Here is a 140,830-nt window from a genome sequence, read left to right as displayed (position 1 = left end):
CTGGCCGGGGGCGGGCCAGTGACGTCACGGAGCTGGTTCACCCTTATTGGGCGAACCGCTCACGTGACCGGCCTGTCGCGCCGGCAAGCGGGGGAATTTTAAATTCCCCTAAGACCTACGCTTCCGCGTGCTTGCGGAAGCATAGATGAGCCCCTACTAAAGCCGCTCTAATTGCAGCTGTAGGGGCTCAGTGCTGACGCGCGCCGCCAGCAAGCAGGGAACATGGCCGAGGCCTTACACGCAATGCATGCGTAAGCAGATATTTTAACTAACTAATTGCTTTGATGATGACCTTGTAGCGCCATGTTGATTTGCAAGAGTTTTTCTGCATCAGAGATACAGTATATCACAATTAAAATAGAATTATAAGAAAACATACAGATACAATAGGGGGAAATGGCCCCACTCTATTTTGTATAGTGCTTATGCAGCGGTTCCATGCATGGTCGATTTAATCACAAATAGTACAGTCTACCTCTTGAGAGAACTTGATACCGGCATTAGAATGCATATCATAGTTTTTATATATATATACATACATACATACATACAGGTAGTCCTCGCTATCCAATGTTTCACTTTACAACAAATGGCATATCCAACGAAACCCTATGGGCCATTTTTCGACGCCTGAATGCGTTATCCATCGTTCCCCACCACTGATGAACATTCGACTCACTTTACAACGGTTTCACTATCCAACGCTACTTCCAGAACTGATTCCGTTGGATAACCGAGGACTGTCTGTACATAGACACTTACACTCCTATCCCTCCCATCTGGCTACATGTACGTTGACCTTGTATTAATAAATATTTTTCTTTGCATCAAGTCTTGTGAGTGTGGAGCCACCTCTCTCGCGCTATATAGAGATATAGATATATATAATTATACACCTTGATAATGCGCCTCAGCACGAGATGCGTAGCTGTTTCTTTTTGTACCTCCTTTTTTTTTGCACAGGACCAAATATATATTTTTAGTCACCCTCTCTCCTTTATTTTTGGTGCATCTCCTTATTTTTTCTTGAGTATATACTGCGGACTATATATGAACTGTATATATGGGACAATACATATATTATTATACTGGTATTCGTATTGTATATTTTATTAGCAGAAAGGGAAAAAGTAGGCAAAAATTAAAATTGACTGCACAGATTATATGAAAATAATCCAATTCAATAAAATAGTCTTTTGGTCTCAGATCTGGAGACAGGTGACAGCAGCCTCCCACCCAAGCCTTTTGACACAGTAACACTTGCATACTGCTCCTCACACACACACACTACTTCCTTTTTTGCCCTGTCACTACCTAACAACACACCTGTTGTCCCTTTGCCAGTTATTTGTCCAATCAGTGGAAAAAGGGACGATGCTGTCACTAAGTATCCGGGCAGGGTAGTAGGTTTAGCTAATAGGAATGGTGGTAGGGAAGAGGTCCAGCTGTTCTCACACAGAGCCTGTTATTGGAAGAGGAATCATGCAGGCAGGTGCAGAATCTGCTGCTGCTGGTGGAACAAAGAATGACACACATCAGGTCAAAAAACAGTAGGCAATAGAGTTAGGGTGAGCAGTTGGTTTCAGTTAATGAAAGGGTCAGCAGTACATTGCAAACCACTTGAGCAGCAATATGGGTATTGGCTAATGTCCATAAGCTCTAGGGTTATTGCAGCTTTAATTAAATGCTAGTACCATGTTGTTTTAAAATTCTATAATAGAGTATATTGAAGCAAATATCTTTATAATTAGTTACGAAATATATTTCATTTCAAGTCCCTTTTTTTTTTTGTCTTGGACCATGTCTACAGCTTTACTGCTTCTGAAGCTCCAGTCAATAATGTTCATTCTTTATATAAGTTTTTGCGATGCATTAAAAGGAGTCGGAGAATGATGCACACACAGGTAATTAGCACAGGCCACTCAGAGCAAGACAAACTTGCTTGTGTCTCCCCATTCAGGCGACAAACCACCAGACCACATCATATTTTGCTCTTCTGCTGTACACGCATCCAGATAGCAAGTGACCATTTCTTGCACATAACTGGGTAGAGCACAATGTTGTCTCATGTTTAATATTTGTGTTTTGTGTACGGTTTACTGTTGTTCGTAGGAGGATATGACCTGTTTCAGCCGTTGGGAGCAATGTAGACCCGGTAAAACCTCGAAAATGACCCTCAAAGTAATATAAAACTTCCAAAAAGCAATATTCTCCGTTTATTAACAAAATAAGTGGGGAACTACATTAATAATGGAAAATAAACCAGAATGTGTTGTACACACCAAAAGCAATAAGCATAAAAAGATATGTGAGTGATATTAACCCTGATGATGACCACCGTGCTGGCCAAAACGTTAATAATCTACAGTAATAAAAGGACAGCAATCCCATAAACAAAAGTGCGAGTGATAGTTTCTGGATTTATTATAATGCCACAAACAGTTTATACAGTATATTCCTCATCCAGAGACAAATTAATTATCCACATACTAACCTTAACATTGCTAAATATTCATCGCTAAAATGTAACACGATTATGAACTAAATGTTACTTGCTCTGGAAAGTCTTCTATTTTGTAGCCTTACAAGTTTCTGATTCCTTGTTTATACTTATCCAGAACATAGTCTGATCATTCTTACAAAGTAAACAAGCGAGAGGTAACATTTCTGCAGGCACCCCCCCCCCCATCCCCCCCTAACGTAATCCATAATGGTATTAATGGTAATTATCTAATTGTAAAAAAAAAAGTTGAATATGAATGTGGCCACCATAGCATGCACAGTGTGCTGGTATTTAACTAATTGCCTCTATCGAGCTTAAAAATATGAATGCGTAAAGCAGATATTTGTGTGATTTAACAGAACGGTTTTGAGCTTGATATTTTGTTTTGTTATCACATTTTTTATGGCTGTTGTGTTGCTGATATAGGCCTTGTCCTATTTGTATACAGACTTCATGACTTTCAATTAGATAAACAAGGTTGTATATTGTATGTTTAAATACTGAGCGTCGGGTGATTTTAGAAGAACCGAAAGATGTATGTTTTTAGTAATATTCATATTGTTTCAAACGTTCTACATTGGCACTGTACCAGCAAAGTAATCACGGAGTTAAATACAAGTAGCATCATTATTCATTCTGTAGCTTTATTCAGATATCTGATACCGAAATAAGCCACAGAACCTTCCATCAGACATGATGTTTGTTACGCATCACAGTTCAAGTGTAATATGCGTTCCCCTCAATCAGTGCACTGCAGGCTCCTGAGTTAGCAGAGTGGAGCTGCTTTTTTGTTGTCGGATAGCAATCTGTGTGTATTATTATTATTGTTTATTTGTAAAGTGCCAACATATTCCTCAGCGCGGTACAATGGGGGCACAGATTTACGTATATTAGGATAAAGGTTTTTGATCTTACTGCACTTCTTTTAGATAATTGTAGTGGCGTCCTTTTTCTTTGTAAGGTGCAGGCAGTTGAAGAGTGGCTGGGATCCCACTTCTGCCACATAGTTAAACTTGGAGCTGGATATCTTCTTGCTGCAACACGTTTCGGGATCTCCCTTCCTCAGGTGCAATATGTAAATATTGCACCTGAGCATGGGAGATCCCCGAAACGTTGTGCGTGTGCAACCTGCAAAGAAAACTGTTTATTATACTATAATGTCTGGTGTATGACTTTATTAGAATAGTGCGGCAAGAAGATATCCAGCTCCAAGTTACGTATATTACATAAACAGTTACATACGAGGACGGACATGCACAAACAGATACAAAGCGGTAATGAGAGAATGGCTCGTGATATCTTATAATCTAGAGCAGGAGTGGCCAACTCTAGTGCTCAACGACCAGCAACAGGACAGGTTTTAAGAATATCCCTGCTTCAGCACCAGTGGTTCAATTAGTGGCTCGGTCAACGACTGAGCCACCGGTGCTGAAGCAGGGATATCCATAAAACCTGAGCTGTTGTTGGCTGGGCTTGGACACTCCTGCTCTAGATGGCTGCCCTATGCATTCCAGTGACATGTGAAGGGTAAAAAACGTCAGTCACACACTGAATGGTATTTACGATCTTACAGAGGCATTTAAATAGAACGTCATAATAAAAATAAAAAAAACAAGTGTGTTGGAATTATGAATAATGAACAATACGATGATCAAGTGTGTTTAAAAATATTGTATAATAAAGTACTACAGTACACCTTCAGACTACAGCAAATTCAGACCTCACCTAACGTCTTCAAACATTGTAGAAGCTTTACAGCTCATTCTCTAACCTAAACTTGTGAGAGGCTTCTCCCAAGCGCATCAGTTAGGCTGACTTGTACAGCATGCTGTGTGTGCCCCGGGCTGCTACACATTTCACATGCCCCAGCTGAGCATTCTTTTCTACAGCATGGTGTGGGGCATCTAAAAAAAAAAAAAGAAGTTTCCCACTGTGAAATATTGGAGCTATACACAAAAAGTTGAAAGCAATCTCACACATCAAATGTAAGCAAAAATACATAAGGTTTATATAATACTAGAGATGTAAAATGTCCCGGTTTCACAAGTGTTCGGGAGAATGTACTGAGACCGTTGCACGAAGGTGAAACACGTGCAAAGTTTATTTTTCGCAATACATTTTTGTTTGTTTTTGTTTTTTCAAAATAAATTTAAATTTTAAAATCGAAAATGTTGCAGAACCTCGCTGGTCAAAAACGACAGATTTTGTCAATTTCACCAAAATATTTGCAAAATAAAGAGACAAAAAAAAAGTAATCGCAATTAAAATATTGGTGAGTGGGAGGTTTGTCCCTCACCCCAAAATTCAACAGTTTTGTGTTTGTGAACATTTGACCCATTTCTACACCAAACTGGTGCCACTGACATTTCTTTGATAAAATGGTATATATAGGTTTTGTCCCCATTTGTAACAGCCATTTTAGGTATAGCCACAATGTGGAGTTTGCTCTAAATGTTCAGGATCAGAGACTTGTGAACCTTGCGCATGAGGTCACGAACATAACGACATTGGCCCTCTTTTTAGTAGCGAGGAAAGCTGCATCGCAGTCACGGTTTGCAGACGGTTCTCCGTGCATTAAAGCAATGTGTATTCCAATTTAAATTATGCTAATTGGCGAAATGATCTAAAATCGATAGATTCGCCTAATACTGAGACTATAAATAAGGAAAACAACATATTTCGCTCACTGGTGATATTTTGCTGAAAGTTTACTAATTTATGGACATTACTAGCCACTTGAGGCATAGCATAAAGTTTCAGACAAATCGAATTTGGGGGAAAAATGCTTAAAATGTAGCAAATGCATTTTGGACAGTTTCACACATCTATTCAGGATGTAACCTCTTTGTAGCTTTAAGTCTATAACTATATAACTATATAACCATCAAAAGCCAAGGCTAAAAACAAGCTGCTGGTGCAGCAGACTGAGAATACACAACTATCTCTTAGAGCAGGGGTGCGTGAGATTTTTTTGGGGGGGAGCGCAGTGGTTGCAGGGGCCCCGCGCTCTTCCCCAAGGCATTTAAATTAAATGCCGGGGGATCGCGCGAGGCCTCTGCAACGTCACTTACCGTGATTCAGTTGGCTTCGGCAACGCATCGCCATGGCAACGCGGCATCAAATGACACTGCCGGGTCATGTGACATGATGTCACATGACCCCGCGGCGTCATTTGACGCATCAGACAAGGTAAGGGGGGCACGAGCAGTGGGGGAGAGCAGGCAGGGGGGGCGCAAGGCAAAAAGTTTGCACATCCCTGTCTTAGAGATTCTCACCGTTAGGGCCACATTCTGAGAATACACAACTATCTCTCAGAGGCCATTAGGGCCACATTTTCTAAGAGATGGTAATTCATTTTCGGGGCTGTTTTTGTGAAATTGCAGATGTATTAAAGTTAAGACTGACACCAATTTCAGTGAGTTGATTATGAAGCATGCAAAACGATGCGATTCAGTCCTGAAGGCATACATTATGTGTGTGTGTGTGTTTGTGTGTATGTGTGAGAAAAACGTAAATAAAAAACACAGTCTGAGGTTATTTTGAAACAGAATAACACGTGAATTTATTCAAGTCAAGTGCACAACGGAGACAGCTTCAAAACAAAAGCTCTCTAAACAATAAACACGGTATGCCATATATTTATATATATATAATATTTATACCCTAAATCCTAAAAAGTGTCCTCCCTCAATGGGGGCTTGCGCGTCACTAATATTACCTCATTTTGTAATACATAACAATATTAAAGTCGATGTCATTTTGGAATACATAATAATATTGTATAACTACCTGTCAGCTAGAAACCATTATGGGGTTAAATGGGATGTGCCTATTCTGCCACCTGGCATTTGTGTGAGAACTAGTTTATCTCATGGGTTCTCACAACCTTTAGCCTGTTTACACTTTCAATTTGAAGCTGATTGGATGAGGAAGGGTCAATAAATTCAGCTAAGAGCGAAAACATTCCATTTTCTGCTTCACACATCTGTTTATACAGAAATCTAACACAGAAATGAAAACTCACAGAGACAAGACAAGATGGCGGATTGAAATATTCACACAAAATGGCTTCATCCTAAATTCTGTTATGCCAGACCCCCTAATGTCTCAACTTTGTCATGTGTATATATATATATATATATATATATATATATATATATACACATACAGTTGTATGTGCATATATATATATATATATATATATATATATATATATATATATATATATATATATGCAAATACAACTGTATGCTCATCTGCATGTCTTAGGCAGGTCTGCAACCCCGCCTTTCCCCATTATCACCCAGCATACAGCACTTCCACTGCAGCAAGGTATTCTAGGAAATGACATGCAAATGAGCACACAGTGTCACTTTTTGCCTCAAAAACCATTTTTAACATGGTTCCCTATAGGCTTAAGCTTGCTGCATGGTCACAGCTTTGAGCACAGCCAGGGTTAAGGTGCATACCCAGAAAACCACCCACAGACAGCTGTTTCGACCTATATATATATATATATATATATATATATATATATATATATATATATATAATTGAAATAGATGCAGCAAATTCTTTTAAACTGAAAAACAAATGTGTTTACAAAAAATGAAATGTACACTAGTTTTGTGGACCTGTGTTCTTACAGTAGTTTTAAAAGTACATCTGTCTTCCAGAAACAATTTGTGTCCAATAAAATCAGGGCTGTCACAGTGTGTGTTATTGATACACAGGTGTCACCCTATAACCTTAGAATGAGATCATACACAGCAACATTTGGACTGTTAATAGCCTAGCAGCAATGACATCTACGTCTAAGAAAATTACTGATCAAGCAAAATGAACCTAAGCCAAGCAGGCCCATCTCTAGGGTACGTACCCCCCCCTTAGTTAAGCACTATTAAGGATGACCCCCACCACCAAGAAAAAAATATATCCCCAAATAACAATTTCCCCCCCCAGAAAAAACCCTCCCTAGGAAGGAAGCAAGTGGCCTCCAGCCTCCAGGGCAGAACCCTTAAATTAATCTCTGGGTACCCCCTGTTTCTTGAGATACTTACCCTCTTAGGGGGTGCTGGTATCTCCTGCTCAGGTTTAGCTGTCCCATCACATGGGCCATTTGGAAGCAGTGATGTCATAGGCAGCTTCCTATTGGCCTATGTGATCGGGGGCTTTAAGCCTCAGCAGGAGATATCAGCACCCCGTAAGGAAGTAAGCATCTCAGGAAGCAGGGGATCCCCGGAGCTTAAATTAACAGGGTTCAGCTCTGGGGAACCCCTGTTTCAATCCTACGTGTATTAAAAAAACAGAGACCGGGGGCGCATGCGCGGCGGACCGACAAGTTGGCCGCCTAACACAGAGCTCCTCTGATCCCCGGGCAGGGAAATTAAAAAAAACGGGTGATCGCACGTCTGGGCAGGGAGCCAAACCGCCGACATCAGCTGCGGACCACCCAGGGAGATGAAGCCGCGCAGTGAGAAGAAGAGGCAAGCAACCCCACCAGCATCAAACTTCTTTGAGAAAAAAAAATGCTGCGGAATGAACACGGTTCCCAAGATGGTGGACGCATAAGACCCCCTTACGGATCAGAGGGAGATGCAGAAGCTGAAGCAGGGGCTGCAGGAGGTATGGTACCAGACCCACTACAAAAGATGATCTTGACAACCTACTGAAATGTATGGTACAAAAGTTGCAAACAGAAATGACCAAAGTAGTGTCGGAGCTGAGAAGAGATTTGCATGGACGGGGCGACAGAACTGACTGTCTAGAAGGGGTAGCTGACATCAGCCCAAAACGTCACTGAACATGAACTACGGGCCTTAAAATTATAAGTAAACACCCTGACAGAGGCCCTGATAGATACAAAAAACCTAGCTAGACGAAATTATTTGAGACTACGGAATATACCGAAGACTGTATTGCCTGAGGCGCTAACAGATTTTGTCACAAGTCTACTCCAGAGCATGCTCCCCGATGAAACGGAAGAGAGGCTGCTACTGGACGGAGTGCATAGGGCTTTGGGTCTTAAACAATCTGACCCCAATATGATGAGACGTTATATTGCGGGCTCACTATTATTCGGTGAAAGAAGCCATTATGCAAGTCTCCAGAATGCAACAATGGATAGGATTTGAAAGACACAAGATCCAAATATTCAGTGATGTAGCTCCCTCCACTCTTCTAAAAAGAAAGGAACTACAACCGGTCAAAAGACGCTGAGGGACAACAAAATCAGATATCAGTGGGGTTTCCCATTTAAGCTAGTGATCTGGCATAATGGTTCAACAATAGTGGTGAAGAATCCGAAGAATGAGAAAAAATACTGATCAAATTGGGTCTAATACAAAGATCTAAATCACCTCCGGCTGTGGGGTCACCCAGCAAATCTACCCGGATACCCGTCTGGACACAGGGGAGGACCCAGAAAGGAAGCAAGCAAAAAGACCAAGAAGACCGAGAAAGTACCCAAAAAGTATCTGAAAAATGACTACTGGGTCGTCACCAAAGGTTTTACCAGACAGAAGAATTCACACAAAGAATGAAGAAAAGGACAAGATATCTGATCCCACACTGGATCTGTTCCCCTCCCCTGCCCAGGGGACGAGAAAGGCTGTCTGGCCTCTGTGGGAAGTGACATTGGAGCCGGCCTCCAGCTGCGACTCATCCAATAACCTGTGTTACGCCGGTGCTGCCCGCAGACCAGACCCGTCCCCTGTGCTGAAGGGGGAAGTAGGGATACACGCACCCACAGCAAAGGGAGCGTGTCCGGAGTGTGCTGTTAAGCGTTGCCAGGCCAGATGCATGTAAGGTAGACAATACTTGCCGATACAGGGTGTAGAAGTAGAATAGTAGTTGCCTTGCTGAGGTCAGGGAGCGGAGAGATGAGGAGGGTCGAAGTCCAAGCCATGATCGTGGGATGCCAGAGAATACCTAGTCCTATCCTGGGACCTCTTCTCTTTTCTTTGAACACACTCTCTCTAGGTGACCTAATAACATCTTTTGGATTTAAATATCACCTCTATGCTGACCGACACACAAATATACTTTTCAACACCCGACCTTACACCTGCTGTACAAACCAAAGTTTCTGAATGTCTCTCTGCTATATCATCCTGGATGGCCCTCCGTCGCCTTAAACTCAACATGGCTAAAACAGAGCTCCTCATACTTCCTCCCAAACCTGGCCCTACTACCTCCTTCCACATTACTGTTGGAACTACGATCATTCACCCAGTAGCCCAAGCACGCTGCCTAGGGGTCACACTCGACTCCTCTCTCACATTCGCCCCTCACATTCAAAACATTTCTAAAACTTGTCGCTTTTTCCTTCGCAATTTAACAAAGATATACGCCCTTTCCTCTGTTGCTCAACTGCTAAAACTCTGACTCAAGTCCTCATTCTCTCCCGTCTTGATTACTGTAACCTCCTGCTGTCCGGCCTTCCTGCCTCTCATCTGTCTCCCCTGCAATCTATCCTAAATGCTGCTGCCAGAATCACTCTACTCTTTCCTAGATCTGTCTCAGCATCTCCCCTCATGAAATCCCTCTCCTGGCTTCCGATCAAATCCCGCATCTCACACTCCATTCTTCTCCTCACTTTTAAAGCTTTAAACTCTTCTGCCCCTCCTTACATCTCAGCCCTAATTTCTCGCTATGCACCATCCCGACTCTTGCGTTCTGCTCAAGGATGTCTTCTTTCTACCCCCTTTGTATCTAAAGCCCTCTCCCATCGTAAACCTTTCTCACTGACTGCCCCACACCTCTGGAATGCCCTTCCCCTCAGTACCCGACTAGCACCCTCTCTATCCACCTTTAAGACCCACCTTAAGACACACTTGCTTAAAGAAGCATATGAATAGCACTGTAGATATTCTGAACACATGATACATATAGCTTGGCCCCCTGCAGACACACTTACCAGAACTCCCTCCTACTGTCTCTGTACGTTCTCCCTACCTACCAATTAGACTGTAAGCTCCTCGGGGCAGGAACTCCTCTTCCTTAATGTTACTTTAATGTCTAAAAGCACTTATTCCCATGATCTGTTATTTATATTATCTGTTATTTATTTGATTACCACATGTATTACTACTCTGAAGTGCTATGTACATTAATGGCGCTATATAAATAAAGACATACAATACAATACAAAGTCCGAGGAGAGCTGAGGTCGGGAGCCAAAGGTGGTAGTTGTACGAGCTGTGTCAGAACCTGTAGAATCACCAAGAGAACACCAAGCAACTTCCATACAGAAACTATGTCGAGCGATGAGTGAGGGCTCGGAGATGCCTGATAAGGCTGGGCTGACCAATCAGGGATGGAGGCAGATCAGAGAGGCAGCAGGGAGCCTTTCAGGATTGGTGTGGCTGATACAACCCAGGTGAGCACTGGTAGTACTCTGAGTGCGCCCGCGCGGTGTACGGGAGCGGAGCCTCACAGCAGGAGTGAAAACTGAAGAACGGATGCTGGGCGCCTGCTCTGTAAGTTGCGTGTGCACGCGACCAGCGTTGGGTGAGGACGCAGTTGTGCGCGTGGGACGGAGGGACCGCGCCTCCCACTGCAGAGGGGGAGCAGCGGGACCGCTGAGGGGAGTGACCCTGCGTCGACAGAGGAGCTGACGGCCCACGGATGTGGAGGCAGGTAGGCGAGGGTTGCGCTGCACGCCCTGAGTCTCCCTGAGGGGTGTCTGTCTGTTGCGCGGACGGCGCTGAGAAATCGGATTCCTAACAACCTGCTCTGGAAGCTCCCTAAAAGTTACTTTCTGGTGGTGTTTGATTTGTTTTCTTTTTTGTTCGTGGTCCCAATCTGTAACCCCTCTCCCCTCCTCCATCTCTTTTTTTAGAGAACAGAGAAAAAAAGGGAACCTCAGTCAGACCCCCTTCCCCTTGGAAGTCTCTGAGGGCTAATTTACTGTCCTTTATTCTTCGGAAATCCGACAGGCGTACTGTAGTTTAGTTTAGGTTAAGTAAGTTTAAAAATGTAAGTAAGAGGATGCGCATGCGCGACGGCGGACTGAATGGCTGCCTGAACCTTCAGCTCCGTTCCCAGCCGGCACTAAAAAATCAATAAATGCGCTAAAACCTCAATAATCCTGACAAAAACTGCCCACATAGCCCGCAAATACCCCCAAGATGTCTAAGGGAACTCGATCGAAGCGCCCCTCCACAGTAATGACGGACTATTATAGCAAAGGGGATCAGCCACGCGCCCGCAGCCAGGAGGGCCCCCCGCTAAGTTGCTCTGAATCGGAGGGAGAGGGAGAAAACGATAATGGCAACAGAATCATGCGGAGACGCGATATGCAGGAATTCTGCGCGGACATAAAGAGATGCCTGCAAGCCGAAGTGGCGTCCCTAAGGGCAGATATAAGTAGCATCGGGTCCAGAACCGACTCCTTGGAAAGGAAACTGGACACTACTGTGAAAGCACTCCATAGGACAGACAAGCAATTGGCCCAAGTGAAAGACACTCTCCAAGATATACTGGACAAACAGGAGGACTCCGAAAATCGGGAGCGACGAAATAACATGAGGATAAGGGGGGTCCCAGAAGAAGAGACTGACCCGGAGGATTTCATGGCCCGGTGGCTGACCCAGCTGATGCCGGACAAAACGTCCCAGGAGCTGCATTTGGATCGCTGCCACAGGGCCCTGAGATCCAGGCCACAACAGGGAGTCCCCCCGCGGGATATCATCGCCCGCTTCCACTACTTTCGAATAAAAGAACTGTTTGCCCAGATGACCCGCAATAACCCGTCCTTTGAGTCTCACAAAATTCAAGTTTTCCAGGACATTTCCCCCACTACGTTGCTGAAAAGAAAGCAACTTACCCCGATCACCAAGATCCTCAGAGATGAAGGGGTTAAATACCGCTGGATCTTTCCTTTCGGTCTCCTGGTGTCCAGAAATGGGGCATCTACCACAATAAAGAAAGCTGAAGATGGCGGTTCCTTTCTTACAAAACTGGGCTTGCAAGATAAAATCACGGAGGAAGTGGCGGGAAACAGAGCAGCCCCGGACCCAACATGGCGGGAGGCAGGAAGACCCAAGAAAAACAATCAAGCCCGCAGCCCACGGTAACTGAGATAGTGTTCCCCCACAGTTAAAGTTGGCCCTACCTCTTCGTTCGCCTAAGATGCCCATGAAAACCCCACCAAGAACCCCCTGATGGCTACACACACCCCCCCCTGACATTCTCATCAACACCTAGCAGAGACGAGGTCCTAATTCCGCACAATACCATTGCACCACTTACCTGTACCCCTGACGGCGGCAGCAGAATAGCGGCCATCTTGGATCAGCTCCGGAGACCAACTGAGAAGGGGCGGCAGCAGACGACGTCAGCAGGAAGGAGGCGGCACCTCACGCGAGAGGTGCGTGATCGAGGCGCCACATCCAAGATGGCGGCGGGCGGAACAAGCCGGAAGGGGCGGGAGCAGGTTCGAGATCCCGGAAGCGGCCCAGCAACCCAGGACCACAAAGCGCCGGGGGGACAGTGCAGACAGCTGCTATGCACCAAGCACCAAACACCAAACAATACCCGAAAGATACAGGGAGGTTAGGATACGAGGCCCAGCTAGATATAGCAGGGAGCTAGAGCGGAGGGCAGCAGGAGAATGAGGAAGAGGAGGAGGAAGAGGGGGAAAAAGGAGCAAGGGGAGAGAGAGGTAAAGGTTAGAGTGCTCACAGAAGGAATAGCTAATTAAGTAACTCCAGTAAGATAGGCAGCGGTGGTGCTAGAGTAGAAATCTGTAAAGGGAGGGACAGCAACGCTAGGAGGGGGGAGATGGGGAGGCTCAGGGGTAGACCCTGAGGGATTGGTACCTCTGGGGGGGCAATTAAGGTAAAGGTAGCTAATCAGCACTAAATCTCAGCTTGGAGCTAAAAGGGAAGGGATTAGTTCGACAAGATACAGCAGATAGCTTGAGCTCAACAGGCAATAGATGGGGCATCGAGAACTACAGAGGAAAGCAGGGCAAGTTGCGGAAAGTTATTATTATATGGTCAGTTATGGGTTTGTTCTTACACCAGAGGTTTTACGTAGAATATCTTACATGCGAACTTTAGCAAGATCTAAACTAGGATTAATAAAGTTGATAGTTAGTCGGCTGGGACGGCGGTCCTATTGTCGCCGTGTGTGTCTACCCTCGGGCTGGGGCAATTGCCCTAGAACCTGAGAAAGTCCTGGGGAAGAGGTGGAGAGACACGGCCCTCTGGAGAAGGAGGGAGCTGGAGGGCGTGCTTCAGAGATCCACCGACCCACAGGCAAGGGAGAGAAAGCGGTACTATGCCGCTGACCACTCTCCCAAGTTACTATGTGTTTTGAATGTGTTTTTTTCCTGCCCTCATGTTTCCCATGTACCTACTGTATCCACCCCCCCCCACACTGTCTCCTCCACAAGTGGTTCACCGCCGAAGCTCCGCACAATGCTGAGTACTGCAGAGGAACAGCAGCAGCACCGTAGCGGCTCGATACATCCAAGAGCAACATTAAGGATACAAGGTCAGTACCCCGCACCAACATGCCCCTAACATTTATATCCCACAACACTAAGGGACTAAACTCCCCATGTAAACGAAAGATAGCTCTCACTGATTACAAAAAAAAGGGAGCAGATTTTATCCTACTCCAGGAAACACACTTCAGTACCACTAGTGCTCCCAAATACTTTGACAAACAATATAACCAAGTATTCCTATCCTCCGCCCTAGAAAAGAAGCGAGGTGTAGCAATCTTAGTTCACAACAGGGTGGGCCTAATAGTAGATAAAGTTAAAAAAGATCGAGAGGGTAGGTTTCTGATGCTCGTAGGATCCATCAACACACTACCCATAACAATAGCCACATTGTATGCCCCAAATACCCACGAGGCTGAATTCTTTAAGAAGACATTCAGCGTCATAAAAAAATTCAGGGAAGGAGCCCTAACCCTAGGGGGAGACTTCAACGTGGCTATGAACACAACTCTAGATCGTTCTAGGCCCCACAAACATAAGACTAACCCTGGATCTCCCGCGCTAGAGCAGGAGCTAAAAGACCTCCAGCTATTGGACGCATGGAGAGAAACCCACCCACTAGAAAAACTCTACACCTTCTATTCACACCCACACGACTCGTTTAGCAGAATCGATTACTTCTTTGTGTCTAGTAGACTGGTCTCCGCGGTCACCCATACGGAGATCCATGATATTTCATGGTCGGACCACGCACCGATCGAGCTAAGGTGCACGCAGATAGGGCTGGAAAGACCGAGAGCAAATTGGAAACTAAACGACTCCCTGCTAAAGATCCCAGACCTTGAGAGAAAGATTAAAGAGGAGATTAAATACTTCTTCAGTGAAAATAAAGATAGCGTTGACTCACATATAACCCTCTGGGAGGCACATAAAGCAACACTGAGGGGGGTTTTGATTGGTATGGGAGCCCGCAAGAAAAAGGAGCGCAACGCAAAAATTATTAAGGTGCAAGCAGAGCTAAAGCAGCACTGGGAACAACATCGAAGGTTACCCAATGCAGCGACCCTGCAACAAATAAAAGACACCCAGACTAAACTAAACCTTCTGCTCACTTCCCAGGCTGAGAAAGCGTTAAGTTGGTCAAAGAGAAAAATTTTCGAGAAGGCAAACAAACCAGATACCTTACTAGCCAATATGATTAATTCCAAAACACGCAATTATAATATCCAAGCGTTACGGCGAGAATCAGGGGAAATTACCGCCAACCCCAAGCAAATTGTAAGGGAATTCAAAGACTTCTACGCAAAACTATATGACGGGGATAAAGTAGCTAGATCTCCAGCAAACACGGAGGCCCTAGTGAATTTTCTAGATAGCTCAAATATACCCTGCCTGAGCGGGGTGGACAGAGAGGTGATGGGTAGAGATTTTACAATGGAGGAACTATCGGAGGTTATGAAAAACCTGAAACCCTCTAAAGCCCCGGGCCCCGACGGGTACTCGAACCTTTACTACAAAAAATTTAGAAAACAACTAGCCCCTTATCTACTCCGTATGTTTAACCAAGTGCTGAACGGCTCCCAGTTCCCTAGCCAAATGCTCCAAGCGTCCATCTCAGTAATACACAAGACAGGGAAAGACCCACAGGACTGTAAAAGTTATAGACCTATATCCCTAATTAATTCGGACATTAAAATTTATTCTAAATTGTTGGCCAATAGATTGAGTCTTATCCTACCCAGACTGGTGCACCCAGATCAAGTCGGGTTTATCCAGGGTCGGCAAGCATCGGATAATACCCGACGGATTATTGATCTGATAGAAATAGCCAATCACAACGATATACCAGTTATGGCGCTCAGTCTGGATGCGGAAAAAGCATTTGATAGGATAGACTGGCCATACTTGGAAGCCACGCTTGGAGCGTTCGGAATGGGTGACAAATTAACAAAAGCTATATTTGCGCTATATTCGACCCCGTCGGCTAGGGTTACCCACCAGGGTTTCGCTTCAGAACCCTTCCAAATTAAGAGTGGTACGCGACAGGGATGCCCGCTCTCCCCCCTCCTCTTTGCATTGTGTATGGAGCCGCTGGCGGCTCAGATACGGGATAGCAAAGACATCTCAGGTATTGCCATCGGAAACCAGACGCATAAGGTGGCACTCTATGCGGATGACGTGTTCCTGACAGTATCCAGGCCCCTCACCTCCTTGCCGAACCTGCTCGATCTGCTGGGACGTTTCAATAGGGTCTCCGGGTTCAAAATCAATCAGAGCAAATCGGAGGCTATTAACATAAACCTCCCTAAACACGTAGAAAAACTAATTGCCCTTAACTTCAATTTCCGCTGGCAAAAACAGCAAGTTAAATACTTGGGGGTCAATATCACGCGGACATATAATACAATTGGCCAAGCTAACTACCCGCGACTGATGCGGACCCTGAGAGAGGATCTCCATAAGTGGGCCAAAAATAAAATTTCATGGATTGGCAAAATCCACTGCGTAAAAATGAACTTGCTCCCTCGCCTCTTGTATCTCTTTCAAACACTCCCAGTGCCGTTAAGTTTGAAGGAAACTCTCTCCCTCCAAACTGAGATAGATAAGTTTATCTGGGGAGGCAAAAAGGCGAGAGTGAGCAAACAGATAATGCGCACACAAACGGGGGCGGGAGGGCTAGCAGTACCTTGTTTGTTGTCATACTATCGAGCGGCCCAATTATGTCAAATTGTGCAATGGCACACTAACCCCGACTCTAAAAGGTGGGTCGCGTTAGAACGAGAGGCATGCTCCCCATTGGAACTAGAGCACCTGATTTGGTACCCTAAGAAGGTGCGAAATAGCACCAAACTGCCGCTATCCTCAATGACCAACTCGCTGTTAATCTGGGAAAGCACAAGGCTCAAATATGGCCTGACCAGCAGGGCATCGGGCATGACACCAATTTGGAATAACCCCCTCTTTGCTCCAGGCCAGCACAGCACAGATTTTTCTATCTGGAAACAAAATAACATAAAGCGATTGATCGATCTGGAGGGAAGACAAGGAATAAAAATCTTCGAAATAGTCAAATCAGACTATCATATCCCCAATGCCGAGATCTTTAGGTACCTCCAGATCAGGGCGTTCTATCAAAAAGTTCAGCCAAAATCCCCTATGACAAATTTCGAAAAGCTCTGTCGATCAGGGACATCCACGGTGAGACTTACATCGCAGATGTATAAAGAAGTGACCGGTTCTAGCACGACAGTAAAGGACAAAACCAGATATATGACCCAATGGGAAACAGACCTAGGAGAGGAGCTGGAGGTAGAGGACTGGACAAAGATAGTGACGGCGACCTCCAAGAGTTCAATGTGCACGACCTTAAGGGAGAACGCATATAAAGTAATGATGCGCTGGTATCACACTCCCACAAAATTAGCTAAATTTCTGCCCAGTTACTCCCCATTGTGTCCAAGACAATGTGGACAGCAGGCAGATTTGTTGCACATGCTGTGGTCCTGCCCCAAAATCGTCCCAGTCTGGGACTCAATTAAAGACTGGTTGAACATTATCACAGGTAAACCCGTCCCATTAGATCCATGGCTGTTCCTCCTGAACAGACCAGCAACCGGGTTCACTAAAGGAGAAAATAAGTTGATAGCTCACTTTGCTATGGCGATGAGGGGGGAGACTGCAGCACGCTGGAAACAGAACATAATTCCCTCAATCCCAAATATTAGACATAGAATTTGGACGGTATGCCAGATGGAAATGCTGACAAGCTTGGTCAATGACACTGGCGAAAATTTTGAAAAAGTCTGGGCACCATGGTTAGCCCAGAAAGAAATCCAGGGAGTGGAGAGGACCTCAATTTGGCCTTGATAGGGACAAATGCGTTCTCCCATGAGGAAGTGCTTAACGGTGGAACCCGTACCACACTTAGAGGCACGTAGCACCCCCCGCCTCCTCCCCCCCCCCCACTACAAAACCCCGCCGACCCCAAGAGGGACCTATAAGAAAATGAGAGAGACAAACTAGTCAAAAGTTAGAGGTCCTACGGGGTATGCACAAAGTCCTCAGACGCAGAGAACCAGCATGAGAGAGGCAGAGGCGGAATCATGGAAGGAGACCCCCCGAACCCCCCCCCCCCCCCTCCTTCTCTCTCTTCTTCTCCCCCTCTTTTGGTTTGTCTCTCCCCTCCGACTTCTGGCCGGAGACCCCCCCCTGTCTGTCTGTCCGTCTACCCCGTATGTCCAAAACCCTCTACCCAATTACAAAGTGGAATGACACATGCAGTAAGCTGATAATATTTGTTCTTACGAGCTTTTTCACTGTATGCATATTATGTACGGAACAAAATAATAAAAAATATAAGTTGAAAAAAAAAAAATGTAAGTAAATGTGCTTATACTGTATATAAGTACTGTATATGTTTTTGTTTTTCCGCTTTCTTCTTTTACTCCTCCCCTTCCCTCATATACCCGAGGCAAGAGAGAGCCTACTCAGACAATAGATCAAAATCCCTGTGCACATACAAAATAACAAAAATGGCTAGGAAATAAGTTTAATTTTAATATGTTAAAACTAGGTACGCTAAATGTTAAAGGTTTAAACAATCCCAGAAAAAGGCAGTTAGCTTTGCAAGATTTTAATAAGCAAATGTTGGATGTTGTTTTTATAAAGGAAACAGGATCAACCCAGATTTTTTCGACAGAGTCTTCTCTTCGAGTTTCTTCGCATCGGTGCGGGTGAAGAAAAGAGGCGTGGCTATACTGGTCAGAAGGTCGGTACCTTTTGCTCTTGAGGAAAGTAACTCTGATGAAGGTCGGTTTTTGTTCCTCAGGGGCAAACTGGGAAACACAATGGTCACACTGGCTAACATTTACGCCCCCAATGAGAAACAGGTAGATTTTTATGAGACAGTCTTTCCTAGATTATCAATGTTTGTGGAAGGAAAATAATTATGGCAGGAGATTTCAATGCAGTTTATGATATAAAGCTAATATAAATCAACCCCCTGCCCCCCAAAAAGGACTCAAAGTGCAAGATCCTAAAGATACAGATTTAGCAAGATGTATACAAGATATAGCATTATGGGACATATGGAGGGTTCAACCCCCTATAGACAGACACTATACATTTCACTCGGCACCCCATCTAGTATTCTCAAGGTTAGATAATTTTTTATAGAACACTCACTAATCCCAGCTGTGACAGAGTCAAAGATCAATCCAATTACCTGGTCTGATCACGCACTTGTAACATGCACGCTAAAAGATATCAATCCTACTAGCGTGAGACATATGTGGAAGTTTAACAACTCCCTTCTGAGAGATCTTGGTGTAATTAACTAAATAAACTCACATTTAATAGAAAAAAATTTCTATTAACAATACACCGGGAATGGCTCTCTCAACAATTTGGGAAGCACAAAAAACATGTACGAGGGGAACATTTATTGCCATTGCTTCTTTGAAGAAGAAGCGAAGGGAGTATAAACTGACTAAATGTTCAATAGACCTAGAGAGGGCTGATGATATCTATAAAAAGAACCCCACAGATGCAAATTATCAAAAATTGCTTAAAATTAGGGGTGGTTTGAGATTTCTGCAAATTAACAAAGCAGAAAAGGCTTTAAAATGGACCAAACAATTGTTATACCAAAAAGGTAATAAAGCGGACAGACTATTCTCTCAGAAACTGAGAAAGATCCACATTTCCTCCAATATTAAATCAATTAAAATGAGAAATGGAGAAACGTCATTTGACCCAAAAGTAATAGAGGAGGAATTTATAGCATACTACTCATCTTTGTATAATTTACAAAATAAACATAAACAAAACCCAGATATATTAAAACAACAATTAGACACATACAGTATTTAGACTCACGTCAATGGCCAACTCTGAAAGAAGAGGATAGTGTTTTTATTAAATGTATAGATTTCACAAGAAGAGATACTGGCAGTGATTAAGAAACTCAAAAATACAAAAACTCCTGGCTCAGACGGACTCACAAATAATTATTATAAAACATTCAAAGCACTTTTAGTACCCTTTTTGGGAAAACATTTGAACTCTTATGAAGGGTCAATAAATTCCTCCCTCAATGTTGAGAGCACAAATTTCTGTGATTCCAAAACCAGGTAGGGACCATAATTGCTTTAGTAATTATAAACCTATCTCACTGATCAATACTGATTAAAATTTATAGCAAAATGATTGCAATAAGATTAAATAAACTGTTACCTAGAATAATCAGGTGGGATTTATTTTAGGTAGAGATGGAGAAGCGCTCACATGCTGGTATAATAACCAATGATAGCTAAAGCCAAAGTCCAAGGATAATCCAGAAACAATAACAATGAGTGAGAATAACAGCTAGCAATATTGGGTAATAAGCCTCCTGAAGACAGGTAATGGGTAGGAATGACCCCCCCCACGATCAGTCTCATTGGAAGCACCCCTGTAGCAATGAAGTACTCACAATTCCTTGGTTTGGGGCTGGCAGGATGTGCAGCTTCCAGTGGTAGTAGATGCAGGAAGTGGAAAGGAGCGCACGATCCAACAGGAGCAAAGAGAGGACCCAATTCCAAAAAAAATATAAACTTTATTGTGTCATAGACCTAAAATCCAACGTGTTTCGAACGCTGGTGCGTTCTTTATCAAGGATATATTAAGGATCCTTGATAAAGAACGCACCAGCGTTCGAAACGCGTTGGATTTTAGGCCTATGATACAATAAAGTTTATATTTTTTTGGAATTGGGTCCTCTTTTTGCTCCTGTTGGATCGTGCGCTCCTTTCCACTTCCGGGATTTATTTTAGGGAGACAAGCAGCCGATAACATAAGGAGAGTAATAAATCTCACACATTTAGCAAAATATAAAAAATACCTACGCTACTAATCTCACTGGATGCTGAGAAAGCATTTGACCGAGTGGACTGGTCGTATATGTTTACAACTCCAGAGAAATTTGGAATCTGGGGAAATATACCAAATGGTATTAAAGTGCTCTATAACCAACCAGGGGCTACATTAAAGATGGCCGGGATCAGCTCTGGTGTAATTAATATAATGGGACCAGACAAGGTTGTCCATTGTTTCCATTATTATTTGCACTGAGTCTAGAACCGTTAGCAAATAAAATTCGGATTAATAAAAATATCAAAGGACTGAAAAAAAACAATCTAAAGAATATAAAATAGCTCTTTACGCAGATGATATTTTACCAACACTTACCAAACCACTGACATCACTTCCTAATCTATTTGAGGAGATTTCAACATTCGATTTTTTCTCAAATTATAAAATAAACAACACAAAATCAGAGGCACTGGCATTAGGAGTAGAGACAGGGACACTAAAATTACTAAAACTAAATTTCAATTTTAAATGGGAAGAAAATAGTATCAAATATCTGGGGGTGAATCTGACTGCTAGATATTCAGAACTTTATAAGGCCAACTACCCAAAACTATTTCAGACAATAAAGAGAGATCTGGAAGAGTGGAATAGGTACTGTATATCATGGAATGGCAGAATAATATCAGTAAAGATGAATTCTCTTCCTAAATTACTCTGTTTCATAGCCTTCTAGTCCCTATTCCAACCAAAATTTTGAATGATATGCAAAGTAAAATTTATACTTTTATCTGGGGAAAGAAAAAAACGTGAATAAAAAGAACTGTGCTTAGTTCATTTAAGGTCAGAAGGTGGACTAGCTTTGCCGGTATTAAATAAATATTTAATCGCAGCACAATTAAGCCGCTTACCGACCTGGCATATACCCACCCAGGAGGTTAAATGGGTGGAAATTGAGGCAAAGGGGATCCCAACGCAGAATATATATATATTATTGTGGATCCCTAAAAAGAATAGACCTCAAAAGGTATACAGTCACCTGGTTATTAAATTTATATTATATATGATATATTTGGGATAATTGGGAGAAAAGGAAGGGATTAAAGGGACGACCCTCACTTATGACTCCTCTATGGAGGAATGAGGAATTTCCCCCAGGATGTATACCGGGTAGGAATAATATTTGGATCTTAAGAGGAATACTTAGGATTAAAGATGTTATGTTTCAGGGGAAAATATATACATTTGAAGAAATATAATATTTGCACATATTTATAAGGGAGCGAGTGCAGTTGTGCTAGAGAAATTGTGGCTGTATAGGCACATTATTTCATATATTCTGGACCTGCCAAAAGGTTGTTCCCTTTTGGAGGAAAATCATAAGAAAGATCACCAGGGTGTTTGAGGTTCCTATACCAATGGACCCCGTAATTTTGATCCTAGGGAAACCAGTGCCCAATGTGTCATATGCCCCAAACAAATCTATCTGTTGATAGCTGCCAGATGCACAATAGCACTTCAATGGAAGCAAATTAATATACCATCATATCAAGTTTTCCAAGAGAAGGTGCGACATGTTTTAGAAATGGAAAAATTGACGGCATTTATGAATAATACTACGGATACATTTGAAAAAAAATCTGGAATCCCTGGTTAAGTGCTTTTCCAGAAGACATAGCGTCACAATAAGTCTTACAAATTTAAACTATTTGGAAAATACTAATTAAAATGTATGCGAGTAATGGATAAGTTGTCCGAGAGTTATAAACTAAACCATATCAAAAATCAATGAATCAAGAAAATAAAAGGACTATTACCAAAGGGACCACTTGCCCATCCCTCCCGCCCCCCTACTCCCGCCGGGGTTGTCTGTTTTTATTTTTCCTCCTTTCTGACTATAACTATTAAGATTGTTAAAACTATACTAAAGATATTATCACTATTGTTTATTGTTTTGATTATGGTGGGGGGAAGAACCCCCCTCCCCCTATCTTTCTTTTTTCTGTTCCCACACCCTTCCCCCATGTTATCCAAAAAGAAATACAAATTGTTTGGGAAAAAAGAAAACCTGAGACCTGCCGGCGCTAGGAGGTTTACTGGTGCTTTACCTGCTTACCGCCTATTGATGGTCCTTAAGTCCAGCCTACAATAACGTCACTATTCAATGAAAATGTAAGTAGGAAATACAAGGGTCTTGGCCTGTAAATCATCTGCTGCCCATAATCTGGCTCAGCATGATGTTAGGAGACAGAACGTCCCCAGAGAGAGGCTTCCAAAGCAGATCTCACTTCGATAAATAGTTCTGCCACTAAACCAGAATTCCCATTGATAGCCTCATTGATTTTGAAATGATAAAGATGATGTGAGGAAGGTGACCTATGGTTTAATAGTCCACTACTAATAGTAATGTTCAACCATTTCTTAATCATTTTTAAGGGGGTGGTGGGGGGTTGTTTCTTAATATCTGCGCATTTCCTGGGCGAATAGACCAATCCTTTAGGGTTAAACTCTGTGGCATGTTAAACAGATTCAATTCTGGTGAAAAAGTGGGGGTTGATTCTTTTGTTGTTTGTCTCTGTGCCTCTGGCTTCGCTGTGAACCTATTTCAAATTCTACAACAGCATTATGGGATTCCGATTTTAGGTGTTAACCGAAAAAACACCACTGACTAGGGTGACCATATTTGTCCCGGCAAAAGCTCGTGAGTATGCATGCATGAACATCGAGCACTAACTACGCATGCGCAAACGGCGAGCGCCAACTGCGTGCGCATGCACACAATCGCGTATGCACACAAGCAGCCTGCACCGATAAAAAAATGGGACTGTCCTAGCTAAGCCAGGACATCTGGTCATCTTACCACTGACTGACCATCTTGTCTTTTTGGTTAAAACCGATAAAAACTGGAAATGAAGCATCATTTCCTACTGAGATCCACCTCAGCCCAGACAGCACAAGACACAGGCAGCACAAAGAGTATGGGGGGGAAAAAGCACCAATAAACACAGAATTCAAATGTATGTCAGTGATTTTTCATTGCCAACACTGATTAAAAAATTTTTTTTAAACACAGGAACAACATAAAAAATAAATACCAATTATCCAAAGAAGTAAACATTGAAAACCGGAATCCTTTATGATAAATAGTCTGTCCCACAGAGTCTTCAGTCCGAGGCCTTTTTCTCATAGTTGATGGGATTGGTGTTACAAACTTTTTTTTGTGCGTTTTCACGTTAGCACTTCGAATTGGGTTAACATCTCCCCACACTTCGAATCCGCTGCAAAAATGTCTGTGAATATCTCTGTTTGTACAGCGCCATCCACGTACATAGCGCGTCACAGCAGTAATACACGGCAAAATAATAGGAGACCTAATGGGAATAAGAGCTAGAGACATTAAAGTAAACATTAGAAAAAGTAGTCCCTACCCAGAAGAGCTTACAATCTAATTGATCTGCTGTAAATGGAGTTTCTTTACTAGTTCAACTTTTTGCAAATTTGTCCTAAAAAGATTGCATCTCCTAACTTTAAAGGCATGCCTTGCACCCTCCCTGAGAAATGTGGAAGGGAGTTAAATACGTTTTTCGAAGCGAACCTCATTGGCCTTAGGGGGAACTGCATTCCTTCACGCAATTTTTAAATAACCATCGAACTTTCCTGTGTTTATATACAGTATGTAGAAAGGTTTGGCCCAAAATTTGCAGGATGAGTTTTGACACATTCTCTTATCTCATATTTGCACTGTCCTCATATTCTTGTACGATAGGCAAGCTGGCTATAGAAATTCCGGGTGCTTTATTCTGACAACGTACCTACAGTAAAGGAGATTTCATAAACACAGTGATTTAATTCCAGGAAGAATGCTGAGCGAGAGAGAACTTCAGAGCTTGTTACTTGGTCGAGATGCCCACGATCCGGTGCAGATAGGGTTGGCGCAATGGTTCATGCTGGCATATGCGACTGTATAGAGTCCCGGACACAGCGCGGTGCACACCAATCTTTTATTTTATTTATACAAATGTTTTACCAGGAAGTAATACATTGAGATTTACATCTCGTTTTCAAGTATGTCCATGGCACAGAGTTTTAACAAAACATGGTTAAATTAAATGAACAGAGGTTATACAGTCAATTCACAGACATTTCATGGTCAGATAGCTGGAAAATTGGGTACAGGGGATAAAAGAGCTTGTGGGTGTTGTACACCATGTTTACTCGAGATTACATTTTTTTTTGCAAACTACCAAAGTATGTGCCATTACCATTGTCTGTATCCTTATGAGACTAGACAACATCAGAGATCCAGGAGAATAGAATCAATTAGGGACGCAGTGATCCACTGAGGAACAAACATTTTGCATTACTCAAATAAAGCTCTGGAACATGTTGGACAAAAAGAACATGGAGATAAGAATGCTCAGCACAGCCACAGACAGCTGCCTGGAATGTGTGATATTAAACACTAATGGAAACTGTATGTACAATTATTTTGAAAACAGAGTTTATAGGAGACTAAAACAGCAGGTTGTCCTTACATGTATTAGTCAAAGGTTGTATTGCTTGTAACTTCAGTTCTTTTGTTGCAAATCCTGTGTTTGCCTTTTTCTAGGAAGTTTAAATGCTGCCTATTATTGCCCTTCTATCTCAGTGACAAAAGTGTCAGTTGCACAGTGTTCTTCACGAAGTCCTCGCACAATCAGTTCATTAAGTTACTCCTATACTATACCGCCCTCAGTAGTAATGAACAACATAAGTTCCACATAGCTGGCTCCTAGCAACTAAAAAGACAATAATAATGAAATCTATTAAATGTTGTCAACCTTTTCTTGTCAAAATGGTAAAAAGGGTGTATACAGTGTTCAAATTACAGGATAATTGGGATCCTTAATATAATAGGGATACTTAATTGGGATACTTTATTAATGTATTAAATAACTTTGCAAACACCTTGTCCTGTGTGCATTCATTTGCCATTCAATAAGAGGTGGTATGGTATGGTATGGAGAAGCGACACATATAGTATATTACAATGAGCTGTATCCTTGTCTGTCATTTTGTTCCCCTTTTTTAGTGTGATACACGCTCCCCGGTCCGAGCCGCAGTAGAATAAATCCCTCTAGCTAAAGATCTGTATCACATGTAAGAAACGTCATTAACCTTTTGAGTGCCCTTGTGGCAGGTTCAGGACGCCATGTCGTCACCAGTATGCAGCAGGCGGTGTGAGCACAAAAGGACTTCCTCTTTCATTAAGGACAGGGATGAAGACAGACAGGGTCATGTGATTGCTGCAAGACGCGTTGGCAGTGGAACAATTAGCAAAGATTGTTACAAGCAGAAGACATACCTCCCAGCTCACTAAAGGCAGCTGTGTGATAATGCTCAAGGACAGTCGTTCTTCAAATCTAAGGGGGCTAGGTATAATGACTTGTGTTTTCAAACTTAAATGAAAGCGTGCATAGTGTTAAGATTTCATTTACGTACCTGAAATCATTAGCAACATATGTTGGTATGTCCTTATACACGTTCTTACATACGTTGCATGTCTTCTTTAAGGGCTGGATCCTGTTGTTTTCCTCTATCTCTCCCTGTTGTCTTGTAACTTTTTTCTCAGGGGCAATCTTAGGAAACAACACGAAGGGGTTGGGGAGTGATCACAGAACCACACCAATTGAGTGGAATAATCAAATAAATAAATATGGTAATCAAAATTGTGGGTGCAAACTGTGAACTGAAAAGTGAATCAGAAAAAGGGGAAGGGGAACACAAAATGGATGTGCCCCCTAAAAGAATTCACTAAACTGCACACCGACAAAGTGTAAAAATGAACTTTTAATAAATTTACTTAAAACATATATTACCAAAACGTTGTGCACTGTGAATTAAAAATAAATTAAATCAACAATACCCAGCATCCATGTCAGTGAATGTATGATTATACAATCCCAATTGGCAACTAGATGTTGGTGGGATGTACAGGACAGAGGATGCTATAAGTCCATCTTAGGAGATTCGGTTTTCTGCTCACTTTTCTCTGCTCTCTTCTGCTTAGCTGTTCCAGCCGATTTGCTTGCCAGATAGCTGGCCATGGGGCTCCAGGGCCTGCACTGTGGATCACTGTTATTTTTTGTTTTAGCTTGATTTTTTTCCCAGTGCGTTTTTGGTTTGTAGCGCGAGGCTCACTGGAACTCAGCCGCATGCGACTGTTCTCACTGGTGCCATACCAGGAAGTCAGCATGTCTTCTTAATATTTGTTTTGAGTGTGGCATGTTAAATAATTAAGTTATATGTTAAGTTATATGTATGTATATATAATATATAAGTTGTATGTACGTAAATATAAATGTTGATGAAACCCAATTAAAAAGTACATAAATTATAGTCATTTGTTTGCCCCTCTTACCATTATCATCGTATTTTACCAATCTCCTTGTTGATTGATGAAGCGTCAACAGAGTAACTATGTTTACATATGGATGGATACCTAAGACATAGAAAAAGGTGGGAAACCACTAAGCAATGCTTCATACATAGCCCCCTTACTCTATTGAGACAAAGCTGCTACCAGAACAAATGGGAATACATACCAGGACAGCATCAGTATCACACTATTTACCTGGAGTAGGTGTGCAGAATACAAAAAACATTTCTGTGCACCAACACATTAATACATTAACTTCAATGAAGAACGCCCCATAATTAACAATAAGTACTGATGTGAAAAAAGGAGGTGGCCATGTAGGGCATTTGTAGGGCTGCTGGCAGGTGAACCGTTCTTCTTTTACACTGCTCTCAGGTCGACAAAACTCTTTCCCAATAGAAGTTTCCTTCCTACATTATATTTATCCTACTGAGATTGCTGCACCAATCTACTAAACATGGATCCACTTCTGTACCTGCCCGCTGGGTCTATTTATTAACCCTTTTCATTGCAACGTATTACTTTTGTTGCAGATCATCAAACGCTTTGCCATGTGTTGTTGCAAAAGGGTACATAGCTTTGCAAATTTACTTCCAAAAAGTGCAAACAGCTTTTTTTTATGAGCTTCTTAACATCTCATTCGTAACCAAATAGTGGATGGTGTGTAGTTTTAAGATCCCCACACCCAGGCCTAGAAAATAGAAACCTACTAGAAAGTTTCACAGTGAAGTGTAAATGCTGAATAAACAAAACAAAAGATGATGAGGAAGAAGTAAGAGACGGGCGAATTTGTTCTTCGAATTTGAATCCGACGCGGATCGGCCGGTTCCTTCCAGTGAAATCCGCCGGTTTGTTTTCTATCACTGAAAATCCGCCTGTTGGATTAATAATTCGAACCTGAAAACTGGAGTTCTAATAGGCGGAGGAGGAGTGGAGGAGTACCATATAAGTAGGGGTGCAGCCTCGGGTCATTGTGTTGCAGAGTTTAGCTGTGGGTTAGTTAGGCTGTTGCTGCTGTAGTACTAGAGCTCAAACATTTATGCATTATTTACTTAATAAAACTTGTAGTTTAACCATTAACCTGTGAGTGACTGGACTGACTGCAGTGTGCAGTGTCCATTCCTGGGCTGTGGCCTACCGCCTGGACTCTGTGAGTGATCTGTGCTCCTGTACTGTTTCTGTGCCTGGTAAATTAATTATATACCAGAATATTAATATTTAATAATCATATTAATAAGAATAGTGTCAATTATTTTTCAAAGAGGGTTAAACACATTTTTGGCGGTGGATTAATCCGCCATCTTTTTCTTTCCTTACAATCCCATGTCTGATTCCATGTAAACACGGTCCGGTACTGGTTTTACAGTAAATGCGACACTGGATTACTTAAAATTGGAGAAACCGCGTTATATGGACAGATTTTAAATAATTTGCGCGGTTTAAAGATACAATCCGAAGTCGGATTTTAACGCGCGGATCGGATTTTGAATGAAAGGCCCGGGAAAATCCACGAACGAGATTTGGACAAGTCTGCCCATTTCTATTAATAAGCTGGGAAATCAGTGACATATCTATTATTTAGATATACTGCATGCTCTGACTGCCAAACCATGGTTAAAGGTCAAGTGCTTTCAAACATTTGACGACTGTAAGAATACAGCTGGGTCCTAATGAAGTGGTTTATTGCTGAAAAACAAATGTACAGTTTTGGTAATCAATCCTTGCATTTTCATGCTGATGTTTACAATCTCTCTGAGCAGATCAAGTATAAAAATAACGTTATGAACGGTGCGTTCACATTTCTGCTATCATACATGCAATATTGCCATGAAATATATGTAGATATTTGAGGCAGGAGGTTAATAACCAAAAGGTTTCAGGTACATTTTATTATATTAGTTTAAAAAAAAAAACACCCAGCCATTTTAACATATCAATTGCATATTTGCATTTAAAATTGCAAATAAAAATATCACTTGTAAGCACATTCACATGTCTCAGACAGGTCTGCAACCCGGCTTTTCCCCATTATCACTCAGCATACAGTGCTTCCACTGCAGCAAGGGATTCTGGGAAATGACATGTAAATGAGCACACACCGTCACCTTTTGCTTCAAATCCATTTTAACATGGACCTAATTATTCTAAGAATTTATAACAACTTATTGTATTAAGTCCCAGCTGGGCTGTTTTCTATCAAATATTTTCATGATGTTATGGTTAAAATAACAAAGGAACTAGGAGACTTTTGTTATTGTCTTGTGCCATATCTAAAGTCTACAAACAAACTTTAGTCAACACATCAATCGCTAGTCGCTAGTGACTGTTGACGTAAAGTTAGCATGTATGTTTATTTATATAGTGCCACCAATGTATGCAGTGCTTTATAAAACTATAATACAGACAGTAGAGGGAGATAATATATAAAGTTACACAAAGTGTGCAAAGACGTTGTCTGCTGCTTATTTGTTTTCTCTATGTGGATAGTGGATGGGTGCCATGCCAGAGTCAGAGAGATTAAGGTGGTAAAGTCCCCCGCAGGAAGACAAGGTCTGGTCTGTATTGCATGAGGCCCGGCCAGTGGCCAGTGCCCACACTGCCACTGCAATTCATTTTGAGGTACTTTCTTTGCTGTTTTTGGAGGCTCTAAATCGCTGCAGGGATGAGCCGATTTGCATCCCATTACTCCTCACCTCTGCCCTTTGGGTTATATCTGACTGGAGCATGATCCCTGCCAAACTTCTGATTTTAGCAACAGAATGGGCTGTGTCCTCACTCCACCCTTTACCACTGCAGTGATGAGCGTAGGGAAAGGCCAATCAGTGGCTGCCCAGCGCTAGTGTCACAAGGTGATGATTGCTGCTATTGGTGCCGAGTGCATTTTATCATTATTACGTATTTATATCATGCCAGAATATTCCACAGTACAATGGGGAAAGACAACATTAATACAAGCTTGTACCGTAGATAAGGAGAGCCCTCCTGCAAGGTTCCTTAAAGCTGAGAGTAACAGTTAAGCTCTGCAGGAACACTGGGATCCATTGCAATAAAAACAAAAACTTCAGACTACAAAAAGCACTGCTCTATCCCACAGCATGATGTGCGACAGGAAGCATGGGGTTGAGTGGTGAAACAATTGGTCAAGATGGCCCCCATCCATTCCTGTAAGATGGCCTACAGTGTTACCTCAAAACTGGAGCAAAGTGCTTGACTGCTATAAAATGCTCGTTCCAACTAGGGTTGCCAGGTGGCTTCTCCATAAATACTGGACACAATGGTGAAAGGTGCGACGCGCTCTAGACACACTTCTCCGCTCCATGCTGTTTACTCCTCTCCTTGACCCCACCCCCAGGCTCCTGACACCTTCCCCTGATTGGCTACATTACCCAGCAGCATCCAATCAGGATGGAGGAAGCTGCCTAGCCCCCTAGCAACAACCCTGCTTGGGGAAATCCCACAGCTGCCCAAGATGGTCAGGTCACTATGTCCAGAGAGGTAATACCGGACACACACATGTCCAGTATTACCTCTAATATTTTACTGGACATTGTCTCCAAATACAGGACAGTCCGATTCAATGTTGGACACCTAGCAACCCTAGTTCCAACCAACCCACTTAGCTCCAATTTAGTTGCAAATTTCCTTAATGAGAGGTCCCTGGGAAATGTTAAAGTACAGAGTTGGGATTGTGGACGGAGAGGGGGTTCTCTTCTTTGCCCTTTGATATAATCCAACCTCTGCAGAGTGAACATGAATCCTGGGCAAAGCTTCTTTTTTTTTCTATCTGTGTTTTTCATGGAACAGGTGTCACCTGCTGCTAGCTGTCCTGAGAACGAGCAGGATTTCACTGACGCTGCGGTGTCAGATTCAGCCCTGGGTATTTAAAGATATGCACACTCATTTTTTTTCCCCTCCTGCTCTCCTTTCCCCCTTTTATTTCCCCTGAGTTCCCATTAATTCACCCCCCCCCCCCCCCCACAGAATAAGGTATAAAGACAGAGGTGTAAGGTATAGGGACACACCACCAATCGCCCCACCGAGTGCTCAGTACTAGATGGGCATTACCTTGCAATGAGCTAAACATAAACTGCAATAGTGCTGATCAGGATACTAGCACACAGAAACTCCCATTGACTTCAAATGTTTTTTTTGGGGTGGCATTATCCCAGTCCATACAGTGCAATCCCCAAAGTCTTCACTGAATTATCAGCAGTTTGTGATGATTTAAAAAAAAAATATTTTGAGAAAGCCTCTTTCTGATTTTCTGAAGTTTAGATTTTATGGTGTAGTTCAAAATTCTAGCAGTCATATTGTTCCTGGAGAAAATCAGCTTCGCTGAACAGTAGGTTGTGCTCTGTTTTAGGGGGCCGATGTTCAATTTCTTTGTACAGATGCAGCGGCCATTATTTAAAAAAAATCACGGCGCCGTTTTCGTGTGCGCTGCTGTACTCACGCGGCCAATCGCCCCAGGCACATGTGTTTATCATGGTTGCTTTGTTTGAATTTCATGGATTGTGTGCAATTAAATGAATTGTAATGTGTACAGTACTGTGCCAATTTCAGGTGTTAAAAGCCAGAACACTAAAATGCCATTTTCTGCACTCGCCAGCACTCGCGTCTTAAGGCAGTAAGGTTGGAAGCAATCCCGCGCCATGACATGGGTATTCCGAGGTATACACCGCGTGATTTGTTAAAATAATGGCAGCTGCATCTGTAGATGACATTTTAGTGCACAGAGCTTTTCAACCCCTCACAGGTACACATGGAGTGAAACCTATGAGGTTTCAAAACCTCTGTACACTATAATTTAATCTACAGTATGAGGATCACTAATGTTAGTCCCATAAAGAGGAGCACATCCTACAACTAATCTATACACTCACACACTTTTGCTAGGGATTGTTTTGATTTACCAGACGTTATTGTTCCCTCTGGTGGGACATGTTGTGATATTCTGCACCATTACTGCCATTAAATCCTATAGAAACTGTGTGATTTTGCGAGTTATAAAAGGATATGTTATGTTATCCGGGGAACAGAGAAGCTGGCGACATCTGTACATATCCTGTAGTTTAAAGGAAATCTGCTTTGACAGGCAAAATAAAATGAAGGTTCTGATAAACTTATAACAATAAAACATTATCACGGGAAGCCTTTACAATTTTTTTTTTAACCTATTAGTGCCCTAAAAGCTTGCTTAATGTACTTTGATAAATGGAAACACTACTAGGTACTATACCTTCTTATCTGCAAACTAACTCCACACTAGCTGTGTGATGAAGTCTTTCTTTAAATCTTTCAAAACGTCTAACAGACCAGAAAAAGTGACTGGAACATCATCACACTGATCTGTAGTTGGCAGGAATGTATGACAAGCAGGGTGGGGGGGGGGGGGGGGCGACACACACAGCTGTTCTGGGCTTGGCAAAGAGAGCGGCCCAGACTACTGCAGAAGTCCGGTTTCCGTCTGCAAGGTTCCCCCTCTCTGCTGGCGGAATGAGCCCACCCGTCAGGTAATAGGTTTTCCGAGGACGGAGTGGTCAGTGGGCCTGATGATCACAACTGAAAGATACCAGTATCATCTTTGGGACTTCAGGGGTTAATTGGCCATCGAGTTAGACTTGAATTATGTGGATCAAAGTAGAGTCCAGATAAAAATGAGTAGTCAGATTATTGATTGGCAAGCCAACGATAAGAAAAGGAACAGGGAACACAACTAGATTATACTTGCTGGGTGAATAAAACGCACCAACCAAAGGGCCTTAATGAGATTGTGTATTACGAGAGTGGGAATTCACAGTATGTTCACCACATACCCCTCCCCATTAATGCTCACACCTTGATAAAGTCCCACGGGATGAAACGCGTTGGTGCGTTTGTCATTCTCACCTTCCTGTGAGTTTATACAATAAATACCCTTCCGTTTTTAGTCTGGAGTTGCCCGTGAATTATTTTCCTATTCAGGATCTTTCATGTTGCTGTGCTCCTTGGCTCTATCTACTTCTTCATGTGTGAGAACCCACATTTTCCACCACGAGTTGTGTCCGGGGGGCCTTCATAAAATGGTCTTGGGCAAAAGTCGTTGGGTTCTCTATTTTCTTTGTACACAAACTATTGCCCTTTAGTCATTTTGAAGCCAGGTTTAATTGGAGGTCACAAGAGTTATGACCGTATAGACAGCTACTCTCATACACAAAAACAAAGAGAAATCACAGATACTGAGGAAACGTACTCCGTTCCAAACAATCTTAGGATGCTTAGGAGACTCACAGCTCTGTACAGACTAAATTAATGAAGGAAAGACAAAGCTTTGTGAGAGGTTGGGGGGGGGGGGGAAGTTGCATTCAGAAATTGCTCTGTAAGAGTGGAATAAAAGATAGAATCCTACTGAATCCTCTTCAATCTCGGTATGGACCCTTGAGCGTCTACAAGATTATATGCAGATGGTATTACACGCTTGTCAGATTGAAGGTTATCTTCCCCAAATCTTCAGATCAGTGTTGGAGAAGCTGTGGGTGGAGAGTTACCATGCTGCAATATGGTGGGACTATCCACAAATAAAACACTTCGGGAAAGAAGTATTAGAGGCCATATTTAAAATAATAAGAGTAATATTGCCAGAAGACACCTGGATAGTGTTGGTAAACAGAGACGTTATTCCCAATTACAAACGTAAAATATCTCCAATACAACTGCCTAACGTGGCTAAAGGATTCACTGCTGTACTATGGAAACAGGCAAAGACGCTCAATATGGAGATGTGGACATGTAGGGTGTTGGAAACATACACGATGGAGAGACTTACACACGTCGTTCAAGACACACCGAGTAGATTCAGAAACATTAGGGAACCTTAAACAGTTTTTAATGGTCTAGATGCGGCAGGAAGGACGTATTACAAAAGTGAGGCTGACAAAAGTAATTACAGGGCTCTACATGTGATGGAAAAATAGCATAGAAGTGGCCAAGATGCTTCTTCATTCATTTTATTAAAATATAATTTTACTTAATCCCCTCAATTAATGGTGTGTGGGTGTGTATGTGCGTGTGTGTGAGGGGATGTGCGTGTGTGGGGGGGATGTTTGTGTGTGTTGTGTGGCGGTGTGTGTGAGGGTGGGTGAGGGTGTGGGGGGGGCGGAGTGCGTGTGCAGAGGTGGGGGTGTGGTGGGATGTGTACAGGTGGTGTATGTTTCTGTATTAACTTGTGCAGGCAGCAATTTACACCACATCTTACCTGGTACACTTAAATGATGGTGTGAAAAGTGAAATTGCATCATTCACAGATGTTAATTTTGAGACTGCATGCAACTCCTCCCATAGCGGCTTCAAAAACAACTCCCCAAACTGCTCACGTGCAAGTAATGCAAATGTGACGTAATAAGCTTCAAATACACTTTTAAATCCTTCATACACAACCCCCAGACTATTTGTGGTTGGTTATCACCAATTCTAAAATAAGCAGTTTGGTAACTGGAAAGTGGAAGCAAGCCCATCGTCATCCATAATTATGGAAGGACAAGTGTAACTACTTAATCATCTCTTTAGAATAGATATTTGACACTGCACATAAGCGCTAGCATTTCTTTATTAAATGGCTATGACTTTTTCTGCTGGCAGGGTACAGTAGGATGCAGTGTGACGTGCATGGCTTTCAATGAGTTACTGGTATCACAGGACAGAGCACCGGGAGTTCTAGACCATACAATATGGACATGGAATTAATTAACAATGGTTATTGAACTAAATATCAAGTGTAATCCCTTTATGTGGATAGTTGACTCTGCTCTAGCATTCTCAGAGATGGCTCCAAAACCTCAGTTGAACTTTTGGATCTTTAATTACCAAGAGAGTTTGGGCAGTTAGTTTCATATAAACCCTATAACTGAAGCACGAGAATATGTGCTAGCTTCATAGCTTTCAACCTGTCATTTCATGAGTGAGATTTCTATTGTGAGTGTTTTAATTGTCTCAAATTCTATTGGATTTTCTTAAATCCATGGAAGCAGGTAACATGCATATGTGTAATGATCACGAAAAGGAGAGACAGACATCCTCACAATTGCTGAAAACCGTGGCTACTGTACCTACCATCCAACACCCAATAGAGATCAATAATGAGGTTTCAGAATTACTTGCAATCTGTCTGTTCTTGTGAGCCAGAACATGTTTAACTCATAGTGGGCCAACCTACTTTCCTTTATTCCCTATCCCTGGAAATTAATAGAGACTCACAGGTAGCTTTTTCTCTCCATGTCTTGTTGTTCTTCTGTTATACTGTACTGTTTTTCTTGCCGCTCATATACAGTATTTTTGGCTTTCCGAAAAACAAGTGGCTGTGTGTGTGTGTGTGTGTCCCCAGAATCCCTTGCTGCAGTGGAAGTGCTGTGTGCTGGGTGATAATGGTGAAAGGCATGGTTGCTGACCTGTCTAAGACATGCAAATGAGCATACAGTAATATATATATATATATTTTTTTTTTTTTTATTATTATTTTTTATAAATACTCCAGCAAATTTCACTATGGATATTTCCGTCATTGGGGGGTGGGTGAGGGTCACTAGGAGTACTATCGATCAGATCCCGGGGACACCCTAGTTCAGGTATATAGGTATATACAGTACTGTATTAATAACCGATTGCTCACAACCCTTCCTAGAGAGGCGGAAATGGCTTGGTGCCCTCCGGTGGCAGATTGAAGATACTGTAAGTTACTTTGCAGATGCACCCAACTTAATAAACGTACTGTAGTTCGATATCTCTGTGCACTAGCCTGCTGCAAAGGTCACAGAAATACTTTACCGCTCTATCTTCCAGATCCCTTTTTTTCCTCAGGGAGAGAGCTGAACTGACAGTCTAAAAACTGCACCGCATCGTCTGAAAATAGAAACTTCCCCTTTATACAGATACTCTGTTACTTTATATTAAATTCGGCTCATTTGAAAACTCAAAAACTAGAGTAGATCTGGTTACAGTAACAAACACTGATTCATCTTTTCTCTGCATGTGTGAGGAACATGGGACACATGACTGAATGTGCCACAGGAAGCTCTGACAGTGAAGGGCACAGTCTCAGATTTTCCCACTGGATGTAATGTTACAAAGTGTGCTAGATTTAACAAATGCTTGGGTCACAGCTAGCATCTTTTGGATTAGGTTTAGTTACAGTAAGAAGTAATGTCTACCAGTAACTTTACCGGGTAGCCATGACTATAAAATTGTTCATGCAACCACTCAGTGGCAGCTTCCTATCTAACTGCCCTGACCTTCAATACTGAAGCCCATCCTTGTATCACAGATCCATGATATCTGCTACAACACTGTGGCACTTTAAGGTGGAGAATGATGGTCCAACAATGAAAAGATGCTTCCTGTGCTTTCATTGCATTGCAGGATACACTCGCGTATGGATTGACATTCACATATGAACTTTACAGTAAGCAGACACCTGGGGAGTTGAACAGTACCAGATAATCCGACCGTATGTGGAGATGTTGTCCACATTGGGGAAAAATAGAATATGCTTTAGATCCGTTAGTGCATGAGGGGTCAGCAACAAATATGCACAGCTGCTTATCAGGCACAGATGTATTAGTGATGCTGACAAATATTTTGAGCAAAAAAAGACAAGTGGGTAAAGCAGTAGTGGCTTTGGTGCTGAACATTTGCAGAAAGCAGAAATAAAATTGAAAGCCAAACACGAATCAAGAGGAGTTACCCAAAGAAGATTACCATTTAATGTCATTTGACAGTTCTAAATAAAATGGTGAAATAGAATTAAAAAATAAAAAGCACTAAGCAAGCTCAGCTCTTAAGCCGCATACACGTAACTCACTTATTATACATCCAAACTATGTGTTTGTGGGATTACGTGTTGTAAATATTCCCTATTGATGAAAAGAAACAAGTATTGTGGATCATCATGTGCTTTATTAATGCTCAAGGCGTCCATGAAGGTTTGAAGGTTTGAGGACCCCTGTCCTAACTAGAACAGAACCCATTGATAATGCGTGGATTTTAGTGTATATCGATGACTAACTCTGATGAAGCAGGCTGGGGGCAAACATTTACCCCCATTTATCAAAAGGAAAAACAAATGTGTGAATGCTGCATTTAATTCATTGCATGTATTCCCTTTTCTAAAAAACATAGTGGTCAGGTACAATGAGTACAGTGGGTATTGTTACTGCTATCTAATCTTACAATAAATTACCCCTCAGCATTTTCATGCATAGCCACAAGACTGAATTACACATTATAATCTGCCTTTTTATAAAAGATTGCACAGGACAAGCAGCCCTTTTTGTTAAACACACACACATAAACACACACACATAAACACACACATAAACACACACACATAAACACACACACACACACACACACCTCATAATGTTCTATCTAAAATCTTCCAGGGAGTTACTGTACAGGGAGTACGTGCTTTTTAAAGACGAATGGATTTTCAACTGATCTCTAATGCACGTGAAGAGTCATTAGTTTTCTTTTATTATATAAAATGCTTTGTAAGATTTACAGATACTAGTCCCAATAACAAATTGTATATCACTCTGCTCTATTTCGACACAAATAATGATCTTTACCGAAATCATTTTAAAATACAGCATATTTATTTGATCAGGAAATCATTTAAAGCATTGAACTGTAGATAGAAGTACATTTACATTCCAAACAATAAACAATGCGGAAGGGAGTTGATTTCTGTTATAGATGTTACAACAGATGACGAGCTTAAAGCTAAAATCCGAAAAAAAATGCCCCATAAAAAGAGAAAGGAAGTGGGCAGCAGGCAACAAAAGATAACGTATAAATAATATTGTCCTAAAATTGGTATCAGTTAATCGATGATTCCAGCATGTACCTTAACTACTTGTCTGCCAAACTAACTTGCAATGTAGTAGGTTAAATAAGCAGAATGTGTAAGTGAGCAAATTACCATACAAAGCCTTGTGTCTTATCCCACTGACATCTATCACTGAAACCAGCAGTGCCATCTATTACACAACGTTCAGATAACATATCTATTATGTGGAACTGCCTGAACACAATGCTAGAAATCAGGCAATGATATTCATGTGTCCTTACAAAAAGCAGGGTGGAAATTCCTAAGTTCCAAACTTGGATAGAACGTTCTTCAACGCGACAATGAAGCTGTGCAGCCCGAAAAGAAGAAGCTCTGTATGATTGATTGTGTGTGGCATCTTGCACTTGCTATAGAGATGAATGGAAGAAGCAGGGCACTGCGGATTTCCATAAAGCTCATTTATTGCCAGTGGAGTGACTCACAGGGCCTTTTTCAAGAATAAATGGCATATTCCCACTTATATTGTAATCTTGCACTTGCTGACATCGGTCCTTAATCTTCTCATGCATTGCCTACAGCAGCATGTCTCGGCCCTAACCGGAGGGGTGGCACACCACATCAGATTTTAGAAACAACCAATGATTTGGCAAACATACAGGAGTGACCAACTCCAGTCCTCAAATGCCACCAACAGGTCAGGGTTTCAGGATAACCCTGCTTCAGCACAGGTGGCTCAATCAGTGGCTCAGTCTTTGACTGAGCCACCTGTGCTGAAGCAGGGATATCCTGAAAACCTAACCTGTTGGTGGCCCTTGAGGACTGGAGTTGGCCACTCCTGCTCTATGTGAATGCAATTTGGTTATATATGAGACAAATGTTGACCGTTTAGCCCCAAATGGGATTAGATCAGGGTTTCCTAGATTTGTTAACTGCACTCCTCGAGTTCTCATACACAGCTGCTTTAACCTATTTTATCTTTATGCAATGCTTCACCAGGACCTTCCGGCATTGAAGGGGTTAATCCAGACATGTCTGGGATGGGGAGAATCTGTGCAAGTGATACAGTTGTGATTAGCTGTGGTTAGGGATTTGGCGTCTAAAGCCAAGAAATCTATTTATCGGAGTCTGCCAGCTGCCAAACAGGGTGAAAACGAATGCGTTGAAAGCAATGGTATTTTGGTTCTTTGATACATATGGAGCTGTTTTTCTACACTCATCTTACTCTCCACCTGTAAACCCGGCAGACTATAATAAACAGTCTCCCTAGTCTGGGTTCAAGGTCATCTTGTGTAAGTCACTTTACCTTGCTGTGCGTCAGGTACCGCAAGCGCTTTAGGAAAGGGATGTATTATGCCTATAAAGTTCATTAAAGGTAACACCGTGGCATACAGTACACTGACATCTCCATAACAAGATATAAATTAAAAAAAAGTGAATGTTAGCAGTATGCAGTACTGCACTTAAAGAGTGGGTGCTAAGAAATTAACAGTAGAGATCAAAGTAAGCAACCATTAAAAAGGATGTACTGTATACCATTTCACAGATTGTTAAAACAAATCCATTCAAACATACAGTATTATAGGACTTGTTCAGTTGCCTTAATTCACTAAGCCTGGCTGGCAGACATGAAGTTTCAGACTTGTACCCATCTTCACGATTTTCATAACGTTCCAGGTTTAGTTTGTTCTCCAGTCCAAGTGCAATATGAGACTGGTTTCAGAAAAAGGAAACTTGGATAAGGACTTTGTATACCTGCCGCTTCCCATCCAGAATGAATGTTTTGCTTACATCCGTATCTCATGATTAACTTTACTGTACATTCCAAACACAATATAATGACACATATGGGACCACGCCGTGACCGGATTCTCTTCTCGTTTATGAGGGACTTTTTGGTCACTGTATTTCTCCTACTCGCTGCTCTCCATACTGTACGAAGTTCTCTGATTGGCTGGCAGTGACTGCTGCTCAAGCTCCCAGACAAAGTTTCGGAGTTGACACAACTGGCGGTGTAAGGCATCATTGGCGATGGTCTTGGAGAGGTGCAGGTGGAAGTTGTCGCAGGGCAGAATCAGCGGAGGGTGATCAGTGAAACTCTCAAAGATGTCTGCTGCGAACAAATACAATTAGGAAAAGAAGCAAACCACTTTGAGAAGATATGTGCAAACGCTATCTGATGTCAACTCTAGATCTGTGACACGGAATAGTCTATAATGGCATTTTTGTCATTTAAGTCTAACCTTTGTTTTCAGATCCTGATGTGTTTCAAGTCCTTTATTCATCAGCCTTCCCATCTGGAATATTCCCCTGCTCAGGGGACAGATGGCTTGTGACCCTGCACCAAAAAGTTCTTCCTTTGCTTCCTGTAGGAAGCCTGATGCACTTTAGAAACTACAGGCACAGCTGAGGTGTTTTTAGAAACCCCTTAATCTAGACGCAGTGTACAAAATGAACTGCTTGCTACAATACTCCAAATTGGCATTAATCTACTCACACGGTCACTGGATTTAGTGTTGGATTTGAAAGAAACTCATACAAAGATTACAGTACATATGTTCCTGAATACAAGTGGTACTATTGCTGCTATTATTTTGCAGTCCAACTTGTACATGAATGTGGCATGAAGTACAACTAGGGAGCTGAATATGCCATGTATTGATACAGTGTGAACCGTATTCTTTTTTTGTCACTAAACAATCCAGAAAAGCAAGTAGATCGTTATAATGTTAGCACATTGCATATCAGAGTACTGCTCGTTAATAGTTTCAAAATATCTTAAAGGATCTTTACAAAAAATAATGACACCAGACAAAATGTATTTCCAATGTTACTTTTTCTCCGGGACAACGCAGATATTATAAAGGAAATTGATGATAGTGTTTAGTGTTCATGTGCAGTAATTCTACCATTCTCAAGAACATGTAAGTTGCTGACAGCAAGGAAACATAAAAACATATATTCAGGAAGCTTTCACTTCTATATCTGCTCTTCTCAGTTGTTACTATCATAGCTTCCATGGATTTAACTGTTGTGTGTTTCTCCCCCTCCCTCCCCCCCCCCCGCCCCAACATGTCAGCTACGCTTGTCACCTGTTTCCTATGTTCTTACTGGGTCTCCCATGAAGAATGGATCTAATCTATATTTTGTTTATGCAGGCTTCAGCCAAAAAAACAAGTTTCACAGCTGGTAGTTGGGGAGAAGTCAGCCAAACAAATGGGCTGATCAAAATAACAGTCAAAAATAAATAAATACATATATTCTTCAAAGAGATGGTCTAGCACTGTAACTCTGTTACAATCACTATGTACTTTGTCTAGGAGTGTGTCAAATGGTAGGTCCAAGTTTTAGAAAATAACCCCTTCACTACTTAAAACTCATATTCCACTTACTGAATGGAATACTAAGGATGCTGATCCAGGCAGTAATCCGATTGCCAATTCTTGGTCAGGAAGGAATTTATTTTCCCCTTATGAGATATCATTAGATAATATTTCACTGGGGTTTTTTGTTTGCCTTCCTCTGGATCAATATACTGTAAGTACGGATATAGGAAAGTATCTGTAGCCTAAATTTAGCCTAGGTTGCATTTTATGGACGCATGTCTATTTTCAACCTCATCATCTACTATGTAACTATGCAACTATGAATGTGCCTTGTAATGAATGTTTGCAAAAGGAAATAGGGCTAAAGGACTCAGGTGGAGCAGGGCAAAGCATCCTTTGAACTCACTATTTGTGATCTCATCGTTCTCCTCCTCTGGGGGGTCCCATGCAGCTGGATGAACTCTACCCACTCCCAGATGATAGTTCTTTAACAAGTGGCTGAGCTGAGCAGGACTTATGACGGCATAATCATTGCGAAGACTACTCCAGGAGAGCTGTATAAGAACAATTGGTGAAATCATGTTTAGATATGCATATATTGAATAGCTCTCAACCTACGAAATACACTTGCGAGATGGATTTCTGATTTTGAATTGGGTGATCCCATTGGATTCTTTGAGGACAACTGATGTATGTAACAGGAGATAAGAACTAGGATGTCACGCTCACAATAATAAGGTGTTAGAGGTTTGTCATCCCGTGATCTATAATATAATAAAGAAATAATTCATATTCCTTAAAAAAATGATGTACAGGTAATACATGCATTTTTTTTGTACATAGTAGATAAATACTGTGTTGAACTGAATTGCCTACACATGACAAAAGATACCAGGTATTATTGGTTAGAATTAGGAGCTACTATACATTACACATCCCTACCTTCAGGAGACCTGTTTTAGGTATGCACAGCAGATTTACAGTGGTAGACAGTTTTCGGAAGAATTCGGATGCAATGTCACCAAGACCTATCCCTTGCAGCCAGTCCAGAACCAGATCAAGGTTTGTACGGATCTGAACAGCTTTTGACCACTGGTAAAATGGTTCCCCGTTTCCTGCAAAAGATAAATGGGAGGTTTATGCTTTCACTATCTCGCAGTAGATCAGAACATAGCAACCTGGACAAGGGTTCAAACCACATCAATGAACGTGATAGGATGAACGATCAAAACATGAAGATGAAAAGAAAGGAGGATGTAAGCAAGGGGGAGGATAAGGTGTCGTTGCTAACAGGGAGTTTCAAAACAGCTTCTATATGTCACGCATTGATTCTTATGAGGTAATGATCTTACCAAGACTAAAGCAGTATAAAGTGAGAACAGATAAAATGCAAGTATTAGTATATGATAAAAAAAAGAAAAAAACAATTGATAGAATGAAGATACAACCAAAAACAACCTATATTTTCTAGCACATCCCAAGGATCAGTTTTTGCCAGGATTTTATTATAAGCCTTTTATAAATAGCCAACATATGACAAAGGGAGAGAACTTCACATTAGAACATAAAAATATGATATCATTATAAACATGTTATGAGATCATTACGTTTGCACAGATTGTTTTTATTCTCGCATTGGAATGCACTGAAAAGCAATGTATTATAGTGTATGGTCCTAGAACAAAAACAAGGGGTTAAATGCTAGTGGTGTTATGGAAAAAAAAAAAAAAAAAAAAAAAAAGGACGTCATTCCCTCTTTTGAGTGCAGACAACCTCCTGCTTCCTGCTACGCAGGAAAAAAGTGCTTGCAACAGCCCTGAGAGCAAGGCCAGGAGGAAACACACCACTTCCTGCAGATAACCTGACAGGACAATGGGAGGAACTGGTGGCCCAGGGATACCGGCACAGGAGCAGCTCCTCCTCCAGCAGCAAAGATGAGGGTGGAAGATTAGCCAGAGTTACAGTACTTATTAGCAGAATGATGAAGAAAAAGGTATCTTTTTTCATTTTCAGGCTAATTATATTATGTAAGGCTTCCCTTTAGGGTTCCGCCTACAGTATGACAGCTATCACCTGGGAATGGAAATTCTATGTGGGGATGTTTGAGAGCAGTACTCAAAATCACAATGCTAGAGTTTCAGGGACCTCCTCAGCCACGGTGTGAACTTGTTAAAGTCACATTGTCACAGGGCTTTGGTTTTTCCAACTATATATGGTCAAAACCTTTGTTCCTGTCCCATTTTCTGAATGCCGGTATGCAGAAATATTTCCTTCTATTCCTGGAATGTAGCTGCAAAGCATTCTAGATACACACTGTATACATTCAGTGTCTATAGCATCTCTTTCAAAATGCCCAGCTGCCAAACTGTGCTAAAACTAGAGCAGGTATACTGTGCCCGGCTTATACAAAAATGAAAACATGGGAATGGTTTTCCTTGATACACTTTTTTTCCGAGGATTTTTCTCAAGAGATTTTGATAAATAGGCCCCTCATAGCTTCATTTTAATATTACAGTATAAACTATTCACAAAACGTGATTCAAATCATAGGCTTTGTATGTGTAGCTTAATCCGCAAGCATTATTAAATAACATCAACTTTCCTATTATCTACAAGTGAGGAAAGGAAGGGTATCAGAGGGAATAATCACTTGTTTTTTTCAAATAATTTTTTATGGTTCTCTCCTTATTTAGCAACCCATATGCCATCAATAATCATCATGTTTGCATATAACATCCTTCTCCAAAGTAGTTCACAATACACAGTTGCATGGTATTACCCATAATAAATTGGTACCCAATTTTTGCATCCCTCGGATGAATGAAACGTGACGTTAACCTTGCTGCCAGTTACACCTATGAATATCTGGTTTACACATTGTTACAGGCGTCTTGGGCACAGATAGGGAAAGGCCTGCCCTGCTCCTTCCACTGTCTGCTGAAATGAGAGGGCCCGATTTTCCTGAACTCACTGGTGATTGGCAGTTAGAATTCACCGCAGCAGTGACACTCCCGGACACCATGTGCTACAGCAGGAGTGGCCAACTTCACCTCTCAAGGGCCACAAACATGTCAGGTTGCAAGGATATCCCTGCTTCAGCACAGGTGGCGTAATCAGTGGCTCAACCATTGACTGAAGCAGGGATATCCTTAAAACCTGACCTGTTGGTGGCCCTTGAGGACTGGAGTTTGCCTCTCCTGTGCTACAGTTTAGTCAAGAGGCAGCTCTACATGCTGCTCCTTCCTGTCCAGCACAGGTAAGTACTTGTGTCCCACTTTACTAAGTACCCAACCTCTTGGCAAGTAGGGCCGTGCTCCTTATTAGACAGCAGAAATCCGTCCTCCATTGTTCCTTAACTTTCACTGCCCATCTTTGATTGTTTGTTCCTCACTTACCTTTCTCCATGAGAGTGTTGAAGAGGGAGGCGTTGGAGAAAAAGAAGAGATAACCAAATGTCTGAGACACAAGGTCAGGGTGCAGTTCACACTCCCGGGTTAAATCCAGAGTAGCCTGATAGATGGCAAGAGTGCCACGGGTGCCCTCAGGCATGCTGCTCAACTGCGCTACATCAATTAGATTTGAGGGGTCTGTAAATGGGTTGCTGTCCAACAAGGCTGGAAGAGCTGCATACAATGTCTGCAAGAAGGGAAAACAAGTATTATAGGAAAATATTACTGCCAACAAGGTATTGGAAGGAAGCAACCAATGCACTAAGTAGGAGGAAAGAAGATTGGCTTTACTAATAAAAGTATAATAAATAAAATAATAGTACTTCATGTAGTATGTTCACTGCAAAATAAAAAGGATGTCCAGTACCTTGGTTAGGTAATACACACACTGCTGGAAAGTATACATGATGACTTCATCAAGGAGAGCCATGGACTCCTCACAGGCCTCTAGGTCACTTGAAAGCAAAGCATCATGGGAGGTTCCTGGAAGGAATATTTGATTATTGTTTGCGAATTATTTATACATACCCAGGCCAACGATGTATACAACACTTTACAGAATTAGCATGCATTCAACTACAAGGAATGATGATACAGCAATAGGGCAAGAGACGTGAAAAAGGAACACCTGTCAGTGTAGGGTATTGCAAACACAGTGAAAATAAATGGCAGTATTTTAGGCGTGTATCCCATGGCCAGGATGGTATGTTTGTATGCCTGGAAAGTATATTATTGTTGGTGTTTTATGCATTTAACATTATAATGCATATACATTCTTAAGCTTACTATGAAATAGTGGAAAACTTGTGTTGGGTGTATCCAACGTCAAGTATTTCAGATTTATTTCTCGCATATTAGATTTTGTCCTCTTGGGGGATATAACTTATTTGTGCGTCACCTTCTGATTCCCATTCCTTCTCCAAATCTAGGATTTTTCTTTGGACGAAGTTGAGAAGCTCCATAGAGTTGGCCATCCACAGCATCAGAGGTCGAAGGTCGGTGGCCACCTCTTCAATGCCCCTGGTGTACAGCGAAGTCTTATCTTGTTGACTAAAATAGTCAAGCAAATACATCTCATTATTGTCATCAAACACTGCCTATTCAATGCAGCAAAAGAGAAGCAGCTATGGGACACCAAGCAGACTAAAATACAGCTACTGACAGGAGATCATTTGTTATCAAAAGTATCCAAATTGTAAAAGCCTTCAAAACACTCAACAAAGGTAATCCAGAAATAAAACAACACCCAGTCGTTATTTAAAACAGTCCCCGTCTTTCCTACATTATTTCACTAAAGCACAGTATTCAAATGACAAACAAGAACTGCTAAAGCAGATAACAAAGACGCCGTATTATTAGCTCTATGGATAAAGATGTTGATACTAAATGGCTTGATAACCCGTTCCCCTTTTACACCAACATTGCGCTTCAATGCCGCTCTTTTACACAGAGCAAATTACCCATTTTTCTGTAAAGCAGGATTAACCCCCATTTTTGGAACCATGTGGTCACTTGGAGCAGAACTACGCTATTCCCACCTCTGGAGACCCCACTTATTGCAAAGCCATTTTCCTTTTTATGTACTAGTAAAATTAAAGTCAAATTCAAAGATGGCTCCTGCGGTCATTCAATAGGAAGCCGCAATGTCAAGCTCTAATGACACTGAGGTTTCCCATTGGCCCATGGGTGTGAGCAGCTGGCTAGCAGCCAAATTGATTACCCAAAAGGGACCAGAAACACTGGCACATAAGATATATATATCTCAAGAACCAAGGGGCTCCCACAGCTAAAATTAGCACGGACCAGCTCCGAGGGACTCCCGAAGGAAAAACAAAACAAAAAACAGTTACGTGGTTAAACATTTGGCCAGTAAAAGTGTTTGAAGTGCAACTTAGTACAAGCAAAATAATCTTAGATGCATTCAGGTAAAATAAAGAACAAAGACAAATATCTGTAATCAGTGCATTGAAAAATCTACAGCTTCATTTAGGAATTTCCTCACACATTGGTTAAAAAGAGCTGTGTATTAGCTCAAATGTGCAACTTTTGTTTTAAAGGAGCCATCCAAGACTACTCATTTTTTCCCCAAGTTTTTTTATATGGCATTGATGCAGGGCGTCTTCGGAGCTGAACCCCATTCATTTCAGCTCCGGGGATCACCTGCTTCTGGAAATACTGGCCTTCGGAGTAGGTGCCAGTAGCAGCTTCAGGTGAGCAAGTAGGGGTTTAAAGATTAAAGCTCCCACATCCCATAGGCCAATAGGAAGCCACACCGATGATGTCACGGCTTCCTATTGGCCCACAGGAAGCATTGTGAACCCTGGCAGCCGAGGAGAGCTGCTACTGGCACCTAATTCGGAGGTAAGTATCTCCGGAAGCATGGGGTCCCCGGAGTTGAAATTAATGGGGTTAAGCTCCGGAGACCCTGCTTAGATGCTATATAAAAACATAAAACATTGGATTGCCTCTTTAAACTAGCTATTTACAAAGGATGTATATAGGTTTATACTTGGACTTGCTGTCATATCTTATCTATCACTCATTTCAACCAGATCTGAAGATTGTAAGAAGGAAATGTAAAGAAAGGCAGGAAATGGTGAATTAAAAATATTCGCAACTCACTTTTCTGGTTGCTTGTCTCCAATCTCTTTAATCTTCTCCTGTACAGGGAAATCAGAGAAACTAGCTTTCAAAAAGGAACATATTTTAGAAAAGAAATATATAATGAATGAAAAAAATCTACTTTAACAAATAAAACAATATATACATACATACATACATACATACATACATACATACAGATACTTTGATACTTCAAGTCAAGACTCTCTTGGATATGACACCACATGAGTCTCCCCAAAGAGGTTTCCCCACCGTGCTTCCCCTGTTCACTAAACCTGCGTAGACAGGATTAATTTAAATTAAAAAATGACAGACAGCATGAACAACCTGGAATTCATCATCTCCTACCCCTTGCATTTTTGCTGGGTGGGTCTACCCATATTTCCACCAAAGAATCGCTGGGACATAACACCTAAGGCCTCGGTCCCGCTGCGCTCGGTGGTGCGGGCGGCCACACGCGAGTTCCCTACCAGCAGGTGAATCCTGCGGAGCCTGACCCGGTCCTCCCTGGCTGCACAGCTTACTACACGCTGTGGCGCGTCAGCCGCTATGGGATACAAGAGAATGGTGATCCCTAGCGTTGACGCGTCACGTGGTGTGGCTGTGAGCCAATTGGGGGGGAGGCTTCGGGAGGAGGAGAGGCTTCGGGGAGCGGGGAGGAGTGTGGAGTGAAAGCAGCGTGAGTGCCTGTCTGTGTGTGTGTCTGAGTGCGTGCGTGCCTGCCTCTGTCTGTGTGTGTGTGTGTTGCTTTACTTACCTTTAATCAGCAGCCCGAGCCGTGGAGGGAGGGGGGGGGAGAGTAGCGGGTCCCTCCGCTCAAGCCACGCCCCCCCTCCCGCTCAAGCCTCCCACTCCCGCCCAGGCTCCCTACAGACCGCATATCGCTGTCTGTGTATGTCAGCGCCCCGCCTGTCTGCAGTGTGGACGCGCTGACTCTGGGAGCGGGGCCTTAGCCTAAGTCACCTCAAAGACATTAGCTTTTGGCGGCAGCCAAAGGGTGTCGCCATGTGCTGCCATTCGTTGCCGATTGTTAAATGTTAAACAGCTGCTCTATTGCATTCTGAAACTCACCAACCATCTCATCCCCTGTACCAAATGTTTCAACTTACCCTGCCTATAGATTGTAAGTTCCTTGAGGCAGGCCCTCTTCTAACACAGTGAATGTCTATCCTATCTCTTCTAACACAATTTTAATCCTGTCTGTAAATGTTACATATGCCAATAATCATAAATTATTTCGAACTGCCCATGAATGTCTGTAAATTGAATGTATAACCATTTAATGTAACCATGTATTATTATAACTCTGGATTTTCCTGTCTGACTCTTATGTAACAAAATAATTGTATTTCATTTGAGTTGTTCTCAAACTGACTGTAAAGTATTGCGATGCCCCCTTAAGTGGAAGTCTCTACATAAAAAAATAAATGATGATGATACTTAACAGTTACTATTGTCTTTAAAACACACACCACACACACCACACACACACACACACACCTTATCTCCAGTCCTTTAACCTCTTGAATTGTCCTGGTCATAAGGATAAAAAGGAACCAGAACACTTCTCTGTATATGACTCACCTGGCCTCACACAACAATATTTGTATTAAATCATATATCACACAAACAGATCACGTATTTTCAATGATAATGTATGCTTCAGTATCACAATATATGACAACATATCATGATATACTGTAGCAGTCATTGTTGTGTTCAGGATTGTCAGCTTGCTCCTAATCTCAGGTTCTCTTTTATAAGGAAGATCTAAAGTCCAGAGCTGGCTGAAACTGTTCTCCATATGCAATGGAAAACCTTAGCCAGTTTTGTTGTGGAATCATTTTGCCTCCAAAAGGTCCACCAATGCTTACTGCTGAAATGCATTAATGGCTCCTCTGGCAAACGGTGGGGTTGTCTTTTGACCTGTGCTATTTGAACCAATCCATGTGAGCGAAAGCCAACTCTAGTGTAGAGTATGGAGCATATATGTACATCCTGTTTGTACAGTCACTATACTGTAAATGTACATGATAATTGGTACCGTTCATTAACTTTCCCCCTCATCCTTCTACTTTTGTGTTGCTTAGAAATACAATGGTCGGTTCCAAATCCCCATTTTACAGCTTCAGCTCTTTTGTCCACTGCATTTCACACTTACAATAAAATAAACATAATAAATATGTGAACGGCATTACCCAGACAACTTCCTTGATGAGGCTGGCAATCTTCATGACTAGCTTTGGGAAGTGCCCTGGCTCCAAGGCTCGAGTTGAGTGCTCAATACAAAGGCTGAAGAGGTAGGCAGGAGACAACTTAAAATCAGAGCTCGGGATACCCGTTTTCTCGATAATTTCTTTCAACACAGCATCCTCTTCTTGAGAGCGGTACTGAAGTACGAGATCTCGGCTCTCGATGTATGCTTGAAAAGCCTCTTGCCTCTCCTGTAGTGACCGCCCACACATTTGACATGAAAAGGCCCCGCTCAATCCAGGTGAGGACCATGATTGTGGAAGCCAGACAGGCCGACTCTGGGCCACTCTAGGGTCCTTGTACATGAACAGAAAATGCTCACCGAGTCCCAACAGATCCCCTGTGCTAAGTTCAGCTTCTCTTTGGAGAACCCCTCCGTTGTGGGTAATTAGAGCCCCCCTATAGGGTCGTACACGAACTATACCCTTCTGACCAAGGGAATCTAGGCGCCATACACAACAGTGACGGGGAAGGATATCTGGTGCAGAGAGGAAAGTGTCAACATAAGGTCCTTTATCCCTGGAAGATTTTTCTGCTCTTCCAAAGAGATGTTTTTTTCTGGTCATCACATATATAACAAAGTCCTGCCCCCAAAAAAGAAATAGACAGAAAACTTAGATTGTAAAGTCAACGGTTTCCTATTTTCGGTTCTCTCTCAAACATCCAAAGCACATTTAAAAAAAGGCAAAAAATGCAGATAAACATTCTATTTTATAGGGAAAATGGAACTATATAATGCCTGCTGTATACAAAACCAAACATATAGATTATATTTAGGTCCTAGTTACATCTTATTTATGTGTACAAAGGGAGGCCTGAGACAGCAAGAAAAGGCAGACACTTAAAATGATTTAAAATACAGCAATGTAAATGTTAAAAGCTACAAATGCATGCAGGCACTAGCCATAAGCAATGACGTGAAAAAGAAGGGGTTAACTTACCTGGTCATTGCTATAGCCTTGAAGAAGGAGAAAGTACGGGTGCTCTGCTGGGGGCTGAATCAAGCACTGAGAAAGACGTTCAAAGTCTGAGGCGTCAACCTGATCAGCCGAATCATCTATACGGGCTTCTGTGGAGTTGTGCAGCTCTGCATTGCCATCCGGTTCATCTTGCCCGGTGTCTGTATCACTGGCTACCATGCTCTTTATGCTTTTCCGGTCTCTACGCTTCTTGGTGTTCAAATTGATATCACTGATGCTACGGCGAAGGGAGATGCTATCTTCTCTGTCTCTCATTGGAGTGTTCCCCCCAGAGGCAGCCCGTGATCGACTCTTCTGTAATCTACGCGCCTGAGCATTGATACCTGGGGGAACATGATGTATAGTCAAAATTTAGGGGAGGAGAAAAAAAAAAGCTAATAGTGAGACTTTATTAACCACACAAAAGAATCATATCAATTCAAAGTCGAGTCAAAAGTACAGTACACACAAAATGACAACAATGCCACTGCTGAAGCATCCCAAGAGCTGATGTATAATGTGTATACGCAGAACATTGTATACAGTATCTCTGACTTTTTAAATGAGAATTTGTTTTCTCACTGAAGAGTGCTAGAAATTGCAATGGTAAAAACACAATTTCACTCACTGTGCTTTATAAGCTCTAAAGTTAAACTCATAGCAGATTTATAGTACATTGAAATTGAAGGGATAAAGATCGATTATATCCTTTTACTGACAAAGTAGAGGTTATTAGTTTTCATTTCTTTTAGACAACCTCTGTCTACAGGTAATGAGAAATAGGAACTCAGTGGAGAGATTTGCAAGGCTTGTTCTAATCAGCTTCTCTCACTATTTAAGGCAGGACGGAGGTCACTGATTAAGCCTGGAGTTAGACCAGAGTCACAGAGTTCAGCGAGTCATTTCCTGAGTGGCTAATCTCCACAGAGACATTTGCAGAAGTGTTTCCCATACATCAATAAAGGTGGAGTTATCTGCATGGCAAGGAAGACCATAGTGGTGAACAATACGTTACTACAACCAGGTCTATTGCCAAAGAAAAAAGTACAGCACTCTCTGATAACCTCAAGAAAAGCAAACACGGATACCTGCAAAGTAAGGAGAGAGCAATCCTCAATAAAACAATTGTTATGGGAGAATAAAATCAATAATGCCAGTCATCTACTTGAAAGCAAAGTATTAAACATACTTCACAATGAACAATGTTGCCTTATTAGATTCTAAATTCTGAAGTTTAATGAGTTAATGTGTGTCTGGTTTAAAGGGTATTTGGAAGCTAAAATGTGACATTCAGTGTGCTTATGTGTTTGGCCATGTCCAAAATCTTAGGGAGTAATTAAATATAGTTCAAAATGTCCGTTCAGGCCATTGTCGTCCCAAAACACACCTTGAAGTCAATGTGAGTTTTCAGCCAGTAACGGCCTGTACAGCCGCTTCGTACTACAGTATATTGAATTACCCTCCTAATGTCAGCAGCGTAAACACTACTTCACTGCCAACAGCACTATTGCAATTAGACTTTGGTGGCTGTGTGGCAAGATCCCGGCAGCCTGGTGACATTACTATTGTAAGGAGATGAATGCACCAAGCAATCGTGTAGCATGTTTAAAGCACCAGCAGATGCCATAGCAAATGTTGTAAGGGATGCGCTTCGATGAGACTAATGGTAGAAATTTGTAGAGGTTACATAAGGAAAGTGTAGCCACACAGTGACAAGACGTACGTTTTAAGTTTGCTTACAAGTAGTTCTCATTAAGCGAAAGCACAAGCAGAAATAATATGGGACGTAGACTGCTGCCTTGTTACATAAAGTACATTTCAGGAAAAATTCCTCATTTATAAAACAACCACAGAATGGAAAGGTTATTTCAAAATGTATACATACACTTCCAATGTCAAGACTTTTATGTTTTAATGTGTTGGTTTATAAGTGGATATTTTCACTATGATTCTCTGGGACAGTTAACTGGAGGAGTTCTCCTTGTTCTTACACACCCTGCCCACCTGCAGTCACGTTATCCTCAGCTGTTGACATCTTCTCCACCTCTTGCTTGCGCCGGATCTCAAATCGACGGGAGAAACCAGCTTTAGGCTTCCACATCTCTTGCAAAACCAGGGGCCGCTCATGGTCACCAACGATGCGCAGGTACTCCATCTTCCATTCCCCTTCATGCCCCGCGAAGCGCCCCACCACATCGCACAGGACAAAGGCTTCCGTGTCCGAATTAGCCACTGCATACCTTTCCAATGCCTCCCTTACCAGTTCATGTGCAGTGGAGCGTGGAGTGGCCAATACACTCTTGTAGTTGGTGCCAGATGAAATGTCATCTCCAAATATCTTGAGGATGCCAGGTAAATTCTTTTGGCTGGAGAGCTCCACCAGATCCTCTGGCACAGTGTCAATGATCTCCGACAACCTCTTCTCACTGGCCCAACGCCCTGCTCCACTGCCCACACCAACACCAACACCGCTTATAACACTGTTCGTGCTGCGGTGGAAGATGTTGGACAAGCGTTTGTGACGATTGTTTTTATTTTTTGTTGGCTGACGCAGCTCCACAATCTCATTGTTGCGGCTGGCTGTATCAGAGGAGGTGGACCTGCCAATTACAACAAAGCATAGTAATTAGGCATGCAAGCCAGTGTGGAGGCTTTTGTCCCCAACATAGCATTTGCATCAAGACTTGTACAATGAACATGCGTAATATACACTTCCCATAAGAGAGAGCAGTGCGTGAGTGTTTGTAACCAAGGAAAAAAGCAGCATGTACAGTACACAAAGTAGACTGCAAGCAGTGCAATGCAAACGTGAGGGAACATTTAAGCTATTTTGTATGTATAAAGACCAGACATTGCGGCACTGATGCAAAAAAGGAAAAGACAAAGCTTCCAAAATAGCACATTAAACCCAGCTAAATCTTACACATATATAGAACTTAGGAAAAATATATATGTTCCCCCATTCTTGTGACCTTGGATATTTACTTTCTGCATCACTTCGCCACTTGTGAGATTAGCGGATTGGCCACCTTTTCGATTTCCATTATACATAGGCAGTAGGCACATGCATGTACATTCACAGACAACATTTTTGTACAGTGTAATTTGGATTTGTGCTTGAAAATCAACATATGAACCCAATATTGGTAGTGAAAATATATCATTTTGGCTGCAGTTTCCACAATAACAATCAAAATATTAAAGGGATTCTGAAAATAAGAGGAAGTATTTTATTACTGCAAACGTTGTATATTGTACGGCATTAGCTAGTTTAGACATCCTTTGTATTTATTCATGGGAAGCAAACAAAAAGACCCCACCCATTTCACCAGCCATTTGTTCCAGGTCAGGGCTTCGGAAATACTGAACTCTTGTAGTGTTGAAGCTTTGGAATTTTCCTGTTGCTACACCTGGTGGAGTCTGACAGTGCACTGGTGGCCACAAACTTACCAAGCATTATGTGCACATTGCTGTGTTTATGACTGAGCAGCTGACAAAAGATACCATAGCTGAAACTTCATCTCATTGCCAAAGAATCAAGGACACCCTCCCATCAGCTTGGAAACACTCTGACCCCCACACTGCGTATGAAATCTAGGCCTAGCCAAAACACAGAACTGACTCAGGCTACAAATATCTCACAGTTGTGTTTGATCACATTATGGGTAGCGTGATTAACCCCTTTGTAGGTATGTGCTGTAGACCTCTTCCGCAGTATAGGGCTGGGTTACAATTCATCTTTTGGGAATTAAAATACGTGAAAAGGAAGCCAAGCCAAATCATACCCTACAGCTGACTCCTCTATTCATATCCAACCTTTGAACCTACTGAGGGCAGTGCTGGACAATAGCAGGTTTACCGTGGAATGTTAGCCAGCATACCTCCACAGCCTCCTGCCTGTGTTCATATACTTCAAGGACATACGGAAATGATACAGCTCCAACTCCCAGCTACCCACCCTTTCATTTCCTCCCATTCCACTATCTGTCATACGACTGACCTTCCAGGATGGAGGAAGGGAAACCACACCTCCCAACCACTGTCTCAGCAAAGACATAAAAAACCTGAAAACGTCCGATCAGGTCTACAGTTTACATTAGCAAACGTCTGCATGTAATACACATAGATCTGTGCTGTATATTCTAAGATTTCGCTGATGTTTTAAAGCAGAAGTGAAACCTACTTCACCACTTTTAGCTCAGCGGCTAAGCAAGTAGTTCTCCCTTGAAAACAGAGTGCTCCACAACGCATCAGGATGTGTTGCAGACCCATTGGAACTCAAGATATTGAGACCATATAGATTTTAGAAGTTTGTATTTATATAGTGCTGATATCTTTGTCATAAGGGCTGGATTGTACTAGCATGTCATGCTTGCTCAACCTCTAAGTATAATTAATTAACGCATAGGAATCCTTATATTATTGACCAAGCATTACTATAATATGCGGACAGTGGACGCAGCGGTGCACATGTAATTATTACTACAATTATGTCAAATCCCTGCCCCAAGGGCCAATAATCTAATAGTGGGTGACCGAGGGAGATAAGGGAATTTGCCCAGGGTCACAGAGAGCAGAAACTAGATCAAACCTGGTTACCCGACTGCAAAGACCATGAACTTATTACTAAGCTACCGCTTCAGCTTCTAAAGAAGCTTGGGAAACAAGAAATACTGTATGATGTTTTAAGGTAAAATGGTCACGTGTATATGCAAAATCCTTTGTGATTATTGGCTGGTCTGCACGTTTATGTGAGACACAAGCATATGTAATGGCACATTAAAGAAAATAACTGTAAGCGAATAGGTGCACTCACATGACCACACGAAGAGCCTTGGGTGCCCGGAAGTCCGCCCACGACGGGGAGATGAATTGAATATAAAAATACAAATTCTCCAACCGAAGAAAGAGCCGGCACTCCAGGGATCTTGGAAAAAAAGGATATTCTTTATTCCAAACGAATCAACGTTTCGGTCACTAACACTGACTTTGTCATCTTGACAAAGTCGGTGTTAGTGACTGAAATGTCGATTTGTTTGGAATAATGACTATCCTTTTTTTCAAGATCCCTGGGTCACCGGCTCTCGCCAGGTTTGGAGAATGTTTATATACATGAAAGAAAATAACATTACATTTTACGCTGCTCTGATGTCTTGCAAACACGGTGACTAATGTATCACAAAGATTAAAGAGGGTAAAAGAGGTGGAATCTTACTTGATGGAGCCAACACTGGGCCAACGTCTGCCCAACTTGGCAAAGTGCTTCTTGGGAGAATTAATCCAGAGGCCCACAGGAAAATGAAGCTTCCCGAATCTGGGACTTCCTTCCTTTTTTTCTTCGTGAAACATCGTCTGACCTTTACAGAACTGGGAAGATAAGAAATGAAAGCTTCCTATGTATGTAAAAATAAATCCTGAAATTATTCTGACCAGATCATTGCTGCCAGTTTTCCATAAAGTTACTAACAAGCACTTGCAGTAATTATTTTAATCAAATTCCTTTTTTTTAAGTTTAACCTTAAGGGATGATACAAAAAAAATAATAATACTCTAGTCTTTATTTTTTTTCCCCCATCCTAAATCACAACTGTGGTCATTTGTATTAGGGATAACCATTTTCAATAGCAAATCCTGCTCTTTGCTGGAGGGACATTCAATGCATAGTGCGTAGTAGGCTCCTCCAGCAACAAGGGGTTAAAAAAAAAAGTACCTGCAGAGAAAGTGCCTCCAACCTCACAGCAACAAAAAGCAATAGTAAAGGTGAAGCCAGAAAGGGGGTATAAAGCGGCAGCAATAAGGGATCATAATCATCATTATAAAAAGGCCTTGTGAAACTTCCCAGTAGTTTTCTACTTTTGAGAAGTATTGGTGGCAGGACTCTTAGAAACGGCTGCTACTTAACCTCTACAGCATTGTTTCATTAAATCAAGAATGAGTTTCAGTCTTACCCCTGAGTGTGTCGGAAAGCATGTTGGTGCAATGCAGCAGTGCACGGAGTATATAGTGTTGCAGTGTTTGGAGCATGGAAGGATGGTTGGGAGAGAGCTTTCACTCCATTGCAATTCCAAGCTATGTTGCTAAGTGGGCCCCCTATTTATTTCCCTGTGCCTAGTGCTGTCCCAGTGACCAGTGCTGGCCTATCACAGCTTCAGCGCCAATTAGAAAATAATAATGAAATTGTGATCAATTGAAAGTACTCGTGCAGGTTATACTTTTGCCCATATTCTTAAAGTGCATTTCTTACTTTATGAAATGCTAAATGCAGTGTAGTCAACATTTTAGACTTCATGGCAAAAACTAATGCAAATAAATCTCTATCAAATGTATTGCAAGTACATGAAATGCTAAGGAAGGAATGCTGCAGTGATTCCTGCCAGTCAGGATAGGGTTGAATCAGATACACACACACGATAGCAAAGGAAATGAAGGAACATTCAAGAAAGGAAATGAAAATGGAACAGAAGAAACGAGAACAATTAATGAAAGAATACTTATAAAAATGTAGACAAATTGTCCCTCTGAACTTGATGCAACAGTCAATGTCGTTCTACCTCGTAATTCTAGCAAGAAAATCAGATCACAAGTACTCGGATATAGATAACATGTTCTTTACTTGCAGGGAAGCACAAGTCCCTCCCTACATTAATCTGCTAGCCCCCAAAAGGCATAATTTCTACCAACTACTTATTTTACTCCTTAGAAAGGAATTTGTTTGGCTACACACTCAACGTCGCATAAATCCTTAGCACCTTTGCAACGACACTGTTGCCCTTCAGCTAGTGCTGATTTTAATACGTTACAGCCAATACATGAAAGCAAATACATATCACAAGCAGAAGACCTGGACCAATACAAACAAAAGAGAAATACTTCAACAATTCCCATCTCGGAGTACATAAAGCGTTCTAAGGGACTCTGCTACACTGTGGACTGAACGGAGATAAATATGTATACTATGGAATTAAGGTAAGAACTAAGGTTATACTGGCATTTGAAATGTTCAGAGAAATGTCAAGTATTGTAACTAAGAAAAACAAATGAAACATGAAAAAGTAAGTAACTCCTGTCTGACTAAATACACTTTTTTTTTTCTTTTTATAAAATCATGAATCGATAGAAGAAAAATGATCTTATAGTCACCTGTCACACGAAGCACTGGGGGAAAAAAAATTCTCTTTGGGACACCACTGGCACAGTGATTTCCCGTCTCGGATGGAAACGTCACCTCAACAGTTGTTAGTCATCTTTTGCAAAGATCCTGTCTCTGCCATTCAGAACAAGGGAATAGGCGTCTTCATTCAGCAAAGTAAATGTCCTATGTATGCATTCTGCCAACTGCTCGAAGGGCCAAAAAAAAAAAAATCCAGATAACTTATATTATCCTAAATGGAGCATACCATGCTTAAGCGTGTGAATGCACAATGTCTAGGTATAGGGCACTCAATAGAAATGTGGCTAAGTGTCCTATTCTAGCTTTTCCTGATACATGGATATATCCGTGGTTGTGTTCAAATCCCTTTGGGGTCTGAGCTTCTTCTAATAGGAGTTTCCCTCCCCTTCTGGAAAGGCAGCCTAGCCTGCAATTCTGTTTCCTTTGTTTTAGCAAATTTCAAGCCCTCCCTCTCTTCCTGGGGTCACTTAGTATGAATATTCCCCACATCTCAATCAAAACAGACTAACCAGCCAGCAGAAAGAGGAAAGACATAAACCAATGTTCGAATTCAAAAGGGCATCTGGGAGCAGATGGTATTAAGGCAGCAGAGGGAATACACAGGTACACAGAACCAGATTAAAAAAAGAGAGCGCGCAATCTGGCAAAGTCTCAAGTCTTGGTTAGATCAGCACCGATTTATTTCTTTTTAAAATCCCCCCTTTTCCCAGTGACAAAGAAAAAACAAATATGCCCTCTCCAATAGGGCATGAGGGCCCCAAACCCTTGGGAGGTGGTCAGCAAAATTGGCAGACAAAACGACCTGAAGTTAGGATAAAGTAAACGGATTAAGAGCGATAATAAAAACAAACGGTTTGTACAGGCAGGAAATGCCCGGATGTTAAATGCTGGCTTCTAATAAGCCAACATTCAAGTTCTCACAAATTTCTTCTTGAAGTGTGATCTACTTTCACATCCAGCACAGCTACCACGTCTATCTACTGTAACTCCCCAACAGTACGGATGATGCATTGGGCAAATTCTGTAAATCTCAACCCAGATTTGCATATCAAAGGGGTGAAAACCTCAGGGAAATGCTAATTACTGTATGGCTGACTGCACGGATCAGGTCTCAAACCACACTTTGAGTACTCGAAAATGGGGTTGTTTTAAATGCCACAGCTGTAGTATTTGCCACGGCCTTAATACCGGTGAGCAATTTAATCCCCGCGGGGTGGTAAAACCTAAAAATCAGAAGTAGAATTACATGATGTCATATACAGGATTAAGTGTCCTTGCGGGCTGTGCTATACTGGTAAAACCAATAGAACGTTAAAAACAAGATATATCGAACATAAGAGTAAGATCAGTCGTTCTACAGAAGAAACTGCTCTTATTAAACATTGTAACGATTTCAAACATCCTATCTCTTCACTCAAACTCGTGGGCATTGAACATGTTCAAAAGGCTAAAGCAGGGATAGAAAAGGATAATATATTGTTTCAAATGTAAGCGTAATGGATTTTCACTTCGGATTCAGTACACCCTAGAGCAGGGATGTGCAAACTTTTTCCCCTGCGCCCCCTGACTCTTATCCTCTGATGCTCGCGCCCCCCCCCTCGCTCTGTGTGGCGTTAAATGACGAGTGGGGTCATGAGTCCTGCAGTGTCATTTGATGCTGCGTTGCTAAGGCAATGAGATTGTGACGTTACGTGAACCCGCGGCATTGCCATGGAGATGCTTCCAGATGCCCCCCCCCCCCCCAGAAAAATCTCACGCTCCCCAGTTTCCGCACCCCTGCCCAAGAGAACTTAACAATAATATATCCCTAGGGAGATAATGCCTGATATAACTTGTTTTACATCTTTTTGCCCAGTGATAGATTTCTGGACCAACAACCAAGGTCTTTTTCTGTGGAAATTGGCTTTTTTCATTAAGGATTTATATCCTTTAAAAATAAGGAGTTAATTCTATCATATGTCAGATCTAATTATACTATGATATAGAAAGCCAAAGCTCTTCCTTTATAAAATGCTATATTTTTTTGTTACCATGCACATTTTGAGTCACATGAGTAATAAGGACTGTTGATGTACACTGCTGACTTGCCGTTTCCTTTTCACATGTAAACGCTGAAACTCAAAGCTGCACAGATTGGAATTCGGATGGCGTCTCCTCATAACCTGGATCAGACGGAGCGTGGACGCACTGAACACCAAGGAACAGGGTGCGCATGCGTAGCAACATACAAATGCAGGAGGAACGACCATCAAGAACATACCAGGATGAGTCAAGGGATAGGCGAGAGGCTGCGAGAGACCGTGATGACGTCACACAGACATCGCGTGGCAACGGGGAGACAACAAACCAGGCTCAATAACGTGATGACGACGTCGGACACGCGCCGGAGCATGTGATTACAGGAGAACTTACCATTGGAGGGCAGTTTGCAGCAAGTTGATCCAGCTGAAGAAATGAGGAAGTACAAGGACACAGTGATTCAAGGCAGGTGTTTAACATCACCAACAGAGAGCACCATGGGGGTTTGCAGGGGTATAAAGGACACTTTAGGACACTCAGTTTTCATGCCACTTACCACTTGAAAAGGACCAGTTTTCGGCTAAATAAAAAGAAGAAGAAAATTTGCAGTGCCCCGTGGTCTCCTTTTGTTCCGCATCATGCACACTGAATTACCAACAGGCCATCCCTGAGCACAGGAGCACCGGTATTGATATATTTGAAATTTTTCTTGTATGGAGTGCCGCAGGTATCCTTTATTTCATGTTAACTCCCCAGCAGTACAGCTTAAGCTGTAGGCCATGTCCCCAGTGGCCGCTACAGCGCGCGCGCGCCACACACAGCACAGCCCTCTATGGGGCAGGCCCCAGTGGCAGTGTGTGGAGGCGTGCAAAGCACGATGGCTTGTACGCTGGCAGGCAATTTTGTCTTACCGTGCCGCGAGCAGCAGGCAGCCAATGGAAGGGCAGATATGCCCCGTTATGGTGCCCCCCCCACAGACCGCAGCTTTTATCTGTGCACGCGTCGCCAGGCGCACATCAGTAAATACTGGGACCTTGGGCTAAGGCCCCAGTGCGCACGCAACAGGGTGCCTGGCGGCGCTCGTTACCTGCATCAGCGCGACCTGATGGACGCCAGGCAACTCGAGGCAGGGGCGTGGCCATGAAGTCATGCGGCTGGTTCGCCCTCATTGGCTGAAAACGCCGGCGCGCCAAAACTCTTGTCTTTTGGCCCACGCACAACGCCTACTGGGACCTGCCCCATAGACGGCTGTACCGTGTGTGCGGCGCACGTGCGCAGCCGCGGCCTTAAATAATGCTTTAAAAGACAGCAACATCGTAGAAAACTAGATTACTTCTCTAGTATTGAAAGTTAATTGGGTCCGAAGGCTCTCAGGACTGGTTCAGACATGCAATGCCCAGAACACCTGCTTTCGGACGCCACGGACATTTGGTGGCAGATAGCAAACACGGAATATCCCTGCATGTCAACGGACCACTTTGCCAATTGCAAGAGATAAGAACGGAGAAGGATTTCCTCAATACCTCGACCGTGAACTCTTAGGCCCGGGCCATAGAGGGGTGGGGAGAGCGGATGCGTGCTAACGCTGAGGCTAGCCTGCTTCAGTCAGCGCGATTGCACGGACTTGCAGGCGAGCCAGCGTGCGCGAAGGGAGCCGGGGGGAGGTGGTTGGAGGCAGGGCAGTGACGTCGCTGGGCCAATCGCCCGCGACGCACTGACGTCAATGTCACGGCGCCGTGACGTTGACGCTGCTGTGCTGTGATTGGAGGTTTTCAGCCGACAGCGCGCTGAAAAACAGCTTGGCGCTCGGCTGAAACATCCAACTCGTCAGCACGCGTGCGGACGCTCGCGTGAGCCCCCTCTCAAGGCATCCTCATTGAGGATGCAGGGGCTCAGCGCGGAGCGTCCGCACGCCTCAGCACGGCCTGTCCGTCTATGGACTCGGCCTTAGGCTGCGGTCCCAGTCAGCACTGTGGCACGCGCGCCTGGCGGGGGGAGGCCGGGCGCTATGCGTGCACAGCGCTAACCGCGATCTGCGGTCTTCCAGGGAGGCGTGTGCTGTAGCAGTGACTGGGACCGCAGCCTTAATGCGGCTGCAGAACCTCCCCACGCGCCTGCTCCGCCCACATGCACAGGGATGCCTTAATATTTTCTTGCAAACTGGTGCCTTTAATTCTAGGCGCGCTCCCGTGGGTGAAATAGCCCGATTGCGCTGCCCCTCATTACACACCCGATTCAAAACATTGGCTGCTTCTCCCGCTGGTGCGGTGTCTGTTTCACTGCGGGTTGCAATAACATTGGCTACATGGTTTGTATATTTATTTTGAGTTTTACATATAATTAGAAAGAAGAATCGAAGGGAGGTGACCATCGTCATTTTTATCCTTACTGCAAATGCATTAAAGTATCTGCAATAATAATAAATATAGTAAAAATGAGATTATCCTCATTTCTATTAGTGTAGTAAAGTACTGGATTAGTGATAAAAGTAGAGTAGTATATTATGTTAGATCCTATTACAGTATAAATAAATACTGTAAGATATTCTCACAGGGAGTAGAAACATTGGACCCAATGGAAAGAGACAGGAATGGTGTTGCTGTGAAAAATGCAGCGTGGACAATATCTTCGTTTTAAACAGGATATTTAATAACATTAATACTTCGAGAGGGATGTAAGCAACATTGTCTCAACCAGAATTCAAAAACCGTTGAAGAAAAGCCTTTAAAAAACATGTAAATACTAAAATAAGGAAATCATTTAAAAGTTACACAGAATCTTAATCCGTTTGAATACTGGAAAGATAGAGGAAAACAGATTTCTAAACTGATGTATTGCTGTTGCCAAATGTAATGTCTAGCAACCAGCAAATAACATGCCTTTTTATGCATCACACAATGCATGGGACTGACTTTTTTCATATAATGGTTATTTTATTTTTGTTAATGTGACAAATTTGGCTACAGTGGAATACATTCCTCTTCCAAAATTTCTGCAAGGAAAAGTTACAACTTGGATTTGTCATTGTTATAAATCAGAATTACCCGAGTATGTTTTGATTCAGCAATTTTGCCTGTTACACACCCTAGTCCACATTTAAAGTGGTACTATGCTATAACACCCCTTCAACGTCGGAAGACACCTTTCACCCAAATGGGCTAGCAAGATGAGGTTTATGCCTTAGTACTGCTTAGTCATATGGGCAATTAAGTTGACAGTCACACCTTGCATTGTTACAGCTTGTTCTTGCTGCATCACAAGTGGTTTGTACAGTAACGTGAAACAAAGAGTTGCCAGGATATTTACTAAAACATGTTTGCTGGTACAGGCCAAGGCAGTACTAAACCTGGAGATCAAATCCAATCCAGCGGCTTTATTTCCCACTTCCCACCTGTAAACATAGATGCCGGCACCAGATGGGGCCTAACTCATTCAGTGCCAGACTGTGTTGGTTGCAATTGATTGCAGACCCAACACAGATGGGGCTGGTCTTCCAGTGTCAAGATTTAGAACCTGGATGAAACTCAATATAATACATGAGCAGGATTAATTATACATTAAACAGACATTCAACAATACGTATTGTTCACTATTTCAGCATATGAGATGTGTACAATTAGAATGTCTAAATCTTAGCTGCAGTGTGATATCATCACACAGTGAGGGAAGTCACCCTGAGAGCGGCCACTTCCAGGCCAAACGGGGAAGCAGGCATTTCAAAGTGCACTACATGCCAAGAAAGCACAATACAGCAAACCCAAGAACATATCAAAACTGCAGCATTTTTTCTAGAGTCCATGAGATGCAAAAAATTCTCCAATGTGAACACAAGAGATACAAAATAATCTCCAGAGCAGATCTCCATCTTACATCAGAGACTTGAATTGCACAAAAGCCCCCAAAACATCAGCATGTTCACTTTGAATTAAGGCAAAATACTTTGTAACCAAAGTAGGCAGGGAAGATCCCACAGTCAAATGAACCGGCGTCCACCTGTTATTCCCCACTGGGCACACAATATTCCTGGCATGTCTTTTTTATTTCCACCCTCAGGTTTGTCTTGTGCTTGGTTTCAGTTTTACTTTGTTCTGCATAAAGAGGAGAGATACAAACGCCGAGCTTCTCTTCCCCCCCAAAAATGTTCCTAATCCAGCACCCTCAAGTCTGCAACTGCCACACTATTAGATGGCTTCTTTCTGATCGCTTGTGTCTTGGGTTTGCCAGTAGAAGATCTCCATAACCTTCATCTGTGTCTCCAGTCTCGTCCCCTAGAGTAACAGCAAATGAATAAGAGAACACACATGTATCAAAGACCAGATATAAATACAATAAGAGACGAGAGGAAGAGTATGTACTCTTCAGGCATAAATGTTCTACTAAAGTAAGAAAATAATTAAGCGCAAACTGCTCATAATATAATAAATAGTACACACCAAATGATAAAATATAAATGTACATACAGTACAGTCCCCAAAGGAAGTGCTGCTCTTTAAAGGACCTTCCAAGAAGTTCAAAACGGATTGCAAAGCAACAAAAAGGAGCACAAATTCTCTTGGGATTATAGAAAAAAAAGGAGAATAATGGTGCAGAGTGTTTAAATAAATCACAAAGTGCTAAATAATGACCAATACACTCACACGTGTAGATATTCAAGCCTTTTCAGTAAAATATGGTGCGTGGAACAGACTCAGTACATATGTTTTTGCCCTGTGTGTTCCTATCCAACATATAAAAATATGAGCCTGTGAGGAATCAGAGTCAATAGCAAAATGCGTAGGGAGTAAGACAACAATTAGAGGCAGAAAGAAACACGTGAGGACTCCCATCATGACCGCGGCAGTGACGTCACTGGACCCAGTCAGGAGGTTACAGTACGTAGCCAAACTGAGGACGCCAAAAAAGATCTATGGCAGCGAGCGTCTAACATTACCAAGTGGTTTCCACCTTGGGACATCGTCCGTATGCTGTTCCTGCTTGTTCTTTACGCCTGGATTATAGGATCCGTTTGCGAGTGTTTCTGATCTATTTTTATATATCTGATAAATACATCTTTGCACTATATATGTGTTTCTTTGTCTTTTGAAGACAAACAAGAAGACGTGAGGCTCTTCCACACACCATATTTTACTGAAAAGGCTTGAATTTCATCTACACTTGAGTATTGGTCATTTTTAGCTCCATGTGATTTATTTAAACACTGCACCATTATTTTCCTTTTTTCCCCATTTTTGATTTATATCCCAAGAGAATTTGCGCTCATTTTGTTGCTTTGGGATAAATGTTCTCCTGTAATTATTTTAAGGGTAACTCATTACTACCATCTAATAAAATTCCTTTTCTATGCATAACATTCATAGTACAACAGAGTACAGTTAAATAGGATGTGGTATCATTAATAGGGAAATTAAGAAGCTTGAAGGATGCAACTTATGGTGAATATTTTTAACAGCATGTTAAGACACCAAATCTCACTTCTGAAGCCCAATTGTAACGCCACGTTACTTTGTTAGAATTCTTAATAAGGACTCTCTTGCAGTAAATGTGTTACCCCATAGCCATGGCTATGAAAAATAGGCGCTACATCAGGACACACACACACACACACACAAATATACATACATATTCAGAGGATGTCCTTAATAAATCAGTGTACATTAGTGAATAATACATACACCGTCTTTGTATTTCAACTATGCCACGGGACTACTTCATACACATGCACACACACACAAACTAATGACATACCTATCTTTAAGTTAATGTATCCTTCCCCTCCACTCATCACCAATGTGCTGGCGTTTCTTGTGTTTTCACTGCTCCCTGCTGACGAGGAGGTGTTGATGCAACCTTAAAAAGCAACATTTAAAAAAAAATATCTTTGAATACATGATCATCACGATTATTTAAGTAGGTATATTGCAAAACCTGTTACAGGCATATCACAGGTTTTTGTAATAGTATAATTAGACACTTAACCCAATCCCTAAATTACTGTTACTTAATCCTTTTACTGAGGAATATATGGATATAATAAGTTGCACTAAACATTGATAACTAATGAGAACTGTATACAACAAAGAAATCAGCGCACAGCAACAGGAATACAAAAAGCAAATATAGAAAACAGAGAGACCCTGGAAACGCGTTTCGTGCCTGCATGGCACTTTCTCAAGGTGTTTGTTGTATACTGTACATGTGGTGAGGATTTTTTTGGCTGTCCGTCTAGCCTCTCCCTTCTGGAGTTACGGGAGTATGTGGGTGGGTCCAACTTCTGTGGACTGAACACACGGCTTCCAGTGATCCCCAAAAGGCTCAGACGCTCAAAAATGATAGGTTTGAAGAAGGAACCGCACACTTTCCAGGTAGATGCCGTTAAAAAGTATATGCATATGTACACTAGATGTGCCAAACGATGACTGAGTTAAAGGAGCATTCCGTGGGGGAAGACTATTCTATATAAAGACCAAGCATGTGCTTCTTGCTTAGAGAACGTGACAAGGTAAAGGCGATTAAATAAGGCGCTAAACACAAAGAGTGATCACTAGTCTTAAAGTGACATACAAAATGCAAAGTGCCAATAATAATGCAATATGAAGTTGTAACTCCCTGCTCAAACTCTCTGGTAGGGCCTGTCTTCACTGGTCCCAAAACGTAGGAAAATATTCTCACAATCCAGGGGGAACATATGCCTAGAGAGCAGATATATTCTTTTGCTGTTGAACGAATGAGAACTGCAGATTAGAAAATGTGGAAGACAAAGAAAACAAGACTCCGTACCTGGGACAGATGCAAAGAATTTGACAGCATCCCGGTGAGCATGGAAACAGACCTGAGCATACTTCATTGAGCAGTATGGGCCCGCCCTGGACACATGATGCAGGGGGCTTTGCTCTTTGCCAGTGCTTTTTTTGCCCTTTCCAACTACTTCTGCAAGGAAAATAGAGCCTGGTTATCCTAGGTGTTAGGCAGCGGCCACGGTGACCGCCCGCTCCTGCGCGTCACATCACCCGCGTTCTATCGGGAGCGTTTTGTGGCCAGGCTAGATACGATGGGGAGGTGTGTCTGGGGGCGGGGGCGTGACCTGGCCATCGTGCCGTGGAATCAAATCTAACCGATTCCCCTCGCACGCGCGGTCTATGACTGCAATCATTGCCTTAATCACGTTGCGTGCGCATGCCTCTGCGCCGTCTCCCCGAACATGGCCGCAGCCTTATATATTTGGGAGACATTTTTGTTAAAATGGTCCCTGTTAGGACAAGTGAACTGCTGTCAGTGACATGATTAAATGAGGGATTGGTAGCTTTCTACAAAAAAACAAATAAGTATATATTTATTTTTTCAATGTTTATACTTTTAATATTTCTAAGGTAAATAAATGTTTTGAAGGGTTCTTACAACCTTATTTTGGCGAGGATTTATTTAATCCTCAAATCTATAGTAAACGGCATTTGTCCTTTGTTTGACTAATAATGGCATAATCATTACTTTACAAACCACTAAAACCATAAGCAGAGGATATGCATGAATTTAGGGTACATTAAGAAAAGGAATCTCTAATGAAGTCAATTACACTGTTAGTTACACAATTAGATTGTTACACAATTAGATTGTAAGCTCCTCAGAGCAGGGACTCCTCTTCCTTAATGTTATTTTTATGTCTGAAGCACTTATTCCCATGACCTGTTATTTATATTATTTGTTATTTATATGATATGTATTACTACTGTGAAGCGCTATGTACATTTATGGCGCTATATAAATAAAGACATACAATACAATACACTGTTAAAAAAAAACAATAACTTTTTTTATTTTATTTTGCCCACTAGGTGGCAGTGTATGTCCGTGTGTGTGGTTTGCCTTTAGGCTCCAAAAATTATAATCATATAGGAAGAAAAAAACAAAAAACAAAAAAACAAACAAAAAAAACAACCCAATCTATAAGCGTGGCCTTAGGCTTCGCATACAATACAAGTACAGTTTTCAGAAGGACATTTTTAGGGGGAAAAAAAACCAGCACTATATGCGGCCAATATGGTATTTTGGATTTATAAACACTTAGCATTTTTTTTTAAATTTCTTTAAAAAAAAAAAAAAAAATGTTTTCTAGTGTCAATCAAGTGGCACACTGGGTTTGTCAATAAAAAAAGTAGTACTCTGAACCCTTTAGTACCATTACACATCAACCACTGCATAAAAATAAAGGGTGTGGTGGGAGTCGAGTGCAGTTGAAGAACTTTAAGTCAGAAACATGGAAATCTTTTTCATCAACTGTAACAGTGAAGATGTGAATGCCTCAAAGTACATGTTCCTCTATCAAGCATTCTCAAGGTGGTGCAGCAAGACGCATCACTAGCTGCAAACATCCCCAGGGCCAGTGTGGCTGCGAGGACTCTTTCTTTGGAGCAATGGTCTTATTACTGGAAACTTACCGCTGGACAATGGGATGGAGATTATTATTCCGCTGGCTGTGCCAACCCACAGACGGTCACAGAACACTGACAAGGCAGAGACTTGTGCCATGGACAAACCCAAGCTGCTGGAGCCTGGAATAAATAATAAACACTGTTCTACATACAAAGGAATGAGACATTACCAATAAAAGTAAAGATGAAAAGCTCAATGCATTTATACAGCACAAAGTCTATGGCCATTTAAAATGGCGGACACTGAGCAAGTCCATTTTTCTCAATGAATCCAAGACGACACAAAAATAAAAATATTGTAAGCTCTTTAGTCAGACACTTGCTATTATTAGCAATAATATCAAATTACTCCATATATGTTGGTACCAAGGCCATGTGATTACTATTGTAGTGAATGCATGGCCCACTGCTGCACTCACCCAGCATTCTCTGAATGAAGGGTTCCAGTTCCACTTCTTGTAAGAGTTGTCCAGTTTGGGCGTGGAGGAGACGTAGAATGGAATCCAGACGAACAGACACCCACACACCTTCCCCGGCAGCTGCCATGTGCCGCACCTGGCTTTCTGGGCGAGTCGTTGCTTCGAACCATTTCTGAGAGGCAGCAGGAAGAACATGTAAGCACCAGACTGTGTTGTACACATTTAAGCGAGTGATCTATTACACAAATCTGCTTGGAGGCTTGTGGTCACAGCAGGGGCTTGCAGGATATGAAAAGGTGGATTTGTGTATAACAGAAGCCGAATGGTAGAACTGTGCCATTCCTTGTGTGCTTTTACTGCCCCCTTCTGTGAACATGGCACACGTTAAAAAAAAAAAAAAAAAGTATAACTTGAAAGATTTTGTAAGACCAGCTTCCAAAATATAGAATGTAATTCATTGGAAGCTTAAAGCACAACTCTTTCAGGAACTCTGAAAGAAAAACTATATGCAACAAAGCGCTCATCTACAGTACATCCCAGTCAAAAAGGGGCTATTACAGTACACAGTACTCACTGATATGCATGTGTTTATATATCAGTGAGCAGTGTTTGGCCCTGGCCTTGCCTTCTCGGTACTTACTTTGATTTTGGCAGTCCGAGGTTCGACTATATATATTCTGTTCCTGTACCCACACCACACTTCACTGTGAACAGCCACAGAACAGCGAATGGATTGCTGAGGTCTTCCCAGGTCCATGACTTTGGAGTTCTCTAGATCCCATTTCCTATCTGGTCAGAAGCACCGTTTTTAATCACCGACAAGGGAAATATTTCTGACACAATTTAAAAATGTCGAGATGTTGAACTTACCAGCATTCCGACTGAATATTGCAAGCGTCCCATCTCCCAAAGTAGCAATAACGCGGTCTCTGGAATGTCTGTGGTGGATTAAAACAAGGCTGTAATAAATGGTCAAGCTAAGAAAGAAATCAAACTATTACTGCATGTAATGCGTGATGCTCCATCCCATCAGTTTAACGTAGGACTGTATGTAATGTAAACTAGAAATATTATACTTAAACTCTTGCCTCAAGAGTTAATTGCTGATCGACCTTCTGGTATAGGCATAACATGCCAGAGATCCTTTTTTTTGTGTGTCAGAAATCACGTGTTAAAAAATTGGCATCCTTTAGCCAGGAGTGTTTGACTTCAACAAGCTCTGGCTTTTTTTCTTTGCCATTAGGATAGCGAGAAAAGATCATGTTCTGGGAAAGATCTATTTACACAGCAGCTGGCTTTATAACCTCCTCCCCCCTTCCCTTATTTAGCCGGAAATAATTTTAGCCCATATTATTAGGCACATTAAAGTTCTGGTTAGCCTGGCATATTCGTGTTAAGATGTTATTAGTGTACAGTAAGTATTAGGCTGGCATGTTAGGGCAAGGGTCAGGCTGAACAGATTATTTTATTTATCCAGCTTCTGGTTAAATAAAGCTGAAATGCCTTATGTACCAGGCTCGCCGGGTAAATTGCCACTACCCACGTTTTGGTAAACTTGCCAACAGCATGGCTAACTTCTTTAGTTCAAACAAATTGTTCCCTGAGGAGTAGAACGATTGCAATGAACCACGGACGTATGGTACTTTGTCTTTTCAGAGCTATAAGGCCATGCAGCGCTTTGCATATGCAAGCCTTGCAGACGCCTAAACCACTGATAAGGGCAAAAGCTTCTATTAAGTTCCAAAATGGAAACAGAATCTACAGTAGATTTGTGGTTTTCAACTTTCTCTACTACTTCTCCTACTACTTTACAAATACATTGCACTATTACGCAAAATAAAGTTACAACCTCCCATATCATACCGTACATAAAACATCCATCACAGAATAATTTTGGTTAAAAATTATTTTCTTTAAGATAAATGTGGGACACTGTGATATAAAGATCGTTGATGACTAAAGTCCCATACTGTCTAGTTACATCAATATAGTAAACCGCCAATCAGCCTGACCCCCTTCTCACTCATATGAATAAAGGTAAAGTGACTCTTACGTAATACTATGGATCGCATCTTTTAGCTGAGTCTTCTGTAAGCAATTCCTCCAACTCGACACCGCAGAATGAATAAATAAACTAAAGAAAAGAACAAACATGAATTATGCTATTTATTCAGTACAGAGATTATGAGCATGATTAAATTAGAATGAGCAAAATGCCACTCATTGAAATATTAACTTTGATGTGCCTCAATCCTTTATGAAACGTTGCAAGTCTTATCCATTGCCTCCTTTTAGAAGTACTAATGCGCTCTAAACACAGCTGTGTATAGAATACTATATATACAAAAAATATATTGTTAGTTTAATTTCACTGTACAGTAATCTTGCCTTCTATAGCAACCATCAAAAATATACTGTAATTTGTATACACCAAAATATAATTTCTTCTCAATGCAAGTGCAGTATTTAGATACAATATTCAGTGTGATTTTTGAACAAACATTTTAACAGACATTTATGAATAGGGGCCAATGAAATGTAAAAAAAAAAATAATAAAAATAAATAAATAAATAAAAAAAAAAAGAAGGGGGTCGGGGGGAAGTTAAATCAGCACAACCTATCCCATTGCACAGAGCAAATAGCCACTTGCAGAATGGTCTCCTCACAGCTTTTCTATACGGACAAAAAAAAACAAAACAGAAGATCGGAAGCATTGACTTTTGTTACAGTACATTTACAGGCGATGGAGCCCCTCTTACACCAAGAACTATCTTCCTTCTCTCCGAGAACCTGCCTTTCTTCTGGCAAACATTTTAAGAAGGGGGCCCATTCTTCTGAGAATTTGCTTTCTGAGACATCCCCATTGAATGTCAAATTTATTTTGGCAAAGTCTCTTCATTTGACAATCTCTCCCTGTAATATAGTATGTTGGGTGGGATACCCGAGGGATTGTAAGATCACGCCAGGTATCAGAGGACAGCGGATGCTGCAACGAGGCACAAAATCCAAGCACTCCGTTTGAGGGTCTGGTTTTAGAAAGTGATCTAGTCAAGATGTGTGTTGGGAATCAGCGGGGTGAAACAGTTATATCTTTAATATAACCAAGATATTTCATTTTTAGGAACAACAGAGAAGCAAATAGAACGTGTACTATATTTATTCATTCTATTATTATAATTGAGGTAATTTGACAGTCTAATGTTAAGGTTAATATAACATGCGAGAAGAGGAAAAACAATTAAAGTCTGTTTTGATACCAGTACTACTGCTTTTCTAGTTGTAGAAAATGTTTACGGGTGTATATTTAGAGAGATGTCTAGTGATGTCAGCCGAGGTGGGAAATAAGGTCAATGCGAAGGTTTTGGATAGATCAAACACTGAATTAAAAACAACTATTTAGTGCCTGGTAGGATTAACTCTATAACATACCAAAGAACTGTTATCTATTAAAGAGAAACAACAATGATAAATTGTTGGGACAAAGCTGTTACATTTTATGGTATATGCCATTATATGCTATTTGTATTAGCACTGTATAGGTTTAGTATTTTTATCATTTATATGCCCAACATTTTCATTACTAAAATTATAATAATTGCAGAAACTAGGTTGCTGTATGATTGTGAGAATCACTGATAAGGGAGCGAGTCGTCACAGAATAATTGAAGTAGGTGAGAGTTTAAAAATAGTTTTCGCACAATTATTTTGAAGGCCATAGCTGAGCATGTCCCGCCATCTGCGTGAACACACCAGGTGAGCAGGGAAATGCAGGCAGGATCAAGTTAAGGAACGACCATATATAGAAATAATGATTGTAGGTCATCTGACACACCTAGCTTCACATTTGCCTATAAATATATGCAGCTTTGAATATCTGGTGTGACACTTCTCCTGTGAGAGATTGCCATTGATAAAATCATCTTTGCATCAAAACTTCCTGAGTCGTAGCCATGACAAATATGTCTCCTAACAAGGAGGGGCACTTTTATCTGTCCAATTGTTCATTATGATCTTTGTTGATACCACCGCTATATATAATGAAGTACTGGTCTTTCGTTGTCTTTCCCTTGGCAACTGGTAAGATTCCACAATAGCAGAATGTTTTCATCTCTTGTTATAATGTATTTATGTGAAATGACTTTCACCATCTTATTTTTCAGCAGCAACATATGCAATGGAAAACACTTAAGGCAGTTGCAATTTAGTGATGCGTCATACATGTGCCTACGCCGTGGAGAAATATATGCTATATGCATACATTTTAATGGCATTTCCTATTGTATAGAGCAGTGATTCTCAACCGGAGTTCCGCGGAACCCTGGGGCTCCGTGGAGCAGTCCCAGGGGTTCCGCTTAGCCGCCCCAGCAGTTGCCTGGCTCCCCGGCTCTGCCCCTGCTCCCCGCCCCAGAGCCCGCTCACAGCTGCGCTCTAGCAGTGCGGAACTTCCAGTGTCTGAAGCGAGCGCGTGCAGTCCTCGCCGCCGCCTCCTCCCGCCCGCAACCGCCTCCTGCACGCCTCCGCCTGAGGCAGGGGCGATATATGGGAGATGCATGGGGGGGGGGGGGGGTAATGTATGGGAGATGCAGGGGGGGTGTGATGTAGGGGGGTGATGTATGGGAGATGCAGGAGGGGTGATATGAGGGAGATGCAGGGGGGGGTGATGTATTGGAGATGCATGGGGGGGGTAATGTATGGGAGATGCATGGGGGGGTAATGTATGGGAGATGCTAATGTATGGGAGATGCATGGGGGGGTAATGTATGGGAGATGCAGGGGGGGTGATGTATGAGAGATGCAGGGGGGGTGATGTATGAGAGATGCAGGGGGGTGATGTATGAGAGATGCAGGGGGGGTGATGTATGAGAGATGCAGGAGGGGGTGATGTATGGGAGATGCAGGGGGGGGTGATGTATGGGAGATGCAGGGGGGGGTGATGTATGGGAGATGCAGGAGGGGTGAGTATATGAGGGTGATGTGAGATGCAGGGGGGTGGGTATATGAGGGTGATGAAGGCTACTGGGGGAGATATGAGGATGAAGATGATGATGAGGGGTGCTGTGGGAGATGTATGAGAATGATGATGAGGGGTGCTGGGGGAGATATGATGATGATTTAACCCGTGTGGCCCGATTAAAAATAAAATGTATTGGGTGGGGGTGGGGCTCTTTTAAAAATGTAAGGAGGTGGTGGGGCTCTTTTAAAAATGTACTGAGGCGGCAGGGGTCTTTTTAATATGTATTGGCGGGGGTGGGTATTTTTATTATGTATTGCGGGGTGGGGTTACATGTATTTAGGGGGGTGGGTTTTTTTGGTATGTATTTTGTGGGGGGGGGATTGAGTGAGAGTGGGGTAATTGACGGAAGGTAGGGGCAAGTGAGAGGAGAGAGGGGAGAGTGAGTGAGAAAAAGAGGGAGTAAGAGTGAGACGCAGGGGCGATAAATACATGCGAGGCGGGAGGGGGGGGAGAGCGAGTTAGACGGAGGGGAGAGAAATACATGGGTAGAGGGTGGGAACTAGAGATGGCGCGTGAGGTGTAAAATTAACCTAAGGCCGCGCTTATAGTGCCGGCGACACTGACGTCATGCTGCGGTTGCTGGAAAAATCAAATTGAAGTGACTTCCAGCGATCGCGACCAAGACGTCGCGCCATCCTGTCGATCCTACTATAAGCGCACGCGACGGCGTCAATACATTTGTTTTGACGCGATGTCGCCAGCACTATAAACGCAGCCTAGTATGTGTCAGCCAGATAGGGGTTCCCCGAGATTTTTCAAAATACTTCAAGGGTTCCTCCAAACAAAAGTAAGGTTGGGAATCACTGGTATAGAGGTTATTATCTTTTGCAGGTTACTTACTAGCTTTCTCCCCGAAATGAAACCCGTTTGATCTTTGTGGATTGTACCTGGTAGAATAGGTTTCAGTTTCTCTACCATTGACTGTAAATATCTTGTACTTAAGAGTTTAGGAATGAAATCGGTCTACAGGATGCAGGGTCTACCTCACCCCTCCCTGGTTTGTACAGGACATTTTTTTTAATGGCAGACTTAAATTAATCTGTTGCTGCTTCTCCTTTGAGGTTATTGAATATTTTGGTAAGTATAGGAGTTACCTCGTCTATAATTAGCGTAAAGAACTGTGACATATATTATCCAGCCCTGGAGATTTGCAATTATTTAATAATTTCATCATTTTCCTAGCCCCCTGATCTTCTATGGGTTTATTTCAGCCCCTCTAGTTGAACTTGAGCAATTGAGGGGATGTATATGTCTTTCCAAAATAAATATATCTTTGTTTAGTTGATCTACTTTATCTTTACATAAAAATTTTCCAGGATGCTTCCGATTTCCTCTTGTTTTATATTTTATTTTCCAGCCCTGTTATTGTTTGTGACCTTCCCCTCATATCATTTGATATAGATCTTTTGAGGCACGTGACACATTATCTGCCAGTACAGTAAAAACAATGATCTCTTTTGGCTCCTCTATTTTAAAACGCCTACAGTATTCTCTATCCCCGGAGAGATGTTTGGATTCCCAAACACCAGGTAAGCAACAAGAGTAGAAGGGCGATCTCCTGAAAATCTTACATATATTCTCCCAGATCAAAATATTTTCTTTCAGATTATCCGAGCTTCCTTCCTGTATGGAGGATATCCTGAAATATCCACCAGCTTGACCAATTCTGAGTCAAGCTCAATGTTAGAGAATACTTAGGATTTAGTGTAAGGAATCCACACCTGAGTTTGCTGGTTACCTTTGCCTTGCAGACCTGGGCGGTCCTGGAACACTCCCCCTGGTATCTACAGCAGCTGTGCAAGCTATTTACTGCAGTTGCAGCCTGTGCTCTCTCATTGGAAGAATGCTCTTACACTCCCCCTTCTGAGATTGGCCCGCTGACCTTTAAATACTGCATTCCCCACAATCCCTCTCTGCCGAGCATAGTTCCTTTCCTGGACGTTATCGTGTTCTGCCACAAGCCCCTGGATTGTTATCTCTAGTACTATCTCTGTGTATTGTGTTCCAGAGTTAGTTCCTGTTTCCCTCGTGACTTTGCTGTTGATGTGTTCCAGCTCATTGCTTTTGTTCCTGTGTTCCAGTATCCTTCAGCAGCTACTACGCTGTAGCCTGTGTCCTAGCACCCCGGAGACCTGCTGTGTGCTATCTCCCTGGAGGCCGCAAACTGCTGCTTCTACCCTTAGCAGAGGTTGCTGTTTGGACCCCTTGGCCTGCTGCTCTCTCTCCCTTTGCAGAGGCCAGCTTGAACTTCTGTGGCTGAAGCACTGGTTTACCAGTGCTGCCTGGCGGTGTGCCCTCTCCGGTCAGCCTTCTCCTTGCTGTGGCTGGTACCATGGGCCGCGGTCGCCACTGGCACAGAACCTGCTCCCGCCCTGCAGCTATTACGCTGAAGCGGGACCTACTTGACCTCCTGTTGCCGAAACTACGCTTGGATAACGATTCCCCTGATGTCTCCAACCCTGACCCTGGCTCGTCCTACGACTACGCTTTTTTCTCCAGTCCTGAACCTGGCCTGTTTGACTATGAACTTCGCACTCCGGACCAGTCTGCGCGGTCTAAGGTCGGTGATTTCATAACCCAGCCTCAGCCACGCAGTCCGGCCCCAGTTTGTGGCGAGCACAACCGTAACAGTTAGTTAATCAATCTCTTGGATGCCTAAAGAGACACGCTAAATTACATATCTTTATGTTTGGAAACACTGCTACCCCAAGTTTTTGGTAGCATAAGTTTTGTATACTGTACTTATTTTGTGTTTTTTATTTTTCCAAATAAAAATTTGTTGCGATTTTGTTAACATGCTTAATGTCTTTTCGATTAAGCAGCAGAGGTTGTATTAGCAACTTGTACTTAGGAAAGACCATATAGATTTAATAATAGCGCGTCTTCCTACTAGTGAGAAGTTAATGTTTACCCACCTATCCATATCTTTTGCCAAATTCACAAAAAGTGAGTGCATATGAGTTTGATAAATCAGAAGGGACCAGTATTCCTAAATATTTTATATGAGGTTTTGTCACTTTAAAAGCAATCCCTCTACACACAAATCTTTTGTCCATCTTCATGGTCTAACCACAACACCTCGGATTAAACTATTTTATATCCCGAAAAAGTCCCGAACTTTACAATTGTATCGCAGATTGTTGGTATGGATTTATTTAGGTCAAATTATTTGAGACAAATACAGTAGCAGCACATTATCTGCAGATAAAGTTATTTTTAATTCCAGTGCACCTATTTTTATTCCCTCGTGTTCTTCGTTTATGGAAAAGTGGCACTAGAGCTCCAGCAAATAGCAGGGGTGACAAGGGAGAACCCGGTCTTGTCCCCTTTTTTTATTTAAAAATCTTTTCAAATGTACTGTATACATTAGCTAGGATAAACATTTCCGGGTTTTGATATAGACCAACACTTTTTTTTTTTTTTTTTCAATATCTTTTATCCTAAATTTTTCTAGGGAGTGAAAAAGGTGGTCCCTCGTTATTAGGTGAAATGCCTTTTCGGCATCCAAACTACGCACATAACTCTTGGGACAACTTTTGGTTTGCTTTACATATTGCATACAGTAGAGGCAACTCTTATTCGAACAAAAACCAGTGGCAATTCCCCAAAAAAACCAGGAAACACCCAGGTACATTCTGAATACATGCCTTAAACTTTCCTTAAACTAGCCCCAGCATTTCTGCATTGATTAATGGCCTATCAGATTAACAGCGGGGGTCCCTGGCAGTCCCATTCAAACTGAATTGGACTGCCAGGGATCCCTGCTGTGTTAATCCTATGGGTCGTTAGTCAATGCAGAAATGACTTAAACGTGCCTCAAACTAGCCCAGAACATACCCAGCACATACCCAGAATGTAACCCGGCTAGTTTACGGCAAATGTTAGAATAAACGTTGCCTCTACTGTAGCAGTTATTAATTTCCCTATGTTACAATGATCTGGATCAAGTATAATAGGTTTCAGTCTCTCCGCCATTAACTTTTTAGTTAAGGAGTTAAATCAGTCTATAAAAAGCAGGGTTCACCTGTTACCTCCCAGGGTTTGTGCATGACTTCTATAATGGCAGAATTAAATGAATCTGTTGCCGCTTCTCCTTTGAGAAGGTTATTGAATATTGTGGTAAGTATAGGAGTGACCTTATCTATAATTAGCATAAAGAACTGTGGCGTACAGTATATTGTCCTGCCCTGGAGATTTGCAATTCTTTAGTCATATGATAATTTTCCTGACCACCTGCTCTTTAATGGGTTTATTTCAGTCCCTGTAATTGTACTATAGCAATTTTAAGGATTTGTAGATCTTTCCAAAATATATTTGACTGTATATTTTCATAAAATTTTTCCAGGATGTTTCCGATTTCCTCGTTTTTTTATATTTTTATTTCACATTTTTATTTTTCAGCCTCGTTAATGTTTGTGACCTTTTCTCATATCATTTGGCTCATTCATTTCCCAATTTCTTTCAAGATTTTGCATATCTAAAGTAAAATTCTACTTTTTGTTGAACTATTATTGCATCAAAATGACTAAGATATATCTTTTTAAAGGCTGATGACGTATCGGCTTTATATTTACTAAATGATTGTGTAAGCTCTTTATATAGGCTGCTAGGTATTTTTTATTCCCCATCTTCCTCCAATTTACGGTGTTTGAAATTAAGTCACCATTAACACTGCCTTTGCACTATCCCAGTGAAGTTATGCATTTTCTTGATGCTGACTGTTAGTCACTTCAAAATCTTTCCATATATTCCCAATTTTTTTATAAATTAATTTTTAATTATTTACCAAAGTTATTTAACAATCTCCATAGCCTGCAGTTCCCTCTTAGGACTGTCGGGTTACAAATCAAACCTAATTGGGGAATCTATTCGTACTGTATGTCCGAACATGCTATCGCAGCGGCAGATATACATCTAGGCCCAGCAGCAGCAGTCCTGTGACGGTGGCAGCATCAGAGGTGTCTTCAGTCGGCGGGGGAGCTGCAGGATGTCGCCGCCTCCCTGCAGGTAAGTGCCAAACCTGGTAACCGACCGGGTAGAACTAAGCAGAAACTATAAGCACAGAGAACAGGAGCAACAAGAGGAGACAGACAGACAAACCCCAGAGCAGACAGAAAGCAGCAGCACACCCGGTGGACAAGGAAAGTAACTACGCCTAGAAGCAGGGTGTCTAGGAGACCCTGACAAACGCGCCAAGACAATGTCAATTATTGTTCTAATGAATGCGACACTCTCCATGTATCTTCTAGATTGAATACGTTTTTATTGACGAGATGCCCAAGGTTGGCTTACTATATTTTGGCCTCTTGTTTTTACGCTGTCCAAACATTATCTAGCGTATTGAAGTCCCCATTTGAGATCATTTTCCCATCTGTGAATTTGCCAAGCTTATTTATGACTATGAAGAATAAATCTTTGTTATAGACTCTTGGTGCATAAATATTACACAATAATATTTTTTCTTTGGCTAGATTGACTTCTAGAATTATATATCGCCACTGTGGGTCTATTTCGGAGGATATTATCCTCTTAACCCTTTTCTAATTAAAATAGCTACTCCTCTAGCTTTACTGTTGAAGAGGTCGCATGCTTGCACCTAGCTAGATTTCAAATTTGTATTTCGCTTTCCATCAAGTGCGTTTCTTGAAGATCAGCTCTTAAAAATATTGAAGCATTTAAACTTTTTCTTTTTAATGGGATAGTTTATCCCTCCTATATTCCAAGAAACCAATGTAATGTTGGCTACCTTTGGCGTGGTGATTCCGAGTATTTTCAGCTTCCATTTCTTAATCTCTAACTTTTTCTCCGCTTGTTTTCTGGCCTATTCTTAACATGTACATTTGTCTACTTGGATTGTGTTGTAGGGTTGAGACACAGAAAACACTTGGCAGATCACAAACAAAATAGTGCAGCATACTGTAACTGCTTATTTCAGTTGCCACTTTAGGACTTCCGAATAATTCTTACTACAAGATTTATTACATTATGATTAATGCTCTATAGAGCCTACTGCCACCTTTGTTTGTTTCATTACCAATGTAAAACCTTCTTAGTAATTTCATATAATCAACTATAGAAGTAGTATGCTTATTTTTTTTTTTTTTTTTTTAGACATCGCATCTTTATAGTTGGTTTTTTTTACTAATCACTCAACGTATCTCTTCTGCTTGCCGAGTTCCATGGAAGGGACAATTCTACCACCACATGGGATCTTTTTATTGGATATCCTTTTTCTTTCAATAAATGTTCAGCTTCCAAGATTTTCCTTGGTCAACCAAAAAGTCAAGGGAGGTTTACTCTTACCAAGGAGATCTGTTACATCTGTGCAATCCTTCGCTTGTCTTCTTTGCTGGTCTTTAATAGTTATTGATTTTTCCATTTCTTATTGTGTTTGGACCATATTTCAGTCTCAGTTTCTCTTTCTCCCATCCTTCTAGGTCTGCCTTGTCCCTCTACTGCTCTCTCTCCCCTTCTTTCATGGATCGGCCTTTCCACCCACGTGACAGATCTTCTCCTCCAGCTCAGCTGCTTCGTTTTCAGCCTGTCCTCTGCCTCCGCACACCCCCTCCGTGTCCCTCCATCTCATTGTCACTCTAGCCTCTTTCGCTACACTCTCGGACTTCAGCCCCTCCTGCGCTTTCCACGGATCTCTTCTCCTGTTCCTCTACTTCACCCCCACCTTGGAGTCTCTGCGCCAAGGAGATCCGCCATGCTGCCTAGATGGCGGATTGTCTCGTGGCATTTCTGCACCAGCATGGCTGTGGAACTTGTCCATGTAGAGATTTTTATGGTTAGCTGGCAATATTGTTTTTTTCCCCCTTTTTATTGTTTCATGAAGGTTTTAGGTGGCTACTTCGTGGAGCTCACTTACAACCTGGCCTCACTGCCTTGTGCCATAACCGGTAGTCAACAATACAATCACTTTAATAAGCAGGAGGTATTGTTTACAGTTTGTGAAATAAGGCAGTATTTTGCACTTGCTTAGGGTAAATTCTACAAAGGGCTTTTTATTTACCTCCCTTCTTGTGTCCCGAGCCAGACGGTGGCATCTTTGCTGCTGTGACCACAGTCTTCTCCCTCAGGAGATTGCTGCTTCTCTACACAATTCTGTCTGTAACCTACAAATATAAGAGGCAAAGAATCTGAATGTTGGGGCAGGTTCTGTTTTATACAGATTACAAATGTATGTTTTCCTTCACAATCAGAAGTTATCCAACAGTCACATGCTAAGTTTGTAGTGATTCTGTGTCCCAAAGATCCACAACACACACTACAAAGGCAAAACTCATACACACAAAAAAAGGTATATGTTCTATTGGCAAGCTGCTTGGAAAAATTATAGATATTATTAAGGTCATGTGTACTGCAATGAAAAAGCAGAAGGCCACTAAGACTAAAGTTATGCAAATAAATGGCAAAGCAACTGCATCACATGGTGCGATAAGGAATATGAGACACTGTCCCTGATCTGCCTGGCAACACATGACATGAGATATGGGATTGGTTAAGAAGGTAAATGGATAGAATCTGGAGAGCAACTGTCAGTGAGAGAAAGAGGGAGAGCAGCTGTCGGTCTGAGAGACAGATCGTGTGACCGTCTGAGAGGCACACAGAGACACAGGCCAGGTTACAGTGAGAGGGGCTCAAGACAGACACAACCTGACATTCACAGAGGTGAAAGAAGAGCCCACAGTAAGAGAAATTTAGATACTTGCCAGGCTCTTAAATCGCGACTGGATAACTGACAGCCAGGGGACCTGTTCCTGCCACTTAAAGTATCCCGTGTGAAGTATACATGCATCTCACAAATATTTCACCTATAACAGGCCTGCAACGCGACTACACATCATAAAATAAGAGCTCCAACGCCGTGCCGGCATTACCAGCGGCCTATTTGGTTGCTACATTGGACACTGGGTTTATAGAAAAGGGACAATAACAAAGTGTCCTCAGTTATTGTGTATATACCTACATAAATATTGAGTTGAGTTGAGAGCGGTTTCTCAAAGAGTGAGGGCTGCAGGGTTAAGTTTGCCCGTGGGTATAAAGTATCGGTTAATATATACCAAAGTCTCGTTTTGTTTATTGATCTGGTGGGTCCCATTGTGGGGTACTTGGGGAGGACGAACTCGGGCCAGCCAAAGCCGAGACTGGATAACGAGGGGCTACAATATTATACGGTAGATTAACATTTTACATAGTAGATGAGGTTGAAAAAAGACATACGCCCATCAAGTTCAACCTGTGCTAAATTTAGACAACAGATACTTTATCCTATATCTATACTTCCTTATTGATCCAGAGGAAGGCAAACAAAAACCCCAGTGTGATATCATCCAATGATATCGAATAAGGGGAAAATAAATTCCTTCCTGACTCCAAGAATTGGCAAATCGGATTATTCCCTGGATCAACATCCTTCCAATGTATACTTATTTGGTACATATCTCTAAAAGGCAAGTATATAAATAAAAAGGCAAGAAAAAAAATAAGTAAAATATAAAGATAGATGTGTGCTACTTTTAAAATATATGGACAAAATGATCCCTATACCAGAGGTTTTTTTTTTTAAACAAAATACATAAAGAGACAGAAAGCTGCTGAGAAGATATCAGCACACTGGGGTGCAAACTCATGTAACATACTGCTTACATACGAGTTTTGTATTGTGCAGCTAAAATTATTACCTGAAGATCACCGAATTCTGCATTATGAGATATACATATATATTTTTAATTCCAAGTTATTTTACATGAACTCATCAAACTTAAATAAGAAAGTCTAAGCTGAATGATCAAGTGGATTGAGGAGAAATGAACACTGCTGACAAAAGACATTTTACTAGAAAACTTACCTGGCACACTCGTGACACACAGAACGTGGGTGTTGGGGATCACGAACTGATCCATGACATGGTTTGAAGAGCTGGCGTCAATGACCATGATCTCACTGACTGAGTGGGTACCAGAGCAGATCCACACCAAGCTGGGCAAGCGGTCGTTCTGTAACAGAGGCAGAACATCAGGAAGAAACATGCTTCTACGTGAGCAATACCTCCTCTACTGTGCTGGTCTCATCTACATACTGTACTGTTATTTTGAAGAATACGATTAAAAAGTTCAACACAAATAAAAACGGCCCTCACACTCCTTGCAAGGCTCAGTGGCACCTGCTTTTTGTTTACTAGTAGACTATGCACCTCAGGAGGAGCACACGCAAGACACATCTCTGATACTCTTCATAGCAAAGATTTAACTACAAAGTGTGAGTAGGATGTCTTATTCCTTAATTACAATATGTACCAAGTAGAAACACTGAACAGATAACACAGTATTACCTGCTAAGACATTAGGGTCCCGATCCACAAAATGGTGCCAAGCTTTAGTATGCCTTTTCTCCCATTCATAGGAAGTAAAGGTCTAAAGCTTTGAATCATTTTGGGGATCTGGGTCTAAATATTCCACTAGGTGGCCCAGAGTTACCAGCATTTAAAAATTACTTTGCAGGTTACACATGGCAGTGCAACAAGGTAAGTACTGTACATTGTGAAGTGGGCACTAAGACTGAAAGGGGCCTTATGGAATAGCATCACTTAGTAAATATGGGCCTAAATGATATACTGCATATATGCAAGACTTGGTTACAAAATTGTAACACAGAAGAATGTATTTTCCATTGCTGCCTCATTCCAAATAATACATTCTTTGTTAATATATGTTACACACATATACAACTAAAGGGATGCCAGGTGATCCCAATGATCCTAGGAGATACCAGTCTACATACTTGTGGTTCATGCTTCCACGTCATGGTCCTTTTTCCATCTATCTTTGCCTATGTTCCTATTTATATGCATATGCCTCCATTTATGCTTGTAGTTCAGTTCACAACACTTAACTACATGCATATACAGTGTCCGGTTCTTCCAGGACGTCCTGCTCCCAGCCAGTTCCTTTGTTTGTCCACCGGGAGTGCTGCTGCTTCTGGTGCTCTGGGTTTTCTTCTGTTTGTCTTCTCTTGGTTCGCCTGTGTTTCCCGGTCTTCTGTCCTTGCCTGCCTTTATAGTTTCCGGTATTCTGTTTCTCTTGCCTTTTGTTTGTGCCCTGGACTTGTGCCCTGCAACAGCCTGTTTCTGTTCCCTTATCCTTGTACTTGTTCAGTCCTTGTTTAATAAAGGGTCTTTGCCTGTAAATAGGCTGTTCCTTGCCCTGTCTCTGAACCTGCCATAGCCCACCCCTTGCCTTGTTCCTGTGAATTCCCTGTTGCTGACCTCTGCCTGTGACTACGATAATTGCTTCCTGCCTTGGACCTCGACTACGCCTTGCCTGCTCCCTGCTGTTCCGCCCATTGAGGCCCAACCCGCACCTGGAGTCCTGACATACAGATGAATTGTTATAAACACCTTTCATTATTATGAATAAATATGTTCTCATGGGTAGCCTAATAACATGCTTTTAATATAATCTGCAAGGACCCAGGTGGAAACGTCCGGAAGATGTTATTTTACATCCATTTTGTATCTTTGACTGCAAGAGGAACCAGCAACACACCGAGTCAGTGTGTTAGAGGCCTTTCTGGTACTACAGTGTTGGAAAACAAAAAAAAGCCAACCAGGAAAACAACAAAAAAAAAAACAAAATCAGAAGATCCAGAGAAGAAGAAAATAGAAAAAAAAATTACATCTTTGTTTCTTTTGCTCGTGGGGTCCAAGGTGGCCGTTCCAGTCGCACACCAGAGCTGCAGAAAAACATTAAAACATTAAAAACAAGAGAATGGTAGAAGGAAACCAAATAAAAGCCATACTTGTTTTTAATGAAAACAGAGAAATAAGTGACATTATTAAGAAATGGTGACAGAAAATACTAAGGCGCTCTCTCTTGATCAGGGGAGGGAGTATATTACCATGAAAATTGACCCTCATGAGCACATGAAGTGCAATATGTTCCAGTGTATGCTGCTCGACCCAATATAGGATCTTTCCAGGATCCTCACAGAAGTTGAAGGAAAAGATGTGGGGAGCACAGGGTTCAGAGATTATATATATATATATATATATATATATATATATATATATATATATATATATATATATATATATATATATATATATATATATATATACATACATATATATATATATATATATATATATATATATATACATACATATATACATATATACATATATACACACACACACACAGGATGAAAATGAAGATAGAAAGAACAGCAAGGATGTGCAAATTGTTCAAATGGCACCAATGAGTGATAATATACAAGGGTGCACATATAGCCAGTTTGATAGGGAACTAACAGTGATAATGCTACTCACATGGCCATGTGTGAGCATAAATGCCCCAAAAAGGTGTCTCTCTCTCTCTCCTCCCTGGATCCACGACTTGAAGCCGATATATGGTAGACTTATGTTCTCCCGATTTTAGAGATGATACCCCAATGTTCAACAGTGTGCACAGAAATGGATGGTTTCAAAAGCAAATAGATACATTTATTAACATATAATAACAGTGCACTCACATATGGTGCTTGCTCCGGTGGCGACAGTGCAGTTCAGGCGAATCTCCAAGTCCACGTCCGGTGTATAGAAAACTGTGACGCAGCTGTTCCCAGAAACTACGGTGGCCGTCGGATGCCAAAAGTCCTCGCCAACAATAGCACAACGCATTTCGTAGATCTCTCTGCTTCTTTAGGTCAAAATGTATGGCAAGGTGAGTCTTCACCCGAACTGGAAGCGTATATTCCAACCTCCGTGAGCGTGCAATCTCCACAATGCAATAGAAGACCTGGAGAACAGGAACATGGAAAGCACTGCTCCAATAGCAAAAAACAGGGATCCAGACAGGAAAAGTTGACGACAGGTAGTTTATTCACATACTGGAACCACTAGCAACAAGAGACTCTTTGAAAAAGCGCCCTGTGCCTGAAACATGTCAGAGGACTACCTTAATGCAACTCAATGATGCTAGTGGTTCCAGTTTATGAATAAATTACCCGTCATCAACTTTTCCTGTCTGGGTCCGTTTTTTGCTATTGGAGCAGTGCTTTCCATGTTCCTGTTCTCCAGGACTTCTATTGCATTGTGGAGATTGCATGCTCACGGAGGTTGGAATATACGCTCCCAGGTCGGGTGAAGACTCACCTTGCCATACATTGGACCTGAGGAAGCAGAGAGATCTGCGAAATGCGTTGTCCTGTTGGCGAGGACTTTTGGCATCCGACGGCCACCGTATTTTCTGGGAACAGCTCTATACACCAGATGCGGACTTGGAGATTCACCTGCACCGCAGCAGCCTAGGACTGCACAGTCGCCACCGGAGTAAGCACCATATGTGAGTGCATTGTTATTATATGTTAGTAAATGTGTCAATTTGCTTTTTAAACCATCCCTTTCTGTGCACACTGTTGAACATTGGGGTATCATCTCTAAAAATCGGGAGAACATACATCTACCATATACTGGGGATTCAAGTCGTGGATCCAGGGAGGAGAGAGAGACCCTAAGACACCATCAAAGACACCTTTCTGGGGCGTTTATACTCACACATGGCCGTGTGAGTAGCATTATCGCTGTTATTTCCCTATCACACTGGCTCTACAGTATCTGCACCCTTGTATATTATCACTCATTGGTGCCATTTGAACAATTTGCATATCCATGCTGTTCTTCCCATCTTCATTTTCATCTTGTTTATATATCTTAACCCTGCGCTCCTCAAATCTTTTCTTCATTCTTGAAAAATGGAAAAGTGGAGAAATACAAAAAATAAGGGGACGTTAGACAAGGGAAAACAAAAAAGAGAAAAATGTGCGCACATGGTAAAGAGTTACAGAAAAATATTGAGAGGAAACATATGGCACAACGAGAACAGCAATGCAAGGACGTGCTAAGGACACAGGTGCCGTTATGTTGTCAAAAACTAAACATAGTAGCCTTCAGATCAGGTAGACAAAGAGCCACTCACCTTCGTGCTTGGGTCCTTTTGGTCCAGTAGCCGAAGCTGTACAAGCACTGGGACGCCTTTCACCTCACCTTCACCTGCAACTTGAGCATCACCCTAAAAGCACGTGAATCATGTATTACCATTACATACTGTAGCTTTAACACAGACCTCCTACAGAGCTCTCCAATGTTACATTCAGTGTTTTATGAGAAACATCCTTATCAATGACTGTTGCGCTACTGAGCAGCTGTGCTGCACTAGTGCAGAGATAACATGCAATGACTTTTCTCTGCATCAAACAATATATTTACTAAAGAGCAGGAGAATTGTGCACATTTCTGAAGGTTCAAGCTGAATGGGATGCACATTAAATGAAAGAAGTCCAAAAAGAACCCTAGTTGAACTCAGAACTGATGAAGGGGAACAGTTAGTTCTTGAAAGCTTGTCAGTGTAAAAAAAAAGTCATTATTAAAATAGATCCCAGACACACATACATATATCTAGTGTAACACATCACATTGTTTTACCCAAGTTTAAGGTCTTACTACCAGCACCATGGTCTGTAATCCAACCTCCATAAATGTTACTACTTATACTGTAGTTACTGCACCGACACACTTTATTCGAGCAAATACCCAGTATGTACCTGGCAGATACCTGGAATGCGCCGCTCCTCACCTCTGACAAGCCCCGTTGCGTTTGCCTTCCCAGCCTGGGTTCATGCCTGGCTGACGGGCGGCTGATCTGTTAAATGATAATGATTAGGATTTAATAGGCTGCAATGCTTCGCGTGTCTACCAGATGGCATAAATTCATGAATTGTAATGCAGTATATATATATATACTGTGCAGTTTTGCAGCCAGGGGGAATAAAATGCTTCAATCCCTGCATGGAAAATACCTCAATGCACTCGGGCAGAAAACAGTCACAAACCTCAATACACCCGGGTATACCCGAATTCGTGGGACTAGCCGAGCTTGAATAAAGTGTGTCGCCAGTGTACAATGGGCTTTCTGCATTTAAGGTTCCTGTGATCAGGGGCAGCATTCACGTAACTCAACATTTATTAAAACCACTAAAGCAGAGGGAAATTTGAGACTTCAATTAGAGCTGCAGATTTCCCTCCAACAGCTAACCAGATAACATTACAGGCATTGTACGGACTTACCTGCAGTACACGCCATGTGATCACCCAACTCTCCATTTACCTTATTTGTTGGGGCAGGAGGCTGGCTCCAGCCATGAAGCTGCGCTCTCCCATGCACATTCCAGATGTGGGAACGAATCTGGCAGTAATTTTCATTTTTCTTCCCGCGCACGGACTTTGTATCAACTGTCCTGTGACAGAGACACAAATGTACATTACAAAATCCATGCTACAGTGAAATAATGGGTGGTAGCTACAAAGGTCGTAAATGACCAGTTGTAGGTTGGTGACCTGTGAACAACCCACCTTTTGCCTCATCGGTACATCATAATTGGTACTATTAATGGTTTCCGCAGTTATTCAAAACACATGAAATAATCTAATGGGAGAGTCACGAAACTCAGATAGGAGGTATCAGAGCTCGATCCCGCGTTACTGGTCATTCAAGCCAATGGCAGTTTACGCTGGATCGAGCTCCAATACTCCTTATCTGAGCTTATTGAATCCTGGTCAATTACTTTATCATACGGACTATAGGTTTCCCATTGTGGACTCTCGAGATAACCTCATAGCTATGCTTTATAGGATCTTCATTGGTGTTGTGTTTAAGGACCTTATATCCACTTTATAGAACAAGATGAGGTTTCAAGCTCGGAGACTAAATCAAGATTAGTGACATTTGTCACCTAGTTAACTTAAAAGTATTTTGCGCAAGCACAACCTCATGGCATTAACCTTATTTACAATTTTATAAAAACCTTTAATTGAAAGATCTTTGCAACAATCAGATTTACTTCGCCAGACATTTGTACTGCTGCCAAATACCTTGGAAATCTGCTACATCGCATATGATTCCTAGTTTGTGTTCCAAAGAGAGCGAAACTTGTGGTGTAATACCTGGCTATCACAATGCACATATCCAGAAGCTGTAATATTTCCTTCATAACGAGTGAATTTTTCACGCTGACCATGAAAAAGCCAAGGGCATATATCTCCATATACCCTTGCATCAATGCAGAAAAATTATATAAAACAGTATTAACATTTTGGTGTACGTATATGTATGTATATATGTATATATATATATCTATTAGACCAAGAGGGAGGAAACATAAATAAACAACAAACACACTCACACTTTGATAAAGCGCCATTGCGCGAAACGCGTCAGAGTGGTGCTTACCTGCCTCATCACTTGGGCACTGTTTCAATAAATTATTTGAACCTATTTGACATCGGCCCCCACTTGCATTTTTTTCTGCTCGCTGTGCTCCGTTGCCATTACCTATGGAACTCTATACGCAGCTTTCAGCGCGAGGCACGCATTGGAACCGAATTGGCACCGGAACTGTGAGTTATTTTGATTCATTCCGATTGTCACATTTGGTACAAAGGCTAGTGCACTAGGCTCTAGGGAGTGTTTATATATAGACAGAGGAGAGAATCGGAGCTGTTTATATACAATCTCCAATTGTCCCACAGACCAACAGGAATGTCATCATTTACACTACACAATTTTATGATATATACACATACATACACATATATATATATATAGAGAGAGATCTCTCTCTCTATATATATATATATAGAGAGAGATCTCTCTCTCTCTCTCTATATATATATATATATATATATATATATATATATATATATATATATATATATATATATATATATATATATAATATATATATATATATAGAGGGAGAGAGAGAGAGAGATATAGAGAGATATATATATGAGAGAGAGATATATATAGAGAGATATATATATAAATATATATAGAGATATATATATATATATATATATATAATATACAGTGTTCGACAAACCTATACATTTGCACGACCCGGGCGAGTGGATTTAACATCGTGGCGAGCTCCTATTGGCCCAACCAGCACACGTTTGGTACTAGGTGGCGGGTAGATTTTTTTGTGTGGCGAGTAGATTTTTTGGTGATTTGTCAACCACTGTGTGTATATATGTATATATGGAGAGAGAGAGAGAGAGAGAGAGAGAGAGAGAGAGAGAGAGAGAGAGAGAGAGATAGAGAGAGATAGAGAGAGATAGAGAGAGATAGAGAGAGATAGAGAGAGATAGAGAGAGATAGAGAGATAACTAGCTGATATACCCGGCGTTGCCCGGGATAGAAATTTGCCCCCCTCTCTCCCCCTTTCCCTCCCCTTCCCCTTTTGCCCCCGTTGGCAGCAATCTGTGTCCCCCCCCTGCGTTCACAGCTGGGGTCCCCCCGTTCACAGCTGCCCCCCCTTCACATTGTTGTCCCCCCCCCCTGACAGGTCTGTGCCTCCCCCTATTCACAGCTCTGTTCCCCCCCTTCTCAGCTCCTGCCCCCTTCACACTTGAAGGCCCTCCCCTTCAGAGTTCCGTGAGTGGGTGGGTTAGTGGTTGGGGGGGTTAGTGACTGTAGTGACTTTTAGTGACTGGGTGGGTGACAGGGTGTGTGGGTGACTGGGTGGGTGGGTTATGTTGCACCCCCCCTGCATCTCTTCCAACCCTGCATGTCTCCCCTCCTTCTGTCCCCCATACCTGAGGTGGCAGCAGAGGCTGCATGCAGGAGGAGAGGAAAGGGGAGCAGGGGTAGCGGCCTCTTGGTGGGGGGACTGGCCTCTGGGGAGGGGAAGCGAAGAAGGGAGAGCCGGCACTGGGTAGGGGAACCAGGGAAAGGGAGAGCGTCTCTGGGGTGAACCCTCCGGCTGCATCTCTCCCCCCCCACGCATCTCAGCCCCCTCTGGCCCCCATACTTTCTGTCTCCCATACACGGCAGCGGAGGCTGCAGGCAGGGGGCGAGGAAAGGGGAGCCAGAGGAGTGGCCTCTGGGGAGGGGATGCGGAGAAAGGAGAGCCGGCACCGGGTAGGGGAACCGGGGAAAGGGAGAGCAGGGGGAGCATCTGTGGGGTGAATCCACTGCTCCATCTCTCCCCTCCACGCATCTCACCCCCCTCTGGTCCCCATACTGGCGGCGAAGGCGCACGCATCTCACCCCCCGGCCACGCATCTAACTGCCCTGTCTGCAGGTAGGAGCCGGTGAAGGGATAGGCGGAGAGAGCCGGGGAAGCGCTCTCATGGAGGGGGAGCCGGGGTAGTGAGAGCTGTGGGAGCGGCCTGTGAGGGGGGGGGGGGGGCAGAGAGCCGGAGAGAGCCGGGGGAACCGGGCTCGGGGGGAAAGAGAGAGCCGAGGGAGCGGTGGGGCAAGGGGACCGGAGTGAAGGGCATGTCCCGCGCGGCCGCCACTGCCTTGCTCCCCCACTCCCGCTGGCATGTCCCGCTGCGCGTGGCAGGAGGTTATAGCGGAGCAGTGGAGGGTGAGGGGGGTCGTGTTGAGGGTGGAAGGCGCGCCGAGGGGAAGGTAGCGGGGAGGTAGCGGCGAGGTGAGCAATCAGCCGGGCCGCGCTCCCCCCCCCCCGCGGCCAAGCAGGGTTAAGGGCGCCGCGAGGGAAGGTAGCGGGGAGGTGAGCTTTGGGTGATGGCAGGGGGATCCAGCGGCCCAGGCCGCGGGGTGAGGAGAAGAGGAGAGTGGCCGGGTGGTTGTGCGTGTGTACCCCCCCATGTGTACCCCCCCAGCTAAGCAAGCCAATGAGAGGCGTGCGGGGGGCGGGCCACGGACCAAACTGATTGGCCAGAGGCCGAGTGACAGACCGGCGGACCAATCCGATTTCCCATAAGAACAGCAAACATACGTTTTCAATTATATAGATATATGTATATATATATATATATATATATATATATGTCATATATTGTGACAGTATATATGATTTCATAGGGGCCATTATAATCCTACTCCATGCAGATTTACAGTTTATTTACCTACTCATTGGTACTACTCCACCTGAGATCCGGATGCACTGTTTGGGACTTTGTTCTATTTGCTTACTTAACCCCATACATGATTACCAATTAATGCCCTAGTAAAGTAACCCCACACAATAGGGAAAATATGTACAGGAGTCACTCAGGACTTGGCGGTAGGAAAGTGCTGCTGCTTAGCGACAGTGGAGATGTTGGCACGGGGAAGTGTGATGACGCTCCTCCTGGTTGTTGTAGGTTTCGGAAGTGTCTCTTTGCCCGCGACACCCCCTGATGATCACGTGACTCTTTTTTTTTTGCCGCACACAGTACTTAAACTTGGTGTCAGGTAATATTGATAATCTAGCGTGACAGAGCGGTTATCCCGAAACATGCTGCTCTTTTTGCAGTTTCATGCGGTTTCTGTTTTTAAGATGTCTGACCTTTCACACGTGGCTTCTCCATTTTGGCTTTATTTTTGGTAAATAAATCATGACACGGGGTAATATGTCATGTGTTGTTGTTCATCTGAGGTTGTATTTACCTAATTTTTAGACCTGCTAAGGAACAGATTGTTATCATGTCCTGATATGTAAAACCATGGAATTCAAAGAGGGTGTACTTTCTTTTTCACACCACTGTATAGTTTGAAGAGGAACCAGCATACACCCCATGGGAGCCAACACGTCGACCTACCAAATAAATCGGGGAAAAAAAAAAAACTTTGGTCTTAGAGTAGTGTGTGCTGAGTCCTGTTCAAACCAGATAGGATGTTACATAGCTGAGCACCTCAGCGATGTGTCTGTTAAAAAGCAGTGCTAACCGCAAACACACACACACACACACACACACACACTTTGGAAAGTGTATTATGTTAAAAGGATGGAGTGTGAGGAGGGCAGGGAGACTGCGCGTGGGGGAAAGGAGGGGGACTGCGCATGGAGGGAGGGGGATTGCATGTGGGGGGGGGGACTGCATGTGGGGGGGGAGGGATTGCATGTGGGGGGGGAAGGGACTGCATGTAGGGGGGGAGGGACTGCATGTGGGGGGGGAGGGACTGCATGTGGGGGGGGGGAAGGGATGGGATTGCATGTGGGGGGGGGGGAAGGGGAGGGATTGCATGTGGGGGGGGGGGAAGGGGAGGGATTGCATGTGGGGGGAAGGGCAGGGATTGCATGTTTATTTATAAAAAGGTTTCACCAGGAAGTAATACATTGAGAGTTACCTCACATTTTCAAATAAGTCCTGGGCATAAAGTTATGAAAAATGCATGGTTACAAATACATAGTTACATTAAGTGAACAGGGAGAAGGGAGGGGGGGGGGTTGCATGTGGGGGCGGGGGGAGGGATGGGGGAAGGTAGGAATTGCATGTGGGGGAGGGGGGGAATTGAGTGCGAGTAAGGGGAGGGATTTGAGAGAGGAAATGGGATTTGAGTTGGAGGGGGTGGCAGGAGAGTGAACGAGAGAGGTGGTGCAAGAGTGAGGGGGAAGTGAATGAGCAAGAGAGGGAGGGGGGGAAAGGTGGGGATGTAAGAAAGGGAGGGGGGGAGAGAGAGAGAAATACATGCAGGGTGGGAGAGAATCAGGGGGAGAGTGCGAGGAGGAGAGAAATAGACGGGGAGTGTGAGGAGAGAATGAGTGGGTGAGTGAGGTGTGAGAGAAGGGGGAATGCAACAGAAAAAGGTGGGGTCTCGCAGGAACGCCAACATAGGGGTGGGGCCTCGGTGGAAACGCTAGTCCTAGGTAAGTCAGTCAGTCATCGGCCCTGCTGCATGGGAGTAGGTTTCAAAAAGATTTTCCCCTTTAAGAATCATTCAAACAGTTTTTAACACAGTAGATCCTTTCAGTTATTATGGCCTTTTATAGCCCTGGTAAGTTGTTCTGATGTTTCATCTACAGCAACGATCCACTTTCAATACAACTGCATTACTAGTCATCCATCATAAAAAGGGGTTAAAATGCTTGGGGTAAGAAGCCAGCTCTGCTGTGTGTTACTCACTCTGTATGCGATGTACTCCGGGCATGAAAACTCACAGATGGCCTCAGTGCAGGACTGCTTCCCCGATTAGTGCCTCGCGCTTTCACAGAGACAGACCGGCCTCGGTTTAGTATAGGTGGTGCTATCGGTGACGCGGCTGCGGCTACGGCTGCGGCAGATGCTGCTGCGGCGGCTGCGGCAGTGGCTGCTTTCCTCTGTGGTTCACCCGAGGAGCTAAACAGTCGGTCAAAGCTGCACAGATTAAACAAGAAGCATTTTCCCTAAACAATTTAAAAAAAAGAAATAAACCAAATCTGGTATTTAACTACAATTACGCTGCCCATGGTCCCTATTCAAGGAGTTGGTCCAGTGTTACTGTAGCTCATTGCAGAACAGTCAAAGTTTAAATGGGATATGGATGTCTTTCGAAAGATACCGCTATTACTATATCTATTACGTCATTTCCATAGTGTATACAATAGATAATTGGAAGTTTTAATGGAAACATAGAAAATTATATTCAATGACATAAAGGGGAAAGTAACAGAAAGAAAAAGACATGCAGCAGACTCAATCCCTCAAGTGATGTACAACAGCAAAGTATTGAGAAATAAATGGTTGAAAGACCTACATTGTCCAAAAGGAGGATTTTTTCATCTGCACAGCCTGAACGTCTTTTGAAACCCTATACAAAGAAAAAAAAAAACAGTTGCCTTTTGGTGTAAATATCACTAAGAGCTTCATCTCAGCCCGTAGAGACAATAGGTACTTAGTTCATTTAGATAACCAGCATACATTTGTTATTTTTGTCTTCTTAAAGCAGCAAAACATGTGAATACTTATGTATGAGATATAGATGTATATCAGCCAATGCAAAAAGGAGCATCTGATCCCAAAAGGACTCGTCTTCAAAAAACCATTTACGAACACACACAAAAACACACACACTATTTAACACCTCAAGTCATAAATCGCATACTGCACAGGGGGGGTGGGGGGGAGATAAGCTCTGGTCACAGATACATTCCAAGATGCACTGTTTTTAAGTAAAACCCTTGCTTGCTTTATTCATTGCAACATTGCCTGAAGAAGAGATCGGTGTATCTCGAAAGCTCGCACAAATAAAAGCATTTCGTTAGCCACAGAACAGTATTGTCTATTCATTATAGATATAGAGAGATATAGATATATAGCCAATAAAGAATATCACTTGTGAGTACATTCACATGTCTTAGACAGGTCTGCAACCCTACCTTTCAACCATTATCACCTCGCATACAGTGCTCCCCACTGCAGCAAGGGATTCTGGGAAATGACATGCAAATGAGCACACGTGTCACCTTCTGCCTGAATATCCATTCACATGGAGCCCATTTAAGATGATGCATCGCCATTCACACAACTTTTAAACACAGCATGGGACTAGCAAAGCAAGTACAAACCACTCACAGACACGTTTCAACAATGATGGGTATCATCAGTGTGAGGTTGGTTTATACTTCTCTGATGCCGGAGAGAAGGTAAGAGGAGGGGGCGCACCCCTGCATATTTCCTCCCACTTCTGCATAAGCAGACCTGAAATTGTAAGCCAATACGAGTGGAGGAAAAACAGCTTGACCTACTCCAATGTGCAGACACTGTATACATAGCTCTGTAAAGGGATTCAAAAATGAAATTGTAGGATATGCACCTGAAAGATGCGACACAATAAATACATTTACACACCTAAGCATTTCCGATCTGCGCACTGCATCCTGAAGTTCCATTAACCGCTCTTTATATTGGTTCCTTTCCATCAGCACGCGGGACATCTCTGCTCTGGTGAAACGCTTCCGCTGAGCTGCAGGAATGTCCACCTTGGCGACGTCACAGCGATAGCAGCACATTAGAGATGGAAAATCAAGTCCACTCTTGATAAAAAAAAAAAAAAAAGGATCCCCAACCCCCCCCCCACACTAGACATTTCTCATATACAGTAAGTACTCGTTAACAATCTTACAATTTACAGCATTCACCATGTACACAATACTAGATAATAAGGATAGCCTAGAGATCTCTCTGCATCGCTTAGCAGAATATTATGTCTTTTTGCATTGGGTGTGTGTGTATACCTCCGCATCTTCTCTGCTTTGTTTCCTGACTTCATCCAGTTCAACGCGGCTCCTTAAATATAAAGCACAAAGAAATACTTTCTTTAAGAAAAAAAAATAAAGAAAAAAAACACAACGCTTCTGTAAAACTCCAAAGAAACTAGAGCATTTATACACCATTCATATTTTTTTAAAAAGAACACATACACAAAAACATGTATATATTTTGTGTGTGTAGTTTTGCGTCAGTACAAAATGTTGTGGCAAAGGCAATTAAAGCTGAAAAGTCGATAGGCATTGTATTTTAAATCAATCACTCACTTTAGTAATTTGACCAAACTTGTAAAAAAAAAAAAAAAAAAAATAAGTTGGAGGGCTGCTATTTTGCCACTTTAAAAAAACGAAATAGCCAATTTAACAACTTGGGGCATTTTTCAAACGTTTTATCCAAACGGCAGCAAATTGAATCTCCGCAGGTTCTCTAGTCCTGAAAGCTTGCACTGTTTTTAATCCCTGAAGATATTCATTCAGTAATGTTCTGCTGTGCATTCTTAGCAGGGCCGGCTGGGCGTTTAGCAGGATCCGGTGCAGTAAGTAAAGGCGGGGTTTCTTATCACCTATGGACCCGGCATCTCGTCCTGCTACCACGCGTCGCCTTGATGATGCAACGTCATGTGATGCGTGGGGCCTCCTGCCGGTCCTCGCGTAATGTGATGCTGCATTGCAATGGCAATGCGTCGTCACATGGTAGCAGCAGGAAATGCCACATAGGCGACATAGCGTCGCTCGAAAACAAGTCTATGTAATCCGTCGCGACACAGCAACCAAAATTGCTGGAAGTCAATGGAAATTGATTTTTTTGGCCGACCGCCGCATGACATCAGCGGCACGTGAGCAGTTCAGCCAATAAGGGAGAACCGCTCACACGCCCCCCTGTCGCTGTCTCTTGTCTCCTACACTATAAGCTGAAATCGCGATTACAACGGCGACGGATGACGTCATCGGGACTATAAGCGCGACTTTACAGAGGCCCCGTGCTCACCCCCGGCAAACACAGTTTAAATGTTGCAGTGGTTAATTTAACCACCACCACATTAAACTGAGATTATTGATGTTGGACGGGGGTAGCGCATGCGGCCAAGTGCATTCACAGCGATGGCACCGCCATCAAGCCGGGTCTAACTGAATGGCCGACATAGTGTAGCAAGATCTGGTACACTTTAAAGAATAACATCACTGAGTGCAGGATAACGCCTGCTGTTCAACGCTCACCGCTTCAGGTCCTCCTCAGTCTCCCGTAGTTTTGACTCACAGCGGCCCAGACCCTGAGTCAGGCTTCCAGACTCCCGTTTAAGGGCCTCTCTCTCCGAAGTCAGCTCCTCCACTCTAGCAATGAGGCTCTTCCTAGCCATATCCACTTCCCGCCTGCATAGGGAAAATGCAAAGCAAAAGATTGGAGGCCATGAAAAATACATTCCCAAATTTGAGAATACACACCTGAAAGACTAAACTAACAACCGAGCCTAAAGCTGCACAGACATGGAGACCAATTTACAAGCTTGCCGTTTAAGGTGGTTTAATCCTCGTTACAAGAGACCAAGCGACGTGCATGCACAGAGCAGTGTGCCTTTCCAATGCTGTGCCAAGCAGGATTACGCTCAAGATTTAAATAATTAATATTCGTCATTATTTGACAAACCTTTTGTTTTTCCCTCAAACGAAAATCAGAAAATCAGACTTGAAAAGATGTATTAACTATTTGGCATGAATTACGTGCAGTCGCAGTCTTATAGCAGGTGAGTAATGTGCACAATCTTAAGGTAGACTCAAAAAGGTTTCAGGAAAACCGCCGATTTCTGCAATACTTTGTGACGGACTTGTGAGTCACATTGCATTGGTCCACTCTATATTATACAGTACTACACTATCTAAACTTCATGGAAACCTTAATACACATCTAACAGTGGTTTTTTAACGTTATTAGGTGTCTGCATTGGTAAGTGGCTAAAGACCAAAGTAGGAAACCACTTAAGTGACACTATTGGTTAATATCCTTCAGAAGCACTGGAGCTAATACTGGGCAGACACTTCCCTCCAAACAATACCCAGTCTGAACTTACTGTGCATCTCTTAGCTGAGCATTGTCCATCATGAGAGCCTCTACTGGATTACCAATACCTGGGACAGGAAGACAGACAATCGTAAAGCAAACCTGACAGACATCATTATATCACCCCCATATGGAGAAGAATATAAAACAAATTTCAAGGTCCTGTAAATATAATCAGTTGGGGAAGTATAAAAAAATAAGCATTTACGACAGACAGTCTTCTGTTTGAAGGGGTTAATATGACTTTAGAATGCTACATGTGGCTAACAGGAATGGGGCATTATCCAGGTGGTTTTCAGTACTTCCCTTACATAAATAAGGAACACACACACACACACACACACACTACTGGAGTTGTGTCTCAATTCTTCCTCTTATTAATGTGACTCATCATTTAAGGTGAGACCCACATATACTCATTCTGCATACAGCATTTTCTGTCAGAAGGGTGAATACACCAAATGTTATTAGTTCTCATAAAAATCCACATGCCACTGGTCAGGACACCGACTGACATATGTATAGTAAACTTGATGACAGATATTGACCATTTTATTCTAGTCAATTTGGTTCTCTCTTTTTCAGATGATATCTACTTTGGCTAGATGGGATTCCATATTTACTAGGGAACATGTCTTATTAACTTGGTTTGTCCTACAGACAACTGCACTAACCCACACTAATGCGAGACATGCTTTTTACATCATGGGGAAATGGGGAGGAGCATCAGGTTTGACTTCATACAATGACACACGTGACGAATCATATTCGAGCCTAGGTTAGTCATGTAAATAGGATGACCATGGTCTTTACCTTAAAATTTGTATAGTTACTGGGTATGAATGGCATTACCGTATGTTAAATCGCTACCTCGAATGAACAATACTACAGTATGTAACCCAAGTAATATACAGAAAACATTATGGCAGAGTATTAAAACACGCCAGCCACCTTGCAAGTCGGCTCCTTCATCCACATCTGAAATGAACTCTGGACTTGTTCCGCACACCTCGTCAAATAAGGAATCATTGTTACGCTCCATCTCCTCCTGATTCAACGCTGGCTCTGCCTTCGGGGTGCTGGGGAGGGTGGGCAAGAAAGGGAGCAATGTTGTGCCCAATACTGGTAGAAACACTAAAGCTGCTGTTCAACTCATCGATTCTCATTTTTATTATTTTATTGTAAATTAGCTTCCTCAGAAAGATTATTTTTTTTATAAAGTAACCGTCTTGCTTATGTATATCTTGTGAACAACGTATGTACTGTATAAATTCTCGTCGGAAACACTGGATTCGTGGAGATCAGCTACCTAAGTTTGTGATGGCACCATAAATTACTGGACAAAGAAAGGAACAAAGCGAAGATAACCATTTCGATAACTGGCAAACAATGATCACCATTCATTAATAATGGTAAAGAGCCCACACAACTTAAGTACACCACGGCAGTGTTAAAATGTAATACAATATGCATTTTAAATACTTCACCTTGTCCAAATGTTTTTATGGTGTCAGCCAGCTACATTTAACCTACTAAATATGCCAATGTCCCTAGTTCCCTTTAGCTACAATGAGGATGATCAGGAAAAGCAGCATTTCAAATGAACAGGAGTGGAGCCGATAAAGATCTTGGAAAAAATACCATTCATAGCATGTTAATTAGTGCACACAGCCAGTCAAGCATGTGTTCTACCTGTTCCAAATCCACCCTTTAAAAATGTATTCCAGAGGAATGTCCCAAAAACTTACTATCGGTCTCAACCACTATACCACAAAAGCAGAAACGTTATTGATATATACTCTACCGCTAAGTTTCTATGGTTCAAAACGTATAAAATTCTGGCGCCAAAATAACAAACTAATGTAATACTGATGCATTAACCCTTTGATTGGCAGATGGCTCTGCAGCACGATGGTAGGACAGCCCCTCAAGCACTTAGCCATCAAGTGATCGCAAAGTCACTGTTCTCTTGCCTGCCAGATTGGGTTCTGTGGGAAGACTATCTCACCGTAGAAACACCAAGCTTAAAAGCCATGTCATGGGGCCCCCTGGAGTGCCAGACCAGATGGCACAGTGGCTTACGTCAGGGACACTACATGGGCAGCTAAATTAGGGGAACGCGTAGGGTCACTACCCACTGCCGTTCATGAGAGAGATTAATCTTTCCCCTATACCGGAGACAGAGGGAACCAGAAGGGACGGAGGGAACCAGAAGTGATGGAGGGAACCAGAAGTGACGGAGATCACTGCTTCATTGTCCTGCTTCAAGTATTTATACTTCTATGCACTTTATCTGGGGAAACATTGTGAGTGTCCATTCTAACGTTCCCAACTTTTTAAATATCTTTTATCCAACTTTTTGGGGATTGCCTGCACGATTGTCCATTCCTTTCATTTTGGGATACTGCTACCTCTACTCTGAGCTATTGGAGCCATTGAAAAGGCAAATTGTGCAAGCAGAGTCCGCAGGCCACACATCTGAAGTGCCTTTATTGATGTATTTTTATCATGGACAAATGTGAGTGCACCTTTTCTCACTGATCATAGGTGATTAATTCAGTGAAAACCTATTGCACTATTTCTGGTTTTACTCTTATTTCCCGGTTACTTGGATTCTGCGCTCCCCGAATTTTGAGTTAAACTACAGCTTGGAACAAGAACAGTTCTTAAGAAGGTTTTTAGAGCAGAAAATACATGAATATCACTTTTAATTATTGATTTGAATATTTATTACACCTATTATATATGTATCACTTTTATACTGAAGTCACTTATCACAATAATGTAATATTTACGCTTTTCTTTGTGGCGTCCTGGACCAGATTACTACTTGAGGGGTTAAAAAAAAATCCAACTGAAAGTAACTGGATTTTTTATTTAATAATGTTTTGCATCACAATGTCACCAGTTTTGCCCCTAGGTAACGCTGACATTAGTTTATGCATTAATCTGCACCAATTGGGGCACTATCGCATTAATTTGAACAGGGGTTTCTGTGCAGTAGTGATCTGAGCATAACCATTGCAGTTTAATAAGTAACCACCATACAGAAGCTCCCTTTAGCATTAAAAAATACAGGATACATGAATATACTGTGACCAAGTCAGAGACTGCAGAATGCCCCACCTTGTTTCAAGCGGACCAGAATTCAGTTTTAGTTCCGGAGTGGAGCTGATGATGTCATCAATCACAGACGGTATCTCGGGCTCTGGAGGTTCTGCAAAGTACACATGCACAGACCTAGGAATGACTGACACAGACATGAATAGCAGGACCAGCAACAAACATACTGTAGCAGGTGTGAAGGTACTCATCACACACAAACAGAACAGGGAGCATTACTCAATTGTCGCTGTCACCTGTCATTTTCCACAATTACAGCATTTGGTTTCTACCGACGTTTGAAGTAGGGATTAGTGTATCAGTCTGTAAAACCCCGAATAACATTACTGTACTCGGTGTGCTTCATTTCCCTTGGGCTAGCTGCCATGTTCAAGACTCATTGACGTACAGAATGGGAATGACGGATTGTTTGTCACATACATGAGCAGAGATTAAAAAAAAAGACAAAGAACAAAGACTACACAAAAAGTAAATGCTGTTAAAAAACGAAAAAGAAAAAAAATGAAAAAAAAAAATGGTATAATTGTGCTGGAAAGGTAACGTTAAGATGCAACGTGAAGGGATTACTGACCCTTAGCAAATTAGTCAGGCTTACTCTGGAATGTGGAATGCAGTTCTAAATCACCGTATTAGAAGAACGCAAGAATGAAAAAGCAAATCTGGACAAATTAATGGATTACCAATAAGTTTGGCATCTTTAACCTACAGACAGACGTTGCTTCAATATTAGTATATACTGAACATTTCAGACCAAATTGGATATTTGGGGTGGACTGGCACATGTTTATGATATGTAAATCTATAGGAAATGTGAGGTTGCTTCATAAAAATACGTTAGTGCTGTACTTCTGCAAAAATAAACCACCACATACTGTATAATGCGTTCTACCAATGACTCGTATTTATGTTGTTAAGAGAAATTTCTGTATTCAATGGCAATTGAACAATGTTTGCTTCTGTAGCATGAACTAAAAAGATGGAACAGCAAAAAAGGGCTAAAGATTGAACAAATTAAACCCAGAGTTTCCTGTTCTGCACATCATGTGAGTTACTGCCGTGTTTTTGTCTCTCTACCTGGGCCTTTTTCTAAAGCTCTGTCCTGTGGTACCAGTTCATTTCCTACGGTTAAGACAATGTTGTCCCCAGCTTCCTGAGCAAAAACCATGGCCTTGAAATTCTCCAAACTGGCTTCAGCTGGGACTGCTTTAGTGTCTTCAGGCAAACCCTGGAAAATAAACACATTGAATATAGGTTTAACGGATTGTTGAGGGCACGCAAAACATATGAACCGTAAAAATGACACCAAACAGAAATAGGGCACAGCTAGGACATAGTGCAGAGGTGGGCAACTCCAGTCCTCAAGGGCCACCAACAGGTCAGGTTTTCAGGATATCCCTGCTTCAGCACAGGTGGCTCAATCAGTGGCTCAGTCGAAGACTGCACCACCTGTGCTGAATCAGAGATATCCTGAAAACCTGACCTGTTGGTGGCCCTTGAGGACTGGAGTTGCCCACCCCTGCACCAGCGTCATTACTTGTGTGACACGCAAGCCGTAACATTACAAAAGAAGGGTCTACTCTTATTTCTACAGAGCAAGGCAAACATAACAACAAATGAGAAAAAGAGATGCATGGATTTTTGTGTTACTGTAAAAAATATTAAATATTTAGTGGATCTGCTGAAGGGAAGGTTTGCATAATTGCTCATCATCGATAAGGAGATGGGGGCATATTACAAAGTCAAGATTTATTCAAAGATACGATTACACAGGTAATCTGGTAATTGCAGGGGTAGATGGGAGAAGAACGTACAGAAACATGGGAATATAAAGAAAAGCGGACAATAAAATGTATTGATGGCAAATTCACGGTTGGGATTTTGGCCCACAAACATTCTCTGTTAATTAAATAAAGTAACAAGAGCATATGGACAAAACCTTTTCTTTGGAGTATTCAGGACAGCCATTGTCAGGAACACTTTCCAAGGATGCAGGTGCATCTTGGAAATCCAGTATCAAGAGCTTCTTTTCCCTATGGTGTCAAAGGTATACATTGTTATAACCATAATCAAATTAGATGCAGGCTCCACAGCACCAACAGGTAAAAACTCACTGAACATAGCATGACAAGGAATCCTAAAAACTTAAAAAACACTGCAGTTCCCCCTGAACTTGAATATAGATATATATTTTTTTCTTACGCTTACCCAAACCAGAGAGTCCCTTAGAGCTTATCCATGGTTTCCCGATTATAGGATCTGCTGGTTCCCGAAATATGTCGCTTTTTGTGCTTCTTTTGGCACACAAAACAATTGCAAAACATGGATGTGGGGTCTCATATAGAAAGTCACCGCTTCATCTACTGATAACGTTGCAACTTTCTATCTGTTGCGGGAGTGAGCCATGACCCACAGGCCGCAGACAGTGTGTTCCCCCCCCCCCCCCCCCGGATCAGGCAAGTTATTATTTTAATATTACCTGAACCGAAGGTCCCCTTTTAGAGCTGACCCATGGACCCCCTGACCAAACATGAACTGCCGAGATAGAACTAGTTTTATAGATACAATACAGCTACAGAGCAAGGCCAGCGGATAATAAAAGGCAGCAAAGTCAGAGGCAACGTCACAACTTTCCATTGGCGACACTGCAGCCACATTTGAAGATTTGTGTCACACACCGACATAAAACAAAATTTAAATCTCAGGAACCAGTGACCCCCACCAGGTCATGCAAAATAAAAATACAGGGGTTAGTGTGGGAACGGCAGCAATCCCATTTTCTTTTGTAACAGAATCGAAACCAGGGGGTCCCCGGAGCCGAGCTGTTCTTTTCCTAGTTCTGGGAATCCCCAGCTCGCAAGATATTTACATTTTTATATACCAGTAAAATTAAAGTCAAATCAAAGATGGCCACCGGGGTCGCCCCATTGAAAGTTGCCATGTCATGCTCCGATGACACGGAGGCTGCACGATTGGTCCCTGGTAGTGAGGCTTGGGTGGCAGCCATATTGATTACCCAAAAGGGACCAGAAACATGGCAAATAAAAAAGTAAATGCCAATGGAACTGGGGGGATTGCGGCTTTAAAAAAAAATGTAACATTTTGGGCCCCCGTTAGGATGTAATCAGCAACAATTACAGCTGGTTAACCACAGATTGCAATGGCTAAGCTTTAGTTCTAAACTATGTCAGAACAGGTTTGAGAAATGTTCTGTTTATAACTTTTGCGTTAAAGTTTCAATCATTCTGAAATAACAGACAAAAATAAATAAAATAAAGATATGGAGGACATAAAAAATATATAAGTACTGTATAGCACAGTGTCACAGATAATATAACAAAGGCGGTGCACAATCTGTAAAAACAAAAGGGAAATGGTCGCCTGGGATTTACAGGATTCATCCTGTGATTTGTAAGAACGTCCAAGCTTTCATAAGGGGAAAGATTATTTGGGCCTATAGACTAGTTAGAAATATTTGGGGAGAATGGTGTTAGGTGATATATTCCTTATAGAAATGTAGAGAGCCCCCAAGATCCGCAGTAACTTCTCCATTAGGACTGCAATCCCACATGTTGTTTTCATTACATGTCAGAAGGGATTGTGGCTAAGGCCGCGCTTATAGTGCGCGCGACGGGACAGATGACGGCACCCATCGCCTCTAGCGAAAGTTGTAATTCGCTTTCCGGCGACCAGGTCTTTGATTGGTTCAGAGGCTGTCACGTGGCGACAGCCTATGAAAAATCAAATTTGACCAGCTTCAAAAATTCGCGCCGCCTGCGTTGCTCCCGTCGCGGTTAATAAGCGCACGCGATGGCGGCAGTACATTTGTTTTGCCGTGACGTCGCCGGCACTATAAGCGCAGCCTAAGGCACATCTTATTTCACTAGTTGCTATGAGTTTATCTGTTCATTCGAGGTAAATCAAATCCTTTATTAGCATGAATATTTTACCCCAAAGATGGGACCGTTTGGAACAAAACCACTATACATTATAATGCCAACTTGCAACACAGAGGGGAACATAAACCATTATTTACCAACTGGAGATCATGTGACGTAAAGTTACCATGAGGTCATTTTTGTATTAAAATTCCTTTCACTGCTGTTTTTTGTAAAATGTTTAAAGAAGTGACAATGCTTATTTTTGTAAACCGTCATATTATCATTTCAGTCAGGGCTCCTACTGGCAGCAGCTACGGAGGGAGGTATCTCGGGAAGCAGGGGGTCCCTGAAGCTAAAATCAACCCCTGCTTCAAACCTATAGTGTTTTTTTTTTTTTTTTAAAGCATGGCCTGGAGTGCTCCTTTAAAACAAAGAATGTCGGCCTGTTCGTCTGCATTTGCCCTGTGCAAAACCTGTCATTATGCAGCAGTGATGCAGGTCACTGAACAGCTGCCCTTTCTGGTAAGAGAAATCTACAACACATTGCTCTGCATTGTAGGGTCCCTCGAATACACATGTGATTGAACACTATTAAATGCTTCACTGCAGAAGCACTGCTATAAACGCTCTTAAAGCATTGCGATTAATTACAGGTCTCACTGAAAGCACTTATTTAAACCAGATTCTTTCAGCGCCAACTGTACAAGGTTTCTTTGTTCCACCCCTCGCTATAAAAAGGTATAACCTAAAATTATAGCTTCAATAAAACACTGGATCCTTAGCATTATACGATAAAAAAGGAGGTTTTAAAAAACTGGAGAGGAGAACTATCAGGGCTTAGAAACACATAAGCATTGTTATGCATTGGTCAAGACGAGGAGCAGCTGTGATAGTGGAAAAATATAAAGCGCAATAGAGTGCTGGCACACAATGAACTTATACTAAGATTGACCCAGTGAAAGTGGTGTGAAAGTGGTTAAGTGAACAAATCACTCAAATATGTCTGCATAAAGATGGTCTGATCACGCGTGACTCTCTCTTAAAAAACAAAGAGGAGTACATAACATAATAGAGTTTTAATGCACAAATGATTAGATTCAAGGCGGATGGACACACTCACATTCTCCCGAAAAGTAAACCACAATGAGTGCTTTAAGGGCACACACTCACCACTCTGGGACTGCCTCTGGGACCGAAAGAGTCACGGTGTAAGTCCCCGTATGCCACCAGGATACTGCGATCCACGTTGTTCAATGGCGACCATCAGCACTTCCGCGTCTGTGCGCGCCGCAGGGTACGGTGGCTCACGAGGGACTGGACTCTTCCTCACCAGCTATGGAGTCTTCAGAGGGCCAAAACCCCTACGCGTTTCGCCTACTTTCCAGTTTGGCTTCCTCAGGGGTTGTGGCGGCAAATGGGGACTTACCCGTGACTCTTTCGGTTCCAGAGGCAGTCCCAGAGTGGTGAGAGTGTGCCCTTAAAGCACTCATTGTGATTTACTTTTCAGGAGAATGTGAGTGTGTCCATCCCCCTTGAATCTAATCATCTGTGCAGTAAAAGTTCATTGTGTGCCAGCACTCTATAGCGCTTTATATTTTTCCACTAACACTTTTACACGATATTCTAGATATCGTTTATTTAAAGCTGCACAGAGAAGCTTATTTTGTTTTAGTTTTGCGCTTCTCTATATAACTTATTGAGGAGCAGCTGGGAGGCTGAGGTTTCGGCGCTATGAAGTGGAACTCTGTAGTTTGCTCAAGAACAGGTCTTGTGTACATGTGTCACTCCAAAGGTGAACGCCTGACGGGGGTTCCCCAAGAGCTGCTCCCCTCTGCACAGGACCAGCGTGCCAAGGGTTAATATTTGCTTGTACCATGTGGAACTGCAACCCCACCCACTGGAATGTTAATGAGCCAAAAGGACAAAAGACTTTGAATTCCCAGCTGCATTCAATTTTATTTATTTATTTTATTTATAAAATATTTTACCAGGAAGTAATACATTGAGAGTTACCTCTCGTTTTCAAGTATGTCCTGGGCACAGAGTTAAGACAAATAATACATGGTTACAAATACAGTTACATAAATGAACAGGGTATACATTATATACAAGACATTGCATGCACAGTTAAAGAAAATATATATTATGGGCGTATGAAACAGTTACAGACCAGATTAAACTGTGAGACAGCTTTAGATTTGAAAGAACTTAAACTGGTGGTGGATGTGAGAGTCTATGGTAGGTTGTTCCAGTTTTGGGGTGCACGGTAAGAGAAGGAGGAATGGCCGGATACTTTGTTGAGCCTTGGGACCATGAACAGTCTTTTGGAGTCTGATCTCAGGTGATAGTTGCTGCATGTGGTAGGGGTGAGGAGCTTGTTGAGATAGCTGGGTAGCTTGCCCATAAAGAATTTGAAGGCAAGACAGAAAAGGTGAACTTTGCACCTAGACTCTAGTGATGACCAATCTAGTTCTTTGAGCATTTCGCAGTGATGTGTGTTATAGTTGCATTGGAGAACAAAACGACAAATTGAATTGTAGACGGTGTCAAGTTTGCTAAGGTGGGTTTGAGGTGCCGAGCCATATACTATGTCTCCATAGTCAATAATTGGCATTAGCATCTGCTGTGCGATACGCTTTCGGACCAGGAGACTTAGGGAGGATTTGTTCCTGTAAAGTACCCCTAGTTTGGCATAGGTCTTGGTTGTCAGGGTATCAATGTGCATTCCGAATGTTAAGTGGGAGTCAAACAATAAGCCCAGGCATTTAAAAATAGTGACAGGGGTTAGGGTGGTGTTAGCGTTGGTTCTAATCTGGAGCTCAGTCGCTGGAAGCTTTAAAATTTTAGTCTTGGTCCCAAATACCATTGTTACAGTCTTGTCAGTGTTTAAAAACAGTTTGTTTTGGGAAATCCAGTTTTCGAGTCTCAAAAAGTCAGACTGAAGTATGTGTTGAAAGTCAGAGAGGCTATGGCTGTGTGCATATAGGATTGTGTCATCTGCATACATTGAGGCTTCCTTACAAGCTGTGGGAAGATCATTAATGAACACTGAGAAGAGTAGGGGCCCCAGAACAGAGCCTTGCGGGACACCACAGGTGATATCCAGGGGGTTGGAGTTAGAGCCCGAGATGGACACATGTTGGGATCTTCCTGATAGGTAGGACTGAAACCAGTTTAAAGCATGCTTCCCTATTCCAGAGCTCTGGAGTTTGTTAAGCAGGATAGCATGATCAACTGTATCAAAAGCCTTTGCAAAATCTAGGAATACTGCACCAGTGAGTTGTCCCCGTTCCATTCCACACTGGATTTCATTGCAAACTTTTAGCAGGGTAGTTACGGTAGAGTGTTTGGGACGAAAGCCAGATTGGAATTGGCTAGGGAAATTTGTCTTGGTATAGTAATCGCTTAATTGTGAGTGGACACATTTTTCCATGACTTTGGATAGAATTGGGAGAAGTGAGATTGGCCTGTAGCTGGAGACAGTGTTTTTGTCCCCACTTTTGAAGATTGGGACAACTCTGGCAGTTTTCCAGGTCTTAGGGATATGGCCTGCAGACAGGATAGAGTTGACTATGGAAGCAATTGGTTTGGCAATGGCTGGAGCACCAAGTCGTAGGAACCTAGATTGTAGTAAGTCAGGTCCACATTGGCTGCTTAGTTTTAGTTTGAGGAGCGCTTGTGTAATCTCCTCTTCAGATACTGGGCCAAATTGAAAATTGTGGGCAGTGTTGGGAAGGGGTGGGGCTGTGTGGGTACTCCCAGGATGAGATTCAGGTTTGTGGTTTGGGCTGCGTTTCGCTAATAAGTTAGTGGCACACCCCACAAAGTAATCATTGAATGCATTTGCAATGTCAGTTGGGTTTGTCAGAGTAATATCCTCCTTAGTGATATTACTTTGTTGGTTATGGTTAGGAGGCTGGAATATATTGTTGATAACCTTCCAGAAGTTAGCTGGGTTTGATGTATTTTGGTGGAGATTGTCAGAGTAATATTGTGCTTTTGCATGTCTTGTTTGCCTTGTGCACATGTTCCACAGGCATCTGTAGTGATTGAGATCCTTGGTAGTGCCAGTTACTTTGTAGCTTTTCCACAAGGTATCCCTGAGCTGGTAGAGTGCAATAAGGTCAGTTGTAACCCATGGAAGGTGGGCCCCCCGTACCCTTATTTTGCGTAGTGGAGCATGGGTATCGCAGAGTTTTAAGAACTCGGATTGGAAATAGTCGAGCGCAGTATCAGGGTCGGGAATTAAATCGATTCTGTGCTATGGGCAGTTGGTAAGGTCATCCAGAAACTGTTGTGGGTTAAAGTTTTTAAATGTTCTAGTGAGGAGAACTTTAGGGCTTGAATGGGGCGGTTTAATTTTCCTTACACAGTACACTAGTGCATGGTCACTGAAAATATCAGGAAGGATGCCAGAGGATTGGATTCTGCTGGGGTTTGAGGAGAGAATCCAGTCTAGCAAGGAATGGTTATGTGATTTCAGGTTTGTCCGTGTTGGTTGGGAAATGAGTTGCGATAGGTTAAGTGACTTGAGTTGTATCTGGATTTTGTTGTTTTTAGGGTCAAGCCAATTGAAGTTGAAATCCCCAAGAACTAGCAGCTCACTCTTCTCATTCAGAGAGGAAATGGAGCCAAGAAACTGGGTGATATCTGTCAGGGATTGTAGAGGGGCTTTAGGGGGGGGCGGTAGATGCCAGCGAGCAAGATGGGTTTAGAAAAGGGGAGGCAGATTTTGCCAACTAGAATTTCAAAAGAGGGTGGGCTTGGGGGGCAATTTAACAGTGTAAATTGTAATGTGTCTGCAATATAAAATAACACCCCTCCTCCTCTCTTTGACCTATCTCTCCTAAAAATGGAGTATCCCTGAATGGCGATATTTGCATCAGGGGTTTTAGGGGTTAGCCATGTTTCTGTAAGAATGATGGCTTTGGGTTTATGCATAAGGCACCATGCCCTTAGTTCGTCCAGTTTGGGCAGCAAGCTCCAGATATTTATATGGGCGACAGATAGCCCTTTTTGGAATTTAAAGGTGGAATTCTCAGGGGCATGGGACAGAGTTGATATGGGAGGACCTGGGTTAGGTTCAATATCACCTGCTAAAGAGAGTAATAGTACGAGTAGAAATTTGGGTAGTTGTTTGGAAGTTGTAAATTTGTGGTGTTTGCCATTAGAGTGAGAAGTGGTTGGTGTGCTGGTTTTTAGAGTTCTCCACAAACATTCAGTAGATAGTGCAAGGCTTTTGAGTAGTCCAGGGTGTATGGTGATGTTAGGTGTGGGCCAGGATGGAGGAGTTTGTAGTGTATAGAGGGAGTAACATCTCCATGAGGCCAGGAGAAAGAAAAAAGTTAAGATACATTCATTATGCCAGAAGTAGGCAGTTCTGCATGGAGCTGTTGTGAGCAAAGTGAGTGTGTGCAGACTAAACAGCAGGGGTGTGCCTGTTCCTTGTCAAATGTTTTGCTGCATTGCAATGCTAGAGTCAATTCAGGGTTTCAGTGGGCTGAGTGGGTGTGGGAGGTATTTTGTGCAGTCAGTTTTGGGAGAGGCTGCAGTGAAATAAGTTGTAAAGGCGAGGGGGTTTAAAATATGCAGGTTAACAAGCATGGGATCAGTGTGGTCATATAAGCTCACTTTTTGTTGCCTTGAGTAAGAGAGTTTGCAGAAAGATGAAATCCCCAGTCACCTCTAGTCAAACTATAGTTTAACTATATATTGTCACTTAAAATGATCTGAACATCTTCAATGTACAGCTGCGTCGTCCCAAAGATGCGCAGTCAAAAGACAGCTATAGGGTGTGAGCTGTTTGCTGCTGCTCGCTGATGTTAAAGCTGCTCTATTTCAATCTGAAACTTACTAGCTCTTTAATCCCCTGTACCAACTTTTCCAACTCCATCTGTCCATGAAATGTCTGTGAATTGACTGCATAACCCTGTTCTTTTATTGTAACCATGTATTGTTATAACTCTGTGCCCAGGACATATGTGAAAACGAGAGGTAACTCTCAATGTATTACTTCCTGGTAAAACATTTTTATAAATAAAAAAATAAAGTCCTATCACATCAGATACAAATATTAAATGCTATGATTTGCAAGGTAGGGACACAGCGTTTCCTTATTATTTTACTATGTACAGCTGGTAGCCCTACATAGAAATAAACAAGAACTAAACCACATGCACATAGTCTTTGAGGTCACTCACAAGCACTGAAGAGGAGTACTGGGTGCAGAATGTCGAGCAGCTTCCATAGACAAAGATCTCTGGTACCGAAGCTCCTTGTAGGACTTCATTATCTGCCACAAGCATTGTAAAGGGTAAATAAATTAGGTTAGAAAGTTCATTGAAACTGTCCTATAGGTAATACATTTCTAGAGGAAAATATCATCTCCCCTCACATCTAATGCAGAATTTGGTAAAACTTATCTTAGGGTTTGAGTGCAGGATCAGACAGAGTAAATGCCATTTGTCAATGAGAAGAATCAACATTTAATAAACAACCAAGAATAGAACATTGATAGTAGGGAGAGAAACTGCCACACAAACTTTTGTTTTGAGATGACGCTTAGTAGAAGAAAGATTATGTTCACACAAGTTCCTACAGCATATGTCTGTGCTGTGAGTTTTTTTTTTAATTGCCCACCACTGAGATTCACTACTTACCTTGGCATAGACTTGTGCTAATGAAGCAAGTTCTTTGTTCACGGCTGTCTTCTGCTCTTCCAAGCCAACAACTGATGGACAGTAAATTACATTAGCTCAGTATTCTTTGAAGTTGCATAGTACATAGAATAGCCCGGGTGCATTAAACCACTATACCCCAGTCCACAGACTGCGGAGGAGTTCTGAGATATACTTACAGCAAATAAAAATACCTGTTGTGAGCACATTTGCATGCATCAGACAGGTCTACAACCCTGTCTTTCTCCATTATCGCTTATCAAACAATGCATTCACAGCAGCCAGGGGTTCTGGGAAATGACATGTAAATGAGCACTCTCAGTGCGTCACCTTTTGCTTCTTATTTATTTGAACATGGACCTCTACAAGCTTATGTCTGCTGCATTAAACGGCTTTCAGAACAGCCTTGGTTACAGAAGACCTCCAGGTTGCGCTCACTGTTGTGAAGCATTGTCACTCACTTTTTGGGAGGTTACATAATTAATGCCCACATATCGAAATATGTACATTAACTATTTATTTTCTTTAAACTTTTTTTTTGCTACATTGGGAAACGCTGCGCTATTAAAAGCTTTCACAGTTGGCTATACAATTAGTTGTTGCTTACAAGGTATGCTATATTGCTTACAAAATCTGAGATCTGATTAAGTGTTCTCATATTCATGGGTCATCCTAATAGCCAATAACTTCCGGCCTCATAAAAGGGGTCTATCCAGTCAAGTGTGATGACAATTATCGATTGTTACAGGCAGCCTGCTATCACAACTAAGTGAATAAACCCACAAGGATGGTAGAACCTCAATGTATTTTATTTGGAACAATATTGGATCACTTGATACTCACTCTGATCAGCATAGCTCCGCGCTTTCACCTCCATGTTCCTAGTCTGAGCGTCCATGGTGATCAAATTAGCTTTGTAAACTTTCCTCTCCTGCTCAATGCCATCTTCCATCTCCATACATCTCTGAAAAGAAACAAGAAGTCACCCACTGAAATCACATCTTACCAGACTTGTTTGGCTACCAATTTTGTGTGCCTATTAGTTTATGGAGAGAAACTGGAGGAAAGAAAAGCAGGACATGCGTCTTATTAGTTGTGGTGGAAATATACGTCGATGTGAAGGTTGCATACATGAAGCAAATACCTGTTATGTCTCCAACAAAGTAAGGGTCGCTCTTAACGCTCTCTAGAAAAAAAATGTTACGTTACATTATTTGTCTATTGATGCGTACACCATGTGGACTATTAAAACAGAGCAATTAAATGAGTCATGGGCTTTGAGATATGTATTAACCACATTACTACTCAGCAATGCCATTGAGTAAAAATATTTATTAGAGATGTGTGAACCTTTCGCCCGATTGCAACCACGTGAAATTTGCCCATTTTCAGCCACAAAAAAATCCCCCTGTAGCCTTGCCAGAGTTTGCAAATGATTAAATAAATATGAATTTTTGTTTTATAAGCTATATATTTTGGAAAGGTGTTTGTCTGTTGGATATGCATTTGGACACCTCTTCAGATATCGTAACCAAATATTGCATGATGGTTCCTGAGATTAAGGAGCAACTTTTTGTTTATGTTTGGGTACAATTCACAAATGACATCAGTAATACCATAACTGATGTCACAAATGACATGATCCCATCACACAACCCTCAAGCTACCACTTAATCTTGGTCACTCTGAAAATCCAATTTGCAACATTATTAGCAAAATTACAGGAGCAGCCAAAGTTCTTCAAGAGTGCAAGACCATTGTTTGGGACAGGAGAACAATGTCCCGAAAACACGCATTAGGCTATGTCCCCGGTGGTGATGGCGACGCGCCACACACCAGTCACTAACCTCAATAAGGTTAGGCCACGTCCCCCATCGCTCCCTACAGAGCGCAGGTCGCACTTTTAAGCTGTGCCCATACCACCAGGAGCGCGTGCAGCAGCCCCCACTGGGCACTTGGCCTTAGAGGCTGCTGATCGAACACTTCAAAACCTCAGAGGCAATGAAATTATGATGACTGGAGTTGTTGTTGTTGTTTTAGCAGGAGAATTCGTATTAAGAAACTACAAAATTCAATTATTCATTTATAAATCTCAGTATTTTTTGGTTTCGTAGAATTCCCGAGCTAAGCCGGGTACTTTCAGCTAGTTTGAAATATTTTCTAAAATTGCTAGATGTTTTCTTAATGCCGAGATTATAAATAGGGTCCATACACCATGTTTCGCTCACTGGCGATATTTCGCTGTAAACTTACAAAATTGGTTAACAAAACACAAAACCCCATCAAGCTCTTTTTGGGAACCCCTGAGCCCCCACAAAATATATATCTGTATATAAGTGTCAAAAAGGAGTGCTATTGAGCGTGGCATATGTATACAACAGACAGAGAAGCCCAATGCTACATCCAACATGACAAAAATACACAGTAAAATACTTATATATTCTCTTGAAAAAGGGTCATTTAGTTTAACCCTTTGGCCAAAGCGTTGTAAGCTTGCGAGCCAAAGGGTTAAACTAAATGACCCCTTTTCAAGAGAATATATAAGTATTTTACTGTATATTTTTGTCATGTTGGATGTATCATTGGGCTTCTCTGTCTCTGTTATATACATATGCCACGCTCAATAGCATTCCTTTTTGACACATATATATATATATATATATTTTGTGGGGGCTCAGGTGTTCCCAAAAAGAGCTTGCTGGGGTTTTGTGTTCTGTTAACCTAGTCTCAGCTGTTGGAGGTTAGTGGCTCCTCCTTCCCAGGTTTTAAGCCCGCCCCTCCCCACTTCCCAAGTTAGTAGGTCCTTTCATTCTACTGAATATAGACCCAATGTGGTCTTTCTCCCTCCTAATAGAGGTAAATGAGAATTTTAATCCTAATAGAGGTATATTAGTATTTTATCTGGAAGTGTTAGGACTTGCGAACAGGTGTCTGCCTTGTCGTGGCTCGCAAGTTTACAATGCTTTGGCCAAAGGGTTAAACTAAATGACCCTTTTTCAAGAGAATATATAAGTATTGTACTGTGTATTTTTGTCATGTTGGATGTAGCATTGGGCTTCTCTGTCGTCTGTAACTTACAAAATTGACAAGATCCCAGAAGGTATAGGTAATCCTGCTCAGCTAGATAGGGGGGAATATAATATGAAAAATCTATCAAAAAGGGACGGGTGCCAGCAGGAAACCGATATAATGCATATACAGGGAGAGAAGGGAAGTGTTCCCTTAGGGCTGCACTCCAGAATATATCCCCCACAAAAGGTAGTGAAATTTTTATTTTTTTTAAATAAAACATATATACAAAAACAAAAAAAAACCCATACAATTCTGGTAAATGTGCCACATAAAATTAAAAGCAATTAAAAATGAAAACAGCTAGTTGTGTGCTTCGAAGTGGGTCTTACAAACACAATGCAGCCACAAAATTTGACCGGAAAAAAGCCTGTCCAAGTTATAATGTAAATAGAGTAGATTACTGAAGACGGTGGTCTGCTATATCTGGTAGGATTTGTGAGGGCGTTGTGGTAAATTCACAACCTATGAGCTCTTAAATGCCTATCATCAATGCACAGACTCAGTATCATGTCAGGAAGGTCATTAGTAAGGCATACCCCGCTTTAAGTACACTCACTTTAAGTACACTCGCGAGTAAGTACATATCGCCCAATAGGCAAACGACAGCTCACGCATGCGCCTGTCAGCACGCCCTGAACAGCAATACCGGCTCCCTACCTGTACCGAAGCTGTGAGCAAGCGGGGAGACTATAGAGCCTGTTACAAATGTGTTATTTACATCAGTTATGCACGTATATGACGATTGCAGTACAGTACATGCATCGATAAGTGGGAAAAGGGAGTGCTTCACTTTAAGTACATTTTCGCTTTACATACATGCTCCGGTCCCCATTGCGTACGTTAATGCGAGGTATGCCTGTAATGTGTGGTATTTGCTCTCTTCGTAACATTAGAGGGGGCTTACATAGAGGCCCCCCTATAACGGAGTAATTAATATCATCAGTGCAAATTTTGAATACAAGCCAGGTAGTAACTGGCTGACTGAGCAAGGGAAAAACAAGTCTCCTGCCGCTGCAGTGCCTAGGGAGTAGAATCTGGCAGCAGTATACTGGTCTTATGGACCCTGCTGCATACAAAGGTCACCAAGCCTGACTCTCTTATAACCCCCAGTCTCTTACTTACTAGTCTTGGGCAAAAAGACCTGTTTTTACTGTCCGTAGATTCGGATCAGTGCTGTAGGGAGCCCCTGTGGTGCACAGGCTCGAAGGAGCCGACGTCATGTGTGGGTGACGTCAGACGCACCCAACGTACATTTCACCAATCAACTTCATCGTTCTGCAAGTCTAGTTTCTGGCACATAATGCAGAACTGTATGTTTTTTGTATATATGTTTATTAAAAACTTATTATTTCACTACCTTTTGTGGGGGGGGGGGGAGAGGGCAATATATTCCAGAGTATAGCCCTTATGGAAACACTTTTCTTTCTCCTCTCCCTGTATATGCAAAATTGAAAAATCAAGATACGTTTTGCAACATTGGCGAAGTTGGGGGGAAAAAAACCCACACAAAAATACATTTGCAACTACATTTTGGATAGTTTTGCACAACTCTAATATTTAATATTTATTTGTTGCCTCTTTGCTGAATGGGGTACCAAGTACAGTCTGTCACTGGTCAGAGCAAACAATCATTACCCAAGACACGATTCACTCATTTTACTGCCCTACTAAGCTCACACATTAACAAGCACGCATGTGACCCCTCGCATGGTGGATGGACAGTAGAGGTACCATACTTTAATCAAAAGGAATGTAGTATACGTAATGTAAAAATATTTCCCATCCTATTACTGTTGACAGTTTCTTTATTCAGTGTTTGCACACAATGTTAAAAAATGTACGTCTGATATTGATATGTTGGTGATCACGCATTACGAAGTTTCCTAAACGCTCATATGAAAAATTCCCTACAACTTTCCGGCACCCTTGGGTCCTTTCTTGCGCACATTGATGTCTAACCACTACCTATCTTGGGTGTTTTTCCAAGATATCCATCATTTCCATTCTTATATCCTGGAAAGTTGACATAATTTGGTACTGGTGACTAGTTTCAAACATCGCCAGTTTCCCAGCTGCATCACCCACTCATCTCAGGGAGCTCATTATAAACACGTGTGATACTGAGAGAGATAAGGAGACGTATGGAAGACCCCAATTCTGTCCCTCATCATCCCTGGGCAGGTTCAGCAATTACAGTCAGATTATTCCATCAGGAAGGAATAGAAACAAAATGGGGATGCAAAAAGCAGCAATAGAAAACACTACCATACAGGCAGTCCTCGGTTATCCGACACAATGCGTTACTCAAAATGGCGTCGGATAGTGAAGCGCCGTAAAGCGAATCACATTTCCCATAGGAACACTGTTTAAATGAAAGGTTCTGGTAGGCATTTTTAACACTAAAATACACCAAATATTTTACGCAGGTAATAAGATATGCAGCAAACACAAATTATGATGTAAAGATTCTATTTATTGAATCCAGAACTGTATAATAAAACTGTTAGACATGTTTAAGGGCCTAAATACACCACAAAACCTTCACACAGACTGATCTGGATGATTTCCCTGACTGCAGCCTTCTGATTGACATAATGTTGCAACTTTGCAAAGCGCCAGAAGAGCATCAGATACACCATTTTGGCGTCGCAAAACCGCCCATAGGGTTGCATTGGACAGCGCCGGATAAGCCCTTCATCGTAAAACGAGGACTTACTGTACATGCAAAATGAGTCGACAAGATGCAAGTCAATATCCTAATGTACAAAAGTAAACCCCTTCAGTAACACAAATAACAGAACAGATGATGAATATTTATCACACCCTGCACATTGGACTTGTAAGGTCTGTTTAAATTGCAACACCTGAAATGCTGGGAATACAAAGGACAAAACAAAAACCTGTGCGCTCCCATTGATGATGTGTGATCAACTGGATTCAATCTGAACCCCTTCATTGTACATCTGTGTCACCCCAAAGGCAGACTCTTGATGGGATTACACAAGAACTGCTCCCCTCAGGACCAGCGTGCTAAGGGTTTACATTTGCTGTACTATATAGAAGGTCAACCCCACCCACTGGAATGTTAATGAGCCAAGAGGACAAAGGACTTTGAATTCACAGTTACATTCATTCAATCTGAACCCCTTCAGGTCTTCATCCTCTTCGCCCCAAAGCCGGACAGCCTTTCGCGCAGTCGAAGGGTAGCTAAAGGGTGTGAGCCGTTTGCTGGTGTTAAAGCTGCTCTGTTTCATTCTGAAACTCACCAGGCCTTTATCTCCTGTACCCAATTTTCCAAGTAACTGTCCATGAAATGTCTGAATTTACTGTATAACACTGTTCTTTTAATGTAACAATGTATTGTTATAACTCTGAACTCAGGACATACTTGAAAACGGGAGGTAACTCAATGTATTACTTCCGGGTACAACATTTTTATAAATAAATGTGATCTAATGATCTAATATCTCTCTCTCGCTCTATATCATCACAAAGTTATTATCATTTCTTTAAACAAATCAATATATATGAATACTCAGCTCGAAAACCCAAATTAACCCTCTCAAGCTTCACTTATACTGTAGCATTATGCAACGAAGCACAGGACAAATTGTCAATGGCATAGGAGAAAAACTTGTGAAAGCAACATTTTGCACAGGCCTTCAAGAAAAATACTGTTAGCAGTAAATTCTAAGTTAAAAATCGCAACATATAGCTTCATCTGTTTACAAACTACAGTATATGTGCTTTTTATAACTCAACTGACCCCATTGCAAACACTGTGCAGGCCTGTTTCTGAAGCTGTTACATTGAGCATCTTATTAGATGCAGAAATAGTAAATCATTTTGCTTTTCAGAATGGAGTGCCAGGGATTGTACCTGTAAAGGCAGATCATCCAAGTACCCAAAGCTACTGTAATACCTCTGGTCTCTGAGGCAAATGTTCATCATTCAACAAGAAGCAAAAGAGGGGGGGGGGGGGGGAAGGATCCTTTCAAAAGCAATAATACAAAGTACTTTCTAAACGGTGCTAAAAATCAAGAAAACATCTGATGTGCAGAAAAATACCAAAAATAACCTCGTAAACAAGGCACAGATGTAATTACATGATCGCTCTGAGTGATCAGCTGTTTTTATAGGCACTTACTGCTAAGCTGTGATGACCCAAACAAGTCAGTGAGGACTACATGGGTGTTCCACGAGGATAATGTTTCTCAACAATTTCCCCAACAGTTTGCAATAAACATTGAGGAGAACATCATTAGCAAAATTGTAGCAATTACGTCAGTCAAACCAAAGCAGGAAGGGTGATCACCCACAGGAGGTTCGGTAACCCCATGGGGTTCGCGAGATGTCTCCAAGGGGTTCGCCTCAAAAAGGATGTAATGACGGATGACAGTCAGTATAGTGGGTTCCTGAGCCCGTGTGGGGACAGCACACTTGGTAAGGCCACAAACTCCCCCTTAGCCTGGCTGGTATAGCCATCAATTACAGCAGGAGCTTCCAAAGTCGCTCCCCACAATGCTCTGCATCCAAAGCAGCATATCATTGTGGGGCGTGACTTTGGAAGCTTCCCCAGTAATTAACAGTTTGTGGCCCCTCAAGCTCAGGACACTGCCTGGGACCGCTCAAACAAACAGTCTTGTTAGCAGTACTCTGATTATTAGGCAATAAGATTTATTAATGAGGGGTTCAACAAACAAATAATTTCTAGCAGGGGGTGCACAATGTACAAAAGGTTAGGAAACTGTTCTAGAAGAACTACATATCAAATGTTTATTTATTCAAAATATTAAAATAAAGTTTGTATGGCAAATATTAAAGAGACGTTTTACACAGCTATGGTGTGTTCTTTTGTTATATTGTTTGGAATGAAAGCATCTTTATAGCTCAAAGGGTGTAGACCAATGGCTCCTTATGACTAGCCGGATGTTCCTGATGGGGCACTAACTACAGGTGAAGCTTGAGTCAAGAGCTGAAGCAATTTACATTCTCCAGTACTTAACATTGCCTTCCTAATATACTGGTATGTTCCAAAATAAGTCTGAAAGTCCAACTGGGAAAAAAAAATAATAACCATCACTAAATATACTGTATATTTCAGTGCTTAGATGCTGATACACGTCAGAAAAGAATGCAGCTTATAGTGATCACTGCAGAGGTATTATGCATGTTTAAATAAATGACTATTTTTCAAATGAAGGAAAACACTGATGAATTTCACGTCGGGACAAGCAAAAGCTATATTAAGGAATATTAGAGGGTGACAATGACGTGAACTTTCAGTTCAGTAAGCAAGTGTTGGAGCTCATAAGGCCACCAGGAAAATATGTTTTACAAGAACGTTGTCAGTGATAAAATACAAAAAGGTGTAGTCATATGCCATATACATCAAGAAAAAGGAGCTTTATAGAGAGCGGTCTCAAACACAACGACTTGTGCATAGTGTTTTTGAACTCTCGTTAAAGAGAGCACGCTGACACTCAAAAGTTGTTGCCTTATCATGTGATTCTCAAACAAACATCACATTTTTTTTTAAAAACCCTCTTTTTTACAGTGTGTAATGTGTTTAACGGGTAGTGCAAAAATACCCCACTAAGCAATATTATAGCAACAGTCCACGCTGATCGACATTTATTTTTGCATTTTACGTACTTTAAAAAAGTAACAGTCCCGACTTGACCCCCTTTTTTTATATATAGATGGGAAGCAAGGGGTCCCCGGAGCTGAACTGCATTTATTTCAGCTTTGGGGAGCCCCCGGTTTCCGAGATAGTTACTGGAGGTGCTGCCGGTATGTCAGAGCAGGGGTTCTCAATTCCAGTCCTCAAGGGCCACAAACAGGTCACTTTTTCAGGATACCCTTGCTTCAGTACAGGTGGCTCAATCAGTGGCTTAGTCTTGTGGTGAAGCTGGGATATCCTAAAAACCTGACCTGTTGGTGGCCTTTGAGGACTGCAGTTGAGGCCCATTTTATTTTCCCTGGAAGGGATTATCCTGGCGGCGTCTTCCCCAGTTCGTATCTCGGGAAGAAGAGTCTCTGGTTCAGCTCCCGCCCTTTGCACAGCGGTTTTCATTCAGAAGCTAGAGGTTAAGAAAATCATCGTGTTTGTGTGTATATGTATATGTCTCTATCTTTTTTTCTCTCCTTTAAAGAGCAGGACACGCTGAGGGAGCCCAACCCCCTTATAACACTGCGTTATAAGCGGATCGAGTTAAAAATAATGTACAATTGTATGCATTGTATAATAAAGTGTTTAAGATACCAATAAATAGTGTTGTAAAGTATTCATAAATACGAAAATTGGGAGCCACGCTTGCATCGCGTTATAAGCGGATTCGCGTTGTAACGGATTGCATTATAACAGGGTTGAGCTGTACTAACATTATATATATTATACTGTGGGGATTGCTGCACTACGGGAGAGGTTGCTCAGGATGATGCAGTTTGTTTTGGAATCAGAAGAATTTTCTTGTGCGTCAAATTGATCAAAACGCAATATTTGTTTTTTTTCCACATTTGCCGCCAATCCTGTTACCCCAGAAATTGACAGCACCATGGACGCGGTCATTAAACTGATAAGAGAAAAAAACCAAAATGGAATTCGGATATATTAAACCTTGCAGTGGTCGTGGATCCTCCGGCACTTCCGCATCGTGTTCGCTCTGAAAAGTAGTCACATAAGATGCCATTTCGGTTCCGGCAATCAGGAAGCGGGCAGACCTGACTCATACAGTCCCTAAAAACAAGCACTGGGCAATGACGTACAGTGAATGTCATAAGGGGCCCTCGGGTGGCACTTTTATTGAGTTATTATAGAAGTTCCCAACTCCAGTCCTCAAAGGACCACGGACAGTGCAGGTTTTATGGTTATCCTCATTAGCACAGGTGGACCAATTATTTTGACAGAACCCCCTGTGCTCAAGCAGGGACATACTTAAAACCTGCACTGTTAGTTGGGAACCTCTGTCACACACCATATGCCATTAGGAACTTAGGGCAGAAGTACTCAACTCTAGTCCTCAAGACCCCCCCCAGCTCAGATTTTAAGGAGATTCCAGCTTCAGCACTGGTGGCTCAATCAGTGCCACCTGTGCTGAAGCAGGTATATCCTTAAAACCTGGGGGGGGGGGAGGAGGAGGGGAAGATTGAGGACTGGAGTGGAGTACCCCTGGGATAGGGGTTGGAGGCTCAGCAATTCTTCACAGAATGGATGGATTCACAGAAAAGCTTTCTACAGCAAGTGGCCAATACAGTAAAGGAATTAAAAACCGCTTGAGATGAACGCAAGGGTTATCCTAAATATGACACAAAGCCAAGGATCTAATTAGGTCTGAGGCTTCGCAGCAGGTGGAAAAGTGGGCAGACGAGGGGGACCAAGCGGTTCTCATCTGCCATCAGTTCCTGTTTCTAAAATGAGTACAAAATGTGTTGCGTCTGCTTGAGTCTTAATGTTTAAAAAGATTTCCGGAATACTTCTCCATAGCATCAGCTTAAGGTCACAAATAATAATAATAATAATAATAATAATAATAATGTTTAACACAAAGTCACCCTTCTTGGTTTTCTATAAGAACCCTTAGTCACAAACCTCCAATCAAATTAGAACATAGAACAAAATTCTCTCACGGGAAAGAGCAGTAATTGAGGAAATGGGATTGGGTAAAAAACAATCATTTCTAAATGAAAAAACGGGTTAGTAACGAAACAGAAGTGATTTTTACAAATAGAGATGAAAGATATTCGAAGGGAGACAGTATTGACTAATCATAAACAAATACAAACAGATGCAAAAGTCAGAAACAGCTGAAAGAAGGGTTGGTTCATCAATTTCTATTGACAACAGACATTTATAAAAGTTGTATCTTTAATCTTCACATTATTATTTCGTTTAAATGCATTTATATGCAACACGGTCACTGTTCACTAGTCCAGTTGTACCTTTGGAATATTTCATTCAAATGTAGGCTATGTACTGAACAACTATATTCTTATCATGTGTACTGTACAGGCATACCCCGCATTAACGTACGCAATGGGACCGTAGCATGTATGTAAAGCGAAAATGTACTTAAAGTGAAGCACTACCTTTTTTCCACTTATCCATGCATGTACTGTACTGCAATCGTCATATACGTGCATAACTGATGTAAATAACGCATTTGTAACAGGCTCTATAGTCTCCCTGCTTGTGCACAGCTTCGGTACAGGTAGGGAGCCGGTATTGCTGTTCAGGATGTGCTGACAGGCGCATGCGCGAGCTGCCGTTTGCCTATTGGGCGATATGTACTTACTCGCGAGTGTACTTAACGTTAGTGTCCTTAAACCGGGGTATGCCTGTATATGACAAAAACTCAAATAAAAATGATGATACCTCCCCCCCCCCATTAAAAACCAAACAAAGCCCACATAGGTTTAAAATAACCAGTGATTTACACATTGCAGTCCAGTTGCACACAAGTGCAGAGCAATCTGGTACCTAAGGGGTCAATGAAGCTCAAGAAACTGTAGGTTATTGAGGTATATTATTTAAATCACTCCAATTTGCATTACCAAATGCAAAATGCGATATGCGGTTTATTATACACAACACCCCATCCCGGGGACAGCTAACCATGTGCGCCTCACAGGTACTCCCCCATTTTTGTGGGAACACAGGCTTCCAGTGTAACATTCCATATGAACATCACGTTATAATGCAGACTGAACAAATCGCCAACAAGCTTATGTCCCAGTCTGTCAGACTAATCTTAGTAAATGGATTAAGTTAATAATCCGTAAATATGTATTTTCTATGCTTACTCCACTAGAAACTGCCATGCAGAAGAGTCATTAAATTGGGCTGCTACATTTTGGACCCTTGGTCTAGCTGCACATAAGTCTTACACTCTTTGCCCCCAACACATAGGCCCCTAAACATTAAGGAGTTATTAAAGCTGCAGTTCAGTCAATATCCTGCATGTGTGTTTTTTTTAATAAATCAGTTCTGTAGAAAGAAATAATACTTTTAGCATTTTCTGTTTTAAAAAAAAAACTTTTAAAGACCAATTTTCTTGTATTCTATTTTAACAGCCATTTGCTAAGGCACTGCCCTTCATGTCCTGTCACAAGCTCTGGCACACCCCTTTGTCAGCCCTGCCCTCCCTCTAGCACGTCAGTGCAGGACTGCTCATGAATATTCATGAGCTTCCACTGACAGACAAGCAGAATATAAACAGATCCCTTCACTAATTATGTCACCAAATTTCGACCTATCAATACATGGAGAACGAATTGACTGACAGCTATACAGTTCTTTAGGTAATTAGAGATTGCACACAAAACTATTGAAGTAAAAAAAAAAATTAAAAAAAAAAAAAAAGACTGAACTGCAGCTTTAAGCATCAATCCCCATTTTTTCCCCCAGTCCCCCCGAATTCTAGCCGCGGTCATCTAAACTCCGAGGACCCCCGGTTTCCAAAATATATTAAAAACATTTGTGCCACTTTGAGACAAACAAACCCAAACAAATATGGTCATAGCGTCACCAGTAGAAAGATGCAATGCCATATCTTACAGATGTTGTGGCTTTGTACTGGTCCGTGACACTGACCCCGACATTCATTTTGTCTCCACTGAAAAAGCATTCTTGACTTGTGAGAAACTACACACATCTGGAACCTGGGGCTCCCAGGAGTTTTGGGGTGACCTAGTTTAGGTAATCCAAAAATAGAAATAAATAATAATAATAAAAAAAATACTAGCAACTGCTTTAATAACAGAATGAAAGCCGGGACATCATTGGGATATGATGCTGTGGTTTTCTACTGGCTGAATCAGGCAACAAGGGGGTTCCCAGAGCTGAAAATAGCGTTCTACCTTCAGGGGGATCCTCGGGCTCAGATTGTTGCAAATTCATACAGTAGGGCCCCGCTTTACAGCGCTCTGCTCATACAGCGTTTACTAATGTATACCCATATTCATTAGGTTCTACGCTTGTTCCGTTTTTCCGGCGATTTTCAGCATGACGCACTTTAGCGGGTGCGCAACTCCTTGTCAGGTGCCATTTGTCAGCAAAACAGTTGGTTTACAGCTCTGCATCTCTGTTTTCAAAAAAGGTACAATACAGTACAGTAGGGCCCCGCTTTATGGCGATTTCCGCTTTACGGCGGCGGCCTGGAACAGAACCAGCCGTATGAGCGGGGCCCTGCTGTACTCAGAACATCAAATCTGGGAACATTTCTGCTTTCATTTCCCCACACTGCAGATGTGCATGCACCATCAGCGCCAAGTCTACTGAGACCATGTTTTGGTAAAACAGCTTATAAACTACAATTTAAACTCTATTTGCATTTACTCGAATAAAGGCCAAGTGATACAATATTATCGTTTTTGAAGTGGATGAAACTGGTTGAGATCTTTGTGCAGCTTGATAGGTTACAGGCATCACCATTAGATTGTTACATCTTTGAGGATAGGCAATATAAAGCCAGCGAGACGGGAAATACAAGTCTACCATCTACAGTACCATCTGCCAATGGAAAGCCAATAAAACCCAGTTGCAGCAGGAACTTTGACCCCATCTACCATTGACGTCCGGCAAACATTGGTGCCATGTGTGCATTCAATCATGAATGCCACTTCAATGTTGCCCTACGTACAGAGCATTGCTTGCTAAATTACCGCTGCGGTCTGCAATTGAGCGCCCCACTCAGCGGGACAGGCTCCATCCCGCGGCTTCCCATTTTCAGAACAGAGGCTTGTACACGCAGTACCTAGAAGATCATTGGGGAGACCTTCATTCAGCAGTGGATCGACAACCCAGACAAACACACCTGCTCTCACCCACACCTCCCTGCCATCTCCTCCCATGCAAATGGTGTTAACCTGATTTAATCCTGACCAACCTTAAAACTTGCCCCACAAATGAAGCATCCCAATAGCCTACACTCATGGCTATTGTCCCACATCCACAGTCACTCCTACCACCCATTGTGACCAAGCACTGCCATCTACAGCACTTATTCCCTCACCTGCTGTCTCTGTAAGGCCCGGGCCATAGAGGGGTGAGGAGATCCGAGCCGCGCTGACGCTGAGGCTCGCCTGCTGAAATCTGCCCATGCAGGCGAGCCAGCGGGCGCGATCGGAGGCGGGGGGAGACTGAGGGAGGCGGGGCAGTGACGTCGCTGGGTCAATTGCCCGCGACGCACTGACGTCGACGTCACGTTGACGCAGCTCCGCGCTGATTGGATGTTTTCAGCAGACAGCGCGCTGAAAAACAGCTTGGCGCTCGGCTGAAAACTCCAGCGCCTCAGCACGCCTGCGGACGCTCGCGTGAGCCCCCTCTAAAGGCATCCTCATTAAGGATGCAGGGGCTCAGCGCGGAGCATCCGCACGGCTCAGCACAGCCTGTCCTTCTATGGACTCGGCCTAAGTCTCCCATCATACCTCTTAGATTGTAAGCTCTTCGGGGCAGGGATTTCCTTTCCTATTGTCTGATTTTGCTGCGCTTAATGTATTATTATAATTCCCTGTACTGTATTCTTTGTGAAGCACTGAGTACACTTTTGGCGCTATGTAAATAAAGACATACAATACGGGGGCTGAAGATAATTGTTATGAGATACATGCATGTGTGCGTGCATAGATATATAGATTTTAGCCAAAACAGAGTCCTGTATAGAAAGACACAGCACTGCAGAATGTTCAAAAATAGTATATTGCAATACAACAGGAAAACCAAAGTTTCAGTTCAATGAGGAACCTTCATGCCATCATGCCCTCAGTGGAACGAAACTTTGGTTTTCTTGTTTAACTACAATATACTATTTTTTAACAGGTTTGAGAGATGTATTTACTTATACTTTATTACTTACAATGCACCACACACACACACAGTTTCATACGCCCATAATATATATATTTTCTTTAACTGTGCACGCAATGTCTTGTATATAATGTATACCCTGTTCATTTATGTAACTGTATTTGTAACCAAGTATTATTTGTCTTACTCTGTGCCCAGGACATACTTGAAAACGAGAGGTAACTCTCAATGTATTACTTCCTGGTAAAATATTTTATAAATAAATAAAAATAAAATAAATAAACACTATTGTATGTGATCCTGCACATACCACAACTTTAGATAACATTAAGAAACGGAGTCCCTGTCTCAAAGATCTTGCAATCTAAATGTGTGTGTGTGTGTGTGTGTGTACACACTTACATACACACAGCTGTCTGTTTATATAACTATACACTCAAACCTGTAAATTTAAAGGTGTACATTTTTTTTGGGGAGATCCAAAAATGCTGTGGGTGAAATTGTAAAACTGTCTGGCATAGTTCGTAGGCAATGCAAAAAATATATATTACTGTATGTACACCATGTGCCTGTATAGTTTTATATACAGCCCTGCTCAGTCATTACCATTTGAGAAAAAAAAATGAACCACCGGCATAAAATTAGCTACTCATAGTATGTTACCTACAATGTTTTAGCACACACAGCACAATTCAGTCACCTACAGATGGCTTCCAGCTGACGACTAAAAGGCAATATTAAACCTAAACTCTCCGTTGGAAGCAGATATTTTGTTTTACGTATAACAAATACTTCAAGTCAAGTGATCTTTATTTTTAATGATGCCCATTGCTATAACAGGGCCTTGTCATTTCTAGATACGGAAACATGCAAAACACGTCTAAGTTTAACTTTTTTTGGGTGTGGTGGGGTTTACAAGAAACTTGTCAAAAAGTCCCAAAGTGTTATAATAGCATTAGCTATATGGTTCTGGTGTTGCTTTAGCACTTCAATGCCAAAAACACAGAAAGGTTTTAAGGTACTTGGGTCATAATCCAGGTATGGAATAATTTACCCAATGCCGACAACCTCCACTCGTAAATAGGGAGACTTGGCCAGTATGCCTATTTCGGTGAAGGCTTAAGTTTGACAACGCTCTGTTTGGTTGCAATTTTTTCAACAAGCTCAACAGGTGTAAAGTGACGTATGAGACTGGATGGATATTGAGGTCCATAAGAGATGTTCTTACCTCCTCTGCACGCTTCCTCCCATCACGCTCCCTTTCGTATTGAATCAGTAGTCTCTGTTTATCCTCTTGAACCAGCTCCAGTTGCTCCTCTCTTTCCCGCACTTGGGCAAACGTTGTCTCTAGACTTTCAAGGGCCGACACCAGTAAGGGCATCAGGCCAGTGACTGCACCTTGCCCATAAGTACCTATAAGCTTCTCCAGTTCGGAATAGATACTTCCAGCCATGGCTGTCACCATCTCATCATACACCTCCATCGACCTCCCAATCTCTACTTCACTCCCAAAAATCTCCTCCAGGTTATCCATAGCTGGGTGCAGTGAGGACCACAACAGGAGTAGGCCCGACTTCAAAGTTAGCTGCTAAACACTTCCTAAAACTTTTTTGAACACAGGTTTCTTCACACTTGTAGCAATTTCCCTTTTTATGCAAGTTCTAACCGTCAATGTTAACAGCAGAAAACCTCATAAACTAGCACCAACTCTGACCCTTGAACACAGTAATGTGTGATAATGTAAATGAATGCCGGCACCAGACAGTATTCTTACTTCCCTGTTATCACAGTACAGCAGTCAGCAAAACATGTTACTTAGGAACATACAATATATATCTATATATTAGTTGGTCTACCAATTTACAATTCACTCAAGTAACTTAAGTGAGAGAACATTTTTTTTACAGACAAGTTTTACATTCTTTTTAATCTATTTTGGGGGTATAATGAGATTTGTTTTTGTCAGATTATCTCTCTTCAGTCCTGCAAGTCTGACCTCTAAACTAATATATACAAATCCCGCTCTGTAAACCAAACATGCTATCTAAATCTCTTTGTAAACTTTGTTTTTAGATCCATGGCTCATTTTACCTTAAGTCAATGACATAGAAAGTCTTACATAGCACACAATGCATTTGACTATATGGCCAGCACTACCTACCAAGCCTGAATTCTTCTAGCTATCATGTATATAGAGCAAGACTTTGCACAGCAACAACTACTTGGCCAGTGTTCCTCTGGGCTGCCTGTCCCTGTCATTACTACAGCACAAGCACAGAGCTCTCAGCTCCTGGTTATACCAGCAAGCAGCTTCCTCCCAAGTTTCAGCATGTCAGCAGCTTCCCAACAGGGCTTTCATTAGATTAACTCCTCTCCTTTGGGCTCCAGATGCCTTCAACGTTGTCGTCCAGCCTACAGCAGTCAGTGGCATATCCCAGTTCTCCCCATAGTCCCTGCTTCCCGGCTCCACTCCCCCACCCCTCTGACCCTGGCTCACAGTCACTTAGTACGGCGGCCAACCTGTCACTGGTGTAACTTACAGTGTCTGTGATCAGAGGGGGGTGGGGGGGTGAAAGGAGGGAAGGAAGGAGGGGGCCGGGCTCACTGGTTGACTGACACAAGCGCTGACCAATCGGCATCCTGAAGTGGAAAGGTGTTGGCCAATCGGATGCGCTGCCAGGTTAAACCAAGCCGCTTCCTGATCTTTGCAGTCTTTTTGCGGGAGTTGAGGGGGAGGGGAGAAGACTACCTTCTGGGGTGGTCATGTGACATGCGGATCATGTGACGGGGGTTTGGCAGAGCCGCGGAGGACACCTGAGGAGGAGGCGAGCACAGGGCGTCTCCCTGCTGCTAACTAACCTTTGCCGGGGTTGGATGAGGGATCACGCTGCTATCTGATAGCTCTGGTTATTAAGTGCCTGCTCTATACCCAGAAATAGGAACAGCAGCAGCAGTGAGAGCGCAGTGACACGTTTCCCAGGCGCTGTCATCCTGACACTTCCACAGGAGCCACCTGTGAGATCAGTGATAGAGCCCATAGCTTTATTTACTCTGTGCCCAGGACATGCGTGAACACGAGAGGTAACTCTCAATGAACTACTTCCTGGTAAAACATTTTATAAATAAAATTAATAGCTTTATTTACAGGTGTGCTGTAGAAGACGTTATAGCTCCTTCTGATAAGCACAATACAGAATATAATTCAAAATATCACAGAGTTTCCATAGGATTCCTGGTGATAACACAGAATATCCCCCTCAGCTGGAGCTTTGCTACATCTGTATGTTTTATTTGCAATAAGGTAGTCCTATAGTTGAATTATTTCCTTTTGCAGTAGGTTGGAAACACCTCTGTCAGCAAAGGGGTTACGTTGTGATAAGGTGCAGTGCTGTATATTGACCTAACAGTCATATGTTAACCCTTTCGCTGTCAGAGGGGCCTTCTGGCAGCACAGGGTTAACATAATTGAAACTAGATGTTTGATGTCTTAAAAAAGTAAAGATTTTTTTAAAATCATTGTGAAAAACTGGAAATGTCACATAGTTCCACTTTCAACATGAGTCCAAAGGGAGGTGAAACTGTCAGTCTTGTTTGATCCATTTCAATGATAATTACCTCCATTCATGCCCCATCTATGACCGATATCGAACTACAGTAGAAGATAGGGGACACGGCAAAGTGGATTTAATGGTGGTAAACACCAGCCTCAATTTAAGGTTTCAATATTTACAAACATTGTCAAGAAAAGGTAAAAAAAAAATGTATTGTCTTATAGTTTTAACATATTAAAGGTAATATTGCTATTCTATTTGTTCTTGTATGTAACAGCACCTTTGAACTTGCATCCTACCTAGTAATCACTTCTTTTTTGTATGCACGTGTGTGATTTAAGAAATACAGTATTATGCTATTATACTAAAATGAGTATGTAATTAGTTGGGATTTAGAACAAGAGCTCTGTTCGCAAACTGGGGGTGACAGTATTAATATGTAGGTTTTGGTTAGGGGTGACAGTATTATTATGTGGGTATTGGTTTGGGGTGACAGTATTATTATGTAGGTATTGGTTTGGGTTGACTGAATAATTTTGTGGTATTGGTTTTGGGTCACAGTATTATTACATGGGTATTGGTTTGGGGTCACATAGTTATGTGGGTATTGGTTTGGGGTCACAGTATTATTACGTGGGTATTAGTTTTGGGTGACAGTATTATTACGTGGGTATTGGTTTATGGTGACTGTATTATATGGGTATTGGTTTGGGGTCACAGTATTATTACGTGGGTATTAGTTTGGGGTGTATGTACTGTATGTCTTTATATAGCGCCATTAATGTACATATCGCTTCACAGCAGTAATACAAGTGACAATCATATATATAGCACATAAAGGGGAGAAGTGCTTCAGACATAAAAGTAAAATTTAGGAAAAGGCGTCCCTGCTCCAAAGAGCTTACAATCTAATTGGTTGGTAGGAAGAATGTACAGAAACAGTAGGAGGGCGTTCTGGTAAGTGCGTCTGCAAGGGGCCAAGCTTTATGTATGAGTTGTTAATTATCAGCCATGGAGCTACTCATAAGCTTTCTTAGGCCGTGCGTATAGTGCCCGCGACGGGCGACGTCGCCCAAAAACAAATGCATTGCCGCCGCGTGCGCTTATTGTAAGCGCAAAGGCGACCGAGCGACGTCGCGAATTTTGGTAGCTGGCAATATTTGATTTTTCAAACCAATCAAATGCCAGTACGCCCGCGACACCACCGCAAAGCGAAATATAACTTTCGCTAGCGCGACAGATGACGTCACCCGTCGCGGGCACTATACGCGCGGCCATAAGCTGGTGTGTTTTGAGGTGGGTCTTAAAGGTGGATAGAGAGGGTGCTAGTCGGATATTGAGGGGAAGGACATTCCAGAGGTGTGGGGCAGTCAGTGAGAAGGGTTTAAGGCGGAGAGGGCTTTAGAAACAAAGGGGGTAGAGAGAAGACATCCTTGAACAGAACACAAGAGTCGGGCTGGTGTATAGCAAGAAATTAGGGCTGAGATGTAAGTAGGGGCAGAAGAGTGTAAAGCCTTAAAAGTGAGGAGGAGAATTGAGTGTGTGATTCGGGATTTGATCGGAAGCCAGGAGAGGGATTTCAGCAGGGGAGGTGCTGAGTTAGATTTCGGAAATAGTGACAGTATTATTACATTGGTATTGGTTTGGGGTCACAGTATTATTACGTGGGTATTGGTTGGTGGTCACAGTATTATGTAGGTATTGGTTTGGGGTGACAGAATTATTTTGTAGGTATTGGTTGGGGGTGACAGTATTATGTGGTTATTGGTTTGGGGTGACAGTATTATTATGTAGTTGTAGGCTCCTCGGAGCAGGGACTCCTCTTCCTCAATGTTACTTGTATGTCTGAAGCACTTATTCCCATGACCTGTTATTTATATTATTTGTTATTTATATGATTGTCGCGTATTGCAGCTGTGAAGCGCTATGTACATTAATGGCGCTTCATAAAAAAAGACATACAACAATGAAGGTATTGGTTTGGGGTCACATTATTATTATTATTATTATTATTATTATTATTATGTGGTTATAGGTTTGAGGTGACAGTATTATTATGTAGGTATTGGTTTGGCGTGAAAATAAGTCACCCCAAACCAATACCCACATAATACTGTCACCCCAAACCAATACTATATAAGTGCAACGGCGACAATGCGACGGAGCGAATTTTGGTAGCTGGCAATATTTGATTTTTCAAGGGCTGTCGCCTCATGTGACAGCCCCTGAACCAATCATATGCCAGTGCACCCGCGACGCCGCCACAAAGCAAAATATAACTTTCGCTAGTGGCGTCGGGTGACGTCGCGCCGCCCGTCGCGGGCACTATACGCGCGGCCTTAAGCTGGTGTGTTTTGAGTTGGGTCATAAAGGTGGATAGAGAGGGGAAGGGCATTCCAGAGGTGTGGGGCGGTCGGTGAGAAAGGTTTAAGGCGGGAGAGGGCTTTAGACACAAAAGGGGTAGAGAGAAGACATCCTTGAGCAGAACGCAAGAATCGGGATGGTTTATAGCGAGAAATTAGGGCTGAGATGTAAGGAGGAGCAGAAGAGTGTAAAGCCTTAAAAGTGAGGAGGAGAATTGAGTGTGTGATACCGGATTTGATAGGAAGCCAGGAGAGGGATTTCAGCAGGGGAGACGCTGAGTCGGATTTCGGAAATAGAGTGACTATTATTATATTGGCATTGGTTTGGGGGTGACAGAATTATTATTTGGGTATTATTTTGGGGTGACAGAATTATTATGTTGGTATTGGTTTGAGTCAGAGTCAGATTTCAGAAATAGTGACAGTATTATTATGTAGGTATTGGTTTGGGGTCACAGTATTGTTAAGTGGGTAATGATTTGTGGTGACAGTATTATTAAGTGGGTATTGGTTTGGGGTGACTGTATTATTATGTAGGTTATTGGCACATAATTGGTTGTGGTTAAAACATGACAAAAATCCTCCAGGGGGCACTAAATTCAGAAAACATTCAATAGTGCATCTACGCGTCTCACATACAGATGTAGCAGACATTAACGCTCCGTTAACGCGATGGGTTGTGTTAATGTTAGTATGTTATTTAAGTAATAATCCCCTCAGAACAGGGCATTACTGGCCATAATGCCCTGGCTGGAAGAGTTGAATGCCCGAGGCGAAGCCGAGGGACTTTAACCCAGCCAGGGCATTATTGGCCAGTAATGCCCTGTTCTGAGGGGATTATTACTATTATAGGCTAAATGTAGGCTTATTTTCATAAATAATAGACACTTTTGTATAGTTACAGTATATAGATTTTGTTTATTAAAATAAAATGGTAAAAACATTAAAACACCTATATACGCTTACACTGCAGCTATCTATATCCACACTGCCGCCCCCTCTGTATACACACACACACACACACACACACACACACACACACACACACACACACACACACACACACACACACACTGCAGCTCTACACACACACACACACACACACACACACTGCAGCTCTATACACACACACACACACACACACACACTGCAGCTCTACACACACACACACTGCAGCTCTACACACACACACACACACACTGCAGCTCTACACACACACACACACACACACACTGCAGCTCTATATACACACACACACACACACACACACACACACACACACACTGCAGCTCTACACACACACACACTGCAGCTCTACACACACACACACACACACTGCAGCTCTACACACACACTGCAGCTCTACACACACACACACACACACACACACACACACACACTGCAGCTCTACACACACACACTCGCACACACTGCAGCTCTACACACACACACACACACACACTGCAGCTCTACACACACACACTCGCACACACTGCAGCTCTACACACACACACACACACACACACACACACTGCAGCTCTACACACACACCCACACACTACAGTTCTACACACACTGCAGTTCTACACACACACACACTGCAGCTCTACACACACACACACACACTGCAGCTCTACACACACACACACACAGAGAAACTGCAGCTACAAACAAACTAAAGACAGCCACTTACTTTGCAGCTACACTAACACTCTCTCTCTCTCCTCAACTCAAAATGAAGCTCTGTTCACGGAGGGAGGGGAAGGAGTCACTGCCTGCTGCAGCTATCTGACCAATCCCCTGCCCTGTCTGAGAGCTGATCCTGCCTCCTGACCAATCCCCTGCCTCAGAGCTGAAAGCTGATTGGCTGGAAATAAACAGATTGCAAGCTGCAAAGATTCCGGGCATTACTGAATGAAGAATGACCGGAATTTTAACCAATCAGAGAGCAGGGATTTCAATAATGCCAGGAATTTTACAGCTTTAGCCTATAATTAACAGTAGCGCCTCATTGAAATCTGTTTCAGTAGATAACACACATGTTGTTCCTGAACAAGTTATTGTGTGCATTATTTTGGGTTTACAGGGGGTAATAACGTCTGCCACATCTGCAGGCTTTCCAAGCCTGTTCCAGTCTCTAACATATTACAGTGTTTAGGCCGGAGATTTTACCATACTGAAGGCGGCTCTGTAAACATTCCTGTGAGACAATTCACAACAAATATTCAGCCTGAACCATCATGGATAAGGAAGTACAGAGGCAGCACACCCACTCAGACAGGTGTTTTGTTGTTTTTAGTAGGTAGCAGGCTACAAATGCACTGTCATGTAGTGATTACATTACAATGGTTTGGTATATATTTTTTTCAACTTCCTATAGTGTAATGTTTTATTCTGCTAGAGAAATTTGATAAATTGGCTCCGTTTGAGCCACCTGTGCTGATGCAGGGGCAGATTGAGCTACGTGTGCTGAAGCTGGGATTTCCTGAAAACCTGACGTTTTTGGGAGAGGGGAGGCTAGAGTTGAGCACCCCTGTCTTAGGGCTCTCAATGGTTTAAGTGAGGGTCACAGATGGGAATATGGTGCTGGAGAAACTCTGGTTCAGAAAAGAAAACAGGATCCCAGTTGGAGCACTGCTGCTTTTTAACCTGGACAGATGAACACAAGAATCCAAAAAAATGTATTTGTAATAATAGCAGTAAGAGTCGTCTTCTACCCGCTTTAATAGCTTATAAGACTTTTTGTGCTTGGTGCAGGAACCGCGGACAACGTGTATATTGTAATAAACGTAGTACTTTTTATTTTTATTTTTTATAACATTTGAACTGCAGAAGCCTTTCATTCATTTGTTACATCGTTGACACATTCTGCCTCTCCTCTGCCTTCTTACCAATAGCTAGTAGTTAGGACACTGAGTGGTAGTCAGCAATGTGGGAGGCAGGAATTCTTCAGGTTCCTCTTATATTGTGAAGATCGGTGCAGTCTCCGCCCTCCCCGAGAATTCAGGATCAGCGCCGGACCCGCCCTTGTGTTAACTCTTATCGTCGGAACAGCTGGTGCCTCATGAGCATCTGCTGTGCAGACTCCTCCCAGTGACGACCCAGTGGTCTGATCTGTAATTATCATTTCAGCCGTGCAGCCTGTCCTTGGATTGTCAATTCAATTTAAGACAACTATCACCTTCAGTTTTGCAGCCTCTCCTTCGATTGGCTACCCGTCCTTTAAATGCTGAGCGATTCATTGTGCAAATCGGCTGAGCATTGTAGTTCTTTCCAAGTGACGAAGTGCCGTCCACAAGCTTCTGCTTGCCGTGTCCTGTCTTCCATTGATTTACATTGTCTTGTATTCCAGTTACCTCGTACACGGATCTCTACTCCACCTCCCGGATCTCACTAACGTTCGGCTTGGATATCTACCACTCTACTTTCTACTACCCTCGACTTCGGTTTGGATACCTACCATTCTACTACCTTTGACCTCAACTAACCTCCAATCTCCTAACCTCGATCACGGCAAGTATATCTACTACCTTATCTCTCTAACCCTGACCTGGCTACACGACGACGAACCTTGCACGCCAGACGTGGCCTCTCGGCTATGGGTCGCTGTTTACAAATACCCACCTCGGCCTCACTGTCTCGTCCTGTTTGTGTCGAGCACCCGTTACATATATCTATGCAGATGTGTTCTTCCAGAACTAAATGCCTTAATAAAAACTTGTGTTAAACTGCACTGTTTTTCGACTGTACGATGTTTGAGATAATAAACGTCTGAAGGTCAAATATTTAATGCAAACAACTTGGCATTTAAATGTTGTGGAGAGGTAACAATGGATGTCGGGAGAAGGAGTGGCTCAGTGAGTATAGACACTGACTGGTGCTGTGTTTGCAGGGGAACCTGGTTCAATTCCCGTTGTCAGATCCTTGTGATCTTGGGCAAGTCACTTTATCTCCCTGTGCCTCAAGCACCAAAAACATAGATTGTAAGCTCCAGGGACTGTCTGCAAAATGTCTCTGTAAAGCGCTACGTTAAACTAGCAGCGCTATACAAGAGCAAATTATTATTATTATTATTATTATGTCTTTTGGAGCTGAATAATACATTGATTTTAAGGAGGCATTGACAGTTGGGTATACTGGCCCAAAAACATTATTATATTGGACTCCTGACTTACTGTAAATGACTGAGGCTCCATTGAAATCTGTAAGATTATTGGTGAAAAACTAGTGAGATGACTGGTACGTGTATTTCGAGTTATTGATAAGCTTGCAGGAAGAAATCTGATGTGACTTACTAATGTGAACATTGTGCAAAAAGATACATACAGTATGATCTTTGTGACTGTGAGTTATGGCTAACAGTGTCTAAATTCAGTGCAATAACCACTGTAGCAGGGGGAGTTTTGATCTGCGCTCGTGCTTCCTAATTTGTTCAGAAGTGAATCCGATTCTCCTTGCAGCTGCTGTGTCTGGAGGTTCTCCTCACCTTCACAGTTATCCAGCGAAGACAGGCCCCACGGATAGGGTAAGCATAGGAAAGAACACACAGAGCGCACCAAAGGTGAAGTAAAAGTATATATTAAACATACTGCATTTTTGTAAGTGTAGACTTACATTTAAGATAACGATGATTCAGCAGATGCCTAAAAGAATATGTCCATGCTGCTAAGTTCGTGATCCAAACAGGTAAGAGATGGAGTAGGTCTTGAAGCTGTATATCCTGCGTGCTGGGATCAGCTGTCATTCAGTGCAGACCTTCCACTTCTGGTATCGTGAGTCCCATGTGTGTGCAGTCAAGCACGTCTCACTTCCAATTTCCTCCGATCATGAACTTTCAAATAGCAGCTTCACAGGATAACATAAAATACTCTCTGGTAGAGGTGGTAGAGAGTATTTTATGCTGTCTTGTGAAGCTGCTATGTTTAATATACACCTTTACTTCACCCTTGGTACGCTCTGTGTGTTCTTTCCCATAACCACTGTAGGTTTAGCAGTATTAGGCCATCAGATATTTACAAGAATAAAACATATAATACATACAACTTAAAATATAATGAGGTCCCTGCAAAGTGCTTACAATCGAAAAGGGCAGTGATGACTAAGGATAGGTGGGGTTGCAAGGCCATTCGGATGGTATTACCATAGGTTTATAAGGAGGGTGCTGGGGAGGCCTCTTTAAATACTCTGGAACCAGGGTCACGTGTAGGATGTGAATGAGGCCAGATCGCTTAACTCATCCCTCTTTGAAAGCACAACAAGTCCTTATGTATTTTCTTAACTTTATTGGATAAGTCACAGCAAATAAAGGGTACTTGTAGATGTTGTGGAGTGGTAAGAGAGTGCTTCTGTATCAAGGGAAGGTAAAAACGGAATGGCCTTGCCAGGGGGTAGATAGCATGAGAGGTACTCACTCAGCCTGCTTAGGATGGAAAAGGAAGTGAGTAATCTTTGTCACACAGGAATAGTGACAGGATTATGCTACTTGTAAATACAGACAGGAGAGTATGGAAAAGTCCACTTAGCCAGGGGAATTAAAGAGGTTGGCAAGGCAACCAGCTACTGGCAGTGTAAGAAGGGAATGTGTAACAATAATGTATTGATTACACAGGCACTGTCCGTTTTCAGAACAGGGAAAACATGCAACTGACATATAAAGGGCTGAGCTGCAAAGGGGGGAACAGAAATGAACAATCCTGTTCCAGGACATTATAGTGGTGGGTTTTGAAAGTGCATGGTGGGGCACAGGGTAAGGAATACCAACTAATCTCCCTTAGAGGGAGGGGGTGGGATGGGTGTTACATATGGATGCACCAATGATACATATTAAATTAACAGAGCAAAACTGCAGGAAGGATCAAGACTGTTAGGAATCTGATTTCTCAGCGCCGTCCGCACAACACACAGACTACCCTCAGGGAGACTCGGTGCGCACCGCGCAACCTCCGCTTACCTGCCTCCACAGGCTGTCAGCTCCTCTGTCGCCGCAGGGTCCCTCCTCCTCAGTGGCAGGCGCGGGTCCTCCGTCCCGCACGCACACGTGTGTCCTCCAACGCTGGTCGCTTGCACACGCAGCTTGCAGAGCGCACGCCCAGCATTCACTCTTCTACTTCCACTCCTGCTGTGAGGCTCCGCCACACCAATCCAGAGAAGCTCCCTGCAGTCCTTCTGACCCGCCCCCATCCATGATTGGTCAGCCCAGCCTTATCTAGCATCTCTGAGCCCTCACTCATCGCTCGACATAGTCTCTGAATGGAAGTGTTTGGTGTACTCTCGGTTACTACAGGTTTTGACAAGGCTCGTACGACTACCCCCTTTGGCTCTCGACTTCAGCTCTCCTTGGACTACGTATATTCTGGCATCCCACGATCACGGCTTGGACTACAACCTTCCTCATCTCTCCGCTCCCTGACCTCGGCAAGGCAATCACTATTCTACTCAGATACCCGGTACCGGCAAGTATTGTCTACGTTACTTACATCTGGCCTGGCAACGCTTAATACCACACTCCGGACACGCTCCCTTTGCTGCGGGTGCGTGTATTCCTACCTCCCCCTTCAGCACAGGGGACGGGTCTGGTCTGCGGGCAGCACCGGCGTAACAAAGACTGACTCCAATCTGGAAATATTTATTGTCTTTTAGATTGGCTTGGGAGTTCTTTTCATGGTGTATACCACGTAATATATAGTGAGAGTATATCTTATTTTCATTTCAACTATATTAGCTATGTCTACACTATTTTGTTCTATAGAAGGGCTCAGCCCATGTGTGCTTCACACGCCACTGCCGCCCTCCGCAAAATAATGACGGGGTTGACTTTTTTTTATTTCCCCACCTACTCTCCATCCTTCCTCCTTATCGCTCTTCTCCACTTCTCTCTCTATCTTTCCCCACTCCTCTCCCTCCCTTCTCTTTCCACCGCATCTTTCATTTAATACCTTATGATGTCATCAATTCCTTCCGCCTCTCCTCCAGTATTCTTGATTTCTCCTCGCATGTCAACTGACTTACTCTCTTTGTGTCTAATCTTTATAGCTGGCTGACTCTTCATGTCTGCCACCAATTTATGTGCATTATGATGTCAATGAGGCGCGGGCAAAATAATTTACAATATAGAGAGAGATTGCGACCTGTAGAGTGTCTTAGGCCTGGGACATAGTAGGATGAGCCGCGCTGAGCCGCGCTGAGCAGATGCACTTCCCCCTGCATCTGTCATCAGCGTGGCTTTAGCAGCCGCTTCCGCATGCATGCGGAGACTCAGAAAATTTGCCGAGACAGGCAAGTTTAAAATTTGCCACTTGGGGAAGCGGAGGAGCGGTCACGTGACCACTCACTTCCAATGGGAGCGAGTGATTATTGTGTTATTATATTCTTTATCATTATCCCCACCCCTTCATCACCACCTGCTACTAATTGGGTAATATCCCTAAAAGAGCAGGAACAAGACACCAAGATAGGACCACACTCACATTGGCCCGTGTGAGTGTTAGATCATACCATTTTATTTTAGTGGTTTATCTATACCCCATCCTCCCCCCCCATTGACGCCTCTATATACATATGCCTTAACCCTATCCTCTCTTTTGTTTATATGAGAGGAAATTCCCCTGGAGTGAAACACTGAACCACGAAGCAATAAGGACATACATCAAGAAGAAGAACTCACATCGTGGAGAGAAAAGGATCATTGCAAGATCACGGGATCCCCAAAGAAACCTTGATGTGACTGAGCTTACACAAGGCCGTGTAAGTTATATATTACCATTTTTACCTTCTCACCCACATATACACATTTATGTATATTCGCCCTTTCAATTGGACATCAGCCACCTGAGCCATTACGTTCGCTCAGGGTATAACCGCTCTATTTTAAGTGTTAATTACTAGACTCATTACACTGCCTGTTTCCCACAACTGTGCTCCCCCATCCTTTCTGTATTCATTGCCTACAAGGGTCCTGGATAGATCCTGCTGGGGTTCCGAGTCACAGGAGGACATCACTTGAAAATCACACTCAGGCAGTATCATACTCCGCTTTTTTATATTTCCGCATATCTGACATAGCTCTACAGAGAGAGCGCCCGGGTACCCCCTCAAACATAACATTTATTGTGCCTGTCTCCAAATATTCACAATTAACTGCCCAATCATGTATACATGACAAATGCATTTGTGCAATGGCTATCACTTTATCCTATATTTGTATTTGCAGTATTTTGATGCAGAGAAAGGCAAACAAAAAACCTCAGTGGTACATTATCCAATGATATCTCATAAGGGGGAAATATTTTTCCATCCAAATAATGGCAGTCGGATTTCTCCCTGGATCGACATCCTTCCCATGTTTACTTATTTGATATATCCCTGTATACATTACCTTTCCTTTATAAAAAAGATGTTCAACCTTTTTTTTGAAGATATACGTTGTATCTGCCATCACAGTCTCCATGGGTAATGAATTCCACACTTTAACTGCCCTTACTGTAAAGAATCCTTTCCTTTGTTGCTGGTGAAATCTCCTTTCCTCCAACCTTAAGGGATGACCCTGTGTCGTTTGTACTGCCCT

General features: G+C 42.4%; 2 protein-coding genes across 4 annotated transcripts; both read right to left on the bottom strand.

Annotated features, from left to right (window-relative positions):
* Window positions 1-38,838: 38,838 nt before the first annotated feature.
* RASIP1 (Ras interacting protein 1) lies at window positions 38,839-58,446 on the bottom strand. 3 transcript variants are annotated; one of them, XM_075605303.1, is made up of 12 exons: window positions 57,791-58,446; window positions 55,866-56,017; window positions 52,646-53,250; window positions 50,633-50,994; window positions 49,637-50,275; window positions 47,439-47,476; window positions 45,715-45,866; window positions 45,184-45,299; window positions 44,763-45,003; window positions 42,310-42,482; window positions 41,774-41,921; window positions 38,839-40,154 (listed from the first exon to the last, which is right to left on the bottom strand). In XM_075605303.1, exons 2-12 carry the CDS (start codon window positions 55,997-55,999, stop codon window positions 39,955-39,957), a joined length of 2,808 nt encoding a protein of 935 aa, XP_075461418.1. In that variant the 5' UTR covers window positions 56,000-56,017; window positions 57,791-58,446; the 3' UTR covers window positions 38,839-39,954. The 3 variants fall into 3 exon arrangements, with proteins under 3 accessions (XP_075461418.1, XP_075461419.1, XP_075461420.1); XM_075605304.1 differs by having other exon boundaries at window positions 38,839-40,151; window positions 57,791-58,445; XM_075605305.1 differs by having other exon boundaries at window positions 52,655-53,250; window positions 57,791-58,441.
* A 4,021-nt stretch (window positions 58,447-62,467) lies between these two features.
* Window positions 62,468-128,940, bottom strand: LOC142497474 (C-Jun-amino-terminal kinase-interacting protein 4-like). The gene is made up of 27 exons (XM_075605302.1): window positions 127,582-128,940; window positions 112,319-112,439; window positions 111,458-111,528; window positions 110,999-111,090; window positions 102,857-102,950; window positions 101,995-102,145; window positions 100,924-101,014; window positions 98,749-98,876; window positions 97,808-97,865; window positions 96,960-97,112; window positions 95,709-95,760; window positions 95,323-95,453; window positions 94,229-94,282; window positions 93,619-93,849; window positions 87,869-87,998; window positions 86,681-86,773; window positions 84,381-84,437; window positions 82,555-82,702; window positions 80,716-80,818; window positions 70,739-70,819; window positions 69,556-69,623; window positions 69,326-69,474; window positions 68,686-68,857; window positions 68,273-68,386; window positions 66,618-66,767; window positions 65,586-65,687; window positions 62,468-64,108 (listed from the first exon to the last, which is right to left on the bottom strand). The coding sequence occupies exons 1-27, from the start codon at window positions 127,885-127,887 to the stop codon at window positions 63,999-64,001; spliced, it is 3,210 nt and encodes a 1,069-aa protein (XP_075461417.1). The 5' UTR covers window positions 127,888-128,940; the 3' UTR covers window positions 62,468-63,998.
* Between the last annotated feature and the right edge of the window lie 11,890 nt (window positions 128,941-140,830).

The sequence above is a fragment of the Ascaphus truei genome, chromosome 6 (genome assembly GCF_040206685.1).
Source record: "Ascaphus truei isolate aAscTru1 chromosome 6, aAscTru1.hap1, whole genome shotgun sequence".
Lineage (NCBI taxonomy): Eukaryota > Metazoa > Chordata > Amphibia > Anura > Ascaphidae > Ascaphus > Ascaphus truei.
Note: the sequence above shows the minus strand (reverse complement) of the source record. Positions and strands in the feature narration are given on the sequence as shown.

Bases quoted from the DNA above. Each gene is read 5' to 3' on its own strand.
- RASIP1 (XM_075605303.1), bottom strand. From the start codon at position 55,999: ATGTTTCACGAAGAAAAAAAGGAAGGAAGTCCCAGATTCGGGAAGCTT. The intron at 53,251-55,865 runs GTAAGATTCCAC...TGTAATTGGCAG, and splicing joins CCCAGTGTTGGCTCCATCAA to GTCCACCTCCTCTGATACAG. The intron at 50,995-52,645 runs GTGTGTAAGAAC...ATGTTCCCCCAG, and splicing joins CGTGACTGCAGGTGGGCAGG to GTATCAATGCTCAGGCGCGT.
- LOC142497474 (XM_075605302.1), bottom strand. From the start codon at position 127,887: ATGGATAACCTGGAGGAGATTTTTGGGAGTGAAGTAGAGATTGGGAGG. The intron at 80,819-82,554 runs GTAAGTTTTCTA...TTATATTTGTAG, and splicing joins GTGTGTCACGAGTGTGCCAG to GTTACAGACAGAATTGTGTA. The intron at 69,475-69,555 runs GTAAGTTCAACA...GCTTCTGACCAG, and splicing joins AATATTCAGTCGGAATGCTG to ATAGGAAATGGGATCTAGAG.